Consider the following 119,636-nt stretch of genomic DNA (forward strand, 5'->3'; position numbering starts at 1 on the left):
GGGTTTCCCATCACACATACTTGGGGCTGTTTGCTGGAGGCTGACTGTTGGACTATTACAGTCATGCAATGTTTCGTCCATTCAGTGTCTTTAAGAAAAGACTGATCATCGATTACAAAAATGCATACTTTACCGGTCTTTGCAGCTGAAGTATAGAGTTGAAATGAAGGCGAATAGAGGTGGATGTCTTTATATCAAGCATGCATTCTTTATATCAAACATGCATTCGCTGATTTTTGGCCACTTGGGGGCAGCAGAAACAAGCTGTCAACATCACTGACATATTATCGCCTTTTCACTTGTTAGCTATTAACTCCAGCTATTTTAAACAGCTGTGATAAATGATGGGAAGATATTTAAGTTCATATTTTTCAGAATGATGACGACAGCAGTTATGGACACATATTTGATGCCAGATGTTTTGCTGGTAATGTCTTCAGTCCATTTACAACAGGCAAACATGGACATGGTCATTAATGGCACCGGTGGAGCTCTACTCAGACCGTGGACAGCATTTTTGGAGGAGACCCGGGGCATTCCCCACTTTTTCTACCGTGGGATGTTTACTGTTTGTCCTCTCAGTGAAGTGGGGGTGGGTCTGAGGTCACGGCCCCTTCTGTGTGGAAGATGAGAGGGCCTTGCTAAGGCTTTTAAGAGGAGGGGAAATAACAACACGTGTCGCACTGTACATAACAATGGACGGTCGAAACTTGAGGAAGAGCTATATGACAAGCAAGCCTGCAACTGGCCATGAAGCATCGGAAGGAGACAATCCACAGTGCTCAGCGCAGGCTGGGATGATTGTCACTTTTTTTTTTTCCTCGCCTCTCACTAATTTCCCCGCTGTAACCATCGCAATCTGCAACCACCAAAGTGTAAATTTTACAAGGTGATAGCCGCACATTGTTCACAGTCCATACGTGGCCTCCATCTGGAAATGTGGTAATGTGAGTGAGGCTCTCTGCACATCTGCTTTAAATCTGTGAATCCGTTAATGAAACAATGAAAAATTCAGCACTCATTCTCTGAATGGTCTTCTATCGTTAACGACTTGCATATTGAAATGTGAGACTCTCTGTCTGGGCTCTGATCTCATTAATCGAGGCGCTTCTGCACACAAAAATAGGCCCTTTTGTCTTTTTCTCCTTCATATCCTTCACTCTGCTGCTGTGTTGACCCAGTTTCAACAAAGAGGTCGTTTAAGTTTCATCTAATTCAATCAAATCAGAGTTTCCTGATTATATATGTGTTTAGCGGTGTAACCTTACAAACCTCACTAGCACTAAATGGAGTGGGAAGGGTCTGTATTTGTTTGGCTTGAGCTCCTGCCACCTCTTGCAGGTGTAATTATGTGTATATATATGTATACAAAAAGAAGAAATGGAGACTGTTGGTATCAGACTTCTAGTTTCTGTCTTTGATGGTTTGATGTTTTTTTTGTTTTACTCTTCAAGGTGAATGGATACTAAAAACACCTACTGTATGTAAAGCATGAAGCTGGAAACTGGGTCCATGTTGTCCATGTTTAATCATCTGAATGCTTCCACTGTGGGGAGAATGATTTATCCAAATGGCGTGTTAATCAGTACTTTTCTAAGACTCCCGCAAGCGCAGAAACACACCTTCTGAGGAAGTATAGAGACAGAGCTGAATTCAAAATGCCAGTGGCTCGCTGTGTTACACATCTGCCTGGTTACTGTAGATCTGCTAACTTCAGGAGATTCATGTGAAAGTCAACACATTTTTAATAAGATCCAACTGTGCATTTTTCTAATCCCTCTGTGAGAGCCGTGAGAATATGAGTGCGAAAAGTGAGAGAGCTGCAGGATTCAGTAATGCCTCAGCGAGGACTTTGTGTTTGAAATGGCTCATATGGTGGTAATAACGACACGGTATGGAAGGCTTACGACGACTGCTTTTTCAGGTTTGGCCTGCAGAACAGATCTGTATCTGCAACTCCCTCTGCAGGTGTCCAGGCGGTGTACACAGTAGGGAAAGCATTTAGGGGTGCACATGATTCGGCTTTCAACCAATACACATTGCTGCTGGCTACTTGTTAAATCACTAGATGGATCCACTCTCATGGGCTGTTGGATGGAAGCCACATGACAGCTCAAAAAACAATCCAGTTATATCTACAAATGCTGCGGTGGTCAATGCAGGAACCTAGTCTTTAATGCAGAACCGTGTCCAGCTGCAAATGTTTTTCTTCACGCTGTTATAAAATATTTATATTGTGATAAAGAATTTTAAAAAATAGGACAATTGTTTTTGCAAGATAACTCCTTGTAAATAAGCCAAAAAGAAATCCAGGGTTTCCGTCTCAAACACATCTGGGAGTTCCATGTTTTGGCATCCATCTGTGATTAGTGCATAAAACTGCAAGAATCACTGTTGTTTGAGGCTTTGCCTGAAAGGTACATTCATTTTTATTTTTTACATTAAGCAGCAAGGCGAAACCAATGAATACTTTTCTTTAACAAATGTCTTTGCACACCAAAACCCAAAGGAAGCACATTTCTAGTTTTGCCTTCTTTGAGATTAAAATCCTCTCGCGCTCAAGCTGATGTGCACTGAAAAGTGGATTTCCTACAATGGCTTACACTCGGCAGCACTACTGTACTTTTGGATGTGAGAAAACGTTTGAACTTCCTCACTGAGTGTGGGCGCATGCATGCGTCGGCACTAGAGAGCTCTCCGTTGCTGCGTCCCTCTCACTTGGTGGCTGATGGGATCGAGAACCTGCATTCCTGCAAAACTGTGCGAGCATGTCTGTGTGTCTGAGTGTGTGTGTGTGTGTGTGTGTGTGTTGAGCAAACAGCTATCAGACAGGAGCCGAGACCCTCCACCTCCGCCCCCGCCATCACCTCCACAGGCCCTTTCCTGCCTGTAGGGTGATTCCTGCCCCTGCGCTCCCTCCACTTCCTCCACACACATATCAGCCTCCAGCAGCAGTACCTCTTCCTGAATCTGGCTCAAGTTCTCTGGACACTGTGGACAAGCAACAGCAGCTCATCCATCTCTCTCTCTCTCTCTTTTTCTTTCTTTCTGTGCTTTCTTTAACTCTCGCTTCAAGTATTCCCCCAGCTCACTCTATAATTTCAACGTATCATCTCACATCATTTCCCCAGGTAACAGGTTGTTGAATCGCACCTCCGGGGCCTCTGCCGCTATAGTCTCAAGGCACATTTGCACAAAATGTCTGCTCTTGCATTTTTCTGCCTTTCAGCACAGCACTCCCAGGGTGTTATCCAACTTCCTTAAAAAACGCCTATAATATTCCAGAGACGTGTTGGCTGGATTCGATGCCACTCCCTTTCCACAGTTTCCTTGATACCCATGTTCTGATGGGACAGATATTCTATTTCTGTAATTAGGATTTGCAGCGCTAACTTGCTTCACAATAGCAATGAAAAAAAAACTTACGCTTCTGACTGTGGCTAACGAGATAAAAAATAAAACTATGTTTGTGCTATCGTTGTTACCGATATTTCCTTCCATTCATTTGACAGGTTGGCTTTTACACAGAATTTGTGTTTTCATACTGATAATATAAGCGCAATACCACCCCAGCCAAAACTGTGCAGCCAAACCAGAGACAGATGGACGGGAATGATGGAACTTGCAAAACCTCTTTTGGGAGATGCATTTGATATGCAAAGCAAGCAGAAAGGTTCAGGTTCTCCGGTTTACATGTGATATAAACAGGACAATAATTACAAAACCATTTCTCCCGATCTGGAAAATATCACCCCCCTCTCCAATTTCTTATCTTGCTGTGGCTGGTGACTGTCTGAAATCACGTTGTCCGACGTGATCCAAAACCTGCACTAGAGGTCGACCACATGCTGTTATGATTAGGGCTTCCGTAGTCTGATCCAGAGGCTTTCCATAACACCGTTAATGAGGTGTGTGTCCGTGTGTGTACAGTACATCTACCTGTGCGAGGTCAGTAGTGGGTACGACATCAACATCCATCAACATCCCTGACTACACGGAGGGATTGTTTGGTGTCGGACTGGGGGGGTCACCCTGCTCTGCATCTGGTGATGGACCCAGATCACCCCATTCCCATTACCAGTGCCCCAGCCTCACCCCAGGAGGGGTTGGTGGGGGGAGGGGGTCATTCTGCCTCAATTCCGGGCCATGTTATTTTTTTTTCCCTGTGTGGGCCTAATGAATGTACAGGAAGAGAAAGTTTAGGAACATGTTACTTTATCCCAGTTTGATTTGTGTAAGCGCGTACACGTGTAAGACGCACAAAATCCTAACACAAACCGGAAACAGACACGGAGCTATATGTAAGACATGCCAGAGTTTACAGGCACACAGTAGTTATTGGATGAGGTAGTGATAAAGGAAAGAAAACATTTCACTGTGACTGCTAAAACTTTATGTTAACTGCTGTTTATATGGTGAAACTGCGTGGGTTAAGGCACAGTTATTAGAACACATTGTCATATAAGTAAATAATCCATTGCATGCAGATCTATTTAACCCATACATAAAAAAATATATATATTTACAATTTCATTGGCTGGCAAACAGGCCCATTAAGTCAACACACTGTAGGTGCTACGTCCTTAAAATAGCAATGCAGATTTCACACATTTCATTCGCCACAAATAGCAGCAACTGTTTTTACATGTTTTGAAGGTTCAAAGTTCAACACTTTAAAGGGTTTAAATCTGTCTATCAACAAAGTGTGAAGCAAACACATAAATGTCACAAAATGATCAACTAGCCTTTTGAGCACCAGCAATATTTTTTTCTCAGGACAGGTAGGTAAACTTTAGTCATTTTTCTCAGCCTCGTTGCTCACGGCTGTGGCGCATGTGACTCTGACTGCTCCGAGCTCACTGGTTTTGTCGGTCAGAGTGTAAACTGCGCGAAAGGCATCAAGCTTGTTTTCTCCGGCTAACAAAAACATGCATGTCGTAGCTTTCCAGAGCTCTAGAAAGAAAAGTGTTAAAAGTGAACAATAAAACCAGTTCAGGCATGTGGTCCTCCTGCCAAGTTAGATGGGAAACTGTCGTGGGAGCCATTAACACTGAGGACGACCTCACACATGAATTCCTACTGTATGTGAAAGCAGCTGAATAGCAACTCTGTAGGCCCTACAGATTGGTATGAGAAAGCAGTCCCGTCAAAGCTATAACACAGGTACCAATTTTTGTGACAGTATAAAACAACAGACGCATGACTATAACATACAGCTGTGTAGTGGGCCGGGAATGCTGGCAGGAGCCATTTCCCCGCAAAAAAATGCTATCGGAATGTTTGAATACTATCTCTGCTATCTGGAATTTGGTCAACATCATCGCTTCAAATTGACCACGATGCTGAGCGTGTTTTTATAAGGCAAGGTAATGTAATGGTGGTGAGATTGCCGGTGAAGCCTGAGGAAATGGGAGGGATGGACGGCAAGTGGGTCTTCCATAGGAAACTGGAAACCTGAATCATGAGGAGCCCAAGCAGTTTTGAGTTTTGGAAGGGTGAGACAAAGTGAGCAACTGGCAGGTCTGTGTGTAGTAAAGGGGCGAGGTGTTATGAATGTGTGTATATATCTCTACGCATCCTGCTCCCCCTGTGGCCATGCTGACTTTGTATATTCTTGTCCCCGGTCAAATCATTTCCCATCATTCCTTGTGTCGATCCATCTGTTGGAGGCACGTTCCCCTTAAGGTTACTTTAATGGCAGTTCTTCTTTGTGAGAAAGTATATACAGTGGAAAGTGACAGGAAGTATGGGAGAGAAAAGGAAGCGACGTGACAAAGGTTGAGGACCAACGTCGAAGGACTGATCACACCCCTGTCTTTATGTCCTTTGGCCAAGGAGGTGGTTGAATGTCCTAAATCATTCCTTTACTGCTGCATCTCCAAAATACGTTTGCATGCCTAAAAAAATATTAGTACTGACTTGAATCTGGTTGAAGTTTTGGATTGTATCGTCATGCAACCTGATAACGCTACATCAGTGCTCCTGTTTCGATCCTGTTAGGGCATAGAAAATAGTCCTTGATCAAATGATCCCAAAAATATGCAACGCTTCATATCTAGAAGAATAACAAACAAGAATAAAGAGTCTACAGTTGGAGCTATTTGGTCATAAACCAAAGTTTTGGGTGAATGGAAAATTTAACCTGATGATGGCGCTAGATGAAAAGTCAAGTCTTTACAATTCATCATGAGGGAAACATGGATATCTGTACCAAATTTTGTGACAATCCATCCAGTAATTGTTGAGATATTTCACTTAAAATTACATATGTCAACCTCGTAGTGGCGCAAGAGAAAAAGTCAGGGGATAGCCAAATCCAAACCAAACAAAGTTGGGATTTATCTACTGGGAACAATGGATATATTTACCAAATTTCATGGCAATCCATGTAATAGCTGTTGAGATATTTTAGTCTGGACTAAAGTGTTAGACATACCGATAATGCTTTTCCTAGAGCTACGACGCCAGCGTGGCTAAAAGTTTGAGTGTGTGTCCATTTTTTGCTGCGTAGCCTAAACCAAAACATTGACTCTGGCGTCGACTTGGATTTCAATATCCACAATCTACCATGAAAAACTGGAAAACTGGGGTCTCATTCAAGCCCCAAGGAACAGCACTGGGCTGTGTGGTAATACAGAGTGGCCCACAGCCAGCTCCAGTGGAACGTAATTGGCTGACTGCCTCAGTTCACCAGACTGGGTGGGAAATGTAGTCAATTTTCTATTTAAAAAAAAAAAAAGTATGCAAAAATACAAACACACATATAAACAAAATAAATTGGAGAATCTAAATGTGGTAATAGTGTGTTGCCTGTCAGTTTGTCACCATGAAAATTAAAAAACCCAGAGAGACCATTTGAGAGCGTAAACACATTCAGACCCGCCATAGAAAAAAATAACACTGGCATTATCAAGGCTTTACAGCACTTTATCTTTGGGGAAATCCGATTTTGTAAGACGGAGGTCTTTAAATTCTACTTCACATGCTCTATCTCAAAATCTGTGTTTGTGTCTTTCATCATGTCATTCACTCTATCGCTTAAAACGCTTATTAAATCACACACACACACAAACACTCACGTAATCACACGTTCACGCACACATGATCCGTGTGTCTCTAGGCCTCTGTGATCCCGGGGAAGGGTTTCTTTATCAGGCAACATGGGGTACGTTGGGGTGGAGGTCAGGGGTCTGTAACTGCAGTTGGGGAGGAATCGGGGGGGGGGGTAATTTAGGGGACCTGAGAGGTGTGAGTGACTCCCTTGCTTAGGCTCCCAGGACCCAGCAGGATCAGTGCGTGTGGAGCCGGGCCAGCTCGCCACACAATGAGAGGAAATGGGAATTTAATACAAACTTTCTCACAAAGTCTCGGAGACCTCCCGCCTCTGTTGCCGGTCTCACTTCCAGACACCCCCAGCTTCGCCATCACCACCTCCTCCGCTACAACCACAACAAAATGTCAGAAACAACTAAAATATGCCGGGAGCGTGCTGCTGTAAATTTACTGTTTGACACAATTTAGGCAGAACCCCCCCCCCACACACACACACACACCCACACACAATCTTTCAGCTCACCACAATGACTTCTGTCAATGGAGTTTGTGAAAAACTATGCTTAAGAGTGACAGTGTAAACTGTAGCAGCAAATGCAGAGTAAAACACCACAGCCAAGGACACACACAAGAGGTACCTTTAAACAGACGACTCAACCCACTGTCACCAAGAGCGCCAACATTTAAGCTAGCTGTTGATATGGGTTTTATATTAAATCGTGCATTTGTTTCCACCACTCCAATTAAAAGATGCATGCTGCTCCTTATAGTGTCAGAGTAATTCAAAAGCAATCACAGCTCAGTGTAACATAAGGAACCCATACACCTCTGAAATTGACTGCAATTATGCTCTCTTGCCTAAAGCTTAAGAAACGGCACACCGTCTTTCTTTTATTTCTTTCTCTTTGATTGAGGAGTGATGGCAGAGTTGGACAAGATTGTTCCAGGCTGGCATTGTTTGTTGCGCTGTTGTTATGCCCAGGGAAGCGCCATTGTGCTATTTGAACTCGGCCAGCAGGCACACAAGCCCAGTCTTCGTCCGGCCTCATAAAGCAAGCGACCGTCCCTCTAATAACAAACACAGTTCACATCTACTCGCAGAGCAGCAAAGACTTTTTCGACACAATGTCTGAAGAGCACGGAGTGTCCTCCGCCCTCTGCATGCGCATAGTTTCCTTCACATTTACACACACACACACACACACACACACAGCATTCCTTATACACACATGCAGTTACACTACGCATGCAAGCTTACAGTCTGTTACTTCCCTCTCTCACTCCAATGCACCCATCACATATGCACACGCATGTTCATGCACATATACATACACACACACACACACCCCTGGTTTCTGGCTCCAGACGGCCTTAATGCAGCCAGAGTCTGGAGCATCTGTGTTGACCCAGCCTTTGGTCTTTTCCCTTTTGGCTTCCTATAGAGGCTCCACCAAGCTGTGTCTGCAGCACTTTTCTCTCTCTGCACTTCTTCCTTCGCTCTCGTCCTCATTTGTTTCCCTAAACTCTAATCAGGGAGTCTGCAAAAATCTGCAAAACCTGCAAGAATCGCTTCAATGTTGAACAGTACAGTTTGCTGCATATTGTTTTATTGTAAACCTATACTGCGACCAGCACTGTGCAGTTAGCGGTTCTTGTTCCTGACAGTTCACTACCATTGTTCGCACTGTTAAGTCAATTCCTGCCAGTGGGTGTTTTTGAAGTGGGTGCTGAGGAAATAAGAGGGTCTTTTAAAAGAAGTTGCTCTGGATTCTGAGCTACACAGGTCACGCTAACAGGTCAAAGAGACAATACAGATCTGAGTCAAACGTAGGCGCCAAGGCCCTGTCTGTTTGCCAAGAGTCAAAATGGAAACACTGTGATTTGCAGACAAAACAATTCCAACCTGGGTATACCCATTTCAGTTTTCATTTGATTTCATTTTTTTCTTTTTCTTTTTTTATTTCGGCTAATTAAACCAGCAGGACATTCCTCCGATTTTGGTTTGCAGTTTGTCACTATCTGACATTGTACTTGGTAGTATTTGACATTTACTTTTTCAGATTGGACTTCAATGTGTCCCCCACTTTGCAAAGAGTTATATTATCATTTTATTCCGTGTTTTTTTTAATTTTTTTTATGACGATCCACAATACAACAGGGTACTCCTTGCAGGCTCAAGAAAGCCATGTGAGCTCCTGAAATCGAAAACAGGAAACCTCAAACAATAAGAAGTTGAGTCAACTTCATGTCGATTGTCTGAAGCCGCAAGGAAATGTAAAGAAAACATCAAATCAGCCCAACAGTTGTTTTGGGGGTTTTTTTGCGGAGAAAATGAGAAAAGGCGTGTGCAGTTGTTCCAACTGGATGCTTCAAAGTGAGACAGCGGTGCTACACTTTTAAAAGATTGGGGCAGAAATGGCAGAATAGACACAACAAGCATATTGTTCATCATTTCCTGAGGCTGGTTGATTATAACTGCGAGGGAAGGGGGAGGCTGACCATAAAAGCTGCAGGGATTGTAACCAACACATTGAAGTGAAAGAACAAAGCTGTTGCATTTGGCAAAACTTGATACCAGCTGCTGCTGCTGCTGCATTTGGTGTCCTGCAGTATCTCTGCAAAGAAAATAATGGCAGCAATAAAATGCTAAGTCAGCCTCGGAGGACACACGGGGCATGCAGAGTGTAGGTCTCGGGCCACACAAGTGCATGTGAAAGTATGGCTAGATATAAAGTATCAAGTATAGTAGTAGATATATGTTGATGAGATGGAGTCTTAAATTCTCCAAAAATGTGTACTTTAAAACCTTTAACATGCGCAGAAATCCTGCTGCTATGGTAACAAATGTGCAATATGTTTCTTACAGCACTAAAACATTCCTGTGACAATTTCAGAAATACTCAAAAAAAAAAAGTCGCAGTGGTTGGCATTGTATAAAGTTTCAACTCATAAATACATTAATCGGATCGGGGAGGTCTGGAGCGCCAGCAGTCCTCCGCTGTCTGGTGACGCTCTTCCTTCCTTTCCCACCCAGAGAGAGCGGAGCGTTTACCGCAGATCCAACCCCTGTGCCTAGTGTGGCGGACCGCGATACCCATCTCTGAACGCCACACGGGACCGCTTCTGGTCGTTACCGAAGAGATTTTACACCTGAACTGGAGCTCCGGGGGACTCTCCCAAGTTATGCGTAATAAAGCGCACCGCTCGTCGTGACGCGGCGTCACCGTTTTGGACGCGCAACTCTCCGCACTGTGAATCCGATTTAGTGACGGCAACTTCTTCCCAAATGAGGACTATAAGAATCATGAGGATTTTGGGGGTGTTTGCTTTGTGTTGCCTTGATTTATCAGGTAAGGGGGGGGGGGGGGGGGGGGGGGCGACTTATTTTGAAGGCTGTTTGGGAAGCTCTCAAACTGAGCAAAATATCAAAGTTTATTTTCGAGAAATGCTATGAATAATAAGATAATATATAAGATAAAAAAGACCAATTTCCCACCTAAGCCTTCGGTGTTTTATGGTTTTTAATCATTTAATCATCAGATTTGGTGAAAGTCATAAATAACCTGGCAGTGTAGAGTATGGATGTCTGAACCCTTTGGGGAAAAAGGAGCTCATCCATGTTTCCTGCCATTGTTCTTTGGATCAGGGGCTTGAATAGCAGGGAGAAGGAATGCTGAACAAACATGATGGGGTTTGGCACTTTTATCAAATAACTACATTCTTTGAGGCCTTTTTTTTTGTTGTTGTTGTTTGTTTCTTGGCTGATATTGCCAGTTTCTCAATCCCCATCTCAGGTGTCAGTGTATTGGATGTTGTATAATGAATACACTATGAGATTCAAGACCCAGCCTGTGGCAGAGGCCAGGCACTTGTGGGCTACAAGCTGTGTTTCTGCTATAATTTTCTACTGTTGTTTCATGTGTTCAGATGGTGTCAGGTGTATGAAAAGGAGTTCCATTTTTTGGCATGTTTAGAACACCAAAAACTGCCAAACTTTCCAGTGTGAGCTAACTTTAATGTTAGAAACAGGACTAGTTTGGACATTTCTATTGAACCTGCACCAGATATTTGAAAAACAATGAAGTTGAATAGTGCTGTGTGAACAGTGAGCAGCACAATAACACATCACAGAGATGCTGAGATGCTGTTTTATTATTTCATCCTGAAATGGTCGACTTTTGGTCGATTTACTTGCCTAAATAAGAGGAAAAAAACATACTACGCCCTGTCCCACAGATGCTGTGATCGACCTGACCATGATCTCCACAGCAGAGGTCACCAACGTCAATCACTTCAGCATCTCTTGTATCAACGGAGAGCGCAGCCCTGCCCAGGTTGAGCTGGACATCAAGCGGGACAACAAAATCCTCATATTCCCCAAGAAGCCAAATTTTAAAGTGCATAAACCCAGGAACAAGGAGGCGGTGGCCAGAGACTTCCGTGATCTGGATCATATTGGTATCTTCTACTGCGAATCCACTCAGGAAGTTCCTCCGCTTGAGACGGTCACAATGATCAACAACTTTGGGAGAGGTGAGTTCAGACTTCATATAACCTATGCTACTAGTGTTTTTTCTGAGAGTTTGACCAAGCCTAAACCATGATACGCTACAGTTTTCCTATGCAACCGGTTTGGGTGGTGTGCAATGTTTGGAAAATAACGATGTGTATCTCTGCTCCATATAGCAAATTTTGTCCCGACTCACCTCACGCTGACCGCTAACAAAGGAGAGACAGTTCACCTCAACATGCAGCTACTCAGCTCCCAAAAGAGAGACGTGACCTGGAAGTACAACGGTAAGCCAGCTTACACAACTCAAGATGGAGGCAGGAAATTGAACGCGCCATTAAGAGACCGCCAATAACAACCACACACGTCCAGGTTTTGATTAAGGATCTTGAGCTAATAAGGATAGAAGACCACTTTTTGGCACGTTGGAAACTATGCCATGATTGTTTCTGGTGTGTGTCTTTTAGGAAACTACTATTATATGACTCACTGGAACGATATGATCAACCGCACTGCTGTGCTGACAGTGGAGAATGCTGTTTTTGCCAACCAAGGCATCTACAGTGCCAGCTACGTGGGGGACAGCCCCCTTCAGGGTGCCTGGATGAGGCTCATTGTCAGAGGTTTGTTGGATGCTGACATTTGCACACTTTGAAACAGAAACACACACACACACACACACGGCAATTCACACACTCAGGGTCAGATTGTATGAAGTTTTTCAGATGCAGATGTGACGCGCTCTGCTACAGAAACATGCAGGTTTTTGCATATGCGCTTGATGGCCGATCTAACAAGGTGACTCACTGCACATTCCATAGATTGTGCAGTGCTGGATTTACTACGATTGTGCATGCAATTGTTCACCTCAGAAATGGCACAGGTGTATTAAAAAGGAAAATAGACAGAAATATTTGGGTTATATGACTGAAAATTCAAGTAAAAGGTCATTCCTGATAAGGAGACACAGAGAAGTACAAATACACCACGTAAAAGCCACAAATTGTTATCTTGGATAAAACAAGATATTTGTGTTATTTAGTAAGCTTCAGAGGTGCTGGTAGGTGGATTTCTTTTTTCACCTTTGGACAGAGCCATGCTAGCCTTTTCCCAATACTTCCGGGCCTTTCTGCTGAACTAACAGGGCTGATGGCTTTAGCCTTATTTTTGATGGACAGATTTGTATCGACCTTCTCATCTAACTCTCAGCAAGAAGGCAAATAAGCAGCATTAAACCAAAGGTCAAAATATACCTTTAAAGTAGCACTATATTTTTGATAACGCCCCAGGGTTTCACTAGTTCCCCCTTAAGTGTATGATATCATGTCTTTTAGACAGTGAATGTGTTTGTTTCATTTCCGCATTAGCAGTGTCAACACCATCTCCACCCTCCACCTGTTCTGCTTCAAGACTAGTGGTTTTTATATTTATTTTATTTTTATATTAATCTTTTTTTTTTTATTTCCTTTGAAGTCCATATAATGAATTCTGTAATATAAAAAGAATGTGCCTGAAAAAAAAATACAATACGTATATACAGTACATAACATGTATGGATTTTGCAACTTAGACTTTAAACATGTTGCATTCTGCTCTAAGGAAGGGTCATAGAAAACTAATTTTCTCTGTAGACTGTCCCAGTAAGAAGTGGGGTTCTTACTGTGACAAGGACTGTCCGGAGTGTCTCAACGGTGGAGTGTGCCATGATGTCGACGGAGACTGTATCTGCCCTCCAGGATTCATGGGAACGCGCTGTGAGACAGGTTTGTACTGAACTCAATGCAACGTCCTCGCAAGTATAGTAGTGGTGACGGCACTAGTTATTACAAATCATCCTCAAACATGAACATCCGTTTCATGGCAACCCGTCCAATAGCTGTCGAGATATTACAAAAAGGAACTAAACCTCATGGTGGCACTTGAGGAAAAGCGAGGGAGGGAGTCACTGTGCATCACCTGGGAACCATTAATGTCTGTCCAAAGGTTTTCTGCCAATCCGTCTGACGGATCTTGAGGTATTTCACTGAAATAAGTGAAAACTTTGACCAGCTGGTAGCGCAAGCAGAAGTCAGAGAATCATCAGAGTCATACTAGAATTAATCCTGTAGAGACCTTCAGACTCAACCACAGATGTCAAACTCATGGTGGCGCTAGAGGAAAAGCCAAAGGGGTCACCAAAGTCCGTAGAATTCATTGTCTTGGAGCCGTGGCGGTCTGTACAAAATGTCATGGTAATCCATTCAATAACTGTTGAGATTTTTCAGTTCGGACCAACGCTGTGGACCGACGGACCGACATTGCCATCCCTAAAAACACACACTCAGACATAGTTGTCTGTGTGCGAAATGAAATGATATTAAATGGGAGACACCTGAGTGGAGCTTAGGGTAGATTGAGGAGGCAAGCAACCAACATGGCCGACTGTGATAGGCTGAGGCACCCATCAATCAAGCCCAAACACGCCCACAGAACTTGCTTCGTTGTCCTAGTATTTTCTTAATTGAGTAACAATTTCACTTCAGAGAAAATAACTCTCTCAATATAGGGTCAATATAGCACTAACTCAACATAGGGTTACATTTACCCAGTACCCATGGGTAGAAAACTGTCACCAGTCAAACCCAAGACAGTGGGTTGTTTTGACCCAGTGTTTGTGTTATTTTTTGCATTACTGTTGGGTTATTTATCAATCTAAAATATGGTCATTTTTGAGACGTGTGTTAAACACATCAAGCTCAAGTTTTACCTTAAAACTGCCACAACTGTATTGTTGTACACAACAATGTATATACAATATTTTTAATGTGAGTAAATAACCCAGCAGTCTGTACTGGGTAAGGTTAATCCAGTATTGTGCCTGTGTTATATTGACCTCATAGCGATTTGTTTGTGTGTGTGTGTGTGTGTGTGTGTGTGTGTGTGTGTGTGTGTGTGTGTGTGTGTGCGTGTATGTGTGTAGAGCTGTTAGTACTTAAAGTAAGGAGACTGCAGGTACATTTCATTTAAATAGCAGACATTGGGTCAAAATGATATCTTCACTGCATTTAGGTAATGATTATACCTAAACTGTCAGTCCTCTTACATTTAGTCTGACATAAGTCAGACAGCAGTGAAGGTTTTAGTTCTCCTGAGCATCATATGTAAGCAGCACATTGCATATTATTTTCCAGACTTTATGAGGGTAGTGCAATCAAATGTGACTATAAAATCAAAATCCACGCGCTACGTTGAGTAGGCTACACTGGCAGACTAGTTACACTGTCCTCTCGGGTGTTTTGCAAGGCGGGTTGTGATAATAAAATAAACACATTTGTGAATTTGTCTCTCTCTGACGGCTCGCAGCCTGCAGAGAAGGAATGTTTGGCCGAAACTGCCAGCAGTCCTGTGGCTCCGAGCTGAACTGCAAGGGGCTTCGCTTCTGCCTACCAGACCCTTACGGCTGCTCCTGCGCCAGCGGCTGGTTTGGGAGCCGCTGTGAGAAGGGTGAGCACTACATCACATACATTTTTGCCCCTGTATTATTTTATCAAAGTAATATGCATATAGTTTTAACAACATGTTTTGTTTTTTTTTTTACATTTTTGTGTGTCACACTGTGCAGTATCGTTGTCTGTTTTCTGTTGCCTCAGCCTGCCATAATGACATGTATGGACCAGACTGCATGCTCAGCTGTAAATGCCAGAATGGAGGGGTTTGCAACCGTTTCAGTGGATGCCAGTGTCCGACAGGGTGGAGAGGACAGAACTGTGAGAAGTCTGGTAGGAGTCTTCCTTTAGCTCTGCCTCCTCTGTGGAATTAAACTGACCGCACTGATACTTTATATGTATTCTTTCTCCCCGTCACTGCACAGCACTTTTCCATTAATACATTTTTTTTCCTATCCCGTGATTTTTCTCTACAATTTTCTCTACTGCTACGTCGTTTTCCTCTGTCACTATCCACGTCGTCTTTTGTTAATCTCTGCTCCATGCCTCTCTCCTTTTTCAGACCGGGCTCCCCAGATCTTGGATTTGGACAGTAATTTGGAGTGGAATCTGAACTCCAGCCCCAAGATCTTTTGTTCAGCCACAGGCAACCCCCTGCCCAGCCACAACAGCATCGAGCTGCGAAAGTTGGACAGCACTGTGCTCAAGGTAGAAAGACCAGCAGTTGTTGAAACACTCACAGTGCAGTAAACCTGAATAAAAACAAACAAAATACGCAGGATAAAACTTAAGTCAAGGCAGTCAGGCAGAGATTAAATACGAGGCCACACAGGGAGAGGGTGATCTAGTACAGTGGTTCCCAAAGTGGGTATACAGAGGGGTGCCTTGAGGACGGGCCAAGGGTGCTCATATAATGATCATAAAATCGTTCATTTATTTATTTTTGAATGTATTTAATCATTAATCATTTCACCACATTAAAAATACATTATATATTTACATTAACTACGTATTATGTTTTGTTTTCAAACATATTAAAACAGAAGAAACCTGCAGGAACATTGTCGGGATATCAGAAGTTCAATTGTACTGTGACTTTAACATTGGGCTGATGATTACAAGGTTGAGTCAAGCTCTGAGGAAGTCAACAGCACAATGGCCTGAGCAGATAAGGCTGTATCACTGCACAGTGCGGCAGTTTACCGCGTGTCGCCTATAAGTGACGTGTTTAGTTGATGTGTCATAATTTCTGTGCTGTTCCCTTAATTAATCCTTTGGGATTAATCTGAAAGAACTGCGCCAGCGCTTCCCACAGCAACAACGGCATTTATTAGAGTGAGGACGCTCTTTGCACTCCAAGCAGGAAATGGAAATGTGGTTTTCATTGTGCATTGCTATTGTGTGTATTTTACTCTCAGGCCTCTCGCACGGTCATGGACTCCAACAAGAGTACGGCCCTGTTTGAGATCCCTCGCCTGAGCGCTCAACAGGGAGGGCTGTGGGAGTGCAGGGTGTCCACCAATTTAGGCCAGGACTCCCGCAAGTTCAACCTCACCATTAAAGGTTCGGTTTTGTGGTTTCCTCTAAGTAAAAAATTCGAAATAGAAAACCGAGAGGACACGACAGCATCAAAGCATCACATCTTTTAAATCTTTTGCTGTGTCTACTCAGAGCCCCCTGTGCCCACTACTGCCCCCAAACTGCTGGAAATAAGGAGTAAGCAGCTGCTGGTGATGCCGGTGGACTCCCACAGAGGAGACGGCCCCGTCGTCTCCACCAGGCTCCTCTACAAGCCGGTGGAGAACGGAGACTCTTGGTCCTCCATTATAGGTAAGCAGGCAGAGGTGTCCTCTATTAAGCCTAACGCAGAAAGCCACATCATCATCATCATCATCATCATTGTTTTTGACTTCCATTCGTTCCACAGTAGCTGCAAAATCGCCATTATTTCAACACCTTGTAAGATCAGCCAAGGATATAATGTATTAGCCACAGTTACAAAGTTGTGAAACAAGTAATTGCTTTTTGCTCAGATTCGTAATAAATCTAATACTAAATGGAAATTCTGGCGCAGACAAACCAAAATTAATAAAACTTGTGTTTTTCTTCCACACCACACTGGAGGTTATGTAAAGAAAATAGATATCTTCCCATAGTGTGCATTATGTCCTGCTTTCCCAAAACGACTCAGCATGTAACATATAATGTGTGTAACCTCTGAATTCTGCATGTATATTCCATGTATCTATAATACACTAGATACATGTTTTAAGGCACATTTCTGCTGTAAAATCATAAATAAAATCTTCAATAATAACAACCAGCATTGACTACTTGCACTTTCTCTCAGTTTATAGTGACAAAGAGCCCATCACGCTGATGAACCTGGAGCCTTCAACACGCTACCGTGTCCGCGTCCAGCTGAGTCGTCCTGGGGAAGGCGGAGAGGGGGTCCCAGGGCCAGAGGCCATAATGGAGACTGATTGTCCCGGTAAGGCCCACAGAAAACTGGGCTGTCCAGTTCATAGGGATCACATACTGGACATGAGTATATCTATCTGGAAATCTTGCCTGGGAACAAATGTCTATGGTCTGGACCACAGGACTTAGGACAAGCATAATTATCTTGGTTAGACTAATAGTTAATTCTCTTCTGAGCAGTGCTTTTCCCAGGCTATAAGGAGCCAGTGGTCTTTTCCCCAGTGAGTATATCTGTCCTGATGACTCAAGTCTGGGGCAAATATAGAAAGATGCAAGTGGACTGAAATGATCCGCCAAGACAAAGTGAAGGACCCTATGGGATCAAAACAAAAAAAATAAACCTCTGTCATCAGTCAGCTAGGAATCACATGACTAGACAAGAACAACAGGACCCAGGACTTGGATTTTAAGTGGCGTGTATTTTATTCCTCAGTGACTGTGGTGCGGAGGGAGAGAGCATATCTGAGTGTGTGGGTACAGAAAAGATCACGTTAATGAAAAAAACTGGTATGGGAAAGTGATGGTTTTGGAGTGTCATAATGCAACGAGTTTGACTATTTGGCAATATGTGGTAGTGTCCATGTGCGAAATTGAGCACATTTTATTTGTTACAAGGGAGCGTTCATCTCTTGCACAAGCACAAACTATTTGTAGAACAGTTTTAAGACCATGGATTACTATGCAGTTAGTATACCCACAAATCAACATATTTAACTTTTAGTTTTGGGACGTGTTCCTCGTTCCAGCTGGGAAGTGCCCCATCTCCTATGTGCAATGCATTGTGGGATCATTATTGAGTATGCTTTATCTTGTCACTTTTCCCATGTAAACTGACTACATACTCAAAGCCTGCTTACAATTGATATGTAGTTTGGATGTGGGGCACGGACCTGCAAACACATTCAGACCTCTAATCAAACTGCATGTCTCTGGACTGTGGTAGGAAACCAGGGCACCCTTATGGGTAAATTCAGAAAGGACCAGCTAGTACTACTTGTTGTGGGCTCTAACAGTCTTAATTACTGTATGGCAGCCAGTTGAAATATACATTGAGGTAACCGTCCAATACACTTCAAAGTACTTGATCCGTCCCTCTGGGGGAAATTTGAGGGAACCGTGACTGACCTAATGAGAGAAATTCACAAGGAGCTGTCGGTCCCCTCAGCTCATCCTGTGTTCTCTGTCGCTGCAGAGCCCACAGTTCAGCCTGAGATTGACATCAGCTCGGTGGAAGGCCGCAATGCCACTGTACGCTGGCGACTGCCCGCCAACAATGGCATTAATGCCGGCAGAGCCAGTGGCTTTTTAGTGCAGCTCTTCGGGCCGCCACCCTACAGTGAGAAACTACGGGAGGAGACCACCCTGCTCAATGTGCTTTCCACAAAGTTCCACAACCTGGAGTACCAGCAAGACTACACCGTGGTGGTGCGCCTCATCAACTGTGGCAGCCAGGGGCCGCTCTCCAAACCCTACCACTTCCGCGTCAACAGCCAGGGTAACTAGAAACTCTGCTGTTAATAAGCTGCAAGGAGGGCTCCTTCTAAATGTTGCAAGATTCTGAATGCACTTTATTACGCATTTACAGCGCTTTATGGCAAAACATGAGGTGTAACACAATATACAGTATGTTAAAGGCTCACGTGTATTTAGTTGGTAGATATACAAGATAAATAAATGGGGTGATAAGAGCAGCTTATATTCGCTTTAAACACTCAGAAAAAGAGTACGATTGGTGCTTGCTGGTTGCTCGGTGATTCTCTCCCTGCCCACAAACCTTAAAAGACAAAAAGTTTAGCAGCTGACAGTTAGGTGTCAAGGGATAATCAAGTTTAGTTTAGCAATCAGTGGAGATCAGCAAGTTAGAAAAAGATCCATCCGACAGAACGGCAATGAATGCTGTTAAACTCTTTGGTATTAAAGCACCCAAAAGTAAAAGCCTGACACTGGAGCACTCATTTTATTTTAGAATATAGTTTTCCCTGTTGATTGCCCTAACTGTAATAATCTCTCTGTGTCTCAGGTCCATCATCCCCACGCAACGTCCAGGCCCTGCCTCTGTCCTTGTCAGCCATCCAGGTGAGCTGGCAGCCCCCTGAGGATCCCAATGGAGGCATCATTAAATACACCATAGAGTACCAGCCAGTTGGCCAGGGGAGCCCTCACCCTTGGGTGGACACGGACGATGGAAATAAGACCACCAAAGATGTGACGGCACTCAACGGCAGCACGCTGTACCAGTTCAGAGTGAGGGCTTTCTCCAAAGTGCCAGGGGAGTGGAGCAAGTTTGTTCAGGCGATGACACAAGGGGATGGTGAGTAGGAAGTTATTGTCTGCTCAGCCACCTTCACCCAGCACTACAAAGGCAGGAGGTGATATGCTGCAAATGAGATCACGGGAGATTTCTTAGACTGACATGTTGATATTGCTTGATCAATTCAAATTCACGCGACAGCTTTCTAATTATCAGACCAGAAACGTTTGAGAAAACCTTGCTGTGATCCTCTCCTCTCTGTGTTGGCACGTCGGGGCAGCAATGGTTCAGCAAAAATGTTACAAATCTCTTCAAAAGCAATGATTAAATAGTCCAGTTTTTGGGTCTTTTTGTGGTTTCCCTTCAAGTGGAAAATTTCTACACTAACTGTACTTGTAGCCAATATTGGGATTTTCCCAGGTGGCGCTGAACAAGACCACCCACACAGGGACAGGGATTTACTCAGGATAATAATACATAGACAGCCTATTTATCTCCACTATCTGAAAACTTGTTTTTTCTCTCCATCTTCCATCCTGCCCCTCTGGCCTCCCTTTCCATCTCTCTTCCATCCCTCTGCCAAAAAAGGCCATCAGAGTTTAACCACGACCACCCAGGGTGTGGCGAGTAAGCCTGCAGGGGACAGTTACCAGCTGTTGGTGGCGGTGGTGGGCTCGGTAACGGTCACCTGCATGACTATCCTGCTGGCGCTGTTGGCTCTTTTCTTCATCCGCAAGACGCTGCTCAACCGTCGGCGCACGTTCACCTACCAGTCTGGATCGGTAAGGCTAACGCACCAGGATTTGTTTAAACGATTTTTAATCAGAATTCTGGAACGCTGAGGGATTTAACTCAGTCCTGGTTGGCATCACAAGTGATCTGATAAAGCTCAAATGTGTTCCGAGAAAATCCAACTTTAGAGAACTTTAATATATTTTTATTTATTGCCAAGCTTAAGACTGTTCATACCCCCAGGGTGAGGAGACTATTCTGCAGTTTAACTCAGGAACTCTGACCCTGACACGGAGGCCCAAACCGACTCCAGAGCCCCTCACCTATCCAATCCTGGAGTGGGAGGACATAAAGTTTGAAGATGTCATCGGAGAGGGCAACTTTGGCCAGGTGTTTAGGCTCTTAATGTACTTTCTGAATATCTTGAATGTTTTGTCCTTTGGTTACCTTCTGCCCTTTATTCACTGGGTTAAACATTTAAGCTAACAACCGTTTCAAAACCAGGTCATCAAAGCCATGATCAAGAAGGATGGCAGTAAAATGAGCGCAGCCATCAAGATGCTGAAAGGTGACTTTGGCGCACGTCAATGCAAGCGCTCACAGACACACGCAGATGCTGTAAATGTATCACACACAAACACAGAGCAAATACAATCCCAGTGTGCAGTGCATTCTTTGACCGGTGTGAGAATTTCATTTCAAAGACGCCGGCTGAAGCTGCTTTGCTTGCACTTTGCTTAATGATGCTGTGTGTGCTGATCTTCCCGCAGAGTTTGCCTCAGAGAATGACCACCGAGACTTTGCAGGGGAGCTGGAGGTGCTGTGTAAACTAGGCCAGCATCCCAACATAATCAACCTGATAGGAGCCTGTGAGAACAGAGGTGAGTGAGCGACACCTAGTGGCTTCATGGATATTGATGCGCTTTCCAGTTATGGCTTTTGCAGACACACTGACGGCTGTTGGGTCCAAAACTAAGAAGGCTGCATGTATGTTACCTCACCTAATTTAAACGTTCGGCCGTATCACACAGTCTATATCAGTGGAGGGAGTTTGCTTAGTTGTCATGGAGACGGGTCGGTTGATTTGTGAGCTCAGTGGCTGTTATGATTTCATCCATAGCATGTCTTGCCTGTGCATTGATGTTGTATGTCATATGCTATATGAATTGCAAAATATATGTGGGGACTTTCCAAATAGTCAAATGATCCAAATGTAGTTTTTCAATACATTTTTGTTCAAGATATGTCAGTATTGACTTTGTAAAGTACTGACGTTAAGCTGATATCCTAGTCCACGTTCTGTAGACAATATCCTGACCAGATCCTACTTCTGTGTATCCTGATTGAACTAATCATACCCCTGTATGCAGTACTGTAAAGGAACAGGTTAAATTCTTCCTGCCTGAGACAGATCCTCCCATCTGATCCTCTGATATCTGCACCTGGAAAGCACCGGAATGAGTCCAGTGTAAATAACCCTTGCCTGCCAGAAGCATTTTGTGCTATCGCGTTTGTTTGATTTGTCCATGTGCCTCACAAGCACACTGCTGTGTCATGTATTTATGTGTCTGTATAAAGGTTCCCTTGGCCCCCGTTCTTACCATGGAGTATCAGTTACCCACAGCTACATCCGATGGCTTCCACGTCGAATAATTGAATTGCCTTTGTTTGATCAAAGATTGATAACATATGAGAGAGGACGTCTAGTATGGAAAGGACATCGGGGAGGACAATTAGCAAACCAAAGCAGCCTTGAAAAATAAACATCTGACTAATTCAGCGTGTCTCCCCACCGGTTTCACTTTCAGGTAGCGCTTGACTCTGCAGACCTTCACTCTGCAGTGTTTACATCTGGCGTTTAGCTCAGGTTCACTACTTTGGTTTAGTGATAAGAGTGCCAAAATACATATACACACGAATCATCATTTTGAACAATCGTGAACATTACGGTATGTACTCAAAAGTTCTTTTGGAAAGGTTAGCACATGCATGTTGCTTTTACAGTATGAAAAGACTGGCAAGGAAGGAAGGAAAGAAGGAAGGAAGGAAGGGTTGTTGTGAGGAAGACGAAGGAGAAGGAGATCGAGAGGAAAGACATGCTTTCAGGGAGTAATATTTCTTTGATATGTTTGCACGTGTTCATCCTGCCTCTCCCATTGCTCAGGGAAAAGCTGTTAAAATGTATTTTATTGCAACAGAATGAATGTCACTGGCTTGCAGTGGTAACACAAGCTGTTGCTCAATTGCTGTTTTTGGCATTTTCATGGAGTTTTCTGCTTCATCTTTTTCTTCTGGTTTCAGGCCTTTATTCATTTGATCCATTCAGCATCTGTCTGTAATTTCAAAAAAAAAATGGGGGGGGGGGGGTATACAGTGTTGTTTTCAGCTCATACACTTTCTCATCTTACAGAGATCTGGAACAAAGTCACTCTTCAGATATCAGATATTGTGGAAGAATTAGGTGTGTGCAGGAGATATTCAATTCAGCATTGAACTGTTGAAGGGCAGGACAGGAGGAGGAAATGAACAAAGAAGATTTCTGACAGATACTAAAATGTCAACGGGAGGATAAAGATGGAAAAACAATATAGTCAGCTTCCTGTGGATCAGCTCTTATTGAGCAAATTGTTTTGCTGATCTCTCCGGTTTGAGGGAAAGATCTTTTGCTGTTTCATTTTCAGCAAAGAAGTAGTTTCGGAAAGACGTTGCCGCAGGAAACACAGCGTGTCCTGATTAACATAACCTCTTGTAGCTTCGAAGGAACATAATCGTATTAGGTTCCAGTTCTTTGACTAGTCTGTCCATCGCCCCGTCATTCTTTCCTTCCACATATGGTATTGACTAATTGTGTTGGCACTCGCTCTGGTCCTGGTGAAATCAACATGAAACCCTTCCAACAAGCACAAATGCCTCGTGACCTGTAGGAACTCTGGCTTCGGCTGGAAGCCGTCATCTATTAGCAGAGCCTCAACCATCTGGCTGGGCTCTGTGAGGATTTCATGAAAGGCCTTGTTTACCTCTGTCTGTGTCAAGACAGAACTGTGGAAGGCCAAGCCCCTCACCAGCTGTAACTGGGTCTCTCCCCGGGCCTTTTGCAGGCAGGCCGGCTAAGGCCGTAGTCACTCGTTTTTGGGGAAAAGAAGAAGAAGACATTCTCATTGTTAAGAGTCTGGCTGAACCACCAATAGCTTGTACGGATAGAAGATGAAATGTTTATTAGCAGTGGCCTCAACTCTATCAATCACTGTGAGATTTTCCTGTGGTCTCAAACACATCATGTATCGTCCCAAACGGAGTTTAAATCTCATATCGACTACATCAAACATCATGAAAAGGGCACATTTGCTTCCATACAGTGCTGTATATAACAGGGTGAACCTCCCTCTCTGTCTCCAGGTTACCTGTACATAGCCATCGAGTACGCGCCGTATGGTAACCTTCTCGACTTTCTGAGGAAGAGCCGCGTGTTGGAGACCGATCCTGCCTTTGCCAAGGAGCATGGCACCGCCTCCACCCTCACCTCCCAGCAGCTGCTGCAGTTCGCTGTAGATGTGGCAACGGGGATGCACTACCTAAGTGACAAACAGGTAGGAGGAGAAACAACGCGTGTGTGGGCGGCTGCTTGTATATTTCTGCGTGTGGATGCGGGCATTTTCTTGACATTTTCTTGCCTCTTAGTCGTTACAGGGTTTCCGCTAAGCTGCCCCATGACAGTTGATATGTTGATAACGTAATTAAATGATTCTCGCATTAGGCTTAGTGTTAATACTAGTAATAATGCCTCCCCTCTCCTCTCTTGGGACTAGTTCATCCACAGGGATTTGGCAGCCAGGAATGTCCTTGTAGGGGACAACCTTGTGGCGAAGATAGCAGACTTCGGCCTTTCCCGCGGTGAGGAAGTTTACGTTAAGAAGACAATGGTGAGTGGTGGTGGTCATGAACAGTTACACCGTTTCAGCCAACAGAGGGAACTAGTCGTTTGGGAGACAATTCCATCTTTTTCCACTTTGATAAGAAGATTGACAGTAGATCTCTGCACATGATATACATGTAACACCACAGGGTGGTATCTTTATGTCTTATTTTCAAGATGAATTGCTTACTGCTGCTAAGGTTTATTCCAAGCTGACAGCCATTTTACTTGTTTCACATCAAAGTCAATAACAGCCAAACAGCCCAAACCAGGTTTTTGTTTTGTTTAAATCTAGTTTGGGCTGGTTTTTACCTCAGACAGCCACTGAGTGATTCTGACAGTATGTGAGATGACCTGTAGAGGGCCGTCATGTGTAAATGCCATCAACTGCAGCATGGTGTACAGTGATGGCGCAGCAGTGTACTACATGGCTCAAATAGGCCATGTTGTAATGTTAACCGGATCTCCTTCATCAACTTTGTGGCACCACAGTAACAAGCTGCTATTTTATAAAACCGACTATATAATATATATATTTTTTTTATATTTTATTTGTTAATATTGTGAGTTACAAGTTATGTAAACACCGCAGAGGGTTTGACATGGATCTGTTGCTTGGCTTTCAGGGGAGGCTGCCTGTGCGCTGGATGGCCATTGAGTCCCTGAACTACAGCGTGTACACAACCAAGAGCGATGTGTGAGTTACAGTGTCAACTCATCTGTTCAACTTACATAGGTCCTGACGTTCACTCTGGCACTGCCTGCAACAGGTGGAGTTTTTCAGGGCAGGCCAAGCTCACAATGTCTGTCACACAGTAGGTTCAACATCTGGAGCCTTTACGTCTGTGTTTGAAACCAGTGTGCCAAAATGCAGAAATATTTCTGAGAACTTTCGGGGCATACTGAGCGACATGGCAGGCCTCTGGCGTTGCAAGCTTGAAACCACAGGCTAAGCGTGCACACACACTTCCTGAATGATTGATGGTTACTGTATTCCGATAAGCGATCTCAATTAACAATCACGATTCTTCCCTCACGTTCCTTCTTCAGCATCACAGGAACCGTATTAAAAATTATTTCAGCCTCCAGTGAAGTTTTGATTATGTGCACCACAAAACGCCTGCCCACAGAAAACAACAAATCATCCCTCTGTCACTTGTAGAGTGATAAGAGTGTGCTGTGTAACTGATAAGCGCAACCAGGAAGCCCCGGGTACAACTTAGCAGACAGACTGAGACGTTGGTCTGTCAACTGGAGCCTATTTATACACAGCGGAGAACAAGTTAGAGGAACGCGGGACAGCTAACGGAAGGAGTGTGAAGGCTGCCTGTGGGGTCAGGGAGAGTTGTAAACACAAGTGAGAGAAACATAGTGTAAGCGAGAGACAGAGAACAAGATGTGAGACAGAGCAAAAATGTAGTGCACGGAAGAGAGAAGAGATAAACGAGGACAAGGGGACAGGCCGACAGCACAAACAACACTTGTCTGCTCATATGATCTACCACACTGCATTGTAACTTGTGAAACCGGTGGTATTTCTCGTGAATTCCGTCGCTAATCTGATTGCAAGATAGATGGTGGTTTCTTGTTGTTGAGATATTGCGATATATCAGTTTCCGTGCATATTCATTTATTTAGTAAAAGCCTCAAATGGAGTCATGCATTTTTTTTTTTTGTCTGTGCAATGAACTGTTAAAACGTGAAAATCAGGAGTTTGTACATGCAACAGCAGTATTTTCTTTTTTTTAGCATTTTCATATTGCATTCATTTGGGGGTGAGGAGATTAGACACTGGATTCAAAATATTTCGTCATTTACTGTCTGTGTAGATTAGCAGATATGAGATGATGCCGATTTCTTTGCAAAGTCGTTTGATGAACATGTGATCAACAAAGGAAGTCCCAGGTGAAGACATTAAGTTAATGATTAGTTTCAGGTGTTATACTGATAAAACCCCTTGTTATTATTCTGTGATTTATATTTTCCTCCCATTTCCCCCCTTACCTACTTCCCTACTTACTCCCTATTTCTGTCTTTGCATCTTCTCTCCCAGGTGGTCTTTTGGTGTTCTCCTCTGGGAAATTGTAAGCTTAGGTAAGTAAGCATACACCCTGCGGGAGCTTTACCATTTACTCCCATTTGCGTAAATTACTAATGGGAAGTACAGATTTACACTTGCCAGCAGAGGTTCTGTCTCTCTTATACAGGAACTGACGGACAACATTTCAGATTTCATTCTGCAATCGTGTCTTCATTGTGTGGTTGATTTGACAGAAACATGATGGTGATTATCCTTATCATTGCTTCTCCCCTTCTTGTGTGTGTGTGTGTGTGTGTGTGTGTGTGTGTGTCAGGTGGCACACCATATTGCGGGATGACATGTGCGGAGCTTTATGAGAAACTGCCACAAGGCTACAGGATGGAGAAACCCAAAAACTGTGATGATGAGGTGTAAGTACTCTGCATTTTGTAGCTGATGATCAGCTTATTCTGACTTTATTATTGTTTATTCATCAATGTTTCTCTCCCCGTCCAGCTACGAGCTGATGAAGCAGTGCTGGAGGGATCGGCCCTACGAGAGACCCCCCTTCACCCAAATCTCTGTCCAGCTCAACAGGATGCAGGAGGCCAGGAAGGTAATGCTGCATTCACACGCAATGTCGGCAGAAAGGGAAGAATGGGAAAATGTCCTGTTGTGTGCCACTTGTGAGTGAGTGTTCAAACTTTACTCCAAGATGGCTGCCCCCTTGCATAGGGGGTATAGTCACATCACAGCTATGAGTATGACGTGAATAGTTTTTCACACTCGTCAAATCTTAAATCACAAGCTTGTATCCATCTTCCAGGCTTACGTGAACATGGCTCTCTTTGAGAACTTCACCTACGCTGGGATAGACGCCACGGCCGAGGAGGCCTGACTACCAGCCCCCCCAGACCCTAGCACGCCACGTAGCTCCAAGAGAAAGTCCCGAGGATGGTCGCCACGTTACTGCCACCACCCTGCCGCTCAACGCCGCGACAGGAGGACCAGGCGCTCTACCAAAGCCACCCAGCTATAGATGGAGGACTGTGAAAGGACACTGTGGGGGGGGGGGGGTATCAGAGGCATTAGGAGATGAGGAGTATCGCTGGGCCTTGGAGGGAGAGATTGCTACTAACCTTTTGGGAAATACCGAGCCCCTGTCACTACAAAGCAGTCGCAGAAAAAAAAACACAACATTGTACCTCTTGCTTGTTACAAAAGTTACAATGCTGGAGTGTTGAGGGGAAGCGGCAAACAAGGAGCTACGTGACTTGATGAAACACCACAGGGTCTGTGGGGTGTCAACGCTGGACTTGTATTATTATTTTCTCTCCACTGCTCTAAATGGAGAAGGAAATCTTTTTATGAGGATGAAATTTAAAGGACACAGTGTGGATCACAAACACTAAAGAGTTAGAAGAGGGTGAAAGACGCATATAATGTAGCACTTAGAACCGGCCTCATTTATGCCCTCTGTGTCTGTCACTGTCAGCCTATCACTGCCATGTGAGTGTAACTACTACTGTATGTATTCTGTCTCTCTTTAAAGGACTCATAGATGTATAAGCCTCCCATTTCCGAATGTAGTCACGGACTGATAGAAATGCAACCATGGTAGGTTCTCCATGTGTTGCATGCCACAGCTCCACCACAAGAGTAGTTGTTGGGAAAATGCTACTAATACAGGGCTGACGCACAGCCAGTCTACCGGCTACCGCCATTACTGTATAGTTTACCTGTAACACTGCAACCCTAACGCAATGTATGGTAATATATCCATCGTATGAGAATGTACAGTATGTTTTCTTTATTAACTGGCTCCTTGAATAAAGGTTTTGCGTGGTGACTGGACTCATCACCACAAGTGGCTGTTCCATTTGCATTGGTCCACTTTCCACTAATATCTGACGATGTTGACTTGTAGCAAAGCCTGTTGTTGTTGTTGGCCTGCTTAATGGTGAGCATGGCGGGGAAACCACAGACCAGGCTACTGGCTACTGGGGTCTGGGGGGGGCGCTGCTGCACGGGCCTGATCTGTCACCGGGTTTCCTCCCCTAAACCAACCGCAGGCACAGAACTGTCCGTCAAGCGCGGTCTCCGTGGGCCAGCTTCCTGACGACCCCCCCCCCCCACACACACATACACACACACACACACACTGGCTATAGCTGCAACAACGCAAATGTACAATAAGGGAAGAAGAAAATGTATTTTCATCCCGTCTGAAATCTTTTGACAATCACACACTGACCTCATCCATCACTCCCCAATTCGGTCACATATATCGCCGTGACAAGGAAAAAATCTGAACGTATTTAACCTGCTTTATTTCCCCCCGACCTGCCTTGAAACAAGAACTTTGATTATTATTATTTTTTCTTTTTTATGCCAAGTTCTGGGAACACTGAGGTGTGGGGGCTAACGTTAGCTTGAGCGGTGGCTCATACACGTTTGCTTGCTTGCTAGCTTGCTAGGCTAAGCTACTTGTCGTGGGACTGACAGCTTCCGCGGCTAAAACACAACAACGTCAACAGAAACCTGTCGAAACAAGTTCATCCGGCGTGGTCGCCGTTGTTGAGAGCAAGTAGCGTCGGGAGCATGTGCGGCTAACATCACAGCTGTTGTGTTTCCTTGCTTGGAATCCCCTTTGCCCTTTTCCCATTTGTGACCTCAGCCCTTGTGTGTTAGGCGGGTTTGTCCGTGATTTCGGTCACATAGAATTTAGCGTTTACGCAAGTCGTGGGGATATCTAGCAGCAGGACGTATCCTCAAGGGTATTTTTCCTAACCCCACGGATGTGTACTGTCTGTCCGGAATGACAAAATAGAGATAGACCCAATATTTTCACAGATGGTGCCACAGCCGACGTAGGGTTAACGTTAGCTTAGTCGGTAGAAACGTTGGATTTACGCATTGTGTAATGTCGGAGAGACAGGCACCTGTGAGATAACAAAATGTGCGATACGTGAAAGGTGCCACTTGTTGCTGAATAGCATGTAAAACACACACACACACACACACAACGTTGGAGTTTGTGTAGGGAATGCTAGTATGTGGCGAGTTCACCGATTCATGGCGTTTTGGCGAGAGACGTTCACGTTCACACGTTTTAACTGGTGAGGGAGGAAAGATTCCAGCGCTGCTTTACAATAGCGAATATAGCACAATTATACTACATGTTGAGTTACTTAATTTGAACAGTGAACTGTTCTACTTGTTTATTTACTTTACCCTGTCAGTCATGACTTTAGAAATTGCATCCTGCAAACTCAGCCACATTTCTTGTTCTGTGTTGTATGAATGGTAGGCAGTTACGCCTCACATAAGGCCTGATCATTTCTGAGATTTGCCGTGGAAGTTGGTTGAGCAGTCTGCCCGGGTAACCTGACAGACTCGCTCTGAAGCATCACAACAGAGACAACAGTGTTTCAGTGACTCATCTGTTGGCATCCAGTGCCATATATGGCTGTTTGGCTGGGGTATTGTTTGAGAAACCTGGCTTTCTTTCGGAGTCGGACAATCTTCTGGGTATCTTGTGCAAAATTTTGTGCAGAACACCTTCCTCAAAGGCAGTGCGCAGTCTTAAGTCTTACTGCGTTGGTAGAGATTGTATCAGTCTGTGGTCGGCAGAGAAGTATGTTTTCCTGTTACCAAGGTGTCATGCTCACAAGGTAATCTTTTAGTGTGTGCTAATATTAGTTTCTGAGCATGAAAACCTTCCCAAAAGTGTGAATTTCATCAGATCTGTATCCCTCAACCATTTTTTTTGGTATTGTAATACTACAATGAAATCATTAAAGGTAAAGATAGAGCTGCAAGTAACGATTATTGCCATTAATGATTAACCTGCTACTTTTTTGTTTCGTGTTGTCTATAAAATGTCAGAAAATAGTAAAAGAATGCATAACCCTTACACCCCATACATGCATATAGAAATCAAAAGGCCTGCTGTAGACTAAATACTACAGGACCATTGCAGAGTGTAAATTATGCTGGGATGTCTGGTGAAAGAGGGTGAGGTGCCTGGGGTCAGGGATGTGGTATGGGGGCCAGGGTTGATCTCAAACAGCACTGAGGGTGTGGTGTTTGGAGCTGGAGGAAGCGTTTTAGCGTGAGCAGAGTTGCAGGTGCGAGCTGTATTCGGGGTGTGGTGTGTTGGCAGTGGGTGCTGTAGAACAGTACTGTTTGACTGGATAACAGCTCTGGGTGGTATGCAGTGCTCAGCTGATAGAGGGACAGCTCCTGGAAAGAAGCTGTAGTAGTGTTGTGTAGTAGTTGGCCAAGTGGAAGTGGAAGCCACTTCCGCTTGGCCAACTACTACACAACATATCACTGGGTCTGTGGACATATATATGTATATATGTATGTATGTATGTATGTGTGTGTGTGTGTGTGTGTGTATATATATATATATATATATATATATATATGTGTATATATATGTATATATATATATGTATATGTTTATATATACAGTGCTTAACAAATTAGACCACTTGTCATAAAAACGAGAAAACACAAATATTTTAGAAATCTGTCAAAAACTTGTTTCAAATTAAACATTGTATTGTTATTTATTAGGCAAATAACAAACTGGAACAACTAAATAGTCCTTATTCACATATATTAACCTAAAATCTTGATATTTTGTATGACCTCCTTTGGCCCTGATAACAGCTTGCATTCTTGCTGGCATTGTTTTTATGTACTTTTCGACAGTCTCTTTTGTTATTGAGTTCGAAATAGTCTCTAGCTTTTCCCAGAGACTTGCTTTGGATGAAACTTTTGTGCGATCTATTTTTGAATTCAATAAATCCCAGATCTGTACAAAGGGATTCAAGTCTGGACTTTGACTTGGCCAGTCCATCAGTTCCAGTACTCCAGATTCTTTTTTCTTGGTCAGGTAGTCTCTGCACAGCTTTGCAGTTAGCTTGGGGTCATAGTCTTCTTGGTATATGAATCCACGACCAATCAGGTTCAATCCAGAAGGGATTCCATGATGCACCAAGATGTTGTGGTAGACCTTCTTGTTCATGATACTGTCGATTTTAACTAATTTGCCCACGCCGTTTCCACAAATGGAACCCCATACCATAATGGAATCTCCCCCGTGTTTCACTGTGGGTGCAATGCATCTAGCATCAAAACGTTCTCCAGCTTTTCTGTGGACATAAATACGACGATGCTGACCGAAGAGTTCAAACATGGACTCGTCCGTCCAGAGTACCTTCTTCCAGTCATCTACAGTCCAGTGTTTGTGCTCGCTGGCAAATTTTAGGCGTTTTTGGATGTTTGCAGGCCTCAATAATGGCTTCTTAGCAGCTATTCTTCCCTTTAAGCCTTGTTGCTTCAGTCGTCTGCTTATGGTCATTCTGGAGACTTTCTCAGATTCTGATCTAGAAGCATTAATCTCTACCTGAAGATCAGCAGTGGTCTTCCTTCTGTCTCTAGTACTTAAAATCTTGAGGTGCCTGACATCTGCTTCAGTTAGCTTTCGTTTTCGGCCTCTTCCTTGACGCATTCTGTAAGTACCAGTCTCTGCAATCGAGTCCAAGGCATACTTGACCACAATGTGAGAACACTTTATGTCTTGCCCTATTTGTCTCAAAGACCATCCAGCATCATGAAGTGCTTTAATTCTGACGAAAACATTTTGGTAATCAGCAATACTGTTCATTTAGGGCAGCGGTGGCAAACACTTTACACTGGGTGGTGGTCTAATAGATTTGTTAAGCACTGTATATGTATACATATATATATATATATATATATATATATATATATATATATATATATATATATATATATATATATATATATATATATATATATGTCCACATTATCTTGTTAAGACCCAGTGATGTGTTGTTCAGTCCTGAGTACAGGTTGCAGGGCTTCTCAATCAGCAGCAGACCTGGGCCCTGTTCTGCATATGTGGATAACTTGATTCGATGATTTATCAAGTCTGGACTTTTGTCAGTTCTTCAGAGATGGCTGTCAGAGGAAAAAGATCATGACTTTTCAAGGTGAACCCTCTGTTTCACCAGTCAATTTGAGGTGCACTCGACTCCGTTCTATAGACAAATGTTGATGTAGTCATGATTTTAGATGAGAACATGGAAATGATTTTACATTATCAATAAGAGTGGGTGTGATTATCACAAATAAATTCTGGGAATAAAGAGTCAGCTACACGTACAAAACAAAGTAGGCTATACAATAAAATAAAGTCATGACGTGTTGATTGGAATTTGTCATTTAAGTGCTACTTTCATGAGTCTAAATTGAACACGTGGAATGAAACAACATTCTGGCAGGTTTTAAGAAAGGTAAGCAAGTGTTGTTTGCGTCAGCCAATTAGTGCAGTCATATGGGTGCTAATCATAGTTTCCAGTCATGCTCATGTTTCCTTTATTTATACATAAGAGTGCACTGTTCATCAGTTCTTTTTACTCTTCAAACAACCAAGTTAGCTGGAGGATAAGGATCATTTCAGTGGACTAACATCATCAAAACCTGGATTAGTTGAGCTGTGTTTGAATAATAGGACCATGCTGGTGTATGCTGCTGTTGTGCAGCAGGTCAGGATGTGGTAAATCAGCAGAGGCTGGTGGGGCAAGTGAACTTTTTTCAGTCTCCTCGAGGGCCTAAGTACTCTTGTGTGTTCTTCGTCAGTGAAGAGGCATTGAGAGACTGAGAGAGGGTCTGATGTATGACAGGGCACCAAGGAACTTGTGAAGCACTCCATGTCACCTCTACTAAACGTTCTCCCCTCCTGGATTTCCTGAAGGCCATGATGTGCTCATAGTGATTAGTCTCTCCATACCTTGATTTTAAAAAGCGCTTCTTTCAAATTGAGAAATGTTACTGAGAGGAAGGAAAAAAAACTGCAAACCCAACCAGATTATGGACTGAAACATGTATGGGGTTTCACCTGCAGTAGCATCTCCCGTTTGTCATTGTGCCTAATTGTTAACTGAAACGATGGAAATGCATAATTTATGTTTACTCTCCCAAACTCCTCCCAAACTACCTTTTTTGGTGCTTACTCCCACCGTACACAAAGCACGCCTCCTGCTCTAAGCACAACTCGTCATGATGGGCATACCCCTCAGCACTGCTCAACCCTACCCACCCATGCCTACTGAAAACCATGCATAAGAAACAACACACATGTGCTGGGCTAGTTTAAGTGCCACGGTGGTTTAGTTCCTCATAATACCTCGAGCTACCATGAGTTTGCCCTGCCGCTGGGAGATGCTCCTTCTTAGCTTGTGGATACAAGTGGGCTTTGTGCCTGGCACACATTGCAAGGATGGAACTGTCAATCATCTGTCAGGGGAAGGTAGGGCTTAAGGATGGTTTCATTTTTGTACAGTTGAAGAACAAATTGAATTCAGTCAAATTGACAGCTGCATTTTGCTCATTTACTGTTTATTGACTTTTAACTATACAATAGAGAGCCCTCTCAAAATATTTTTTTTAAGACTTGTGAGAATAAGATAATATGTCGTTGTAGAAGTTATTATGTTGCAGCAACCACCAACTATCATGTGGGGGAAATAAAATGTTGTGCCACAGAGATCTGTATCACTTGTCCCCGACAATGAATGGGTCTTGTTCCCACAAGGTGCCAGCTTTTTTAACAGACGATCTTACTGTAAGACATCTCGCGTTCACAAGTTAGACATGCCATCTTGTGTGTCTTGACTTAAGGGGACATGTTTTAATCCAAGAGTGCTCATGCATTGTGTTTGTCATCCCCCGGGGGCAGACGTTCTGCTCGTAAAGGATGAGCAGGATCCTAAATGTTTCAGCCGGACACAAAAGGATTTCACCTGCTTCTTTGAGGCCGCAGACAACAGGACTTATGATTTGCTCTACGGGGTTCACGGGTAAAGCTATTGTGTGTTGTATATTAAGGGACCTCAGAGTCTCAAATCATTTAAACAGTGCCTTCTTTCCAAGTCCTCTGAATCATATTGTAATGAATTTTCCCTTCTTTTGACATGCTGCTCTTTATTTAACATTGCACTGTATGTTCTTGTTCATTAGTATTAGTGTGAAGTTTAACTATCCTATAGTAATTGGCTTCTCCACCTGCATTCCTCAAGACTTCAGCTCCAGGGGAAACTTTATGAAAACCCATATCAACCAAACCCTTTTATTATTTTTGTCAATTTATTCAAAAAAACATTTAAAAAATAACATTTGAACTGTATATGTTTATTACTTCCTCCATTAGTCTTATTAGTCACATGTAAAGCACTTTGAACTGCACCTACCTGTGTGAAAGGTGCTATACCGATAAAGTTTGATTGATTGATTAATTTATACCACAATGTCTTTTGTGTTTGTCACTGTCCAGAGAGAAAAGGTGTGAAATGTCTGTCCAGAGAGCAGAAGGGGGAACTTTCCTCCACATCTGCTCATTTCCTGACCACGACGTTTGGTTGTTTGTGGAAATACGCCTTGAAGTGGTGGAGCGCGACACCAACACCAGCCTCTACAGTCGGACTGTCTGTGTGGAGGACCACTGTAAGACATTTCTTTTTACAGTATTTCCTCGCAAAGTACTCCACTAGTGCTTCTGACCACATGACCAAAAGGACATTTCAGATCAACTGTACATAAAAATATAATTTGTGTGTGTGTGTATATATCTCAGCCAGTATTCCTGTCCTCATCCCTGAGGAAAAAAACACACAGGCGCCTCCTCAGCCGGTGGCTTCTAAATTTCTGCAAGGCTATTGGCTGCGACTACATCAGCCCAACCCGCCATATGTCCCTTCCCTTTGTAGTTGCGATATTAATAATCTTACATACATACCCGCTGTAGCTCAAGCCTCACGAGCCATGTTCTTCAGAGCACTAACACCACAAGTCATCTTATGTTTGGTTTTTATCAATATTAGATCACTTGGCTACAAGTCCCTCTTAATCAATAATCTTATTAGTGAACACAAGTTCTGTGTGTTAGGCTCCCCCCTCCCAATTATTGCTATCACCATGTTGCATGCACCACCTCTTCTGGTGTTGATATTGCTACACTGCATGTCTATTAATGGTTCCAGGGGTCCTGGTCTTCACTCCCTTTATGATACAGGATCCATCTACCATCCTCTATCCTCCAAATGTGTATGTGTATAATTTGCCTGAAGAATGATTTATAACTTGTCTACCCTTTTAAAATGCTTTTCCGTCACCTTTTCGTCTCTAGATCTCCTGGATGCCCCTTTCAATGTGTCTTTACACCAAAATGGCCAAGCGGGACAGCTGCAGGTCTCGTGGCACACAAAGGTCTCGAAATACTTGGAAGACAATGTGATGTACAGGATTCGGTACTCCTCCAAGGGGCTGGGAGAGAAGACCAAAGAGGAGGTACACATACGCACAACTCAATAGATCATGAGATTCTTTCCATGTTAAATATGGAGTCCAGAAACTGACAAAATGTAGTAAAAGTCAGACAAGTATAACCGAATACATCAATAAATAGTTTGTAAAATAATGGAAATGGAGTGTTTTTGCTATGAACGCCCTGAAAGGCAATAAGGAGTGATTGGAAAATGTTTTTTATTTTATTTTATTGTGACTTTAATGTGTGCCAAGACCAAATAAATAGAAACACATGAGAGAGTAAAATAAAAAAAATGTAAGTAGAATACATTTATTTTACCTTTTTTAATATCACCTGATTGGGGGTTAAAAGGTAAAGCATAAAGCTTTATATTTGTTTTTAGATTAAACAACTATTAATTGTTCATTTAATCAGTTATTTCTGACTCATCTGACAATCCTTTTAATGCCTTTTTAGTTAATGTAATTTGTTTATTTTCTTTTTACTTGGACAAACACATTTATTGCACTAAACTTTGCAGCCTCTATTTTTTATTTTTTTGGGGGTTAAAAGGTAAAGCATAAAGCTTTATATTTGTTTTTAGATTAAACAACTATTAATTGTTCATTTAATCAGTTATTTCTGACTCATCTGACAATCCTTTTAATGCCTTTTTAGTTAATGTAATTTGTTTATTTTCTTTTTACTTGGACAAACACATTTATTGCACTAAACTTTGCAGCCTATATTTTTTTTGTGGTTTTCGTTCATTGAGTATTATTCATGACCTTCCTTCACCTGCTGGCCCGTATTGGTAATTAGATTTAAAGATTGTAAAATCTACTTTGTTTGTGACTTCTACAGGCAAAGGAGGGCGACATACTAGACTCTCTGGTACCAGGGGAGGAGGTTGAGGTCCAGGTCACTGTCAAGTGTGCCTATAAGCAAAGCGCAGGACACTGGAGCAGCTGGTCACAGCCTGTGCGAGCCGTGGTCCCCCAAAGTGCAGGTGTGTCCAAATGAGAAAAGAGTGCACATCTGACAACATCTGGCCCCGTGCGACCTCTCCTGCCACAGATGCAACACTTCGATGAGAACTTCCTCCTCTCTTTCAGATGGCATTTCACTGAAGTGCTACACTTCTGACCTGCAAAACATCACCTGTCAGTGGAATGGGAGCAGACATGGTGCAGAGAAGGAGTACAAACTTTTCTACAAGATGAGCCTCAGGTACTTTACTTACACATTCTTGCTACATGACTATATTCCAAATTGTACTGATTACAATCCTCAGATCTCTCCATGTTTTGTTGAGTTTTAGTGGAATACAAAGTAGCTTTACTTCGGGCCAACGGAGGCATAATGTTGCAAACTGTCACGTTTGCCGTCTCTCTCTCTCTCTGCTCATCAGTCCTGTCATTTCACATTGTATACGATCCCTTACAGTGACGCTTTGGGCTGGACAGAATGGACCGAGTGCCTCGCCGACAGGAACTTGACCGACCTGTGCCGTTTCTGTGGGGATGAGTCCAGAAAAGTCAGGGTCAAACTCTGCAGCACTCCAGCACCGCTCAGCAGAACCTTCTACAGTCAAGAGTTCACTCTCAACAAGAGCAGTGCGTGATTCCGGCTTCTTGATTTGTTTCATTAGCCAGAGTCTCTCCATGATGCGATAACATCTGACAGAGGAGACTAGAAATAGCCCTCTAAAGCACTCAAATTATTAAATTGCTATGTTAGTGTTTGTATTTCCTATATATCTACCTTTCCCATATATGAGTTAAGTCCAGTTTACTAGCAATATTTAACAGACCTTTTTTGGTGACTAGAGAGTCATGAGACTGGCATTCTCAGAAAGTCAGCAGGTTAGCTCTCTAGCTCACCTAGGCAGCTAAACTCTGTGGTTTACCTAGATTACCTTGTTCCTTGCAGGAGACTTCAACTGTTCAGTTACTGTAGTAGTAAGAGCCCAAGCAGCCTGCTTGCCACCTCTCTCTTGACCTCTCTTTTTCCCATCAGGCCTCAAGAGAAAGAACGTGTGTGCTTTTTGTTTCCAGTCAAAACATCCCCACCAAGTCACGTGAAGGGAGCACTGGAGAAAGACAAGGTGTGCCTGAAATGGGAGGCTCCCCTTCCGTCTCTGTCGGCTCACCTGCAGTATGAAGTCAGCTGCCAGATCAGAGGGGGTGAAGCATGGATGGTAAGACGTCATTTACGGCCACACAAGTTTTTTTTTTTTTTTTTTTTTTTAATGGTTAAGATACCCTTGGGCCATTTTAGGCCGTAGTGGTTTATGTTCACTCAAAAAAACGTTTTGCATCCCCGTCCAATTCTATTTGTGTCCCTTCATATCTTTCACATTCCCTTGCAACACGTTTTTTTTGCATTACTATACTTGAAGTACTATGTGGAGAATTAAATGTGACTTTAGTATCTTTTGAATTATTCTGACAGCATGCGTTTTGGTTTGTGGACAAATGATGGCTGTCGGTGGTTTAGTGTCATTCTTGACATTACCACCAGATGGCACCAAAGACAATCATTTTCAAATCTACATACAGTGACAAGTTCAAAGTAAAAAAAGACAAACAGCAATGTGATCCATTATATTGCTTTGACACTGGATGTTGCAAGAGAATTTAATGTGCAAAGATTTTTGTGTAGTATTTTGTATACTTTTGTAAGTATTTTGTGCAAATGCAACAGTAGTCAGGGAATGGAAAACAGTTGCATTAAAACGTGGTTTTGCGAGGGAACGCGGATATATTTCAAGGGAAATGCAAAAGCTATAGAGAATGCAAAAAATGTACATAATCAAAGATTACCATTTAATGTTCTTAACATTGAATGTCAAATCATCCTCTCTGTCCCCAGACGGTGTCCCTAAAGGGTCCTGAGACTGGCACTTGTCTGGAGGTCCCAACAGGTAGCCAGTACAGTGTTAAGTTCAGAGCTAAACCTACTGGGGCCATTTACTCAGGCCACTGGAGTGACTGGTCAGATGTGCTTACTGGTGACACCCCCACTGACGTAGGTAAGCTCACCCTGAGACATAAAACGTTCATTTAGTTGGTAATCCCCATTGGTCTGTATAAAAATCACAATTTAAAAGTTGCAAAATTGCCCCAAATGCAATGCAGCAGTCTTAGTCTACTGTTACTTTGTAAGAACTTCAACAAGGTGTGTGTTTATCAAATGTAGTGGTGTCTAAACTGCACCGCTGTGCCTTGATGCATTAAACTGTAAACATTTAAGACCTGTGAAACGCAGTCCCTTTGTTACTCTAATTAAATTAGAACCATTAGACACCATTTAAACTGTAATACAATATAAATAACCTCTTACAGGCACATTGCTCATGCTGTGTATCCCTGTCTCGATGCTGATAACTGCTGTCATCCTCATCTCCTTGTTTTGCATGCACCACAGGTAAGACCATTTTCCAGCTCGTTCGGATGGCAATCAGCCACTTCTTCAATTCTAACACTAATAAAAAATAAAAGCTTTTTTTTAATGGATATCAATTTGTACTTTACAATCACGCCAAACATTTGTTTTAGTTTTGACATTTTGTATTCCATGTTTCAAATCACTTAACTTGGCGCCCAAAAGGTTTAACAAATTCTTTTAATGGCTTCCTCTACCACATTGTTTGAGGATTATTTTCACGTCTATTGTTGTGTATTTTTACAGTAAGCTCAAGCTGTATTTCTGGCCGCCGGTGCCCAACCTCGACAAAATACTGCAAGGCTATCTGACAGAGATCAACGGGCAGAGATGGGTATTATTCCAGGAATGATTTCACTGCGTAACACATTACATAAATGACATTGCAATATTAACATGGTAATATATTTATATAGTTATACAAATGTTGTAGATATCAAGATAGGTTCAGGTATCAAATGGTAAATCGATAAAACACAAGTAATAACTGTGAATTGAGAGTGATACAACCAAGTTTACTGGAGTCCAGATTACACTCAGTTACCGCACTTTTGAATGTGCGTTGGTGTTAAAAATATATTACTTTGTGCTCACACTCCAGAATCCTCCGATAACAGCAAAGCAGTGCTCTGAGGAAACCACTTCATCTGTGGTGGAGGTCATGTCCAAAGACGACGTTTCTGGATCGAGGAAGCCATCAGAGGAATCCACCCAGCTCCTGTCACCAGAGAGTGGCTTCTCCAGCAGGGAACGGGTGGATGGAAGTCCCGAGACTGAGGTCTTTCCCGACTACGTCACTCTGAACAAAGGCAGTGTCGCCCCTTGCCCGAACGGGAACAAGTATGTCTACGAGCAGGTTGGAGAGAAAGAAGGCCCGGAGGTGAGGGGTGAGCTCCCCCACGCGCACTCAGGCCGCCCCCCGCTCTACTTAGGCACCGACTTTCTTAACCATTCCTACTTGCTCCTGGCTGAGCCTGCAGACCGATTCGACTGCAAGGTCATGGCTGCACAGAGGCCAGGCAACCTCTATACCAATTTCCCCTGTAGCTAAATGTACGCTATAACAAGCGTGCTCCACTGGTGCCGATTTGTTGTATGATATGCACTTTCCTATTGACACGAGAACTCGCTGTAAGTCGATACAGACTTACACGCCCAAGTTCACTGCATGAGTAGCTCCGGCTGTGCAAAAGGCTTTTAATTAGGAATAAAATGGCACAGTGATTTATTTGAGGATTAATGCAACCTGTGTCTTAAGCAAAGGTGTGCTGTCATGCATTCTCTCAATACAGTGAGCTAAAATGCCATGAATGCACCACAGATTTGAAGATAAAATACCTCGGTGGACATTTGGAAACAAGAATATCAAATTTGTGACAGTTCAATCTTTTAGTTCAAATGCTGTTGAAGATATTTAGGCATACTATACTATATATTTTATATATATATATATCTGTATCTTTTATGTATTTTGTTTGTAATTGCAGATCAGGTTTCCTCCACATCAGGGCTGACAGTTTATCTATACTGCTGTATCTTTTTATGTCCACTAGAGGGAACTGTTTATCACAATATACTTAATGAGACTGCAAGAAAAGACCCCACTCAGTGGCTTTGGTGGGCAAGAAGACCGTATTGTTTAGTACCGTACCAGGTACAAATAATTGGTTCTTTTTAGAGTACTGTACACTTGGAGTACCTTGGATAAAAGTGAAAAATGAAGGAAAAACAAGGTGAAAAGGAGGTGCCATGAAGGATTATTACTACATGAGGTTTCAGTTTGAGTTTGTACTTTTTAAAAAAAAATTATTTAGCATTTGGATGTAACTTCCTCTCAAATTTTACATGTATCAATTTTCTTACTATTCTTCGGTCGATCTTAATCTGTTTTTTGTCCCCCCCCCCCCCCAGATCTTATCCATTGCCTTGCCATTGTTGATCATTTATATTGTATATAGTTCTTGTGGATTTTTTTTTTAATGAGTTTAAGCAGTTCTTCCCACAGAAGGGTTACTGACATGGTTGTGAGGTCTAATGTTCCTCATTGTCATCTCCTTCCATGGAACGGCTGAAACAAGCTATTTGTTCATTATGCATCATGTTATAACTTGATGGTTTGTATTTTTGCGAATAAAAGCAGTTTTTCTTTGAGCTGCATTTCCTGTGAAGTCAAACCATGACACAGGAGACACTTTTAACTGACTCATGCAGCTTTTCTTGCCTCCAACCAAAACGGCCACTGCACTGTGACGCGTCGAGATTTTGTCTGTCTTACAATTTTGGTGTCACCGGGTGGTAGCAGAGATCAACATGCAGAGGTGGGTCCTCACGCCAGTTGTTCTACACCGCTGACAATGACAGAACAGTTAAGATTCTTGTTCAGGTTTGTGTTTTCTCTCACCTGATGAAGCCTCGTGTTCTACACCAACCTAGTCCTTGGGAGGGGGTTACACCTGTAAACATAGTGTCAAGAGCTGAGATGAATTAAAAGGGAACTGATAATCAGAAAATGAACCCGAATTTAAAACAAACAAACAAAAAACACAACACAGTGAAATGCTAACGTTAATTTATTACACAAATCAGACAAAAGGCTCAATTTAAGATGACTCAAATAATTATTACTCACAGCTTGTATGAATACCAAGAGACCTGAGTTGGAAATGTTGGCAAACACGACATCAATGGCTACTGGAATGAGCGAGAGGGATTAGTAAGAGGATAAATAAGCCCTCAGCAAAGTCAGGAGCGGTTACTCACATCCAGCATTGCCAGCCAAGAGCCAGAAACATATTAAGTGTTATTCTGATTTGAGATCAGCAATAGGAAAAGGTCATGGTACAACCCGAGAGGTGACTTGGAGCAATGTGAGAGGGGATGACAATTTGAGATGGAATTACTTTACTTGCCTAAAATCCAGTGGTCGACATTGTACTAATCGGCGTGTGACCGGTCCTGTCTGGCTCAGCCTTCTGGAGTAACTGCGTGAGAATCAGAACTGGATGCTCTGCAACTATGCTATCACCCTGCATCCAGCCAGCCAGCCAGCCAGCCAGCCGCCTTCTGTAAAATATACTACCAGTGTCACACTTTAACGGCAGGCCTTCACATCTACAGTGTTCGCCAGACTGTATGATATCATGGCCATAAATTAGCCCAGATCGTCTATGAGGCAATAGCAGAGGGTGGGAGAAAGCGAGCGCCGAGAGTGAGACAGTCAGGAGAGAGACAGGGAAGTTTAAGAGAGTCACTGTTTACTGGCGTACAAGCCTCTCCTCCCAGCAGGAATTCTTTCCGTGTTTCATCATCACTGCCCGCTTGCCCATACACAAACTTCTACGGAGGGAGGTTGAATCACCTCCTGATGTCATCTCCCCCAACTTTCACTTGCAATCACACCGAGAAACAACATGGTTTCAGATGTGATGGGCTTTGAGCGCGTGTGCGCGCTCACGTATACTATGTCTGTAGGCCTCAAACGTGAATTCGGCAACAACGGAGAGAAGGCCACCAAATACAGAGCTCGTCAGCGAGCCTTTTAACTCCCGCCGGGCAGCTGCCATCCAGCACGCGCGTGGAAACACACCAAACGGGGGCAGTTAGCTTGCCCTGCATGTGGAGTGCAAACTCTGTCACTGCAGTCACATTTGGTGCTGTTGGATTTAACGGAGCAGGCATCAGCTTCCAGCATGCTCTTAGTCAGTTTTTGGAGTAAAAACTGCCAGACAGGGAAAAAAAGAAGAAGAAGAAGAACCAGTGTAATCAACAACACACAGACGGAGCCAATGGTGTGAGGAAACTACAGTGCCTTCAGAATCATCCAGCAGGAGTGAAGTCATTGGTTTTCCGTGCAGGCATTGTTAAAAGGAGAAGAGGTGTTATGTTGGAATAAATGAAAGCTTACTTCATCTTATAATAATGAAAACATACACTCCCCCCCCCCCCCCACAGCTTTTAGCTGTCCTCTGTCGGGTTGTCACAGATTAGTTTGCATCCCCACATGAATCCAAGGCGGGACGCAGAACCGCTTTAAAGAAATGGCCACGGCCCTTGTCGCATAAATCAGCAGGCTACTGTTAGCTTCTCTAGCTGGTGGCAATTACCGAGATCAGCCAAAAATCGTCTCCAGCGCTCAATGTGTGCGATCGACAGCAATGATTAGTGAGCGATCGCCGTGGAAAAAAGTAAGAGCACCTCAGGTCTCAATGGCAGCACTTTCAACATCGACCACAAAATCATAACAAATCACGAACCGCAAATAACTCATGACACCGCGATCCTAACAAAGGTCCACACCTCTCCAGAGGGCTTTTCAAGAACTGTATTTTCAGAGTGAGAGAAATGCAAACGGCCTCGTAATCAGATAAGTGGCCATGCAGGGTTATGAAAACAGAAATAATGTACGGCCATGAAATGTACCCAGCACCTGTAAAGAAACAGCAGTCATTTTAAGTTTAAAATCTGCTAAATAGCAACAGCGACATTGAGATTTTTATAGCAAAAATACAGTTCTTGGACAATGAATCACAGTGGGTGATGTAACCAAACACACACCAAATTAAATCACAGTTAGAATGGTGCAGGTAAACAGCGTAAAGCAACTCTAGGCGTGTTTCACTGTGTTGGTTACACGCAGCCCGTTGGTAAGACTGTACTTTTCAATGGCAACAGAAGTGATGCATCAGACAGACCCAGCTGGCTTTGTTGGTCCAGGGCTCTGTTCTGTACGGTTCTCTTAAAGGGTTAAAAGCATCGAACACAAAGCGGGGATTGGTCTACACACGAGCGGTTCAGTGGGGTGGGTGGGGGGGGGGGGGGTCTACTCATCTTCTGACTGGGATCCGAGAGCTTCCTTCATCAGGCTTGTAATTAATTAGTGTTACATTTTAATAGTTTGTAGGCGAGTTGTTAAGGAGCAAATACTGACTTATTATCGGACCTGCAAGACTGTTCTTTTGACTTGTATTCAGCTTAATTAGAAAATGTTAGAATATAAAATTAAGAGAAAAATAAGACTAATTTGAATGGAATACCCTAATTCATATAAAGACAATGATAACCTAAAACTAATTGTGTGTTATGTCAACTATTCACACACTTTGTAATGAATTTGAGAAAGAAATTATAAATTTCCCAATTTTTTTTTGGGGGGGGGGGGCTCCCTCCAATTTATAATTTCTTTGTCCCTCAGCAGCAACAAACATGCCAATCTTTCATCTACGCATATAGATAGTTTTGTTAAACCTCGGGGTCCTTGGCGATCAGATGAGGGCTCCGTGTGGTTACCATGCACTGAGAGACCCCCCCCCCTTGGTGAGCGCGCTCAGATGTTGGCCTTCTTGTTGATGAGCACAGAGCAGCACGTGAGGGCTCCGTCCACTTTGACCTTCTCCATGTTGGACACGGGGATCAGCATGTGGTCCTTCAGCTTCTCGAACACCTGCGGGACACGCAGACAAGGCCGTCATTGGAGAAAACTGACGTCCTGTACCTTTCATCACAGCGTTCAGCCAAATATCATTGGAAGAAAACATGTTTTAATGCTATGATATACTTGGGTAATCAAGGACCTGGCTTACATTAAAGAAATAATCAAATACTAAATAGTATTGCCATGGCCACAGCTACCTCCTCACTCTGCCCCCAAAATATGTAAATAAAAATAAAAAATAGGGCCCAGGTTTAAAAATACCGGAATTAATTTAAGTTTGTTTACTCTACTTGTCAACTTGTAATGTCCTGCGATATAAAAGCCTGACACAAAATGTGAGGTGGGAGAACAGGCATTCAAGAAGGTTTCCTGGTCTCCCGGCAAAGTATATATATATATATATATATATAAAAAAAAAGATGGGAGCGAGAACTATTACGACATTCTCAAAAGACCCTCGTAAAGTAGTGTGTCACCCCGTGGACATTTTCCAGAAGAGAACCAGTGTTTTCCTACTAGACTGCCAAACCAGGATATTTTTCCCTTTAAACTCTCACTCCAACCCTGCTATGATACTGAGCGAGGCCTTGCGGCACAGCCAGAGGGACCAACTAAACAAATTCTTATCTCGTGATGCAATATGGCTGACGAAGCCTCTGGCGATCCAAATGCCGTGTTTAAAAGCAACCACACTCGTTTGCCTTGTACCCTCGTGATACTTTTCTACCCAAGACATGTCGTGTCATGTGGGCAGGAGTACAGGTTAGGGCCCTGTAAGTCATTTACAAAATGGCAACACCATTATACATTATACATACTTATAAATATGGTGTTAATGCATATTTCTATCAAATCGTTGCATAATCACTTTTTTTTTTTTTTTTTGCAGGTATTTGGTCACAAACCAAAGTATTGGGGTACAGTTTCATTTTGACCTGATGGCGCTAGATGAGTAAAAGGGATCACCAAAAGTTATTACAGTTCATCCTGAACAGGTTTCACAGCAATCCGTCCAGTAGTTGTGGAGACATTTTGCTAAAAAATAAACAAAACAACAAAAAAAAGGTTCACTTCTGGTGACACCAGCAGAGGAAACGTTGGACCAAAGTCAGACAAACTCGTCCTCTGGGGAACATGAGCATCTGTCTGGCAATCCATCCAACACTTGCTGGGATATTTCAGTCGGAACCAAAGTTCTGGACCGACCGAGCGACACAGCCATCCTCTGTTTAGACCAGAGGGTTCAACTCAGGGAAGGTTGTGCTTTTGTATAACTCCCCCAAAACAACACCAGTAAATCCCCCCGCTGTTTATAGCATCTCCACCTCCAAAGTGTCTCTCTTTTTTTTTTTCTGAACATTTCCAGCCGAGTTCTCATTACTGCGGTTGAGATTTATATGTTGGGTCGGAGGGTGGCATGGTCCCACACAGTAGGGGCTGCTGTGTTTCACTGGGCCTTTTGTCTGCTCAGTTTCTTTATCTCCAAACCGAGTCCTCTGCAGCCGTCGCCACTGCTGCCCATTAAAGATGTCCCGTCTCCACCCCCTCCGACCCCACCAATCCTCTCTCATGACCCCCTGCCTTTGTTAATGTGGAACTCTTATGTAACTTCATGAGCAAACTAAAAATAGGCCGGAGATTAGGACAGACAATGTTTGGAGTTAGAAAGCAGCAGAAGCCTTGCAGAATGTCTCCGTGATTGTGCAGAGAAATCTCTGCATCTCACTGGAGGAACATGTACCAACTGTAGACTGTACGACACGGCATGACAGGCAACTCTGACAAAAGTAGCCCTGCTGCCTGACTGCTTGTCCTATTTATATTTTCCCACTTTCTTTAAGCTACAATTTCTTAAACACCGGTTTGGACCAAAAAAAAACGGGTTCCAGGCCAATTTCTGGTGGGTTTGAACATTATAAAGGAAACTGGATCATGGAACAAACATGCACTTCTCAAGTATTGCTCCAAATGGTCCGTTAAAAGGTGCTACCAAAGCACGAGTTACACAAATAGATTTTTATTATGCTCAAGTTGAATTCCCTCTCTTAATCTTCCTGGAAAAAACAGAGCCTATGCCGTAGAAGTAAGTCCAAGGACGCATAATTTTGTGAATTCTTCCTTCTAAAAATAGCTGGCGGAGGCTGGGGTTTTAACCACAGAGTACATTTTGAGGTCTGAGCACTGTCTCTGCAGATTGTAGGTTGCTGGGTTCGATCCTGTGAGAATCCTTTCGACTTGTTGTGATGTGGAGTGACCCCCACAGCATCCAAGTGACACAGCTGGCGCTCAGCCTCTCCAAACCCCGGCCCGACAAAGTGAGACAATAAAAACGTCGTTCGCGGCGAGCCACTGTGGAAAACAATGCTGCGAGTGTCGTGGGTGAGAGGCACGTGTCGACGGTGTTTGCAAGTAGGTCACCGCACGTCTGAGAGAAAGTAAAGAGAGGTTGGGGTTACACGTGCTCATGCAGCGATAGTGCACGCCGAGTTCGGCCAGGTACATCGAGCCAGTACTCAACCCTTTAACACAGAACATGCGCTATAAAGGACAGTCCTTCAGGGGGCACCCAGGACAACCCTTCAATATTTCTTTGAAATGAGTCTCATCCTTATAGATTCCTTTTGGGGGTTTCCCTTGTGAGTTCCTGAAATAGTACAAAAATGACACGTTTCCTATCACAGTGCTCTAACAGCAAGCCATTTTCTTTTTCCCGATATTTTGTCCTATGACCCCAACGTCTCTGGCTCTGAGTCTGTGGTCGGACAGATGTCCACAAAAGGTCACTTCACATAAAACTGCAGGTTCCTTTGTTGAAAAAAAACAAAAACAAAGGAACCCCCCCACAGTGCTGGCTGTGGTTGACCTGCAGTGGTCTGTGTAAAACAACCACATAGATTCCGCAGGGTTTGCCAGTTGTTTGTCTCTCTGAGGTCTGGACAGGATGGAGAGCATCAAAGGCAAGTGATCTTTAAATGTAAGCCGCTACACCGGTCTGGCTCTCCCGACCGTGTTTCATCCTCCCAAAAGGTGTAACCTCATGCGTGTGTGTTTGGACGTGAACTAAGCCGAGCATTACCTTTGCGCTCTCTGGAAACTCCTCTGACGTGCAGTGCAGAAGCACATGTCCCTTATTAGGTAGGTTCATGTAGATGCAGTTGGCAGCGATGTCGTCCGGCACCGTCAGTTTGTCATAGCGGTGGTCACTCATTTGCTGCATGATCTACACACACACACAGATGAGAGACAGACAGGAAATAGACTTATGGGTCAACAAACAGCAGGCTGTGGGGGGGGGTCCACATGACTTTCAGAGAGACAGACAGAACACAGTTATTCAGACTATCAGATTCTTTAAATCAGACGCAAGGCCACAATACCAAAGGCAGAACCACATCTTTCTGCTAGCCAAACCACTCTCGGGGCCTGGGGGGCCTTAATGGAGAACGCAGGAGCGGACAGACATTCTTTCTCAGCAGATGTCATGTTATTTATGTAATCTGAAGGAGCTGAAGGCGGTGGGGGGGAGAGAGGCTGAGAAAACGCCCATGTTGCCAAGTGGAAGTCGGGGGGTGAGGATGTTATGACCAGAGGAGAGGCAGGTGCCTCTTAATGTTTATGAGCAGAACATCTGCGGACGGATACCTCCGAGACGAGAAGGGGAGGGGAGGTGGAAGGCGAGTGAAAAAAAAAATCCAATCCGTCAACATCCAGAAAAGGTATTTTGAGAAGAAGTGAGATTTTCACCAGATATAGACCTCCTTTGGTGCATTTCTACAACTCCTGTTTCCGTCATCGTCTTTCAATCACGGTCAGGATGAGTTCCTGCCGAGGTTTTCTAATGACAAGCAGTCAGAAAGGGTCATTATCAAAGGCTGAAAGTATGAAAAACGAAAATGTAAACTCCGGGGATCAGACTCTGCTCATGAAATTCACCATCTATGGGACTAAGCGGCAACCAAAATGTGTGACGTCTGCTTGACGCACATATAGGTTGGGAGGAGTGGCTGTGAGCGAATGTGATGACACAACTACAAACGTGGGAGGAAAACATGTGCTGTTTGTGAGCACAATGGGCCTTGTGGCTGAAGACGTTTACATTTCAGATCCCACTGGCTGGGTCTGCTGCAATAAGGAGGACCAGGGGCGTTCAGTGAGACGGGTGTGAGTGTGAGTTACATACAAATATGGATTACTCTGCATTATATTGCTCGCATGGTAAGCTGAATACACTCACGCTCCTTGTGCCCTGAAAGAAATCATGTAAATCGAGGTCTATTGCCAACTGATCCAATCCCAACAGCAAGTGTGCTGTTCTGAGTACTCAGTGAGGGCTTTCCTGGGAAAATCTGCTCGGCACACAGGAAGCGACACATTTTACGTTTCTGGCAGCAGCAACAGCTCTTGGTTGGAATAAATAGAAGAACAATTGTGCGGTTAGTGCGAGCAGTAAATCCCATCATTAAACAGAAAGCCCAAGGAAAAAGTTGTCACAGGAACTGGACTCATTGTTAAACGGAGCAGTGATCTCCGGGAGGTTCTGCACAAAACCAACACAGTAATGAAAGTCCTGCACCAAAAATGTTAAAAACAAAGAATGCATCGCACCAGTATAGCAAACTGAGCCAATAATATTTCTAACACCCGCGACTCATTTTTGATTTATAAACTGCAAATGACTGACAATGCAAAATAAATCAAATTGAACTTTATAGGAGCTGACGTTGCAGGGCTGCAGGGTGGAGTACAAGCAGACACAGTCCCAGGTCACTTGTGGGTGTGTTAGGTGATTGCAGCAGCCCTAAATGAAAACACCGTCCATGTGCGTGACCGCCAACCCCGCCTCTCACACGCCGGGGGGATTAAGAGTAGGTAGAGGGGAGCATAAACGTTGACTCCACCGAAGATCACAGTGGTTCCCGCTTCACTCTCTGTCTCTAAAACATCTCGTTTCCTCCATAAAAAAAAAAAAAAAAAAACGAGAGAGGGAAAAACTATTCAGGATGTACGGAAAATGCCCTGCAGCAGAATCTCACCGTCCTTCGTGTAAAGTCCGCGCAATTAAATCCTTTGACGAGTCACCTGAGTAACGGACCAGTTGCATTTATTCAAATCTCAAGTCTCAAAAATATCAAAAATGGAGGGAAGGTTTTCGTGGTTACTGTATGCTTTTTTGAGCACTTCTCAGAGCAGACTTTCAGAAGCTTTCGTAAACATCAGTTCGCCTGCCTGACATCATTGATACGCCTCAGATTTGTGCGTCAGTGTGTTTAAGAGCAAAAGAAAAAAAGAATGCAGAACCAAGGCTTCTACAGAGTCATCCTGGCCCTCGACCAGGCATAAAGCTACAGCAAATCAGCAGCAGCTTATTTCTGGACAGTGGCTGGGGTCCAGTTAATACACAGAGTGGTAACTGGGCAGCAGAATGTGCTCAGTCAGAGCTGCTAAAACTAAATATTTACTGGAAGGTAATAAAATCCCCCCTGGGCGATGACAATCTTGACCAGTTAACAAAAACACTGAATTTACTGGACCTGATGCCGTCCACCGTGATCGTCAGTGTAATCTGTATTTTGGCTCCTGGCACGAATATCTATAATGCTCATTGTAGTAATCCTCCTCAGGACGCCTTTAAAAGTTTTACAATACTTCTTTTCACTGACGAACAACAGCAGCATGTACAAGACAAACCCTACTTGATACTGCATCCAACTCCAGAGGGGAAATGGAATTGAAATTGCTTCCTGTTGATGTACAATAAATGTTTGTTATTGCTCCTTGACACACATTTCACTCTGCAAATATTATTGGTCTGAGCGTGTTTATTGCTGCACCCTAAGGTATCCAGTGGAAGATGACTAGGAGGAAGGGGAGGGGAGGGGAGAGGAGAACATGTCTGACAATGCTGAGAAAAGGAATTCTGAGTAGTGCACAGACACAATTGACAGTTACTATGGTTTTTTTTTTCTTATAATCTTATGCATAAAGAAAGGCAACGGTTCTTATACGAGACCCTGTGCTGTAATCTAGCATATGGCACCAGCTGCTGCTGTCTGTCTAGGGGACTCGATAACCTCATTGGCAAGAAAACCTAGTGCTCAAACGCCATATATGGCCCTTTTCCTGATATGACACACACACTGCAAAATGCTAACGGTGGGGATGTCTGCCCATCATTGTTTTTTAAACCGGACTAGAATATCTCAATAACTGTTAACTAAGATCTGCACAGAAATTAATGACCTGCAAAACTAATGACACTCCTATCAGCTGTACACTGTGTTCTGTGTTAATAAATGGCAAATGCTATCATGCTGAAATAAAATGGTGAACAGGGTAAACATACCTGCTAAACCTCACCTTGTCATTGTGAGCATGTTGGCATGCTGATGTTAGCATTTAGCTCAAAGCACCACTGTGTCTAAGTATAGCCGTCGACAGGGTTGTGTCTAAATGTGGTACTAGCTTTGACGTCATAGGCAAGGACACTCAAATGCTCAAAATCCGTTCCGGTCCTGTGTTCATGTTGAACGTACTACAGCAAACATTAAAGTTAGTCCAAAATGTAGAATATGCCCATACTACAAGGGTAACTTGCTGGTGTATGTGCGCGTGTTCGTGATCAGGATTTGGTCATCAAACACACACTCATCCTGACTACACCCTTCGCCGCGTTGTCACCTCATTATCTATAAAACTCGAGCGCGGAAACATCCTTGAGGTGCAGAAGGAACCCTGACCAGCAGCGAGTAACGACCTCATGAATCAAACAGGGCCCAGTGTAGGGGATGACGGTGACGGTGAGGCTGGAGCCTGGGAAGGGAACAGTGTGTGTGAGAGAGCAGGGAGTGGGTGCTGCAGCCTGACGGAGGTGGTATTTTGGGGGTGATGACTTCATGACTGAAGCTTGGCTGTGACAGCGGCAGATGGATGATGAAATCCATCCGGTCCGAACAGTATTTTCATCCTCGGGAGAGATAAACACAGACAGGAGACGACACCTACACATGTACGCGTTCTGAGCCTTATTGTTAGAAAAGTCCCGGACAGAGACAGAATGAACAGCCTGATGAACCAGATGTCAGTGACATGTACTTATATATATATATATATAAATATATATATATAGACCCTGTACTCCAACCTGACACTGCAAACAGGTCAGGTCCTGTTTTTTTAAATTCTATTTCTTAAAGCAGCGAGATCTAGCTCCCTAAACACAAACCAAATTAGTCGGGCTCCAACTTTAATTCGTACAAAGTGTCTTTGTCCAAGGGTACACAGACAAGGAGCCTCATTGCCATCCACATCCAAAACAAGCACTTTGAATTCATTAAAACGGCATTCATGAGATCTCACTCCCCCCACAAAGAGAACATTGCCTAATTACAAATCCAGGGTCGTTAAAAGTCCTTTACAACAGGAGCTAATTGCTGCAAGAGAGGGTGACGTAAGCCATAATTAGAGAGCGAGCAGCCCGTCATTAAGTCTCGCTAACGGCCACTCCTCGCTCCAGTGGCTAATTACTGGGGTGATCAAACAGGCAGGAATCTTAATGAGTCGATGCTGGGATATAAAATCAATTAGCGCGTGTGTTTATGCATGGATTCTGGAGATATTCTCACTTCAGCAATGCAAACATGCTCACGAAACCAACAAGTCCGACCTTGCGCTGCTCTCAAGTTCCTCGTCTCATTAAGATATACTGTCTGGCTTCAATTGCCCCGAGACACACTGACTTTAACTCGACTTAAAGTGATTTTGTGTGGGGCTGGGCCAGTAGGGGGCGATATCACACTAGGAGGCAGGTGCAGAGCCCTGCCAGTGAGGATCTGTCGGGGCCAAGGGTGTATGTGCTTGTGTGTAAGTCTTCACACTTACGTAATTAGATTTTCAGCATGTGCAAATACGGCATTACATATTGCGCCGTATTTCGTGTCATGTGTGCTGTTGATGTTTGGGAATCTTCGGGATAATTCCATCAGAGGGATGGGCTGAGATTTATTGCCCTCTTTGTGAAAGCGCATCGTCTCTGTCAGGGTGTAAACGGCCTCTCCTTCGCGTTGAATCCTCCAGCATTTTTCGTTTTGAGGGCTATTGTTTCGCGATGGAGCTCGATCGATTCAGAAGCCTTTCATGCAGCGAGGAGCTGGAGTTTAATGGGAGGACAACCCCTCTGTAATTGAAGCTGGAGTGTGAGCGCCAGGGGCAATCCCCTCAGATTAGCTGAGAATATGAATTAATGAGGGAGGATTAAGGTGACAGGTGCTTTCAATGTGCTTTGCAAGTGGGAAGCAGCAATCAAGCTGCAGGTAAGGGAGCCTGCTCTGAATCAACGCGTGTGATGTCTTGTCTTGTAGTGTTATTCTTGCTGAATACTTTGCAGAACGGGAGAGGGAAAAAAAAAAACAGGGCTGTTCATACCAACAGCATCGAGCCAAGAGTCAAGAATCAGCCGCGTCAATGCGCGTTACAGTAATAAAACCAATGCCACTGCGTTGATTCAGTGGTTTCACTGATTCAGTGGAAGCACGGCAATGGGATGATGCCTCCACTGCACACAGAGTACGACACACACGTACACAAACTCCATACTTTGAGGGCTTTCTGCGCTGGTTCGCTGGAGCCGATGACAATGAGGCCTGGTCCTCCCATACTGCAGAAGCTCTTCAGGTGCAGCCCCTCCAGCACAGGCACGGTCGACACAGCGTAGTCCTGCAAAACACAATCCAATCAGGTGGAGCAAAGAGTGAACAGGATGAGCTTTTTTTTTTTTGAAGACGAGACAGGCCCAGGTAATAAAAGTGAATTCAATTAATGGCACTCTCTCGCTCTCTGGGGTCAAACTGCGGGAATCACTTTGTGGCGTCAACATTAAGAGCCTGCCTCTACACCCGCTGACATACCGTTTCCTCTACGGAGTTCACAAAAAGATGCAAACCTCATGTACAGCAACAACGTCATAATCCAATATATGAACGGTGGTAATATACGATGACCTGTACAGCTGCACGACGGGAAGCTCCCTCATTTACTCAAATGTGGGTGAACAAAATATTAGACACAAATTCACATGTAGCTTCATCCTAAAAAGACTTGGACAGGTGCGATGACTCAGTGCAAGTCTTTCTCTGTCTGGCGCAATCCCTCACGATCCTCTCAAACCACAACAAAGCGCCACAGCTCCGGGGCAGTGTATTTGAAATGATGTGATATATTGTTTTAATAAAAACAAAACAATTCAAAGAGCAGCGTAGCGGTTTGTGCAGTGTCGTTAAACCGGGTCCAACGTGGGCTTTGAAATGAAAGCGGCGGGCAGCTCGGGGGCAGAAAACAGCAGGAGTGCCTGTGAGATAATGTTACTGAGCCCAGAGCTTATGAGGATATTACAGAGCAACTTGTAGGAGCCTGATTGGAGAGGCTTTCTCTGGCTGCAGGACACTAAATGTTGAGGTGTTGCAAAATAATAGGAGAGGATATAAAACAGCATTCAAACCAGCTGCCACTGAACACCTGAACATGCCGATTAGGGATTCAGGCATCTTTTAAATCTCTGAAGCCCCTAAAAAACCTCTGTTCAAATCTTATTTATTTCTCTATAACATTAAATATTAACGACAATCAAAGTCAAATGGGAAACAACCTCCTTACTTATTATTTATTAAGAGTGTCAAACGGTCAAAATCTCAGCTAATCTCTCTCCACCAGGACTGTGTGGGTGTGGCTTGATCACACTTAACTGACGGCAGCCTGGCAACGTGAGCACCACCACGACGCCACGACTGTCAGCACATTTTGTTTGAGATGTCGCTGAACTGTGATTGGAGCATGGGTATTCATGACATCACGTTTTAGTTTTTTTGTTTTTTTAAATAGAAATCTGCGAAATGACTGTTCAAATCTATGGCTTTAGCGTTCATGTAGGAGCCCCTCGCTCGCAGTGCCTTTTCAGGATAAAAACGGCATTCAGCCGTCAGTTGCATCCATATTGATTGATATATGGTCGATATTAGTGCAGCACAGGATCATTTCTACAGTACTGTCAAGGGGGCCTATAGTGTTTTATTTATTTTTAGCCTTCAACTGCTGACTTTTGGACTGACCCCTTCATTAAAATGTCGATATTTGAAGACTTACAGCACAGCATACCCTGCTGAAACTACACCATGTTGCCACTGACTTTGTTTTGATTTTGATGTACTGATTCACCGGGCGGGACGAACTTCCCACTTTCAAGTTGACTGATTGAGCAGTCGGTAGGTGGACTCGCAGTCCTTGACAGTTAAGACATGCTGTAAGCCTTTTTCAGAATTGCAAAAGCCAGAGTTGAGTCCTGCAGAGATTTGTAAACCTTGACGCGATACCGAGCCGCAATTTGAATTATGATGAGGATGTGAGACTATACGCTTACTTTCCAGGACCTCTCCATCCCGAATCTATGTGAATACATTTATATGGCCGTATAAATTTTGGTTTGCGCCTAAGAAAATAACTTCCAACTGACATCCACGTGTTTTCTTAATCACATAATATGTTTTGAATGGGTTTTTATGGCTCTCAGCTTCATAAAAACCTATGAAGTATTGTGTACATTTTCCATCGTTGCACTCTATTGTCACATTTTCCATTCAAGTATATGTTAACACTTTTCAGGTCAATATTTGCACTGCATCATTAGCTCAATTAAAGTGCGATGATTCACTGAAATAGTTATTGAGACTGAATAACAGAATAGCACTTGGCAGTTCCTCACGCGAAAAACTTAAATTACCCCATCCTTGATGTTTTCCTGAACTCTTTCCTTGGCACTTGTTTAGAAGACACAAAAGGACAACTGGGAATTGTGTAATCTGAACTTTCTTCAATTCTTAGCCATGACCGGGAAGTTTTGTTGCAGTGTAAAATTAGAAATACCAGTCATACTTTTCCCCTTATCAAGAGAAACCCTTAAGGGAATGAAGGGAGAGACAGAGTCGCTTTTCATCTGCACTAACAGGCTGATACACTGCCATGTTGTGACCTGAAAAGACCCTATTGACTATGTGACAGAAGCAGAGCGGACTGAGCTTCGCTGTTGAGGTCCTTGGCGGTGCAGACGTCCGCGTCTTACCGGTACGAGTCAGGATTCAACGCCTCTTAGCTGTCGAAGAAAAGAAGTGGTTTGGCTTCTGTGTCACTTCTTCCTGAACAAACTCATTCAATCAACAGCACCATCTACTCTGACCTCTGCGAGGACCATAAAGAAACGAGCTTCAACATCTGTGCGCAGTTGTTGAGCGCTAAACAAACCTGGCCACGAAATGCTCCTGAATTTGATAATGAAAGGAAAAAACAACAGTGATAGGGGGGAATCAATCTGATAAATAACGGAAAAACCAATAATGGACGCTCAAGCGGTTTTTCCGAGTTTCATTTGCCAGAGACGCATCATTAAGCCCCGTCTTATCAAAGATAACAGAAAACACAGAGGAATCCATAATGAGGAATGCAAATCAGACACAGATGGGAAGATGGAAGAGACATTCCGGTTACCGTAACGCGTTGAACTCTTCACGTCGTGACCCACCTCTGAACTCGCAAGTCAGCCAAAAGCAATACGCACAAAGTCTGCGGCATTGAAGCGTCTTCACATTACAGCGAGATTAGATAGAATCGGTCTGTGTTTGGGACCCACCCTGTGACCCTGTTTGTGGGCTGCATGCTTAAATCCTCCCAGTTTTGTTTTGTTTTTTTTTCTTCCTGAATCTGTTGTTTCTGCAATGTTTGGGATGCTTTTGCGGAATAGTTCCCTCAGATGTGTGTGTGTGTGTGTGTCATATGTAGGAGGTGAGAGCCACAGCGCACGGCAATTAGTCAGGAAGCAGTCGGAAAGGAAAATATGGTGAAACCGTTTTAAACACAAAATCATTGACGTCAACGAGGGTTGAAAAGAGACACTTACTGTTGCCTTTTACTTTAAGGACAAGGATAAGGCTGGCGATCAATAATTCTCTTATTGTCGAGGAGTCCCATGAAAAATGAAATGCGTTAGTCCGTCTCTCAGTACTTTCCCTGCCTTCCCAAGCCCATTTGTTCCTACTGAAGACTCTTTAAATGGGTCACAAATATGTACTTTAATTTTTTGTTTTTTTTGTTTTTTTTAAAGGCTCAATAATTAACAGAACTAATAAATATTGCACTAAATTCAGCAACCAATTTCGCACGCTTGGGGAGTATTTACGGCACGAGGACAGTGTACATCCGATGGACTCAACTACAGTGTCCATGTTCATGGTTAATGACGGAACCCAGTGCGACGCTGTGGGTCACTGATGTGTCTTTAATAGCCTTTCAACAACAATGGAAGCTTTGGCACAGAGTCACAAGCTTTAAAAGGCTCTGGCTGGACAAGGCAACTCTTCAATAGTTAGCAGGATCAATTTATTATCAGTGCTTTTCCCAGATATGAGATCATCTGACTGCTTATTAAAGAGGAGTCAGTGAGTGATGTAAATTATGTTTTAAATAGACTTAAATGGAGGATATTAAAAAAAAATTAAAAAAAATTAAAGACTTCACTCATCAAATTGACCACAAAGTGACCGAACAGGTGGTTCATTCAAAAGGATGACAGCATTTACTTACAAGGTAAAGCGTGGAAGCACGAGCTGGAAATGCAGTTTCTTAACATTGATTGATGGTGATGGTGATGATGATGATGACGACGATGACGCGCCATTGTTTGAAACTCCAAACAGGCATACTGGTTTCAATTCCAAACGTGACTCATCAGCGATGGATAAGAACTGTGAGAAACGTCTTCTCCCCCCCGGCAGTCTGTGAGCACGGCAGTGATTTACAGACAGGTTAATTTCATTCATTAATAAAGGCAGAGGATGGAAATATTTGGGACGTGACACACGAGGGAGGTGTTTCCCCTCCTAAATCCCCTTTTTAATCAGTGTCATCAACTTCTTGCTTAATCACTGTGTGCAGAGGTGGCACAGGTCGGCATCAATAGCTGATTACAAATGCCTCGAAGCCAGCTGAGGCCCGGACCCGGGGGGCGCTAACGGCTAATTGCCATTGGGACTCTTAACAGCTGCATCCATCAATCAATAATCTCAGCGTGCTCTGCTTCGGTGGTGCTAAATAACAAAGTAGAAATACCTTTTTATATTTGCTCCCTGCATCTTTTTGGTAACTCTCGCTGCAATTTGCCTACAATTTGAGAAACAGCTCTCTGCTAACTAGCTGGCTTAAAAACACGTCAGGGTGTCGAAGGGTTTCCATATCTCCTAGCAACAGACCGCGTTGCATATGCAATGTACAGTGTATCAGCCACAAACGACGAGTGTGGCTTTGACGCAGACTGGGAGTCTCACGTCCACAACCAGCCAGCCCAGCAAAGTGAACGCAGGGAGGGAAGAAGTGGAGGCGGAGGCGGATGGATGTAAGATAGATGTAATGGACAGAGAGGAGGGGGGGTGGAGGGAGGGAGAAATGGAATTAGGGAGAAAGGGAGAGAGTGGAACAGAGTAAAAGAGAGAGATAAATGGAGTGATGATGCCGTTCTCTTCCTGCTCTAAAGCTTTTATGACTGATAACATGTTTATCTCTCCCTTTCTTGTGACGTGATCACTCACTGCAGGCTCGTGTTCAGAGACCATTTAAGAGACTTGTGGGTGAGTGGTGGTTGTATATTAAAAAAACAAACAGATTTCTGTTAAGATTTTCATTAATTCTCAAACAGTAAAGTGCCCAGAAAAAAAACGTACAGATTCAATACTTTTCTATAGTTTCATAATTATCAACCAAGTTACACAGACATCCTTTGAAGCAAATGTTATTTTACTTACATTTTTGGGACTGACTTGTACTGACCTGGATTTCGTCTTGAAACTGGGTTCTTTAAGTTGAATGTAAAATTAATCTTGATACTTAAAGCTGCTCTGTAATCAATATTTCTAAATAAGCAATGGGTCAGATGTGTAATGGGGAAAATGTGCTCTTCGTGACAAACCTTTCAAAATCATTATAACCCCACCGTGTAGTTCCCCTGTACGGTTATGTATGTGTGGGTGTGGGTCGCTTCCACGTCTACTTCAGTCATTTCAGAGGACGCTAGGTAAGTCTTAATTGTGATTCGGCCGCTTTTCACACCACAGCACCGTTGAAACCCACCTTAAAGGCATCGGCTAGGATCTCTGCTCCTCTCTGATTGGTCCGTTTGGAAAGGCCCACAAAGAACTCTCGACCTGCAGAAAGAAGCAGATGCCATTGAAGTTGTGTGAGCAAACATCACTCACGTGAACTTAATTCAGCGCAACTTTATTTATGCTTGTTGGGGCAACTGCATGCAGCAGCTCGCCACCAAGATCAACTGATATGTACGCAGGAGACGGGAAGAAAGTCACTGTGAATCACAAAACTAAAAGCAATCAAAGGTTGTAAGCTTAAAAAATGATATCTTAATAACTAAATATGTACATTAATTAATAGCATACATATACATATCTAAAAGATCAACCTAAAAAAATTCATAAAGGCAATAATAATAATAAAAGCATAAAACCACAAATTGAGATGATGAATGGTACAATCTCTGCAGTATGAACATACAAACAACTTCTAAAATCTGTAAAGTCTGCCTGCGAGCCTGTGGCGCTGCAGCAGCTCAACACTGCAGTCACCACAGTGTGTTCTGTCTTGCGTGCCGGTGAGAAAGGCCGACCTCGTGGTCAGTAAGGTGGGTCACAGACAGACTGAGGCCCTGAACGCCTGGCGAGGCTGCGGCGGCACACTGAGCTCAGGGACGGGCTCCTAATGTGGCTGCTGAGCCTTTACAAAATGAGCCGTTAGCCGGGGCCCTGCCAACAGGAAATGTTTCTAGCCCTGCCATGTGAAACCGATTTCAGCTGGAAGGAACGAGCGCACAAAGCCAGCGTCTAGGAACCCAATTAAGTGTACTATGGTTTTTCCTAGTGGCCTGCGCCGTGTAGAAGACATTGACCCACATTTTAACTCACCGCACGACTGTAACAGAATGTACAGAAGATCTAATAAAGACCACCGTGCGCTTGAGTCTGCCCTCATCAATTTTATTACCTAATGCCAGAAGAATAAGAGGCCCTCTGATTTGATTTGACTACGCAGTATGTTTTTGAGAGAGAGAGAGAGAGAGAGAGAAATTCTGCTTAGTGCGCTGAGGCGGCAGGTCATCGAGGTCGCACAGAGGAATGTTCGTGCGGAGGATCCCGAAACACAGACACACGATGGTCTTCTCGCTGAGTAAACCCTCCCTGAGCCGAGACCGCAGAGGCTGCTATCGCACTGCTCTCTAATGTGCTCCGTTTACACTTACTCCCTCTTATTTGTACTTAAAAACTTATATGAAGGCAGTGGATCACAGTAAAACCACAGTATTATGTAAGAAAAAGAACATTCCGTGTCTTGAGATGAAGACACAAAGCATCCCGTTACGCAACATTAACAGACTCCTGCAAGCCAATCAGAAACATGTCCATTATGTTGCTGCTGTTCAAACTATATTTTTTATGCGACCCTGTGATATACCTTGCATGAATTTATAAAAACCCCAAAGTAACAAAGGTGGCTCCAGCATGGTAGCAGCTGCATTCGTTTTGTAAGTCCTCCATATTATGGATGTATAATGGTGTTAAGTTTTAGGCGTTAAATACAGTGATTGGGGGGGGGGGGGGCATAGCTTACCTGTAAAAAGCACATCTCCTCCATCCAGCGTGGCGTTGTCGTCAGTCATTTCCACAATGTTCAGATTCAAATCCTTCAGCGCTCCTTTCATGGCCTCCGCCTGGAACACACACAAGGACGCAAACAGAAACGCGCTTCAAACATCTGCTGACATTAAACAAAAGGCCGAACTGTGACGACGCACGGTACGCTACGCCGTCGAACGGCACCAAACCCGCAGCATCTCGTGTCTTCGGGAATGTTATGACACGGCCCAGTTCTAATCAGACATCCGCAAACACGATGATGAAAAATCAGTTTGAGGATTTTCACTGGGTTTCTGTGAGGCATAGCATTTCAGCCGTACCCAGGTTCCTGAGACTGAGCGCAATGAAACAGGTTTGCGATGACATCACTTTAATGAGCCATGAAATGATGTCATCTTGGAGGAAGTATGTTAAAACCTTTACAAGGCAGCGGAAAATAGGTACGCTGAAGGGCCGAGACAAACTCTAGCTCTCTTCCTGTCCTCATGTTCTGGGTCGTGTGCCTGTCGTATATTTATAGGGAGGAAGTAAAGGGATGACTGCCGCTCGGATAATGTTAGGATATATTATGAAATGCGTTCCCTGGATGGAACATTCGCCCCGCATTTCACCTGCGTGCTGAGCTGGAAAGCGGAGGAAAGAGCAGGTCTGTTTTTCTGGCTGAACTTCGGCCGGTCTCCTCTCCCGTCTGACCGCCCAGTGTGATTTTTAACTGTCCTGTTTTTGGGGTTCCCGCGGGAGTACTTTCCAAGGCCAGTCATGTTAGCGAGAGCCATCAGTGTTTCCACAAGCCCTATCTCGCTATGACCTCAGCCTGCTCACTGTGCTTTTTGGCCAACACCACGCTTCTGCTTCTCCTCATTCGCGGAGGGCCCGAACCGCGCCGCCATCCAGGTAGACTGCCATGCACTCCATCCTCCAAAATCACCATACAGTTGAATCTACACCTTGAATGAAGGTGGGGTTTTACTGCAGGACTGTTGTATTAAGACTGCATTAGCTTTAGCTCTGTGTACCAAATACACCGGCAACTGAGCGTGTGCTCAATAACAACATACTTCTTCAAGTTTTTACAGCTGTTTGTTTGGATGACTGTTTCTTTAAACGGCCTTATGACCCAATGGCACTTTCCAGAAGTAGGACAGTGGAGTCCCGCAGAGTAATCAAACTTTCCTCCTCCATGTTTCATCTCCACTGCGGGCATTCTGCTCTTCTTTCCGCTTCAGTTAACCAGGAAGAACACAGCGTCTCTCCAAGTAACTGGGTTCGCAAATTTATTGGTGGTTTCTTAAAAGCTCTGACAGCAACAGCGTGCAGCACATTAAGTAAAGGCAACAGTTAATCTCTCTCTTTCTTTTTTTTTGTTTTGTTCACGCAAAGCAAAAAAAAAAAAGGCATCGCCAAGGAGCTCTCTGCTTTTCATTTAGTTGGGTTTGTAGGTATGTTGGGTGGCAAATTAAAAGGTTGAGTCAGGTTCTGAGGAAGCAAACGATCCAGATGTTTGAGAAAGAACGTTTGCTTTTGATGATGGTTCAAGTCATGTGTTGTGTTGTCTTTGTGTCTCATTGCCAGCAAAGTCCTTCCTGCTCCATCACCGATTCATCATGGTGAGGAAACCTCAGTCAGTTCAAACACTGAATGTATTAACAGAGACCTTGTCTGCGTGCCTGAGCCCATCAGCGAGGCCAGATTTGCACAACAAAGCTTGAGAGCAGGCACCTAATATTTAATACCCAGATCACATGGAGTATATCATTAAAAAAATATAAAGGAGAAACACCGTTCGCGACAAAGGCCACACACATTATACACACTGTGCTGCGTCTCCACCATCGTTATCAGCCACTGCTTTTTCCTTTTCGTCTTCTGTCTGCAGCACACTGGAGCCCCCACTCTCACAGCGGTGGTCTGCCCAGGAATCTGCAGGACTGTATGAAACAGCTCTTTACCTCATCTCTCTGGCATTTCCTCTGACATCACCAGAGGTGATGTGACCCAAAAGGGTGTTTAGCGCCTGACCACACAAAGATAAATTACAGACTTGCCGTAATTTATCACTTACTATAAATAAGGCAAAGGCCATCGCCCAAACCCTGAGAGACAAACTAGAATAATCACACAACCAAATGCTACATTTTGCCATTACAAAATGCTTCATGTTACTGCATCTCATCCCAAATGATGCCCCGCTGCTTTGAGGTCCTTGGGACCACGCAGAAGGAAAACACAAATGGCCAGAAAGGGATGCATGTTCAGCTACAATGTTTCCATAGGCTGCGGCACCAAAGGGCCAAGAAAACCACCGTGACACCATCACACCTCCACCTGTCTGCATACTTTGTGTTGTTTACGTCCCGTTTTGTTTTCATCAGCATGGTGTCGCAGACACGGGGGTTCACTGAAGCAGATATATTCTTGTGCACACTGTAGCAGGCAGGCTGTCGCAACCACTTTGAGGTTTTTGTTCTGACGTAACCGTCTAGAATCATTGATATCTCAAGCTATTTTTCATTTCTTGTTTTTCTCAGTTTTCCACTTTTCTTTGACCCGTCACCAACATTGTTTTTGCCCACAGGACTACAGCTGAATGAATCGATCACACCAATCTCAAAAAAAAAAACTCTCTGCAGCATGGGGAAGTCCCAGGAGGAGGAGGAGGAGGAGGAGGAGGAGGAAGCATTTCTCCTGTGATGTCCAAAATAGCACGGTTGGCATCCGTGAATTTGACAGACAAATGTGCGCATTCCTGCACATCTCGCACATTGTAACATTGCGTCAAACAGTAACTGAACCTCTTAACCTGTCTGTTGTGGGTACTGTGCTACACCACTGCAAGGCCCAAACAGCTGCCCACAGATACACTGCTGATTAGAGCAAATTAAGCTTGAGCTTGATGTTCCGCAGTTTGCTCGTGTGGTCCATGTTGCATTTACAGAAAAGTAAGTCCATCAATCATGAAGTCAGGCATACATTTATCAATACTTCCTTACTTTACTTGTTATAGTACTCATTATATGTACTGTAGCATACAGTACAGATCAACACACTGTCAAGCTGAAGGTGATGTTCTGCAGTGTCACTCAATCATCATCAACAGTAAAGTCGTGGCATTTAAAGGAATAGTCCGACAATTTGATTTATGTCTGTACGGTAAGCGAGGCCAGCGGTTTCCCCCCTTTTTCAGCCTTAGCTAAGCTAAGCTAAGCTACTGTACAGACGTGAGAGTGGCATGGATATTCTCATGCAACTCGAGGCAAGAAACCGAATAAGTGCGTTTCTCAAAATGTCAAACTATTCCTTTCACAGGTGCAGACATTTCAAGTTTCGTAGGAGGACCTTTGAACAAATCTGAGCCTCTTTTTTTTGACAGATTGCTCCGTCTCTCTCCTCTCCAGCCCTTTTTCTCTCCCTCTCCTCCTTCACCGTCTTTCTTTCTTTCTTTCTTTCTTTCTTTGTCTCTCACATTCCCTCTATTCTCCTCAGACCCTCGTGACAGGGTCGAGAATGCTCCTACAGTGGCTTCTCATGCAGAGTGGCCTATTATCTCTCGCTGTGAGGGACATCCAATACCCCACCCTGCCTAGGTGCCAACTCACTTTGCCAGCACCTCCCTTCTCCTCTCCCTCCAGCCCCTCTTATGCTCCTCTCTTCTTCTCTCCTCTTTCCTCCTCTTCCCCTGAGTGCTTGGCCAGGCGACATGCTGCTAGCCAGCACCCTGCTTTGAATGAAAAAGGCCTTTTAAAATTCATTAGGGGCTGAAGGCTCTGAGATCCAGTCGGTCTGCCTGCCACATTCCTGCCGTTCCAGCACAGGACAGGGGAGACGGAGCAGAGAGAACAGCCTTTTATTTGGGGCTTTTTATGGACCCCGTCTCCCTTCTCTCGCCCCTGGTACCCGTGGATATCGCATTCTGCTAAAAAGGACCATCAGTCTGATAGAGCACGGCGCATTTGGAAGGGGAATAGAGTACACAACAATAGCATTCCTGAGGGTCATCCTAGCCTCCCTACACCAGGCAACAGAGTCCCACGCTCCGACATAATGGGGATACAGCATTCCTCTGCGCCTCACACACAAGGAGGTTAGCCTCTTTAAATGACAGTTATCAGCTGCAGTGATAACAGCTTAATTTATAGTATTTATAAAAGTACATGAAATCAGTGGCACATAATGCCATAATAAGACAACAAAGATGACTTTCAGCAGTGATTCTGTCATAAATTATTGGTTCTCTCATTTCTTTGTCTGGTTTTAAGAGTTCATTTAAACAGAGACAACAAAGACAAAATAAGGCAATACACCTTAAACCTGCATTAATTCACGTTTGGGCCACGAGCTGTAAACACCACACTGGTATATTATCACCTTATAATGTTGACATGGCAAGTGTCTTAGCAAACAGCAGCGTATTTCAGTGGTTCCCAAAGGGGGGTACCTTGAGGATGGGACAAGGGTGTTGGGCAGGTGGCGTACAGCGCGTTTATGGGAGCGTTTTCAGCTGCGGCTGGGAATTGGGTTGGTGAGAGCGGTGGGAGCGGACCACAACAGTAATAAAATCAAAACAATGAGCTGAAAGACACTTAAAAAAAAAGGACTCAAAAGCACAAACAATCGGACAGAAGATGCAGTCTACTGATTCGAAGAGCTGCCGTGCGAAGAGAAATAACAGTAACGTCTCGCTTGTGTTGGCGCGTGGGCACACGTTGAACAGCGAGCCTCGCGCGCGTCATAGCTGAGCTTTGGCTGGACATCCAGGACACAGATGATGATCGTAACAGATAGCAGAGGCCTAATACAGAGGAAAGTTCAAAGACCAGTGGAATACAGAATGAGAATAATGACTGCCTTTCAGGGTCAATCGACCAATTTAGAATAAATGCACAAATCTCATTAGCGATGCAACAACTAGGTGGATAAGGCTATCTGAGCCTTTCAGGTATTAAGTCCCTGACGTCACGGAGGAAACGGAGAGATGATTCCCTTTGTTTGCTCGGTGGAGTGAGTGCGATTAAATGGCTCAATTATAGATTTGTCAAAGGTTTGCCACGGCGCTTCTTTAGAAAGAGCGCCTGCAGGCTTGAATAAATGGCAGCCAGGGGAGAGAAAATCTGCAGAAGCTGTAATGGGGTTCTGACAGGGCTATTGTTACATTCATAGACCTCTTACACTCCACTGCGCACACACACACACACACACACACACTAAACACAAAGAGGATGCACACACAAAAAATATACAAATCTTAAAGTGTGAAGTTCTGTTATCGGAAATCAGTTCTTAATTATTCCTCCCCCCCCCCCCCCCCCCCCCCCCCCTCTCTTGAGGGGACAGTAATCACACAGGACACACAAGGCGCTCATACATTAGTCACACAGGTGGGTGCATACATGGGGGGGGGGGGGTAGGGCCCAGTCTGATGCTGTCATGGCGGTCAAGTGGTACATTCCTAAAAGGAGCTAACTGCGATGGGTTTATTGCTGTCACAGCCTGTAACGACAGTATGAAATGACAACAACTCATTTAGTGGCAGCCGAGAGAGAAAACAAGCCCCTCCATGGCCTGCCCTTGCGTTATCCAAACAAATCCTTGGTGTATGTTGGAACATACCTGTGGTTAACCAAGCCATGACATCCCCCACCCCCCTCGCCCCCTCCCCCTCCATCCGCTTTAGGATTACATAAATGTTGAGAAGTAGGTCAACGTGAAGGCGTGCACAGTTAACAGTAGCAGATCTGGAGACCCTTGCACCACATCGACCACAAGGATCTGGCAGCCTGCCTCGGTAAGAGAGTCGTTTCACGCCAAACCTACTGCGCTGTCGGAGCGCTTTCACTTGGGGCTCCTGGGAATATCCCAGGGGCTCCGGGGAGGGAAATGCCACTTCATGGTCCTGCTTGGAGACGTTTACAGCCGTCTGAATGGTGGGATCATAGAGACTCATTAAACAGAACTAAAGACTTCACCATAATTCGTTTTCTATTAATGCTCTAGCGGCTGTTCATTATCTACTCTTTTTTTTTTATTATCCTTTTTAGATTGAGAAATTGAAAGAGAATACCAAAATGACTTCTCATCATGAATCTTTCAGTAAACATGGGTCTCAATGTGCCTGGTGATACAAAAGACAGAAGAAGCAGCATTTCTCTCATTTTTGTGGAAAAGTTTGACCAAAGCGTTTGTTACATAAAACAATCCCTCTATCCGCTTCCATGAGACTGAAGCCCCAAGGATCTAGGTCCCGTTTCCCAGAGGAATTTTAAATCTAAGATGATCATAAAACGTCTTACACATCCTTAGAGATGTGCGGCGCGTTACAGATGAGCACTCGAACTCCAGAGGTTCTAAGAAATGATTACAGATTAAGCAGTACCGCCGTTGAATAAGACTCGTAGAATCAGTCTTAGATAACACTCTTAACCTCTGAGATCATCCGCGAGCAGGAAAGAGAGCCCTGCACATTCCTAAGCAGTACAGCAAACACATTAGGTATTAGAAGTAACTGTCAAATATGCAGTAATATTTAGCTAAAGGGTGAGGAGGAAAATGCGAGAAGGAAATATCTTGAAACCTCGTCAATAAAAGGAGGAGTGACTTAAGTAACATAGTGTGCTGTAACACCTTGCGGGTCACAGCGCGCGCTCACATAGAGAGACACCCAAGCAGAGCGCCGAGTACTGCGAAAATAAACAGAAATATGAGTCTGTTTGACAAGTCCAAAGTCTGTCCCAGAGCAAATAAAGTGCTCGCTCCAATCAGCGGGGCTGTAAAGAATGTGTCCGCTGCCCACCTCTCACTGTGACGGCTCCACAAATACAGGAGAGCTGCAGGCTAGGAACTGTTGGAAAGCAGAGGGACGGAGGCCGTTGGTTACGGGCGGACGTGAGCCTCCACCGTGGGGAAAAACAGAGGGGGCTTCAGCAAATACATCTCCACTTGGCACCGACTCCTCCGTGTTTATTGGGTTTGACCCCCACGGTCTGGACCTCCATACCCAAACAAGGAGGGAAAAGGGGAAAAGCCAATAAACTCACCTACCTCATGGAGAATTACACTTCTAGCTTCCCCAGGGCCGATAAAAAAAAATAAAATAACATCTTATCAAGCATCACTACACTACGTAAAATGTAGCTAGAGTTACTACACGTTACATTCACCACCAAGAGTTCATGCTGAATTGCTAGGGGGAAAAAAATACTTGGCAACCTCTGCAAGCACTGCTGCAACGCAGGCTGGGCGGACGTCAGCGATGGTTGTTTGTACTCAAGACGAACAGCTTGCATGCCCTCCAGGTCGCGCTGCTCTACACCACCAATAAAATTTACGAGCAAGATTTCCCGTGCTGGATGACGATTGGAAAATGCAGTGAAATATTCCAAAGATTGGAGTCCTAGCGTTAGCAGTGTGAGCGCTAGACGGGTTTAAAGGTCGTTCCACTCTCCCCCAACATTTTAAGAAGGGCTATAAAGCTCCTCCGCTCTTCCCTGATAAACTGAGATTCACGCCTGTGCCTGATCTTGTTATTCAAAGCAGTGAAGGACTAATGGCCTAATCAGTGAAAAGTCATGTTTCCACATAATGGCAAGTACAGGACAGTAAGTACTGTCCATGTTGAGAATAACAGAGAAAAGAAGCTGCATGGCCTTTCTTCTTCTTCTTTTTTTATTTTTTTCCCCTCAAGGGAAACCTGAGTGGGAAACCCTATTCGCCGTCACCTTTGGCCTACCTGGGCTGACAGACACAGGACCACCCACATCTCTAACTCTAAAGGGCGACGAGGCTGGGAGCTCAAGGTGAGCACACTGCCTATTGTCAATCACTCCATGTGCTGCAGTGTATGTAAAGTCTGTGTGAGAAGAAGGCCATGTAGCACTGTAGTCTTCTTAGTTTTTTAAGGACAATAGCAATGGGGGGGGGGGGGTAGTCCATTTGCTAGAAATCGCATATACTTTACATCAAAACTAAGCACTTTTCAACCCAAGCCAAGCCATTCAAGCTCTCCGTTTGTTTCTATTAATTTCTAAACAATATGAAAATCAATCAGCGGAAATTGACTGGAGACTTACTTGGATTATGTAATCCATCATGCCAAACATCAAGTCAGCCTTTGTTTTTGTCCCAATATATAATATAATCCTTATGATGTAAATTAGGTGAAGCCTTTTCGAATCAATCACCAGTCTGTTAATTGACTTCCGTGCTGTACAGAAATGAACAGAAGCCAAAGGAAACGGTGTAAATAGTCAAAATAGGCAAAAAGAAGTGTAGAGTAAACATGATAGTAGTTCAAGGATTTAGGATAGAGTTTACATAAATGTACAGAAATATATGTTTTGCCACGGGAACGCAGCCCAATACAATGGATGTGAATGGAATTGTTTTTGAGGTGCTCATTAAAAAAAATGACATTTAAAAAAAATGTGATTAAAATTTGATTTCTTTCCAGAAACAAACATCCTGGTTTCTGTAGATAACAACTCACAGAAGTCACTGTTTTTATAGGAAGTACTTTCTGCCAAAGAAGTAGTCCCTGTGAGAACTGCTGACGTGTTCAGTGGGCAACAGGGACACTTCCGGCATTTTAATGCTGGGATACCTGACCTCTGGAAATAAAACCATAACTATCTGAATGGCTTGGTACCTCTAGAGTTATACATGATGATATAGAAATACAGATTTCACTTATATAGCCCCGAATCAAATAATTGCTTGATAGGGTTTTACAACCTGTGCAACAAACGACATCCTCTCGATTCAGATAAGAAACACCTCCTCAAGAAAAAGTGAGAAAATATGTACACTAGTTTGGGTGAAACAACCCTTTAAGGAGCTAAACCTTGCATTCAAGCGGTTTGGCCCTTTAGGAGGGCAGGAAAGAAAGTGCGGGCTGCCTGAAATTTCTAGAAGCTGTTGTTGAACAATCAAAATCAGTACTGCACTGAATGACATTCGGAAACAGGATGAACTGATGTAAGATGGTAATATGCTTCAGAAGACATCTGCCAGGGAGGTTTTGTGGAAGTACATATGGTTTAGGATTGAAAAGGGAAATAAAAGTTGAACGGAAAGTGGAATTCCTGACAACTGTCCCCCAAAGCCATTTCCCAAAACCTGTCAGGCTTTCCGAGCGCTGCGGTTTACCGACTCTTATTACCCTGACAGAATCAAAACTTGGCACCCGCCTCACGCGTACCAAAAGATGATTCAATTGAGATGATTTGAGTAGGAATCCCCGTTGTGTTTGTGTTTGTTTTCGTTCCACGGGTTGAGGCCCCCGGAAAGCCAAAGTAAAAATACCCAGAGCTCCCACATATTTAAAATGTTTCAACATTTGGGAGGCCCGAGGTGTGCCACAGAACAGAATGTCCAACCAAACACAGCCTGCGAAGGTTTGTCTGAATTTATGTGGCCCGGAGCCTGACCTATCGCGGCCTTTTCCAGGAGGAAAAATATGTGCAGTGCAAAGCAGCGAGCTCCACGAAGGGTCGAGAGAGGAGGCGGAGAGTTTTGGGCGAGTCACGTTAAGATGAAGTTCGTGTTGAAGGCTTCCCTCTCTCTCGCTCTCTCTCTCTCTCTCCCCTCCCACGCAGGGAGTCCTCTTGGTGTGTGGTGCCGGCTTGCTCAGAGAAAGAGGAACCCCCGGGTAAAAGGTCAGGAAAGCCACAGAAGTGAGGAGGGAGCATGTGGGGGAGTCAGAGTCAGAGAATTTTGACCTCAGTGGATATGAGTGAGTGTGACTGACAGGGGCTCTTCCCTCAAAAATCCCTCTCGCCATGTGCTCCGATACTGTTCATGCTATTGACATTCTGAATATCTGCAAAAAGAGCAAACTTGTACAACCGCATCTGACCATCCTTTGAAGCCATGCACGCTGTCTAGATTGTCAAAAAAAAAGCCTGTTTATGTCTTTTCATATCTGCATTCTTTTCATTGTTGAGGTGTTCCAGAAGTTGTTCCTCTTTGCTCTGTCCAGAATACTAAAAACAGCATGGAAACTCCATCATACCACACGGCTACACCCACGATTTCCAAAGAATGCAATGGATGTGTTCCCAAAGGGGAAAAAAACGTACAGTTTGCCAGACAAAGTACAGACTAACTGCCCATTATCAGGGATTTCCCAAAACAGCCATGTGAAGTTAGATGTATGGGAGGGGCTGGTATGGAAAAATGAGGAAAAGGACTATGTGTTTTAATCCTGAAAGGGGGGAAAAAAACAAGATGGGCCAACAGGTTTCCCATAAATGTTAATGAAGGGCTTTCCCAGAAAGAAGTTTTTTTTTTTTTTCTTCCTTTCAGCATGAAACAAGAGGTCAGGTGCTAATGTTAACCAGCACGGCTGGATCCAGGGATCTGACTTTAAAGCATAATAGGAGAAAACCATGTGGAATTAACCGTACTGCAGGGATTTAGCAGCGAGGCAGCTAACTTTGCATGATGATGTGTTAGAAGAATTGAGCAGGCCTCGTGCGGAGAGAAGCACACAAATCTGAGAAAAGCCAAGATGGCTGAATCATTTTTCTTACTTTTAGAAATAGCATCATTTGCAGGTAAACCTCTGTAATGTCTCTGGTATGTTTCCAGACAGCTAATGCTGTGGCTGTACTGTAGCGGCAACTGTGAATATTGAATGCGTTAGACTTTGGTTGTTTGTTGCACACTGGCTGACATACTCTTTGCATGGGCTTGCTGGCATCTTTATTCTTCAGGGTTTTTGTTGACTTGCCGATGGGATTTGGTTTCTGATCCTCAGAGTAGCCCAAAGTTACTTTAGGTGGAAATTAAGGACAACATAAGAGCAGGCCCAGTGTTGTGGAAGCAACTTCAGCTGTCTCTGGTGTCGAGAGGAAAGTTCTGGGACACCGTGGATTACGGTTTTGTCTTTTGGAGACACTTTTGCACTTACACACCTAACCCTGTAGGATTCAGTGAATGACTGGAAAAGTCTGCCGGTCCTGTAAATTGATGATGGTATAACCTAATGTCTGAGTTACAATATCCTTTTGTAACATTTTACATCAAGATACGCAAAACTACGCATAAGATAGTTACTACGGAGTATGCAAACGGAGTAACCTAAATAAAATGGAAATAAAGAGAATGGTGATGGAGGGGCACTCCAGCTGAACCCAAGAAGGACTGTACTTCATAAGCATTTTCTCACTTAACTAGGGCTATTGTGCACACCTTTGATTTTCTTGGACGGCGTGACAATCCACGAGGTTTGTGTTTCACGGACATGGCATTGCCAGGAAAGACAATGAAAGCAAGCGTAACTGGTACAAAGTGAGCTTAACAGTTATGTAACTGAAATGGAGCATGTATTTCCCAGCTGACAGCGAAAAAGAGCAGACCCAAAAATGAACTCATAAATTATTAGGAGAAAACCATTTGCCGCTGTTTTACTCTCCGTCAGTAAAGTAGCAGGTGATTCCATTGTGTCAGTGAGGATTACAGTTAGTTACCTGTACGTATTTACTGTCCAGGCAGTTTCACTACAATTGATATTGGATAACCTGACAAATTCAGCATCACTGAAAGCGGCCTCAGCTGCATTATCATTATAGATTATCATTATACTTTTAATATGGGCTGTTGGCACATTGGTATGGTTTATTAAAACATACTACTGAAGCCATCACTGTAGGCTATGACATGCTTGAGGATGAGTGCAATGACAAAATGATGAATAAAAATGGCGGACATGTTTAGAGGCCTTGCTGTGCTTTCAAACTAAAAGGAACAAAACCTTCCAAATGTCCGGGAAGCCAAGGACTTCTTTCCCACGCAGTAAATCACAGGCAAATCCATTTAATGCACACTACACTGTAAGTTGATGGCTGATTGTTTACTTAAAAAGGGGGCTATAATCGATTCTTATAATGATGCATCAAACGACAACGTGAGAATCTGTAGCTCCCTGCAAGCTTCAGCTTTACAGCAACTTTCAGCTCATTGTTTGGCTGCCCACGACGTCACTGTTTCGATTCGCTCCCACCGCTCTCACAGAGTCGCTTGCAGCCACCGCAGGCAGCGGTTTTAACCAAGACGCCCTAAAAACCCACAGCACGCTACCCGCTCAGCACCAAACAGCAGACAGGCAAAGTTAGCAACTTGCTGATGAACGCGATGGAGCGTTTAGCAGCCAAAGAGCCAGATATCTCCCCGTTAGGGGTCGGTGGAGACCAAAAACACAGCTGAAAGGAGATTGAATACCGGACTCATATTCACCAGGTGGACACAAGCATGACTCCAAATGGCTGCTGGATGTGTACGCCAGCACTTTTCGCTATAATCAACTTAAAAGGTTATTGCAGGTTTAAAGTAAAACGGTTTATAAAAAGGGAAACATCCAGGCATGCCATGTAGCACGTAAGTCAGTCTGCTAACTACCAAACAGTAAGCTCATCATCCCTCCATCATCCAGCTAACTAGTCTGAAACCAGGCCCTGGCAGCCTCTTTCTGCTTTCCTGTCAGCGATAACAGGGCTGCCAGCGGTCAGGCCCGTCCAGCTATGTCTTTGAAGCTGCACATGTAACCCATGTGTGTGTGTGTGTGTGTGTGTGTGTGTGTGTGTGTGTCTCCCTGCCTTGCCTCGCACCGCTGAGGCCTAGACTCACAAGGCCACAGAGCTCGCCCCTTACCCTCGGGCCTCCATGCAAAAACATCGCCGCTGCTGAGACGAGACAGACTGTAATGGAAACGGCACACTTTCCAGACACTTGAGGGAATAGCAAGCATCTCCGCCTGAGCCCCGTCAAAAAAACATACAGACTGCCCACCCCGGCACCCCCACCCACCCTCTCTGCTCGTCTGGACAACGGGACATCTTGTCTTTCAGGAAATAACTGGGCAGGTTTCATAATGATTAGAATACATTATAGATAATAAACTCTCAAGTCAGGGGCTTACTTGCAATATAACAAAAACAATGAAAAGCCCAATTCATCGGAGCTCCAGTGCTCAGCAAGTACCTGCTGTACTGCAACCTTTACTTTGGAAGCGCAGACTCATATTTCAGTGTTTTGTGTTGCGCGCTGGTCGCTCCTCAAAAAGAGTCACAGGATAGTTTCAACGTCAAAACAGAATCTTTCCACTCAGTGTCTCTTGAGGAATTTGCAGCCTCACCTGCGTACCTGCCAGGCTTGGGGAGGGTGCATTCACGGGGCTGTCATTTTAATTATGGTCCCGATGTCAACGGACTGTCTGTACGCTGAGACGATTAGTCGATTCATTGTTTAGGTGATCAACAATCAAAAAATGATTATCAATTTAGTCTTTAAATAATCTTCAAGCAAAGTGGTTTCAGGTTCTCAAATATGAGGGTTTTCCGTGTTTCTTTGTCTTATATGATTGTAAATGACATATATTTGGGACTCTGGATATATGTGATATGTTTATGGGCATTTGTCACCATTTTCTGACAGTCTATAGAGCATACGATTAATTGACTAATCAAGAAAATAATCCGCAGATTCACTGATTTGAGAATAATTGTTAGTTGCAGCCCTACTGTATGGTGTACAACAAGCAGTGGGACTGTTTGTGCACAGAAAAACGAGGACCCAGCAGATGACCCTGGGGCTGGACTGTAACTTCAATCAAATGCTCAGCTTACAAAGGTGTTATTTGTCCAAATGACCTATTTCACCTTAGAAAACATGCATCTGAATGGTGACAGGCATGATGCTTTGCTACAAGCTAGTCCACTTGGGGTGCAGACTCAGACAGCTTTTGATCTCAGAAGTGATCCAGCCTAATCGACAACTCATTTCGGGGTTCAATTAGGACGTTCCCTCCACGTAATTTGGTGTGCAGTCTCAAAACCTGCTTTTAGGATAATGCCAGGATGTCAGGATAGTGTAATTATCTTTTAAAAAGGCGTCAGATTCAAACCAACAATGTAAATGAAGCGGTGTTGAGGTGAAGTCCTGGCATCTGCTATAGGTGGATCAAAGATTACAGAACAAGCTATAAGGTGAAGAAGCGTGGCACTCCCTCCCCCCTCCTTCATTTCACCGTTATAGAAGTGGATCATATTTCGACCTCCCCTCCCCATCAGCCCCCTTCCATCTGATAACATATAGTGCTGTTCAGAAGCCCTTAAACCTCGCCATTCTTGACATTCTCAGGATTCTGGATGGTGTGACCTCATTGGGTGAGCGAAGCTGGTAGGAAAATAGCCCCCGGCCGAGCCTTTGCTTCAACATGGAAACTTAAGCTAACAAAGAATGCATGACTATGTGCAAACTTGACTGTGGCTGCACTTGTGAGTGAAGACAACATGTTTTCCTACGTGATGTGCAGATTATTATGTAGATGCAAACGCCAAATGCAAGTGTGAGCATCTGTATGGTTCAGGACTCACGTCTGAGTGGAATGTTTATATGTACTGCACACACACACACACACACACACACACTGACACTGCACCTTCTAAGAATTGCATCAGACTTATAAGGCAAATGTGCCAGTTAAACTCGACAAACTAGTTCAAATCTAAACAGAGTCTAAACTGCACCGAGGAATATTAACATAATGTTTATGACAAGAATACCAATTAATAAGCCATTAGTCTTAGCGAGGGAATATCTTGTTGTATATTCATTTGATATTTTTTAACTGTGAAATATAACATAAAATCTCTATTGGAGCTTGACTCAACTTGACTTTGTTTCTTTAAGCACGAGACCAAAGTGATTTGGACACAAATGGATATAAAAACTATACTTCAACAACTGAAAGCTGCATTAAACATTGCAATAACTGATGGTAGAGGAAGCTGTGAACACAGTTCATCATCCGATGAAGAGGATGGTGAGGAGGTGGCAGTGGTTTTGTGGCAACGCTTGTCGCGGTTCTGACGGTGAAAAGCAATTATATGGCCCTCTGCTTTGTGGAATGTTCTTGGAATACAGAGCAAGGCGATCCATTAGGTTTGCTAATCAAGGTGAGTGTATGTGTGTGTGTGTGTGTGTGTGTGTGTTTGTATTTGTAATGTGTGTGTAGGGGAGTTGCATGCCTCTCACTGGAGCACATAATTACTAGCTGGTGATAAAAAGAGGAGAAGGGGGCATTGTGGGATAGCTGTGGCGTGAGTCGCCATTTCTACGAGGGTTTATTGAATGACCATAGGTGGACATGATTAAGTCCGTCGCTGGGATCGCTCAGGTATGCACTGCCACACGTACACAGCCACACATCACCACAGGGACACATGCATGTTAATCAGTACTTTATCAAATAAATACCAGAATCTGCGAATGCTTAGAAAAATGGCACATGTACGCATAAACTGTCACCTCGCCTAAAATGTGCAGCATACACACAAAGACAAAACCACAAATTTGGAACGATCAGCACGTCAGGCCCCACAAAAAAAAAAAAAAAAAAAAGGAAAGCTGTTTATACTCATAACCAGGCTCTGAAAACATTCATTTAGTCAGGCTCTGCTGAATCATTTACCAAAACTGAGGTGGAAAAAAATATATAAGCACGGAGTCTGGCTTTTACGTAATGCCAGCAGCCAGTCAGTCAGAACCACAGGATGCATACAGGGAAGGAGAGAAAACAAACACTGAAGGATGTCCTTTCTGCATACTTGATGCTTTTCCCAGCCGCAAATACCAAAGTTCGCCCGGGACGCTGCAAAACAGATTCACTCTCGACCGACCTGCGATTTTACCTTATAAGGGTTTGAATACTTTGGGCCTTAGGTTGCGTGTATATGTGTATACGTGTCTGTCTGCGCTTAGGCCTGCTGGAGGAGCTAGGTTAAGTTTTGGGGAGAATGCTTCCCACAGCTGGTTAGCTTTTGTTATCATCTAGAGATGGTCTATCTGGCAGCGTCAGCGGTGGTTTAGGAAAGCTTAAAGCAGATGAAGAGAAAATTCCACGGTTACCACTTGGTCTAACATCGTTCCATTCCAGCGGCCCTTGCCAGCAACACACACACACACACACACACAAACACAAACACAGAAAACCTCCTGGTGGTAGGTCTGAACTGGAACATTGTTGGAATTCTAGTAGCCTCGATCCAAAGCCTCCCATCCTCTGCAGTTCTTCTGCACCATTAAGGCTAATATATACTGCAGTCTGTCCCGCTGCTGCTGGATGAAGACTGTTTAGCACTCCACACACTCACAGGCGATGTACCTCCCTGATCATTGTTATTTTCTACCGACACTTTGGTGGGGGGGTTTTTGTGGGTGGATTTAAATAATAATGAGGATCGGTAAAAACCCCTTCTTGGAAGCTTTTACCCAGTTGGCGTCTTGCTGCTAATGGAAGTGCAAGTTTGTGGATCTTGATGCTCAAAGTACCACCCGCACCTCCCGTCTTCCAAAGAATATGATATACCGTATTCTTTCTACATCTGTGAATGTCTATGCAGCCTCTTCCAGGCGATTAAGAATGACATGGCGCTACAAGGCCTCAGGTGGCTTAGAGGTTAAGACACACATCATACACTGTGATGGCAACATCCGCGGTTCTATTACAGCTAGGGACCTTTGTTGAATGTCATACTCACCCCCCCCCCCCCTCTCTCTCTCTCTCTCTCTCTCTCTCTCCATTTCCTGTCTGTATCTTTACTGGGACCCATATAATAAAAAGGCAAAATGCCCAAAGAGTCTTTAAAAACAAGCTTCTGCAAATCCTTAAGATTTCCTTTACCTTAGAGAAGAAGGATGAGAGAAAAAATATGTATTTGACAGACTATGGTTTACACTGAGAATGACAAATGCCTCTCCACCCAGGGAAATCACAGGAGATCAGTCCTTTGCAGTACGAAGATACAAAATGTTCTGGCCTGGGTCCGAGGAAATGGTTTTAACGTAGTTTTATAACCTCAAAACAAATGCAAAAAGTTAAGGATTAATCACAATTAAATCATCAAAAAACCATAATTCATTCATCTATCTAATACATGCGACAGTTTAATGTGCAGTAGCACAATTCAAAAGCTGTAATCCGAAAATAATGTTATGCAGCCCACTAGACTTGTTTAAACTAACTGGGGAAACTGGCCAAAAGGATTGTTGTCAATAATGTGATTCTGCCTGAGTTGAGAACATAACTGACCTCGATACACAGAACACTAAAAACAGCTGCCTGTTCTGCTGCACATTTCTATTCTTGGACTATTTGTTAAAACGCTTCGCTTATCGACTTTGAGGAGAGAGCTGTCAGAAACCTGAGGTGTCGTGTCGCTGCTGCTACAAAAGGAAGTCCACCAGAGTGAACCTATGGCATGTCAGGTCTAATCGTGGCAGTTCAGACACAGCTGCCCGTGTGAAACTGAACACTGATTAAGACGCCCGCGCCCTTGAATAAACGTGACACATGAACAAGCTACCTAAAGCGCGCTCTGCCTTACAGGGGCAGGGCCACAAAGTTCAACCTCGAGGTCAAGAGGACACATGCTGCGGTTCACAGAGACAGCACACGCTCACTCGGCCATGCATGCATGCATATAATCAGACAAGCATGCACGTGCGTACACTCAGCCCGAGTCAGACCCTTAACAGTCAAATCAACAGCTGCTGAGGCACACATACAAGTGCGCTGACTTCATGCCAACGATAAGAGTAATGCCTCACTTTGGAGTCACAGTTCAGGGTCGTACATGACGGCAAACACCTTTGTGAGTGCTGAACAAAGGCTGTTTAGGCATTTAGGGTCCCGGCTATGTTTAGCCCCCTGCTGCTCAGATCGGATCATGCAGTCATTGGTCTAAACAGCGTCACCGTGCAAGGTGTAAAACACTCGGCACACTTTCTGCGCGCTCACACCAGCCGCTGACACCATGAGACAAAGTGACCCGGCAGCCGCTCACCTCAAATGATTGGAGTGACAAAGAGAAGAGCGGCGAAAACAACTGGCACAGAAATCTTAGCAGCAGTTCAACTTAACGCAAAGGAAGTTCCTGTCTATCTGTTCCTATCAATTACAAACTGTACCTGTAGCCATGTTCCCTGTTGTACACAACACAAGCCCATCAGTATTAATCAGAGTAAAGCAGCAAAAACGCTCAATAGATCACACATCAAAAACACGGAGAATGATATCACATATCCTATAGGCAGAAAAGCCTACCAGTGACAACAGCTATACTTACAAGAGACAACCACTCGGCAACTTGTGACTATTTCATGTGCCGTTTATTTCAGATGAGCACTCGTAGACGCGGAGCCACATTTGGGATACAAGACAAGACACTCACGGCCGAAAATGAAGTCGTTCTCGCCGAGGTTAAATACAAAATACAAGCTCTTAGTCCACGCTCTTGACAATCAAAAGAAGCTTCCAAGGAGAGTGTCTTTCTCAGAAACTACCAACACTGGCCTCTGATAACAAGCACCTTCCCTGATATCACACTAGGCCTGTTGTGGTTGGTGGTGTCATCAGCGTGGACAGCGTTCTGAGAGGAACTCGCACCGGTCTGAAAATTCTCCCAAATTTGCAGCTCTCGGGGACTCTCAGAGGTGTGGGGCAGTGCAATGATCATGTGACCAAAAGACAGGAAAACAAAAGCACCAAAGCTTATGGGAAATGCAAAAGTCTTTTGGACACCCTGTCTAAAAAAAAAGGTTATTGGACAGTGAGTGCATGAAATATCTGTCACAAAGGATTCATTTGACATATTCTTGCTTTATCCTCCCCATCTTTAAATTTATCATTCGGTTCAGATGGCTGAAACTGGGATAAACTCCACTCGATGAGTTCAGACCGCGGCTTCTTTTTGCGTGAGCCTGCTGCTTCAGTTCCGCTTATTCCATCAGCGTCTCCACAGACACCAAAAACCCCAGCGGGATGGTTTCGAGGAATCTGCTAAACAGTTGCATAATACAGTAGATTACAAACTGAAAAAAAGGAAACTGAATCCCGTGATGTGAACTGACAATTTAACCATCTGTGGGCAAAAGCTTAAATCTAAAACAAATTAAACTTCAAAGTTGACTGGCTGGTGACTGCAAATGAAGGAGACACAGGTGATTAAGGCCCTATGGGTGTTCTACATTCACAAAAAGGACCCGAAGATGAACTTCTGCTCCGAGTTAATGGGCCGAGCATGACCAGCTCCATCCTTTTGCTATAAGCATTGGAAACCAGGACCAAATGTTCTCATGCACCATAAAGGAAAAAGATCTGACAGAAACAATCTATTCGTACATCATCGCAAAACCTTTCCAAATCCCTTAAACTTTGTTATGAGTTTTGGCCCAATCTATTTAAGAGTTTTCCCAAAGAAGCCGGCGGCTCTCATGTTGTTATCACCCGGTGATGTCATGGACCCAATCTGAGAGGATTACGCAGATGGTGGGAGAGATGAGCAGTGTGTTAGCCGAAGGAAAATGTGGATTCCTCTGACAAACTATGGGAAGAATGACGAGGAACTTGGCTTCACATTAATCTCTTCCGTCTTAGGAGAAAGGTTTGGGTGCACACCAAATTGCTCCATTGTAGACGCGCAGCCTTGTGGTCGTCTTTCCCATAACAAGAGTAAATTCCTCCTCAAGGCGACAGGAAACAAACAAAAAGAACGAGTCTGAGACAATGGAAGGGGGCGCACGCAAAATGCCATTCTGTGTCGGAACAATCACTTCGAGGCGCTCGCTTTCTTCTGTTCCATTAGTCATTGCCCTTGAATCACAATTGAGGTGGAAGAAAGTAGTTATAGCCATTCCACTTCCATTACATATCAACTTCAATAAACAACAAACTAAAAAGAACAGAGGATTTCCCAAGGACAAAAGTACAGTGGATGAGTAAGGAAGTGATCAAATACGGTGTTGTTTGGCAAATACCAAAGATTACAGCTTTTGCTAAGTTGGAAAGCACACACATAGTTTGCATTCCTGATGATTTATTTCAGTACATTGAGGCCGTCATAGAATACCTGTTAAACAAGTCATTCCATCCTCTTCCTCTGCTGATTCTTTCACTCAGCATGCCGGGCTCCATTCACGGCCAAACACTTTGCCCTTCCTCTCTGTCCAGGGTTAATCCTTGCTGCTTGACGTCTAGAGAGCTGCTTAGGGTCAAAGCGGACGTGCAGAAGTATTCAAGTAGAAAAAAAACTCTTGCTTGGTAATTAGGATGACACACTGACGGATAATATAATATAGTTTTGCCACGTTAGGCCAGTATACTGTAAATACTTGGGGCAAATTTCCATTCCACATAATAACTTCAAGGATACGTCTCATGATTTTCTACATTATCTAAGGGCCAAAAACAACTATAATATGATCTTACTTCAATATTGCTTCTGTAGCCAAATCCTGATAAAGCTTATTCCTGTGTTTCATAGATTGTCACTATTGAAAACACAAGGATGACATGTTCCTTCATTATCAGGAAAGTGGAAAGCTTGTTTGAGTCGACCCAACATAGACCGTAAATCATGGTGCCGTAAATCTCTGCTGAGAATAAACCGGAGAATATAGTGGGTCTGAGCAATGTTTGCTCAAAACCACAGTGCCCAGCGGTTTTAGGGAATTACTGAGCCTTGTCTACTCGTGACAAGGGGTCGCAAGCGGACATAGCTTTGTTTCAAGGGGTCACAAGGCAAAAAGGTTGGGGACCAAAAGTGATCCGGGAAACGACAGGTGTGTTCCTCTATTCATTCTTTATCTGTGAGGCTGCATGAGGCCACAGATACTGACACTGAGTCATGATCCGCACTGGCACCAGGGCCTTACATGGTCACTCTGTCCATACACGGTTCTACTGGTCATGCTGACTAGTGCCGAGCAGGTGACGGCCGAGAACTCGCCGACATTCTTGGGGAAAACCTTGATGCCGCGCCGCCAGCCATGACAAGCACATTCCCGTGAGCCGGACGCGTGACTCTCCATCTGCTCGTGGGTTAATCTGTAATGTGGCCGGCATGACGTAACTGCTGAGGTCTGCTGAAGCCTAACGCTCAAAGCATGGCACAAATCTGAGGCGCGATGGCTTCAAGAAGCAATGACATTTCACACGTCTGCAAAGTGAAGATAATCTTTTCACGATCATCATGTTTGAAAGCGTCGCCCCGTGTCTGTGCTCCTCTTAAATGTCTTAAATGACAGAACTCTGGCCTGTAATTTACATACGTGCTCAAATCACAGATAATAATAATAATAAATAAAACAATACATTTCTTCCTTTTGGTAATGACACTCTGACAACTACAAGTCAAAAACAAGCAACAGAGAGATAACGATTTCAAAAATACTAGGAGGGAGCAAAAATAACTGAGCCCTCGCAAATAAAACATGGTCACTTTGTTCTATGTGACACAGCAGGTCGTTTTGCCCGCTGTGTCATTATGTAATGTAATTCTAACTTGCACCGTGCACTAAAAGAGTCAAAAGTAATTGAGCTTGAGTCCATAATGTCAAATCGTGCATTTAATTGCGGTTTATGATTGCTGTACGCTCGCCAGTTTTCCCCATCAGTCAGCACATGATTTCTGTGCGCACGACCTAATGAAATGCCACGACACGTCACAGATGACATCAAATATAATCTCACAAAAGAGATCAATGATAAGGGGATCAATAGAGAAGCAGAGACGGAGGGCTGCGTCGCGGTAACCACCATTAACCATCAGAAAAAGAATCACGTTTTGTGTTTTTGTTGTTTTTTCCAAGATGGCGGTCGGCGTCAGACAAAAACAAACAAAAGTCCTGCAAACTAAAAAGGTGTCATTTATTTATTTTTTTTGTAAAACTTGAATATGATCATATAAAAGCAGACATGCTGTCAGAGGATTGGAATGTGAAATGGAGCACAGTGGGAATGTCTCACAGGCTGAGTGTGTGTGTGTGTGTGTGTGTGTGTGTGTGTGTGCGTGTGTGTGTGTAACTCGTCGGCTCTGGCACGGGACAGGTGTGCTTCTTGGGATAGAACAATCCCTGTTATTGCCCAGCCAGCCTTTTATTACCGCCTCGTACCCTAGCCAATCACATCCGAACACTGGTAAACAGGTAGGAGAGAACAACCATCAATCACTCTGTCCCGACGCTGAGACCCGACTCGTGCCAATTACAAACACACACACACACAAAAAAATATGGACCAGCAACACAAAGAGCAGAGTGTATTTTTGGAGGACAATCCTATTTTTCCAGGCATGTTTCTGTCATTATCATTCCTGGAGTAGCTCATGTTTGAAGTCAGCGGGCTGTAGAACAGCACAGCGCTCACTCTGCACAGAGTGGGACGGCTACGAGGAGATGATGGGGAAAGCAGGTGCGGTGATTGGAGCCGAGCTGCTGCCAGAGGGGTAGAAAAAGAGACGCAGGAGAAGCAGAGAGGAGGAGAGGGGGGGCAGCAACGACGACAGCGGGAGCTTTCTGACCTTACTCCCCTGACTAGACCCCCCCCCCCCCCGCCCGAGTCCGCCTGATTAGTTTTCATTTCCACTTCCCGTTGCTGTCTGATCAGGGGGTTTAGTCTATCCTGGTCTGCGGGCCGGTGCTTATGTCTAACAGAGAGGAGCAGCGACAAAAGCAGGGAAGTTGAGCCGTTTTTCCTAGAGAGAGAGATCTTGTGCGTTGGAAGTTCATATTATTTCGAACTTTGACCTCACTTGCCACTGACCAATAAAAGCGTGTTCCATCTGATTATAGCTGACCGGCAACTTTAAAAAAAAGGAAATTCCGGTTTATTAGAACTCGGGACTTATTTTTGTAGTTCTGGCCATCATTCAATCACCAAAGTAATTACTGAGATCCGGGAACGTGGCAACATCAGAGGACTCCCGAAAAAATAAGGCAGCAGTTTAGGACTGTCTAAACCACTTGTTTGCAGGTAAAAAGAAAGTCTGTAAACTGTGATGGATGATTACAAAAGGCGGATGGGTCATATTTTTACAGCCCGCCTTTGTTTTCTCCTCCAAATAAGTTTGGCTGACCTCTGGGTTTATTTCAAACCTACGAACGTCTTAACTGACTGCGTTTCTGGCCTTGTCGGACTTCTGTTTAGCGCCACATGTCTGCACCATGACGATGAGCTCGGCGTTATTATTAAAAAAAGGTGGATAGTCTGCGCATCCAACCCCATTTGGGTTAAAGGTGAGGACAGATGCAGCATACGGAGGTTATAAATTCAAAAAAACAAACATTCTAAGGATGCAATGTTTTTGACTGAGTGCAATCATGTTTGCCAAACAAAGACGTTAAAAACAAACGCATCATAAAAAAAATGTCTTAGTAGCTTGCAATATTCAGGGTGCAGACTCCTTTACAAGGTTAAGAAAGCATCTATAACTTTCTGCAGATATACAGAATGGCTATTCTTTATAAATACAGTAGTTTCCCTTCAGCATGAATTGACCACACATACAGTTGAAAAGTCCAGCCGAGGTCTCTCCACTTGTCATGTGTAGGCAGCAGAAGAGGGGAATGGGTGGAGGACGGGGATATTCGATCTGCGCTGCGTGCAGAGGAAGTGTCTTTCAGCCAATACGGGAGGGGGTGGGGTGGGTGGGGGTGATGTCATCTTTCTCGCAGATAGCAGGCCGGAGAGACAACGACTCCATGCATGGAGTGACGTAGACGCCGGAGTAATTGTGGAGGTCAGAGGGGACTGAAGTTACCCGATGATCTGATGGATAAGGCTTCCATGACCTCTCGAAGCGCTATTTAAAGCGGAGGACAGCATGCAAAACAAATGCGCTGGCGTGTGAGAGAAGATGAGTGGGGCTGACGTAATGCATGCCCCCTCCGTTCAAAGCTCAGATAAGCGTTTTTTTAAGGGAGCATCATGTAGACCCCCGTGAGACACATTTACATGTTCCATATATCGTCATTTCATGATTCAAAAATGGACCAACAGGCAGCGAAGGTGTAGCCGGACAAGATACGTCACCTTATGAGACAGGCGTTAAGTTCAGATTGAGATGTGGTAAAAAGGACGCTATCGCCTCGTCTCTTTTTCTCGCTCTGATTCTCGGCAGCCGGAGAGGGTCGTATCTATTAACATCTCAGTAAATGAGAGGATCATTTACAATCCCTGAGTTGTTACAACCCCAATTGCAGAAAATGTCAGAACAGGCGGCAAAACATTGCTGTATCTCATTTGGTATTCATGAAAACAATGTCTTCAGTGGCACCAGAGCTGTTCAGTTAAACACTTCACACTCCTCGCTATTCAGAGCGGACTTGCAAAGTGAATGCTGAATGACGGCGCAAAGTCACATTAGGGGTTTTAATCATGTTGTGATGAAAGGTAACCTGGCACATGACAAACTCCTCAGAGGCCTGAGGCCATTAGAATGGAGCTGCAATGGACGTTTGCTGCCTGGCCCAGATTAATAACACTGTAATGCACTTCGGGTACGGACGCGAGTCTGACAGTTCTCTACGGGGAAATCCTTCAGGATTCTACTGAAAGCACATGAACATCCATGATAAAGCAGCCTGTGTGCATGACAACACCATATCAGTTAACATTGATGAACAATCGGATTGCCTGAACGCCACAATGATGGTCGCTCAGGTGATTAATCCGGCCCCCCACAAACTGCACATCAAACGATGACCGATCTGGGGCTGAAATCATGCTTAATCCGCTTTACAGAGTCTGCCCGGCTTAATATATTTACCAGTTGTGCATGCTCTTCTCTTCTGTTCTACAGAATTTAGGAACTCAGTAATTGCAAATTACCCTATTTTATTCCTCTGACCACTACACGGGCATCCACACTATGTGACACAGTCTAATACTGTAGCTGCTGTTGTTACATACCCGGACTTAATGAGGCAGATAAATTAAGCAGCACAGGGGCCGACGCTCCTGATGCCTCCGGGCAGATGTATGGAAACCTCTGACAGGAACATACAGGAACCCAGTGATAAATTGCTATTCAAGTTTACTATGTAGTAGCGTGTAAAACACACACGCACACAGTCACACACACACACACAGTCACACACTTGTGAGCAAAGTAGCAGCAACCAAAGCTGACCTGACATGCCCGGTTAAAAAAGGTCAATCAATAGCATCCCAGAGCAGTGACAGGGAGGAAGTGTGCGGCCTGTTATGGCTGAGCGACGAGCGCGGCTCTCAGCCAAAAGGAAACGGACAATGAGTTCTGTTCACTGCTGCATGCTGGGACACACTGACCCGTGTGTGTGTCTGGAGGGGATGTCTGTGTGTACAGGTTTTGTATTTTGAGTGTACGGGATAAGCTTTTGAGGGTGTGCGTGCCGTCCTTGTTCTTCAGCCTGCCGTCTCATCGTATTGTGCGAATGATTGTTGTCTGGCTCTGGGGGTGCATTTGTGTATTTATCTGTCGACTTCTTTGTGCGTGTTTGGGTGTGTTGGAGGGTGGGATCGGAGGACTCGGCCAGGTGAAGGGGAAGAGGAATCACGGACTCAGGCTCGGCACGTTCTCATCACTTCCTTCCAGACTGCTTATGTCGGGATTGTGTGTGTGTGTGTGTGTGTAGTCTATTCCATTGGGTTTCAAAGTCGGACCCCCGGGCCCCCGCCTACACCGCCCCCTGGCCACAATTCAAAATGATTAGAGTGTTTTGTCTACGCGTCTGCAGGTTTTCAAGACAGGGCAAATATCTGTATATAAATAGAAAGGGGAGAGTGTCAATGTTCCAAGATTATAAGAAGCATGTTTACGGGACATTCTGAGCCCGAGTAATGTCAAAAAAAATATTGACGAAAAAAATGAATATCGTGAATTTTGTCACTTCTACTATTATTCTTTGTCACGCTTCTATTTGGGACATAATCATACTCTAAGCTTTGGAACTATAGTTGCTGTAAGTTGGGGGATGTAAACAGGAAGTATAATGTCGCCATGAGCCAGTTAGTTAGCTGTGGGAGCCTAATTTTTTTATTTTTTTGCCTGTATTTCTTTACATTTTGGGAAATGAAAGTATGCCGAATTAGCTATTAGCAGTTCCTGTTTGCAATGTACCCACTGATGTACCGACAGCTATTACTGGATTACTGTGATACTGAAGAAAACTTAAAAAACATGACGACTCTCAAGCAGGTTCGGGAGTTACAAGGAGCATCTTTTTTTTCTGGGCTTTCTAAGTGAATTTTGAAAAGTTTATTCGCAATTCCCCATTAAGAGCAAGTCACACTGAATGGGCACCTTGATTGCCTCTGAGCTGCGTGTCACAGCCACTGCTGCAGCTCCAACTGTTGATCGTGATCCCTTTCAACTCACGCATCTTTGCCTCAGCTCCCCTCCCTCCGTGCCCCCCGTTCAACTATCCTGCGGTACCCTGGGAGTTTGAAAACCTCTGGTCTACACTGTACATGTAGTTCTGAATGTAATTTTGTAGTGTCTCTGTGTGTGTGTGTGTACATTTTGGGGCGGCCCTGCAGACTCCTCAGCTAAGACACACAGAAAGAGTGAGAGTTGAAACAGGTTTAGCCCTCTGCTATTGACTTTTTAGTTCTATTTTTGCAGCTGCTACTGCTGAGAGAACCTCTGACTGTGGTTTGTCCACATTATCTTTGGCAAACAAGACCCAAAACATGACCTGCACGCTCCTCCATCACATGTTGCCCTCCCTGGAGACATGTTTCCCTGCGTGATAGATAGCTTGAGACAAGCATTTGTGAGCAGATTTCTCAATGTTCCATCTTGAGTAAACTGATTTTGTAGCAGAACTCAACTTTCCTACTAAGGGCAACAGACGCAACCAGCTGCAAAATGCCTTCTCTTTAACAGCGCCTGACATTTCAGTTTATGGGAAATTATTGCCGTGCATCTCACCAATATTATGTAATTAACTTGGAGCTGTCAAGCTTAACTTTGCTTGGGGATTCAGACTATTTCCACAAAGTGACAACTGCAATTTCAAATTTATTTGACCCAATGGTTCCCATGTGCTTCAACCTTTACGGCAGAGTGAGCGCTAAAAGGGAAACGGGCCCATTACGACTGAGGAGAGGGTGGCAGATTCTTCCTAATAGCTCTGCTGTAATGACCCTGCAAGGTATGGCACTGTTTCCAAAACATTACTGGAGCGACTTGGCCATCATTCAGCCTCGCCAAGCCTCTGCTGAGAATTGTGAACCCTCTGATAAGTCGACCCTCCGGCTCAAAAGATCACAACAAGCCTAATTTAGTCCTTTCAGAGCCTATTTGGCTTCAGGCTATCTGAGTCATCACCACCTTTCAAGTCATTAACAAATCCCCATGAGTCATGCGAGGCTTCTTACCTCCGACAGTGACTGAGTGTGATATAACGCCACATCGCTCATAACCACCGTGTTACAGATGTAACTGCAGCACATTCTGAAGTAATTATCAAGCTGACTCATCAAAGTCGACTGACTAAAGATTAATCAGGAACACTTCAGATAATGGGCCATTATCATTTGTCCAATTCATCTTGTATAAATATGGATTTGTTCTATCTCACTGTAAGTTTAATACATGCATTTGGATTTTGGACAAACGCGCATTTAAAAAGATAAAACATTTGGCTGTGAGAACTTGTGATTGGCCTTCCTTATGCTTTTCTTACATTTATTGTCTAAACAGCAAACTGGACTACTGTAAGTTGAATATCTTTGGGTTGGGAACTGAAGACGTCACCTTGGTGCTCTGGGAAAATGTGAGACTGTGAGATAAATAAAAGCAATCATTAGCTGCAGGCCTAGATCTACTACAAATCATTACAAATATCAAGGCATACACTGTAGCTGGACTAAACACAGAGCCAGGCTTATGTAACTGCGTGACCTGTGAAGCTGATACTGACAATCAGGCCTCCTGGAGTGCTGATGTGCTGATCCAGTCTGCTAACCAACTGATATGAACATCCTCTGCTGGCCAACAGGATTCCAGTTCATCAGTCTGCCTGCTGACCCCGCAGCCCCTGACCTGTGATCGCCTGCCAAGACTTGTTTCCAGTGAGGCCGGGCAGCGAGAGAGAGACTGGCCAGGTGTGATTTACGCCCCCCCCCCCCCCTCCCTGCAGCCGTTTTATTATTAACCTGATCTTATGACAAAGATACAATGGCGTACATGAACACGCGCGCACTTACAGAGACACATGTTCCGTTGTTCTGGACTATCAAACATCTGGTATGGGAAGTCACGCGCAGAATGAGCCAATAGCAAAAGCGGGTGTATCTGTGTACGCCAGTAGTTGCAAGTTTGATTTTGTCAAAAGATAAACTAACAAGCTCATGGCGCGTGTGTGTGTGTGTGTGTGTGTGTACGCGCGCACATGTGTGAGCCTTTTCTACTCTTCCCAATTTTCCGGAAGTCTGCTGGAGCCTCCCACTGCTCTGGGCCCCGGCGGATGACTTCTTATTGTGGGTTTGGAGCCCCAGAGCAATTAGATGAGTTTATGGTAAGCGGTAAGAAGCAGAGAAGCTTGTCATTCTGTCAGAGCTGATTTCCCCCCTCGCTCCAAATGCCGACCTCTCTGGGCCTCTCCAAGGGTGGACGCGGGCCACAGCCGTGTATTTAAAAAAAAACGTTTTTGAACCCTGCAGTGATTCGTTTTGGGTTTTTTTTTTACTTCCTGTCACTACATTTTGTTGCTAAGCGATTCGAGCCAAAACATGCCTGCTTTATTTGATGCGACTGATGGGGACCTGCACATTTTGGATACTTTCGTATGAATAGACGGACCAACAGTGGCTTGGTGGAGCATACAGGGTCTTTTTAAAAGACTTTATTGGATACCGTACAATGCGTGCATTTTTAATAGCAGTTAAAAGCCCCCAAGGCTGAACCCCGTCATATTCACTGAGCTACAATATCTATCATCATACGAGCCAAGTGCTGTGGGAGGTTGTCGGCTGCAGATGGAATCTGTACAAATGCACAACAGCTTCGAGAGATGCCTACAGAACAATACAATATCAAACAATGGTGAGGTATCCTGCCATGGCACGACACAGGGGTGACATCCAAAAACATTCTTTCCACAAGGGGAGTGAAAACACATTATAAACAGTGAAAGCACTAGCATAGCATTCCCTACATGAATGAAGGGAGAAAAAAAAAATCTATGTTGCGCCTCCCCGTGCAGTCCCAAGAGCGTTTCCCAACACTGTTGATGTCTTTTTTTCCAAGTGCAGTGCCAACAAAATACTTCATCCGCTCCACCTCTGAGGCCTGTGTATCCTCCTGAGTCTTTCTACGAGATTCACCTCTTTACCAAACTATTTGCTGGAAAACTAAATAAACACAGTTACACAATGGAAAAGGGGTGGGGGAGGGGGGGTCTTATGTAACTGACACCAGCCATGCCGCGGCCCAAATGTAACAATTTTCACGGCCCTGAACTCGAATACCCCCCACCCACACACACGTAAACGCACGTAATGTATATACAACATCGACCTTGCTATGCAACACGTAGTGCCTCTTCACATCTGCAGGGATTAGAGAATGAGTCCTGACAAAGTACCTGGAGGCGAGGCAGACCTCTCAGAGACTACAATAACAAAACATGATGTCTATTAACTCACATAATACGTGTTGCATTGAAATCTAAGGCCCTTTGCTGAACATGATGCCATTGGCCCCTTCTATCACCGCTGTATATTCTTATTGTAGCAGTGAGGCAGGGTTTTTTGGGGGGTTTTTTAGGCTGCGATACATGAGCAGGCATATTTTGGAGTCACAGCGGAAGGGCAAATTTGTTCTGTGAAATCTGCAGCTAAAAGAATCGATACCTGAGGATTTATTGATACAGGTGATACAAGTTGGTTTTCCAGAATTAAATCAACAAAAGAAATGATGGTTGAAGAGCGTCCCCCGGCTGAATTCCCGACTTGACGATCGGCCACGTCTCCTTGTAAACAAACGGTGACTGCTGGATGACGGGGCGAGGTAGCGCGAGGTCTAGGTCGCGTAGCGTGACGCAAGGTCCGGCCTCGTCTGGTACTGGAGTCAGGAACCGCCTAACTTCTCGAAAATCCGGTGTCTCATCCATCAGGGATTTCAGTTAGACAAATGTAAGTTGTCTCTTGGGGAAGGTAATGGTTTAAATGTCTTGGGTCTCCATTGTTTGAAAATGCTTCATTGTACACATAGAAGAGCAGCAACATTTCACAACTGCGGAGCTGGACGCGGCGAATTGTTTGAACATTTTAAATGATTTGTTGGTGAAGTGACTCGCGCCAATTTCGTTCGACAACTGGATTAATCACCCGAGCGCGTTCCCGGCACTGACGCACCTCCGCCGGCGCCGCGGCCGCTCTGTGCGTGACTGAGGAGACTGGCTGGTGGAGAAGAAGGGTGTGCTCTCGGTGTGATCCTTGGCGTGAGAACAGACTGAGAGCGGACATCACACCACACTGTGACGGCCGAGGGCAGACAGGAGAGGCAACACACACACACACACACACACACACACACACACACACACACACACACACACACACACACACACACACACACACACACCCCTGCCCAGCCCCGATACCAGTCCCGCCCCTCCGGACCTCTCACACGTCCACGCACGCATGCACACACACACACACACACGAGAATGCGTACACACATACGGAACACAAAATTATTAGAGGTTCATGGAGGTTTAAAAACTTTGTCATTTTGTTGGTGAAGGATAAAAACTACCAAACTTCAGCTGTAAGCTGTTGGGACTAACTAGACTTCCTTCTAGTTCTTTAACCTTTTGCACAATAGGCCCAACATGTAAGGGTCTAACGGCCTGTTTGTGAACGTGTCCAAAGCTGCCGAACACGAGGATCGTCAAACTCCAGTCGGACGTCGAAGGTCTCTGAAAAATACGCAGTTAATGACCGATGCTGGATTGTTTTGGCTGCAGCGTCTCCAAGCCTGAGCCCTTTTCTCTTGCTTGTCAATTGCACACACAGTGCGGCACGAGAGGTGCTGGGAACGCATCTCACGTCACTTCAGCTCTGGTGAGTGTCAACGCAGTACACGCGTATAAATCACAGTAAATGCCAAACGTAGGCCCCAGGCTGTAGGTCACTGCTGTAGGGTCCACGCTGGTATGTGTGAACGAGTAAAAAGAATAACACTTCTTTAAATCCTGGCGGCCAATAAAGCTTCCCCCAGCGTGACATTTCTACTTTGGATTTTGTACTTATTTCTTCTGTAAAAAGTCATTCCCATGAAAACCTTTGACTGGGCGGGTCTACGGATTATCCAGAGTAACAGTGCATGTCTCAAAAGACATGTTGTACTAAGGTGGCGGCAGAAATCTCAGAGACGGACATCTTAAAAACACGGACAAATAAAACCAAAGCCATCTCCACGGCAGTGAATAGATTTGAAAATATATTCCTTGTGATTTGCGCAAAATGGCCCTTTATGAGGTTGTTTGATGCCAGCAGCTCAGAACAGATGTACCAGAGACGCGCCACTGTACACATGCACAAATTACACGTAGGTGCAAGAGATGCAACAGACGAGCACTCTCCCCGTGGCCCCCAGCCTCCCCCTGACACTCCGGGAACATTGTGGCACCCAGTCGACACATACTGTCTCCTGACTCGCCCTCACGTGGAAACTAGGACACCTGAGTCTCACCCTCCTGCGCCTGAGAATGAGTGGAATCACGTGCTCACACAGTACGCAGCATGTTTGTGTGAATGAAGGCCTGCCTAATTGGTGATCCACAGACAGGCACATTGTGCGGATGAATTCATGCAGAGCAACAAGTGGTGAACATATACAACAACAGTGGGGATAAAAAAAAAAAGGTTGTATTAAGCCTTTGGTGGCTCCAGAGGGAGCTGCGACAAATCTGGCCAAATAAAATGTGAGCTGACCAGACATCTGTAGCCCGCTCATCTGTGCTTGACGCTAGCAGCTAACACAACCCTTTAACCTGTCCATCGTAAGTCCGACAATGTTAAAGAAGGGCAAAAGGAGACCTTCCAAAGTTGCTAGAGCCAACGTGTTAGGAAACAGTTGCTTATTTTACAAGGCGCTGCATGAGTAAGAAGAATGGAAGCACAATGTTCACTCTTCTTTAAACTCTGTCTTGGTCTCCACCATCTCTTGAGGGGAAACATCCGCCTCTTTAGATGCTAAATGCTCCACTATGCTTATATGCGAGTCCCGCCCTTTATCTGTCTGCAGCAGGGCTGCAACTAACAATCGTTTTCATCATCGAGCAATCTGCCGATTACTGTCACGATGAATCGTTTAGTCTGGAAAATGTTCCAAAATATTGTGGAAAATGCTCATTGCGACGTCCCCGAGCCCAAAGTGGCACCTTCAAATTGCTTCTTTTGTCCAACCAACAGCCCTAAACCCAAAGACTCTTCATTTACTGTCATAAACGACAAATCCTCACATTATGAAGCTGGAACCAGCAGACGTTTGACATTTTTGCTTGAAAAATGACTGAAGCGATTCACCGATGACCAAAGTAGCTGCCAGCTAATTTTCTTTTCCATCGAATAATCGATTAATGGTTATTAATGGATCCAGTATGCAGCTTGGTGCTCGGTGGTCTCATCACAACGAGCGACCCCTTTCACGTCGCACGTTGCCACTCGGGCCCACTGTTAATGCACAAATAATGAACGCAGCTTTAACTGAGGCTTCAGCTTAGATATCTTAAAATTGAACTAGTTAGCCGTAATGGGATTTGAAATCTATACACATTCTGAAATACATGCTAATACCCAAGTAATCCGGAGAAATTTAAGAGGGGGGGCAGACTCTCTATCAGAACAGTGGTAATGAAGTTTTTAATTCAAAGAGCTTCGGTATCAGAAGATTGATATCAGCTCATGTCTTTTTAGTCATTTTAAAAAGGACTCGTGAGAAGAAGTCTCCCTGAATCCTCCTCTAAATCACCGGGTCATCAGCAATCTCCTCTGTTAATCTCACTTGCTTCAAATTGCTCACAGATTCAGGAGTCTGACTGTAATTTCTCCTACGGGAATGAGAATCACTCTGTCGTAGAGCAGAGACAGCACATCATCCTGCTCGGAGACACGAAAGCAAAAACACATGGGTACAACGGGGGCCACGTACCGCTCAACAGCTGAGACTCCCTCATCACTTCGGCCAAGACTCACTCACTGTTAAATTCAATTTGAGAGAGCCCCCGTACTTTGGCATAATTAAAGGCTACTCTGCAAACAGCATTAGTCAGACTGAATGATGGGGCAGAGAAAAATGCTAACTCAGAGGCGGGGGGGGGCGGCGGCGAAAGCGCCTGAGATATATCACTTTCATCAAAGGCCGGCGAGTGCGGAAGAAGTTCATGCGGTGACAGGGATATTTGCTCCACGCTGTGCCGGACGGGCCAAAAAAGACTGAAGAGAGGACACGTGAGGCACGCATCAAAGACAAAACGTGTTCACAGTGATGGTGAATTATCATCCGGTTTGTGATTGGTGGATATGTCAACAAAAAACGGACGCAGGCAGTTTCAGGTTCAAGCTCCAGAACCCTCTGCAGCACTACGACAGGTCTGCTGGGGGAAAGGGAAAAAGGAGAAAAAAAAAAAGAAAAAAAGAAGAAGCGAGAGGACAACAACAGAGATATGATCAGGGGAATAAACAGTGTATACTGGGGCGTGCTGCAGAGACAAATCACTTCATGTTCCCGTCAGAAAGATAATTCTGAAACAATATTGGCTGTGTGTTCTGAGGGCTGAGCAGATGTGAAAACAGTGTTTGTGCCTGGGCAGTGCTCTGGAGGCTTCGCATGTTCAACAGGCACCGCCGCAGCGCAGGCACAAAATATGACTGAGCCTTGCTTTAGCTTGTCCTCCCAGGACGCCATCCAACAATGAGACGAGAAATTGACATGATTGAGTGGGTTGCTGCCGCCTGTATCAACGAAAATGAGGATATATGGGGATGGGTGGGGGTGGCGGGGGAGAGATGCAGGTACGTCTGCAGGTGAAAGCTTTTCTGTGTGTAGAATTTAGTTCACATTGATACGCATACCACTATGGGTTAGCTCTGTTGGCGTGCGTCTTTCCACGGTTTAAAGCGACGACTAGTTATTCCGTGAATGACTAATAGGGTGCGAGAGGGCGGTTTATTTTAAGGTGTGTGTGTGTGTTGAAAGAGATAGCGGGCGTCAGCGGTCTAGTTCGCGCTGGCTTAATCTTGACGTGTAAAACACAAAAGCCAGCCCCTCCAAGTAATGCAAGGCGAAGGGGTGAAGAGTTTATAATTTGCTCAGCGTCTCCGAGGCCGTTTGCTCAGAAACAGCCCGAGTGGAATTGACACGGAGGGCCGAAAGTTACAGTAGCACTTGGAGGAATTTCACAAAGAAAAAGTGCGACACATGACCTCTTAGAGAGTTTTCACTTTCGACTCGTTCAACTTATTCCCCTTGTTGTTTTTTTTACCATTTCAATAAAATTGGTTCAATATTTCATCAGTTACTTCACTCTTGATGTAGCTCCAAGTCACCGGGAGCCCTGCGCTGTTTCACGCAGACAGTGCCAAAACCAAAACAGTCTCAACCATGTTCTTTCAACACTGCACTGAGCCCTGAATCGTGTGCAGAATCTGATTATTCCAGCTAGCTATGAGCTCATCGGAAAGTAGACCTTTTAAGTAAGCAGTCTTTGAGGTTCCGTCAATTTAAAGTGCCAACTTCGGGGGAGGGGGGGCACAATCACGTCAACCTGATAATTGATCATTACGAGTAGGATACGAGGTGTGTTTTGACGGGCTCACACCTGTAGTAGTCACACACTGAGGAGGCAGGACACATTTCAACTGTTCATATTCATATTCACAGTCATCTTTGTCAATCGGCACATCGCATGGCTGCATGTCAGTATCCTGTTTAAAGCAGGATGCAGCCGCTCAGCTACTGCTGCTGCTGTTGTCTTTAAAATGTCGGAAAGACACAATGCTCCACGTTTGACTTGGTTACGGCGTTTTGAGCTTTGCTCCACGGGTGGCGACCGCCACTTTGATCCAGACCAGTAATATCTCAACACCTACTGGACGGATTGCCATAAAATGTGGCTCATACTCCCCCTCGGGATTAATTGTAATGATGCTGGCCATCCCACAACTTTTTCATCATTTGGTCGAAATTTCAGTCTGTCCAAAACTTTGATCCATGACTTATTACCCGCAAAACTGATGACATTCCCATCAGCTTCGGGCTGTATTCTGTGTTTAGGGTTATAATCAAACGTTAGCATGCTAAACTAAGATGGCGCACATGCTACAACGTTACACCTGTTTGACATCAGCAGGTTACCGTCGTCATTGTGAGCAGCATTTAGCATTTAGCCTTTAGCCTCACAGAGCCAATAGCACAGAGGTTCTTAGTCTCGTCGCTTAAAAAGTGACTTCAATTTAATGTCGTTTGCAATTTTCTGTCGACTGACTGAAATCAATGAAACAAATGATCATTTCAGCACTACTGCTGACCAAATATCAGACTGTCCAAAGTCGATTGTAGGCGCGAGACATCGTGGTTCAACATTGGTACATTACAGCAGTATATCATCAACAAATTACTGTACGTTAAAGCAGAATAAGGGCAGCAGGTGCACCACTTCCTAAGACACGACCAAATCCCATCAACAAAATGAGGGTTGTTAAGATTGTTGCTGTTGTTTGGTGGCAGCAAATGCAAACTGGGCATTTAACCACAACTGTCAACTGGACCGACAGGAAAGACAGGCGGTTATACAGCCTGCAAGATTTTAAGAGCTTCTTTTTGGCTCTGCGACTCCAGCAATCAGTGAAGTTGATGCTGACAGTTTTTATCTCTCAGGGAGTATGTAATTTCTAACGGGGGGGGGGGGGGGGGGTGAGAGTGAGAAGTCATAGAGTGACAGACAGAGGAGACAGAAAGTAGAGAGAGATTATACGAGCTTGCAGAGATTTAGCCCATTAGAGAGTGCAAGTGAAGTGTTTGTTTGGTGAAGTGGGGGCCACTATTAAGTATATCAATGCACTCCAGGTGTTTGTTGCATAATCTGCCTTCAAACAACATCTGCCGGCACTGTTTAAACTAAATAAAAACGGCCAACACGCACAGAGCATGCAACCAATTACAAATGAATGACTCAGTAATTGAGAGCTCCTTGTCACTCTTTTAATATGTGCTTTAGAAATCACAACACATCAGTATTTCTCCGGCCCTGGATGCTATGTCTTTCAGTGCTCAGTGAAAAAAGGTTTTTTTTTGTCTCGGCTTATGCTGCGTCCTCTCTGACCTTAGCGCGACTCCCCCCCCTTCCCCCAGCACCACCGCTCCCTGGCCCACTTCCTGTGTCTTCCACTGCTCGGTCTCACATACCAAACCAGACATTCACACACCCACGGTGACGGCTGAGTGCTGACCCGGTCATCCTGCGAGGCTGAGAGGAGTTCCTGTTCGCGAGTGCGCCGCAGCTGTCTCGCAAGGCTGCTGGGCCGCGCTGGGTTGGTGGGTGAACCCGTGGCCATAAAGGGGGCAGGGTCAAAGGTGACGGCAGGGTGGGTGGGGGGGCTGTCTGGTCTATTCATGTTTTTTACACAAGACTTCCTGGTACACACGAGAGGCAAAGTCCTGGCACGTGTTGACCAACCCATACAGAACACACTGTGATGATGCTAAAACAAGAAGAAGAACTGACCTGGAATGAGTTGCCCCACCTATTTGTAAATCCATAACTAACTCCTATAGCTAACTACACTGTTACCAGGTTATGCTATTAAAAACCAAGAAATGTCTTAGCTAGTAAAGATTTAAGTAACATGTCAATCTGTAGCTTGAAAGCATCCGCAGCACCGTCAAGTGAACAAACAATACAGTATTAGCTAAACTTGCTAACCCTTTGGAAAGGCATAAATAATTGATTCAAAATATGAATACATGGAGGGATAATGTGCGTTTCAGACATCCGATTACGTGATTTAGCTGAAGGTGTTGGTATAAAGTTTTGTAGTTTGAGAGACATGAAGTTCCTTTTTGTGAGATGGAATTTGAAATTCTCCTAGTGTGCATCCTCTTAACAGGTCACGTGCCACCAAGCTATCGCTCGTTTAGTCAGTTACTGGGTGTGAATATTTAGCGACGACAAATCTTCCAAAACTGTTTCTAGTGGAATGCAAAGACCTCATTTCTATTCCACTGCTGGTTCACAATGTGTTTTCAATGCCAGTAAATGTTCCCGCCAACAAGACATCTCAGCAGTACAGGAATTTGCCATTGTTATCATATTACGAGTTATTTTTCCTGGGTTTTTTTTGGTTTTTTTCACAGTTTCAAGAAAACATCCACACTGCTGAAAGGTTGATTTGTGGCAACAATGATCCTGAATTTCGGGTTATTGCATGTAAACGTAATCGGAAACTGAGTCAGAGGCGGCAGCGCCACGACGCTGCGAACGAACGCGCCGAGACGAGGAGTCAGACAGACAAACAGTGAGAGGAAGGGCAGGTTAAAATGTGGCAGGAATGTGACAGACAGTTGGGGAAGGCACGTTGACTCCGGCCCACATGCTACTGGCGGGTTCCAGGTGTCTCGCCCTCCTCCTCCTCCCTCCTCCTCCTCCTCTCCCGTTTTCACACACGGATGTCAAGCCTCCCCCGAAGGAAACCAGGTCGGTTCCGCTGGGGAAGTCATAAGAGCGGTGGGAGGATGGCGAGGAATCCGCCATCGGTAGGCTGTCTAGTCAAAACAAGGCGCCTGTGCAGTCTGGTGTTAGTTTGGGGGCAGCTACGTGAGGCACGACCAGAAAGGGGCCCGCACGGACACATAAACGGCGAGGACTGAACCTAAATATTACGTCTATAAAAACATGACCTAAATACTGTGTCTGCGGAGCAGAGTTTTCCATCCTGTCTCCCGACTTCAATTGACACCTAGACCTTTTACACTTGTTATGACAGATTTTAGCACTTTTTAATGACCATTATTTTCCAGGCTCAGCAGGCTTAACTTACAGTAACTGTTTACAGCAGTATACCATCATAACAAGCACAGTGAGTATCAACTGGCACTTCCCGAAACGGACAATGGCATCAAGTCATCACAGCGTCTGAGCAGTGCCAGCAAAAAGGTGGCAGGATTGGCAAATCATTTCACGGTGGATTTGAACTGGAGTTCATTCAGATAAAGCTAAAATCACACATCACCGCCCTGATCCCTTGTTCTGAACTCAGGCCTTTCTGCTTCGGTGTCAGAAAAGTCAAAAGTGAGAGTGGAGGATCAGAGAGGGATTTTTCTTTTTAGGAAATTAAGTTGGTCTTCGCTGTCAGACTGAGAGACTGAAGTCCAGGATATGAGGAAAAAATAGAGGAAAAAAGTCACCCAGCTGCAGCTACCGGACGACAGCCGAAACCATATGAAGCAGTCCACCAGAATTCAGCAAAATCACTACTTGCCATGGCTGCCGGATTGAGAGTTGAGTGCTATTTTTGACCAACAATACTGCAATAAATTGTAGAAGTATACTATTTCAACAATTTCCCCCCGGGGATCAATAAAGTATTTCTGATTCTGAAAACTAATTTCAGCAACACTAAAAAACTAATTAAAAAAAATCTGAATGTAGCCATGACAAATATTATAATAATTCTTCTATTCTGAGATACTTGAAGTACACCTGCCCTGATCCAGCAGCCATAACCAGAAGTCATCTATGGTGTAATAAAAAAATAACTTAAACCACATATCTGCTGAAGCAAGACTATCACGACTTGCTAATTGTCTGCCTTTGGGCTCTATTAACATGCAGATTTCATCACTTACAAATCCAATTTCTGTGCTTGTTTGGTCATTTCGGGGCTCCAGACAACCGGCTTGTAGCGAGCTGGTGAAGTGGCACAGTGAGGGTTGTGTTCCTGCAGATTAGGCGGTGCACCAGTTTTGGATCACATCGGGCTCGCCCTCCTGCCTGCTCTGACCACCACGTCTTGCAAAAGCAAGCACAAAAGAGCAATATATGTGGCTTTAGCTGGTGGAGGCACACAGGCAGGCCTTTTCCAAAAATCCATTTCATGCATCTATGTACTGTATGACGGGCTTAGAGACACGTGAACTCCTTTACCCGAGTCGGTGCTGAAAAACTATCAATAAAGTATGTAAGCAAGCAAAAACATGTGAGTTTTGATTGGCACAAGAAGTGCCGGCAGTTCAAAACTTGCATCAGAGCATCTACAGAGAGCAGTCCTCAAGAAGTGCAACACTAAAACTGACTGTGAACTCGTCCACATCACTTCCTCCCTGCGCAAAAGGTAAATCATCGAGGACGTTTGCAGTTAGAACATTAACAAGCTGCTGGATTCACTCTTCTTTGAATTTATAGACACGTTAGTGACACAGCGAAGGTCACAGGAACATCTGCCGCTTGGCAACCGATGATTAAGGTCAGGAGGAATGACAGAAAAACTCAAATGTTGTCGGCAGGCCGGAGTAAATATTTTCAAGTCAGTGATTGAGTGCATGCAGAATACATCCCAGTGAGACTCGAACGGCTGGATGGTGTATGACATCACATGCAACAGCTGCGAGCGCTACATCAGTGATGGAGGAGGAGGAGGAGGACCCCGGACAACAGCCTGCCAGACCAAAACCTCTAAGAGACATAGAAAGCCAACTTTAACGCAAAGCTAGGCTAAAGGATATTATCCGTGCAGAAAACTCGAAATGTGCATCGCCTGTTTGGAACTGACTCGCAGGTCCATGAAATGCACTCAAAGCTCATGACAGCATTTAAGAAATGCGCTCCTGCAGGCCTTGAGAAATTATTGTTTTGTTTTTTTATCTAAAAAGTCTAAAAACGCAAACATTACGGAAAATAATTTGGCATCTTATCTCATCACAAAGCGGCTAAAGCATAAAATAACAGCGGGGCTACGTGCCATTCTCATTACGAGTCACAAATGGGTTCACAATAAGCAAGAAAGTAAAGGTCATCTGACAACACAGCTGAACAGTTTCAGCTTATCAGGCTAATGTTTAGTGTTATGGAATAATTACCTTTGGCTGCTTGTTGGTGTGTGTTGGTGAGTGTTTTTTAGACAATGCTGCGGGCTGCAGTCCATTTAGACAAACATATCCCTTAATAATAAAGCTTTTAAGCCACAGCCTAATGGACAGGACTAATGCAACCTTCAAGAAATGTTTAAAAACACATTCCATTCCATGCTGACTTATGGACTTGAACGGTAACAAACTCTGCATTGCGCACAGTGAATCAGAAAAAGTGAAGGCGTGGCGGAGAATGATCAAATTGTGTGATCTAACCGGCTAATCTCCCCTGCAGTGGCTCGACAGGGCGATTAGAGGAGCGGAGAGCAACAGGAACTCAAAGCAGACCTGATGGACGAGGCCAATGGACCAAGAACAAACTCCCACAGCTTTTAAAAAACAGACCACAGTGACAAACAACAAATAAGGGATTCCTCCCAGCTTAGATAAGGCGCCTCTGAATTCCCACATCAATTCTCCTGCTGCATTGCACACCTGCACTCCGCAGTATCTGATCCAAAGACTTTTAGCACTAGTTTAACCCTCCCCCCCTCCCCCCAAAGGACCTGGGCAAAGTCCAACTTTTCACTGGCAGCACATATAACTATCACTTGACCCTGCAGTAGACTCATGTCTGTCTGCATGACTCCAAATCGACTTCCAAACAATGACAGGCAGTGACAAGCCTTTTCGGCTAACTGGAACTGAAACGGCATCTGGCCTCATGCATCTTGGCAGTGGGTTGGGTTGAACGGGTGAAACGGCTGAAGATATGTGAATCGAGGCAGAGTTAATAGACAGGGTGTGGGCCAACCGCGCAGCAGACCAGAGAAGCCATTTCCTGATTGTCACTCATTAATCTTTTGGCTTAGAAAATAAAAAGTCTCCGGGGATGTTTGTGCATTCTCTCGACTCGGCCTAACGCTGAACTAGTCGCGCAGCATTGAGACGCGGTGTGGTGGCTGCAGCCTAATCTGCATGCCGGGGGGGGGGGGAATCAACCCTCACCATTCAATCACCGGTGAGTGAGTGGGAGACGGTGATTATTTCAACACAGCATGTCTGCAGACTTACAGGCAGAGCCTTCAAACATGACGGTATAATTGTAATTGTAAGCAAACGCAGGCAGGGACAAAGCACTCGTCATGACAGACTACAAGCAGTGACTGATCGCACAATTGTAGTTCTCTTCCACCAGGAAAAAGGGTTTATTCTCAAGGAGGGCTGACGAAAAACTGCCATTTCCCCATTTTCCCAGCGCTTCCCGGGTCAAAAAAAAAAAAAAGAAGATGAACCTAATAATTGTACGCGCTGTTCTCAGACTTACGCTAACATTAGCTAAACTAGGAGCATTACAGTCACTGCATGATATGTTACACAGCAGGGAGGTTCAGGCAAGCAAGTCACATCGCTGCAGCTGATCTGTTGCCACGGCAGCTGTTGTAAACAGTAGGCTGGATGGGAGTTTGAGGAAAGGTTTGAGACAGTCTGCACTCTTGAGAAATGTCGTAAAAGCTTTGACGCCCATAATGACCGGGTACTTTGGCGATGCCGACGGTGCTTAGGCGAGATCTCGTACCTCCTGCGTCACCTGGAACAGCTCAGGGTTTTACGGCAAGAATAACTACGATGCTGAATACTGTGCTTATGGTGCATGACACTGCATTGGGTACGACAAACAGGTGTAAGTTCGGAAACATGGATCCTAATATTGAAGACCATCATTAACAGCAAAATTAACGGCGTCTCCTCTAAATCACACCCAAACTGCCAAATAACCTCAACTGTGGGTCAAACGCCTTTGGGCCCAGTTTAATGTGAAAAGGGAATTGTATTGATTTCCCTCAGTGCATCCTGCAGGCCAGCACTTGAACTCACACAATAACAATGCCCGCCCATCCATCGGGATCCCTCTGTGGTATTTACAGTCCTGTTTTTGCAAACATATTATCTACGCTTTAGTACCTCAGACTTTGCCAGTCTTTCCATTCATCCCAGCTGACATCTCCCACGAGCAGAACACGGGGGCGAGACGCCAAACCACGGCTATCTCTGTGCGAAAAATGTGTGAACAATTTCACAATTCAAATGTGGGGAAAGGGTTTTAGGCAGAGTGCGCTCGGGCTCGGATGGAGCGATGTTGGCCGAAGGTAGCAGCACCGAGCTTTTCAATCAATATCCCTCGCCGCCACTGAGGCCAGGGACCATTAGCACCAGTGAGCCAAGTAAAGTGACTCTGATGTGAAATGACAGGGGCTTTCACAGAGGCTGTCCTACCGTTCCCCTCATTGTCATTCATTCTCACACACACACACACACACACACACACACACACACACAGAGAGCTACCCTACATTGCAGCTACCCTCACTAGGCAACCGAGCACACTCATACTGTTGTTTTGTATTACAAAATGTCTCCATTCACTAATTCAGCAGCCATGGAGCCTCTCGGTTTCTAAAACCCCCCCACCTGTCTATACATCTTCAGTTCTTTGTCATGATCCTAATCAGCCAATTGCAGCGGGAGTTATGAAGAACGACCTTCTAGGATGCTCTGAAGTATCTCAACCTACATGCTGTACACGGGTGAAGTGACAGCAGCTGCCCATAAAGAGTGCACACACCACTGTATGGACTAATCATGCAGAAACTCTCTTTGCCAAACTGTTGCCATGATTGGAGGGGGGGGGGGGCATCTACAGTGCAGCAAAAAGAAGCATTGTGGTCTTTCAAATGGGCGTTGCCTCCTTCCTAATCTCCATACCTCTTTGTACAGGCTGGGTGCACACAGCTTGGCTAAAAAATAATTCAAAAAAAAAGGGGGGGGGAGGGTCTCGTCATGGCACCAGCTGGTGACATGGCACATCCTTCAGAGATGAGGGTCCCTCCTGCAGAGTAAACCCTCAGAAAACTCAACAAACATTTTTGCAGAACATTTCATTTGGCATCACACAGCCGAACGTTGGTCGAGTTCATTGTGAAGTGATTGAGAAAACTTCAGAGAGGAAACCTGCCTTCTTTTACAAGAAACACTATTTTTTAGGTTTGTTTGTTTGTGTTTACAACCCCCCGCTAATGGTCACCTGCAGACACACACAGGGCGCATACCTGCAGACTATGAATTGCACGCTCCGTGAGCACAATAGGCGAGGGGGGTGAGGAGGGTGGGGGGGGGGGGCGCGCCTGCCTCTGCACCTCCACATCTAAAACTTTTTTATTTTCGGCGCACTGAATCGCGCTGTGGAACCCGACGCCGACTCTTCCCTACCTCTCTCCTCCTGCTCTCCGCCCCGGGTCTGGTGATGAGCGCCGTGTCACCGCACACCACGGCCGCGTCCTCCACGAACACGCAGTCCGGGAGCGCCTCGTCCGCGGGGAGCTCGACCACCTCCAGCCCGAGCCTCGTCCCCAGGACCTCGACGTACGCCTCGTGCTCCCTCTGCGCCTTGGCCGGGTCCACCTCCGACTGGCTGCTCCGGAGCGCTTCCTTGGCCAGGGACGCGGGGATTCCCCGGACGACGGCGTGGGTGTAATGACCAAAGCCTGCCATTAAACCAGCCATGTTTTGCTTTCCCTTTACTTGGCACGCTCGAATCTGAAAAAAAAAGGGGAGGGTGGGGTAGGGGTGGGGGGGGGCTGAAAAACACCCAAACAGGCAACTCAGCGAATGAATGAGAGAAGCTGCTATCAGTTAACCCGATGCTGCCTGGCTCGCTCGTTTGCTCCCCGTTAGTTTGTCGGGGGTCTTGCTTCTTTATTTACAGTAGCCCGCCGCACAACGCTGTCAGCAGCCAGCCCCGCTCCGGTCTCCAGGCGAACTACGGCGCTCCGGTGACGCGCACCGGAGCATCACGTGTGGCCGACGAGTCCGTCAGCCGTCAGCGAGGCGTTCAGCCCCAACAAGTGACAGTCCCGAGGCTCAATCCGTTCCACACCGGGCCGGCAGAGCGGAGGCTGCAAGTCAGGCTTTAAACGTGACACGTTCCATCTTACTTCTCCGCGTCTAGTTAGAGGAATCGGTTCGACCTGAAATGATTCGATTAATCAGTTTTCAAGCAAACGCTATTTTGCTCCGGCTTTTGATGAGTCGCTGCTTTTCTTTTCTTTTTCTTTAGGTGATAATAAACTGAAAGTCTTTGGGTTTTGGACAAAGCAAGTCACGTGAAGGCATCATGTTGGGCTTTGGGTATTGTTTTTTCACCATTTCCTGTCGTTCTTCTTCCGATCAAACGATTAGTTGATTAATCAAAAAAAAAAAGGATTCGTTGGTTGCAGCCCTAGAATCAACATAGATTGAATGCATTTGGCGTGTTGATGCGTAGTGACGTTTGCATTTTGGGGTCACTGGGGTATTCCTCCAGACACTTGTGCTGCAAAACCGTGAGACTTGTCTGGGATGCTTTCTAGAATTCGGCTCCTTTTGAGTTAAGGTGAGCGATACAGAGAACAAAAGCAATCCAAGAATATGAGAAGACAATATATTTTTAGAAGAACAAAAAAAAACTGTTTCATGTTGACGTGATGACACATGGAATGGCGATCACCCCCCCCCCACGTCTGGGAGCCTTTTGGGGAAATATATGACATTTTAGGTTATATTTTAGGTTGCACCTTGGTGTGATAATAGAAGAAGAACTAAGACGCGACCTGCGTCTGCCTGTGTCAGCCTTTACTGATTGCCTGCAAAAAGGCAACAGCTGAAAACCTCCTAGACTTGGACAACGAGGGGACATAGTAAATGATATATTTGTAATGTTCCCCAAATGAAAGGGAAAGGTCATATCTGGCTCTGCCTAAAGCTGAGGACATAAATACAGTAGGAGTAAGAAATGTATCCCACTTGATCCAAGTGCTTTTGTTGAAATACGTTTTCGGTTGTTAATAAAAAGCTGGAAGAAAAAAAAGACTATAAGAGCACGCCACTATTCTTGTGTAGCTGCTTCACACACTTTATGAAATGATGTACACAAACTTAAAGGGCAAAGAAGATGTATGACGGAGGTTGTCTTGCTTGTTGCCTGCTGTGGGAGAAGTGTAGGGCAAGAAGAGTGTGAAAGGAAGAGCAGTGTGTATGGGAGGAGGAAGGGAGGACGGGTGGTGGGGGGGGGGGGTTATATTCCCTATGGTGCCATCTAAGGAAGGTTCTGGGCCCGGTGAAGCTGTCTGAATGGATGGAATGTTTCTTCAGACGTCCCAGAAGCACATTCTTCCACCGCGGGACCTCGGTTTGTCTTTTCTTGTTCCAAATTCACTCAATTATCCCCGACTGCTCTAAACATTCCAGGAGCCCCACATTCCTTTTTTCCACTCCAGCCAGGATCACCAACCACCACCACCACCCTCCTCCCAACACTAACACCTGCCCCCCACCCAGACTTCTCCTTCCTTTTTTTTTTTTTTTTTTTCCATCATTCCTCATCGTGGATGGACGTGGCCCAAGAAAAGACCTTTCTCTTTTCTCTCCACGCTGAGGAATTTGGGTTACTTTAGATGAAGGAAAGCCCTCATACTTCTTCAGGCACACCTGGCTGGTACATTGTGCAGCTATAAAAGAAACGAGTGAAAGCAGACGCGATCCTCCAGCTGCGGATGAAGCGGCACCAGGAGCAGCACCCTTTATTCGTCTGGCATGATTGGACTGATGATGATGTCCCAGACGTCTGAAGTGACACAGACATGATTACGCAGGTGCACAGAGCATGTTCAACTCGAAGCAGTCGGACACACTCATGAAACTAATAACCACAGAAAATGAAGTGGTGAAATAAAACGAAATTTATAAAATTGATGTTTCCAGATGGGAAGGATTGTGTTCTGAGGTGTTTCGTCCGCATATTGCGTGAAAGCAACATCTGAAAGGACCTTGGACCTTCTGGCAAATGCCTTGTAGTTCAATCGCAAACAAAACAGGAAAATAGACACTGCCATAGGTAGGCAGGTTCTTTTTAACATCAAATCGAACAAACGCCGTGCTGCTGCCATAAATACCTGCTATAGTGCGTGTATTTAATGTGTGCAAATCCGCGTCTGAAAATAGTTCCCAACAACCACACTATCTGCACTATCCCGTCTGAGAGGAGTCTGCTAAAAACAGGAAATAAGTGAGCCAGATATTTTCAACAGTTTTTGGGGGTGTTTTTCTTATGTTTTCAGTAGGAATGAATGGACTTTGGGCTGAGGCAGGCTAAAGAAGTGCTTTCATGGTAGTTGTTGACAATAATATACCATTTATACAAGACGTATCTGAAACTAGACAATTACGGCAAAATTACAACGTTTACCGCTCAATGACTCCTGTCATGCGCTGAGCCCCACAGGCAGATGGTTGACATTGTGCATGTGACAAAACACCTTTAGCTTCATCTTGTTAGCCATATCCCAGCTCAGCGCTAGCTACTATCCTATTGAACAGACTCACAGTGAAAGTGCGCGTCAAGGGCATCCTGAACATCATGAAAGACATTAGCAGGAGACATGCTATGGCCATGTGCTGGCAGGTTATGTCATAATTATTTGAAATTGCCCCGAAAAGAAGAAATTACACGATACAGGATATTTAAAAACAACGAGATTATGAAATAGCCATTTTCCCTCAAGGCATTTTCATTTGATTATGTCAAGATAACAAAGACAAAATCAGCACAAAACCTAAAGGTTACACAAACAAATTCCATGAAATGAATGTTAATCTGTCTTCCCACAGCCTTTTCAGATCTTCATTTCTTCAGGACCTGACAGTGTTTGAGTCGTCGGCCTCATCCCTGCCCCCGTTCACACGAGAACGACCCATAACTCAGCAGACTTCCTGCCGCTGCTCGGGCTGACAGAGAAAGGAAGTGTTGCTAGTACACACAGCATACCAGTTATGACATTTATCTTGAATATGCTACAATGGAATCTGTTGTTTAAACATGCCGGGCTGTCCTGTTCTGTTCCATCTGTCACTTGGACATAAATGGGGAGGCTGAGGGCTGCTCGCCGCAGACTTCCTGAGAACCGAACCTGAGGGCCGCTGCCTCTTCAGCCGTGAGGGCTCCTGGTGGGATCTGACAATGGGTTTCCATTACACTGAGCCACAACACAACACACAATCTCTCAAACTTTGGTGAACAGTGAAATCGCTTAAGCATCCCAGCTGGAGGTTGTGGAGCTGCTCAGATAGCCATGCTACGGAGCTGTGAGCATAATCCAATGATACTTTCTGTGAGAGAGAGAGAGAGAGAGAGAGAGAGAGAGACCCCTTCCTCATTTTTGGGGGGCAAAGAAGTGCGTATACTGTATGTGTGTGTGTGTGTGTGATGGGGGGTTCTCAGACAGCCTTAGTGGAAACTATTATGCCAGGGCAATTACAACACAAAGACCAGCATGTCCAGCTTTTGGACTATTTCCTGAACTGAACGGGTAATTAAGGAATGAAGCTTACTGCATGTTATTCTCCACTGACGTACAATGACAGCACTGTTTCCTACTGCCGTAACACATGGGCGGATGCACACATGCAGCCATACACACACACACACACACACGTAGACTCACATACAGTATGCACATGCACTCTTGAGAGACCTCAGGTCAACATAGCAGAGGACAGTCAAACAAGGCATGACGTAAGACCTGCTGTCCAAGCAATCAGGAGACATTAAAGGGGCACACATCCACATCATCATCACGTGATCAAAATCGCTGGGCGGGATACCCTGACTTTTAATGCCATGTAGGGGTCAAGCTCCAAAAACACCAGATCCTACATTACCCATAATGCAACCAATAGCATGTCTTTTGTTAAATCATGGCTGCCTGGTGAAAAGCCCATGCCTTTCAAACTCCATGGCCACGGTTTGTAACCGCAGGTTTTCTGCTAAATATATATATATGTAGTATATATATTTAGTCTCTAAGCCCAAACCTTGACGTTATTATTATTGTTTCAAGCTTCTTGAAGCTCCCCCCAGAGCCATGGAGGACATTGTACTGCTTACACGCCATGTAACTGATGTTACCAAGTGTAAAATCAATTGGAGTGCCCCTTTAAAATCTTAAACTGGACATTTACACAGGCAAATGGACACACACACACAGACACACACATTAGCATAACACAACTTGGAGACAAGCAGCACTGCACACATGTGCTCACACAGACCCCCCCCCCCCCCCCCCCCCCCCCACCAAACAAGCTGCACACACACCTCCAGCTCCAAATACTCACTCACACAGACACAGGCGATATATGGACCTCATATCCTCATGTGTGATGGACGCAGTGATGACTGACACTTGCCACTGGCCATAGTAAAATATCCGTCAGAGACCTTCAGCCTGTGGGCTACTTTAAGCTTTCAAAACAAAACAAAACAAAACAAAACCTTAAGTATTCAGTGTCATCGGGTACCGAGCGAACCGCAGAAAAGAAAAAAAAAAGTTATGTACTTTTCCTGAATAAGAAAGGACCTTATAAAGACATCAGGTCTAGCTGCTATGACTCATATTCACATAACGGGAGCGCGACCGCGGTTCAGGGCTCTGCAGGTCACGGACTGATTCACAAACTCACCGAAAGTCACCCAAAGTCCGCAGGAACAAAAGAATAGTGGCAGAAACAGAAGGAGCGCAAACTCACCGGAGAGGAGTGGACTGCCCGCCGCTATACACACAAATAAACACGCTTCTTCCCCCGTGCAAAAAAAAAACAAAAAAAAGGTCCTCTTTGGAATCTGCCAGTCGTTCGTGGCAATAATCGTGACTTTAAGTTGCGCCTTTACACACACACACACACACACACACACACACGGCTGGTGAAAGAGAGTTTTCATCAATCGGAATCATTTGAAAAGTGCGGTGGAGGGGACTTATTGAGACAAAAAAAAAAGAGAGTATTTGTCTCCCCCCACCAACACCACAACATCTCTTGTGGAAAATTGGACCACCATCATCCCCCCCCCCCACCTCTGAAACGTGATGGACAGATTGCGTGAAAAAGTCAAATTGCCTCAAGGAAATGAAAGCGAAGGAATTTCCCTGCATGGAGAACATATTTAACAAGCCTTTAAGCTGTCAGGAATGCTTTGTGGTCTGCCGGCCAAAAGGGAGAGAAATATGTTAATAATGTAGGCTACTGCCATACCAAATATGGCAATATTGTTACGTCTGAGCTCTGGCGCGCATCTGGAAGCGCTTAGCTCGGCCGAATAAAGGCGCCGGGGAGCCAGAAATAGACGCTGTTCAACGTATTTCTGCCCACACCTTTGGACTCGCGGAGAAAAAAAAAAAAAAACACAACAAAAAAACCCACGCGGCTATTTTAAAACGGGGGCCACTGCGACATGCTATTAAAAACAAAACAAACCCCCCCCCCCAAAAAAAAAAACAGCAAAAGTATCACTGACAGACAAAAAAACTGAAAAGTGAAATAGGTTTATAGTAACCTTATAATACTTTTTTTCCCCTCTACACCCTGGGGAATTACTTTAGGATGTTCCCTGGCATTTGGGTGACATTCAGAGGCGTTATCTCTTGCACTCGTCCTTGCAATGAAGTGAAACGAGGAACAGAAAGAAAGAAAAAACAAAACAAAAAAAAACAAAAACAGAAAGAAAATCACCAATCAATAAAGCGGCCCACTCTCCAGGACTTCCAGAAGTGAAGTCCCCTGAACTTGGGTTGATAGATGTGAGAAGCGAGCAGAGGAAGGAAAAAATGAAAAGGGAGGATAAACAGGAGTGGGGGGGGAAAAAATGTGAGACGGAAAAGTGTGTTCAGATGGGATCGGGGGGGGGGGGGGTCCATTCGAGAAAGCAGAAGAAGAAGAAGAAAAAAAAGAGAGAGAGAGAGGGAGAAAGGTTTTAGACAGGGTGGAGCTTATAGGTCTTGGATGGAAAATGCGCCGAGAAACATTCCTGGCATAGTTTGGGAACAGTTCAGCAGGCAGCCCAGGGACGACGTCAGCTTCCCACTACGGTATAAAAGTCCGGAGGTGGCCGGACCTCAGCAGACTGCAACCGCTTTACCGAGAGCCTCATCCGCTCGAAAGGAGCCTCTAACACCCGAGACTACCAGCGAACGACTGAGCGAGGGAATACCTAAGGACTCCTCCGACAGACAGAGCGACAGACTATATCGACTTGTCCTTAAAACAAAAAAAAACAAACGGGAACAGGATTCTTCTGGGAACGCGCAGAAGAACATTTATCCAAAGATGCTGATGCTTACTGTTGTCGTTACCTTCCTCGGAAGCCTCGACTTGGTGAGTTATTTCTCTCTTTCAGTCTGGCAGGGAAACGTGTCAGCGGGTCTACTTTTCTGTGCTCGGCCGAACGAGAGGAAGATGCGCACGTTTCTTCTTTTCGCGGGATGAAATGCTGAGAGGTTTTCTGTGGTTGCGGGGACATTCTGCGTGGCATGACTTCAAAAGTTTCATTCTTTAATAGAAGATCTTTTTTTTTTTTTTTTTTCTTCCCCTTGGCTGTACAGGTCCTCTCCTCTTCCTCCTCCTCCTCCTCCTCCTCTTCTTCCTCCTGCCCCTCCGTGTGTGAGTGTCCGCTGGAGATGCCCAAGTGCGCACCCGGAGTGAGCGTCGTCCTGGACGGCTGCGGCTGCTGCAAAGTTTGCGCCAGGCAGCTGAACGAGGACTGCAGCCTGACCGAGCCTTGTGACCACACCAAAGGGCTGGAGTGTAACTTTGGGGCCAGCTTTGCTGCTGCTACCACTCGTGGCATCTGCCGAGGTATGTATAAAGACCATCCAGCTCCAGATGTGCATGCTGTTGAATTAGTCTGAAGTATTTTCTTTTAAAGAAGAGGGCTTGATACAGGAGTATGGGGGCCTGTGTGATTTCAACACTGTGGAATGCAGATGGAGGGAAACTTAGACTAAACCTCAAAGTACAGACAGCCCCTCTGTGGAGGGAAAGAGACTCCTCAGGCAGCCTGAAGAATTTCACAGTTTAACTGATCCCTACCTGGCAGCCATGTGATGTCTTCAGCAGACTCTCCGAGCAGAGCAGGAAAGAATAACATTCCTCTCCTCCTGTTTTTTTCTCCCGCTGCAGCCAAGTCAGAGGGCAGGCCCTGCGAGTACAACAGCAGGATCTACCAGAACGGCGAGAGCTTCCAGCCCAACTGTAAACACCAGTGCACATGCATCGATGGGGCGGTGGGATGTGTCCCGCTGTGCCCGCAGGAGCTCTCCCTGCCCAACCTGGGCTGTGCCAACCCCAGACTGGTCAAAGTAGCAGGCCAGTGCTGTGAAGAGTGGGTGTGTGACGATGGCAAGCAGACGGACATCCTGGAGAGGATCTTTGGCAAGGACACGTTGAATGATGATTTGGAGACAGCCCTCACCAACAGGAACGAGCTGATTTCTGTTGTCAAGGGAGGACTCAAGTCTCTAGCTGGTAAGAAAGCTGTCTTTCACGATGGAATTTTATTTTATTTTCATTTTAATTTTCTGGATGTACACATGAAAGATCTTAGAATATGAGGGATTCCACGATGCTAATGTTTCCTATTTCTTCTTTTAATGGCAGCATTCAGACCACAGCCTGAAGTCCACGTGTTTGACAGCCAGAAGTGCATCGTCCAAACCACACCCTGGTCCCAGTGCTCCAAGAGCTGTGGAACAGGCATCTCCACCAGGGTCACCAACAACAACACAGAGTGCAAGCTGGTCAAAGAGACCAGAATCTGTGAAGTGCGGCCATGCACCCAGTCACCTTACTCCAGTCTGAAGGTAAGCTTGAGCCACCGTGACCGAATGTGACGGAAGCATGCGTGATACTGCAAATGCGTCACTTCTGGGTCTGCGTGCGCGACTAATCGCCATCTCCTTCTTGTTTATTCCCCTGCAGAAAGGAAAGAAGTGCAGCAGAACCAAGAAGTCAAGCCAGCCAGTGAAGTTCACCTACGCCGGCTGCTCCAGCCTGAAGAAGTACAGGCCCAAGTACTGCGGGGCCTGCGTGGACGGCCGCTGCTGCACCCCCCATGACACCAGAACCATCCGCGTCAAGTTCCGCTGCGAGGACGGCGAGACCTTCAACAAGAACATCATGATGATCGAGTCCTGCAAGTGCACCTACAACTGTCCCCATGCCAACGAAGCCTCCTACCCCTTCTACCGCCTCTCCAACGACATCCACAAGTTCAGAGACTGATTGGTGACGAACGTCCAAACCCCTCAACAAGAGAAAGAGATCGTCAGCAGCACTGGCAGCCGATGGCTGTCCAGATGAATGCAGGGGTGTAAATAGACTCCCAATCAACTATCAGCTTCTTGTTGTAACTAGATTCCCAAGGAATTGTGGGCTTACATCATGAGGACTCAATGAAGTGCACTGTTTGCTGTGGCTACATCAGCATTCTTAGTTAAGAACTGCTTCGTATTAATGGAGCATCAGAAGTAGCTTCGTTATGGAGCAAGATGTAATTAATATTTGTACATTTAAGTTAGTCGCTGATATCAATTCACTGTGTATATTTTGATCCTTTACATCAGACATGACACAGACTGTAGACTTGTGTGTGCATATGTAGATATGCACGCGCGCAACTTCAATTAGCATACCATCCTGTATCTTAAGAGCAAGACACCGAAATGTAACCTCTGGACTTGTTTCACAAGCGTGCGGTTTCATTCCCTCCTGACGTGGGCATTATTGTTCATGTTTTGTGGCAGCTATTGAACTCCCTTCCCGAAAAAAAAAGACAAAGCGAAACATGTCAAAGGATGAATGAATGTTTTTATTATTGTTATTAATATTATTTATCGAGAAAAAAAATGTAGCTACTTTATTTGGATATTATGTGTCATACTGGAATAAATTGTAAAATGATTTAATTTTATATGCTACAAAATAAAACTGATTTATTTATGAAATATGACAATGCCTGAGTTCAGTCTGTTCAAAGCACACTGCAGGACGGTACAAACAAAGTGCAGCGCTCACATGCACGCGGCTGAGGGGTGGGGGTGGGGGTATTTAAAGTCACTCTTTCCAGAGAAAATCCGCCTGTTATATCATTCTGTAGACTCAACAGCTTCTCAGACAGACACTGAGCAGGGTCAGTCTGCTCTCATATAACACAACCTTGGAGGCTCTCTCCCTCGACTTTCTGTGCTTTGGAATGCCACTCTGCAGCGAGCTAGCTTGCTTTCATTTGATCTGGCTAAGCCATACACTTGACTGATTCTGAGAGGGGGGGGGGGATTAAGTCCACGAGTAGCAATGAGTATGGGAGTATGCCAAGAATCTTAAGTGCTGCTCTGAATGGGCTGGGATTAGACACCATGCAAGAAGGACAATGACTATTATTGTATACAATGGGCTGCATACAAAGAATGCATTCCCGGGGAAGCGTTTTTTTTTTTTTCACACAGCGGAATAGCACTACCAAATTGACCTAATTCATTAGCAGTCGCCTTTAAAAGTGAATTAGCTGCATTGGCCTCTGTTGGCTCTTAAACTGCAGCGGTCTACTAAAGAGTTGTAAACAGCCCTGCGGACATAGGGAGGGCTTAAGTCTCCCTTCCAGGTTTCACTTTAACAGGCATTAAGAAATACTATTATGAGGTAGAAACAGGGGCAGGACAGGAAACAGGGGTAACGTTTCTGAGGTCATAGAAACTTCAAATTCAGTTTTCCAGCTACTGAAACAGTGTGTTGCTACTGGCAAAAAAAAAAAAACGGCACTTGACTCACGCGCTGGTGTGTCCATTAGTGATGTTTACCCGATGTTTTATGACCCCGACGCACATGAAACCCATGCAGCATGACACGTATAATTAAAGAACACAGGAAGTAGCAGTCTGAAAGGGACGTGTGTTGTTTTTCTCTGATGGCAGAAGCTTGCACCTGGTGCAAATACCGACAGTGCAGTTTGAACTGGGGCAGGGAGAGCAGAGCTCAGGGGCAACGACAGGGAAGGGTTTCTCTTTTTTTTTTTTTTTTTTGATCCAGGTAGAGGGAGCGGCTCAGGAATGCAGCAGTGGCTCAGAGAGCAGACATCCTGATGGGCGGCAGATGTTGGAAAATATTTCAGAGCAACATGTTCACTTTGGCGAAGAAGATTTTCCAAATATACACAAACACTCCCACGTACTCACTTGTGTCCACAAAAGGCATTTTATGTCCGCACAAACAACCCTAAAAACGTGTCTATCTGAGGCTACATGGCACTCCTGCACAACTTTCCTCTTAATCGAGTGTATTTAATAAGAGGTTGAGCAGGACACACTGCCTTTGATTGAGCCGCATACCGCGCAGGATGTGCCCACTGAGGTCTTACAGATTGCTCACATGAAAGGCCTCTGAGGTTTGCCTAATCACAAAGATGTGTTGCTGCCCTTTGCAGCCCGGATTTACAGGCCGAGCGCTTTCATGGAGCCCTGTTTTTGCTCGTTCCCTTTCTGTTGCCTCCCCAGGAGGAACATTTCCATCCCGGCCCTTTCAGAGTGCCGTGCATACTCAGACCGTCATTTGTCTTGTTAACACAATGCGGCTAACTTGGTTATGTAATGGCACCTGTATGTTATGTGAGCAGTCCTTTCGGTGGTCCGTAGCATTCCTTTATAATGTACAGCGCAAGCACAGTGGCGAGGCTCGCAATCCCTCGGCCTTAACTGTCTCAGGTAACCCAAAGGCCACGCTTGTGGGAGAGATAAGTCGTGGGGGTCCCAGCCAACACAGCACAAACCTGTAAAAACTATCGCTCTCTCTCACACACACACACACGCCCCTGCAATTAAATCACTCAGCGACTACCTCATTCCCCGAGCCCAAAGTGTGTTTATATGACAAAGACATTAGCATTAAAGCTTCATCAAGCACTACGTAATGCCGTGCAACCAGAAGCCCACAGCATCGAGAGTGGCCATTACAACATGCTGGAAGCTGCTGAGCACTGATGTCAGCTATTTTACAGCCCCCTTGTCTATAACCTCAGGTTAATATTCACTGTTATAAAGGACCCAGGAGCAAGAGGCAAGGAGGGTTAGAGTCCAAATGCAAGAGGCACCCGCTTGCTTTAAAAAGCACCATCTGCTGGACGGAAAAGGGAGAAAAAAAACAAAACATTATGTTCTTGGAATTTATTTAGTCTGACTCACCTGATTACACCTGCACATTTTAAAGACTCATTGCCATCAAATGTGAAGGTACAGCATCTTAATCATGATATTATCATGATGTGTGTGCATATTTCATGTTACATTTCTCACTGAAGTGATGCAAAAGACCTCCATTTGCCAAATCCTGACAGGGTGTGGAACCCTCTCGTCGCAATCAGCATGAACACACACACACACACACACACACACACACACACAGAACCGGGACAGTGATGCAACTCTTCTGACACACCCATCACATCCCCATCTGCAATTACATAAGAATAACTGATGAGCAGGCTTAGGGGAAAATCAGAGTCGATTCCCTCCCAGGCTGTTGGACTGTTCAGTCTGTCCCCGGAGGGCCGCTGGCTACTGGAGTGATTATTTGCTCAAACAAGCTGAGCATTGATGGGAGAGGCAGCGCGCAGTCTTTGGGCGTCTTGAGTCTCAGCCCACTGGAGACAATGTTGGACTGAATAATCTCCAAGGGGGCACATACTGTCAGCAGCTGAGCTAATGTTGGCATGTGCTTCGCCTGCTATTGTTTAAAACGGGCAGACCAACGAGATCACATAATGAGAAGCTGTAATTTTTGCCTTCACTTCTCTTAAAATGTTAAAAGGGATTTAACACCCCACCTCCTTTCTTTTAACGATCGCATGATTGCCTCCCAAAACGGCTAAAATGTGAAACATGGTGGATATAAAGTGGTAGTACCTGGATATCAAGGACTAAAAGCAGAGGTGGTATTTAATGCCACTTCCTTCCCCCCCTGGCGTTGTCTTTAATTATGTTTGAGGTGTTTGTTTAGGTGAATGAAATAGGTCCAAACAAGTGAAAGTGTAATAAGGGTACATGCGCCAATTTTCTTTAGGGGGCCCAAAAAGGTGACTTAAAGTGAAAGTTCAATCATGTTTTACCTGCATATTTATTAGGGCTCCAACTTCAAACTCGAATACATATCCCTTTAATTTATATCTACAATCCCTGAATATCTACAGACTGTATATTACCCTCTATAATTTACAGCAGGCGCATCTTAAACCCCCCCCCAAAAAAAAACTACTACCACTACTTTCCAAAAGAGAGAGCTGCCTTCTGCGTTCCATGTAGACCAGCTCACGTTCATTCGACAATTAAACTTTCAGTAAACGCTGGTCACGAAAATGCGGAGGAGCTACGTTAATTTCTTTCACAGATCATTGAAAACTTCACCACAATGATAGATGTCATAAAACACCATTTTCTTGGTTCTTGCATTTCATTGCATTTCAAAATGTGATTTGAACGCCTTCAGCAGCGGTCGGATCAGGACTTTGCTGATGTTCCTGTGGAACATTAAGTGACAGGAGTGATGTATTTTCCTCCTCTTTTGTCTCCCCCATGCTGGGTAATTGCAGCCTGGTTTCCACTATTAGGAAGGGACGAGGGCCTAGTAAGGCCTCAGTCATTCTATCGCCCCACACTTTCCAAGTTCTTCTGCATCTTTTGATCTTTGGAGCTGACAATGGTTGTGCCATGGAAATCTAGCTAATGAGCGGCAACTATGACTCTAAGCTCTGTGCAGCAAAAAAAAAAGAGCCTTTGTCACAAACTACAATTAAGTAAACACATATATACATTTAAGGAGAGGAGCACATACACATGCACTTGCCAAATGTGGCCTCAAATTGAATAGTCTGCAGTTGGTGAAGCACACACCACGATGCACAATTAATATAAAGTGCTGAGGTTTTCAGCACATATCAGGCTTTTTGAATGTTACATCCCGGGCCAGGTGGGATATGTAAGCCCTTTCAGCATATTCTGGGCCCGGATCCGGGGTCTCTTCTCAGTTGGACATGTCAAGAATGCCTCCACAGAGAGGCGTTCAAGAGGCCTCCTGCTCAGGTGCTTGATCTCAACTTCCTTGGCTTCTTTCGATGCAAACGCAGTTTCACTCCAATCTTCCTCTTGATGCCCGAGCTCCGCGTACTATCCCTCTGAATTCATGACTGTAAACGAGGTTTGAAATGTAGGTAGAGATGAGTGAAATGCCAGTCCTGCACCAGCCTGCCCGTCGATTTCTCACACTCCATCTTGTCCTCATTACAACTTGAACTGCGTCACACGGGGCAGCATCTTGGACACTCGGAGGCACTGAGTCTCATCGCATCTGCTTCACACTCAGCCACACATTACCCCAGGACACGACCAGACACACCAACTTGACTTCAACAGCGATTATAGCCAAAAAAAACAAGATCAAACATGGCAGATCAGATGATATGACTTCAAAGTTAATCATCATTGGCCATCAATCATCTTGGCCCAAGGTGTTTGTTTTGGACAGTCCATGACAGGCATAAATACAGACTAACAAGACTCCCTGGAGAACTATAGAGTCCCTAGACTGATCACCACCCACAGACTCCAAGAAGGCTGTATACTTTGAACCGTTGAATGGCAGCTTCTCCTCTGCGACGCCCAATCGGACTACGCTGCTGTTCTCGGGTGAAAACTCCAAGACAGCAGTGCTCAGCCAGGGACTCAAGAGGATCCCCACAAAAGGAGACAGTCCAACACCTAAAAGAGAGGACCCCTCCCAGACCTGGTTCCGGGAATGAGACCTGGATTCCCTGATCTGGCACAGTACTCCTCCACCATGTTGTTTAAATAGTAAATGCTCGATTGCAGTCTCAGAAATTGCATTATTATTTCAACCAGATGCAATTCAAGGTATGCTGCTGGGAAATGAAAGTTAGATTGATGGTTACATGTGACTGGGATCATTTGGTGCTCCCCTTTTAACCTTCTGAACCAATAAATTGATAATGTTTTGCGGGGTCTGCATGCAGTTAAGTCACAGAAGCTGCGATAATGTATTAGAGCGAAAATATGAGCAGGGAGTCTGGTGAGACAGTGACTGGTGCTCTCGTAATCGACTTCACTGCGATAGCCCAAGGCTGATAACTACATAACAACAGACAATGCGCAGGCTCTGCTGGTTCAGACTGTCAGATTGACAGAAGGCAGACAAAAGGGAACATGTGAATCACTTCCTGCAAACAACTTCCCGGGATCAGTCGCCGCGGTGACTGCGGTGACAACATCGGCCGGTCTGTTCACGTCGAGGTGTAAAAGTGACCTTTGTTTATCCAAAGTGCAGGACGAGGAACAGTCAAAGGCTCCCGAGCGTTCTGCCCCAATCTGTCCTCAAATTGTGATTTCAGCTTCATCTTACACGTGACCTGCAACGTTATGAGTATTGATTTATGAGGGAAACATTTGGGGAAATCACAGATTTTGCCCGTGCACCCTGAAAACCTTTTGTTTTTGTCGACCGAAGACAACTTGTCATATTACAAAAGAACCGTCTTCAGATTTTGTAATGGCACTATGAGCTCGACCATGAACAGACCATAGAAAACCACTGTGGTACAGCTTTTCTTTTTAGGAAAAACAGATGGCCTCTTTTAGTAATACTTCTCCGTGCTTGGAACTGAGAGATAAGCAAAAGCGGTTGAATATCAACTCAAAATGTGAAATATGCATGCAAAATTGAAGACTTGGTTGCAGATGAAAAGTGTTTGCGTTTGAACACTGAAAATGTTTTCCATGCATTTTGGAGGTTCTGCTTGATAAATGGTTCTTAGTGTGCCTAATGACAACCACAACCATGTGAAAACGGGTGACATCAGGCTCTGGAATCGTGATTTTGTGCTTCAGTACCTGCCTTTCCTGGTGCAGTTCTGCCAACATCAGCCTGGTTCTGGATAAGGCCACCACAGTAGAGCTGTGTCCCGAAGCTGGTGTCATAAAAACCAGCTCTGCACGCAGCACAATTGAGCCCTGCCCACCAAATCAAGACAAATTAAGTGAAAACCCATGACAGCAATTTCAAAGGGCAATTTACTTAAATTGGAGGAATTATTTCCAATGCCTGTGTTCTCCGCAGACTAAAAACAGCTCAAATTTACTTTTAACGGCAAACCAAAAACAAAAGCGGGGCTTTCGTGTGGTCCCATTGAGTAACTTTATTGACACAGAAAATTAAGAGAACTGCTAAAATAAAATGGGTGGTAATTCAACACAGGCAAAGCCATGACACAAGAAGGAACAGATGTGTGGGCACCAGAGGTTACTGCTTTGTACTTTCATCTACTTGGTGATATGTTGAGTCTCTACACCGTGCAAACCTTCTGTCATCAGATTTTGAATCCTATCTGACTGTAGGCAGTCAGGATTAGTAAAGTGCTCCCTACTGTGGGGTGGTATGAGAAGGCCCAACACAGCACCGTCGTGGCCCAGCCGGAGGAC

General features: G+C 44.7%; 4 protein-coding genes across 5 annotated transcripts; 3 read left to right on the plus strand and 1 right to left on the minus strand.

The window, feature by feature from the left end:
- The first annotated feature begins 10,339 nt into the window (after positions 1-10,339).
- tie1 (tyrosine kinase with immunoglobulin-like and EGF-like domains 1) lies at positions 10,340-28,252 on the plus strand. Its single transcript, XM_070908439.1, has 24 exons — positions 10,340-10,403; positions 11,290-11,586; positions 11,740-11,850; positions 12,031-12,186; positions 13,195-13,326; positions 14,906-15,046; positions 15,193-15,321; positions 15,551-15,696; positions 16,407-16,551; positions 16,660-16,818; positions 17,339-17,479; positions 18,662-18,964; positions 19,490-19,780; positions 20,309-20,502; positions 20,696-20,842; positions 20,957-21,020; positions 21,223-21,333; positions 23,849-24,039; positions 24,259-24,372; positions 24,992-25,062; positions 26,419-26,459; positions 26,720-26,816; positions 26,902-27,001; positions 27,212-28,252. The coding sequence occupies exons 1-24, from the start codon at positions 10,340-10,342 to the stop codon at positions 27,281-27,283; spliced, it is 3,417 nt and encodes a 1,138-aa protein (XP_070764540.1). The 3' UTR covers positions 27,284-28,252.
- Positions 28,253-33,602: 5,350 nt separating this feature from the next.
- Positions 33,603-41,377, plus strand: mpl (MPL proto-oncogene, thrombopoietin receptor). The gene is made up of 12 exons (XM_070908821.1): positions 33,603-33,733; positions 34,163-34,283; positions 34,757-34,926; positions 35,609-35,769; positions 36,593-36,737; positions 36,844-36,958; positions 37,175-37,344; positions 37,786-37,928; positions 38,603-38,762; positions 39,076-39,157; positions 39,422-39,509; positions 39,777-41,377. Exons 1-12 carry the CDS (start codon positions 33,622-33,624, stop codon positions 40,224-40,226), a joined length of 1,917 nt encoding a protein of 638 aa, XP_070764922.1. The 5' UTR covers positions 33,603-33,621; the 3' UTR covers positions 40,227-41,377.
- A 3,121-nt stretch (positions 41,378-44,498) lies between these two features.
- On the minus strand, positions 44,499-103,797 carry ddah1 (dimethylarginine dimethylaminohydrolase 1). Its single transcript, XM_070909260.1, has 6 exons — positions 103,504-103,797; positions 60,315-60,414; positions 58,767-58,840; positions 53,199-53,318; positions 47,683-47,826; positions 44,499-44,615 (listed from the first exon to the last, which is right to left on the minus strand). Exons 1-6 carry the CDS (start codon positions 103,795-103,797, stop codon positions 44,499-44,501), a joined length of 849 nt encoding a protein of 282 aa, XP_070765361.1.
- A 6,421-nt stretch (positions 103,798-110,218) lies between these two features.
- Positions 110,219-113,072, plus strand: ccn1 (cellular communication network factor 1). Of its 2 annotated transcripts, none has more exons than XM_070908388.1 (5): positions 110,219-110,480; positions 110,741-110,958; positions 111,283-111,627; positions 111,760-111,962; positions 112,081-113,072. In XM_070908388.1, exons 1-5 carry the CDS (start codon positions 110,431-110,433, stop codon positions 112,381-112,383), a joined length of 1,119 nt encoding a protein of 372 aa, XP_070764489.1. In that variant the 5' UTR covers positions 110,219-110,430; the 3' UTR covers positions 112,384-113,072. The 2 variants fall into 2 exon arrangements, with proteins under 2 accessions (XP_070764489.1, XP_070764488.1); XM_070908387.1 differs by having other exon boundaries at positions 110,219-110,478; positions 110,706-110,958.
- The last annotated feature ends 6,564 nt before the right edge of the window (positions 113,073-119,636 follow it).

The sequence above is a fragment of the Enoplosus armatus genome, chromosome 7, assembly GCF_043641665.1.
Source record: "Enoplosus armatus isolate fEnoArm2 chromosome 7, fEnoArm2.hap1, whole genome shotgun sequence".
Taxonomy (NCBI): Eukaryota; Metazoa; Chordata; class Actinopteri; order Centrarchiformes; family Enoplosidae; genus Enoplosus; species Enoplosus armatus.

Excerpts from the sequence above, each read along its gene's own strand:
- ccn1 (XM_070908387.1), top strand. The coding sequence starts at position 110,431 with ATGCTGATGCTTACTGTTGTCGTTACCTTCCTCGGAAGCCTCGACTTG. Across the intron at positions 110,479-110,705 it reads TCCTCGGAAGCCTCGACTTG|GTCCTCTCCTCTTCCTCCTC; the intron begins GTGAGTTATTTC and ends TTGGCTGTACAG. Across the intron at positions 111,628-111,759 it reads AGGACTCAAGTCTCTAGCTG|CATTCAGACCACAGCCTGAA; the intron begins GTAAGAAAGCTG and ends TTTTAATGGCAG.
- ddah1 (XM_070909260.1), bottom strand. The coding sequence starts at position 103,797 with ATGGCTGGTTTAATGGCAGGCTTTGGTCATTACACCCACGCCGTCGTC. Across the intron at positions 60,415-103,503 it reads CGGAGAGCAGGAGGAGAGAG|GCGGAGGCCATGAAAGGAGC; the intron begins GTAGGGAAGAGT and ends TGTGTGTTCCAG. Across the intron at positions 58,841-60,314 it reads AGGAGATGTGCTTTTTACAG|GTCGAGAGTTCTTTGTGGGC; the intron begins GTAAGCTATGCC and ends TTCTTTCTGCAG.
- tie1 (XM_070908439.1), top strand. The coding sequence starts at position 10,340 with ATGAGGACTATAAGAATCATGAGGATTTTGGGGGTGTTTGCTTTGTGT. Across the intron at positions 13,327-14,905 it reads GGGAACGCGCTGTGAGACAG|CCTGCAGAGAAGGAATGTTT; the intron begins GTTTGTACTGAA and ends GACGGCTCGCAG. Across the intron at positions 24,373-24,991 it reads TTTACGTTAAGAAGACAATG|GGGAGGCTGCCTGTGCGCTG; the intron begins GTGAGTGGTGGT and ends CTTGGCTTTCAG.
- mpl (XM_070908821.1), top strand. The coding sequence starts at position 33,622 with ATGAGTTTGCCCTGCCGCTGGGAGATGCTCCTTCTTAGCTTGTGGATA. Across the intron at positions 34,927-35,608 it reads TGTCTGTGTGGAGGACCACT|ATCTCCTGGATGCCCCTTTC; the intron begins GTAAGACATTTC and ends TTTCGTCTCTAG. Across the intron at positions 35,770-36,592 it reads GAGAGAAGACCAAAGAGGAG|GCAAAGGAGGGCGACATACT; the intron begins GTACACATACGC and ends TGACTTCTACAG.